The sequence below is a fragment of the Anabas testudineus genome, chromosome 13 (genome assembly GCF_900324465.2).
Source record: "Anabas testudineus chromosome 13, fAnaTes1.2, whole genome shotgun sequence".
In the NCBI taxonomy this organism is placed as follows: Eukaryota; Metazoa; Chordata; class Actinopteri; order Anabantiformes; family Anabantidae; genus Anabas; species Anabas testudineus.
In genome coordinates, this window is record NC_046622.1 from 393,838 (window position 1) to 534,951 (window position 141,114).

Genomic DNA, 141,114 nt, shown 5'->3' on the forward strand with positions numbered 1-141,114 from the left:
CTGGCTATGGATACCGACTACGAATTGCCACAACCATCAGCCACCTCCTCTATATGGATGACATCAAGCTCTATGCCAAGAGTGAACGAGACATCGACTTGCTGATACATACCACCAGGATATACAGCCAAGACATCGGGATGTCATTCGGACTGGATAAGTGTGGTCAGCATAGTGTAGAGGAACATCTGTGCAGAGTACAGGCTGGAAGTCTCAAAGTAAAAATGGGACACACCTCCAAAGGTGGTCGAAAGTGACCGAGCTAAGATCCTGTGGGACTTCCAGATACAGACTGACAAACTGGTAATGGCCAACCAAGCCGACATAATAGTGGTGGACAAACAGGAGAACAAAGCTGTAGTGATAGATGTAGCAATCCCAAGTGATGACAACATCAGGAAGAAGGAGCACGAGAAGATCGAGAAATACCAAGGGCTGAAAGAAGAGCTGGAAAAGATGTGGAAGGTGAAGGTCCAAGTGGTACCCGTGGTGGGAACACTGGGGGCTGTAACTCCCAAACTGCAAGAGTGGCTCCAGCAGATCCCAAGAACAACATCTGAGATCTCTGTCCCTCAAGCTGTGTGTGTATATATATATATATATATGTGTGTGTGTGTATATATATATATATGTGTGTGTGTATATATATATGTGTGTGTGTGTATATATATATATATATATATATATATATATATATATATATATATATATATATATATATATATATATATATATATATATATAATGTGTATGTATGTATGTATGTATATATATATATATATATATATACACACTGTATATACAGTGTAAACTTGAAAATCAGGCAAAAAAGAGTGAAAATCCAGTCAAGGTCTGAGGTCCAGAATTGCAGGACTGTGTGAAGTAATCAAAAACAACACATAGGGCAAGGTACAGGCAAGGTCAAACGGGTCCAAACAATCATAGTGATTAGTGAAGCTGGGGAAATGGAAAATTAGTGGGGAACACGAAGGTGACCAAAATGAAAAACATGGGGCAGAAAATGGAGCCTGAAGCTGCACAACTCACCTAAAGCATCTATTTTGGACGGATATCTGTCAACTCTTACAAAAAATATTAGTAGCTATTTATATGAAAATATCCGTACTTTCCCATTTCTCTGTCCCTTTTACTGTTGAAGTTGCAAAAAATGTTTAAACATGTCTGGAAATTAAGCCAGTAACGGTCTGTGTTTTGATAATGACATACATCTACTACTGTGGGCGTTTACTAAAGCTTAAAAGAAGCAGAAGCCGAGTCTGACTTTAGTGAGGAGGGACCCGCATATACTGAGTGTTTACTGTTAACTGTCTATAATGCTAATTTTAATTAGGCTCGAGGTGTTCTCAATGTTTTCTTACTAGTCCTTGAATGTAAATAGATAACATACAGCTGGTGTTTATTCTTTAGTTTCTCTCTACATATGTAAAATGTAAAATAGTCGCACTGGATTTTTGCAAATTTTGAATTACATTTGATTCTCTAGGTGTGTTATTATGTTTTAAATCAAAGAATCATGATCAACTCTACACATGTTTCATATTTTGTACTTTCTGCCTACTTTGACACTGGAAATTTAAAATATCTATATTTTCTCATTATTCTGTGTTTTTATGTTTTAATAGTTTGTGCTAATCTATTGCTCATCGTGATTATCTGTACAAACAGAAGTTTACATGAACCTATGTACATGTTTCTGTGCAGCCTGTTTGTTAACGAACTGTTTGGTAGTACAGGGCTGTTTCCATCTCTCCTGGTTCAGATCCTCTCTGACATCCACACTGTTTCTACTCAGTCTTGTTTCCTGCAGGTTTTCTGTGTGTACACTTATGGCAGTGTAGAATTTATTAATTTAGCCGTCATGTCTTATGACAGATACCTTGCTATCTGTTGTCCTCTACAATATAACACACATATGACATCTACTAAGGTCACCTTGCTTGTTGCTGTTGTATGGTTGCCTCCTGTTTTTGGAGTTTTTGTCACAGTCTGTTTGACTGCCTCTTTACAGCTGTGTGGGAACATCATACATCAAGTGTATTGTGACAATTACTCCATCATAAAACTGGCATGTTCAGACACCACAGTAAATAATATCTACGAACTTATTGCTGCTTCTCTCACTATCTGTGTTCCAGTATCTGTAATTCTTTACACCTACATGAGGATTCTTAAAGTGTGTTTTTCTGGTTCTAAACAGACCAGACAGAAAGCGGTCAGTACCTGCACACCTCACCTTGCTTCTCTGCTCAACTTCTCTTTTGGGTCTTTCTTTATCATACTACAGAGCAGATTTAATATGAGCAGTGTACCGAATATTCTGCAAATATTTTTGTCATTGTATTTTTTCACATGCCAGCCGCTCTTCAACCCTGTAATGTATGGCCTGAACATGTCGAAAATTCATAGAATCTGTAAAAGGTTTATTTTACACTTTGTTGGGAAGTGTAGATCATCCAACAGATGTGTTCAGCTGGAGTAGGAAAAAAATAAATGTCACCTTGCTTCTCTGCTCAACTTCTCTTTTGGGTCTTTATTTGAAATTTTACAGAGCAGATTTAATATGAGCAGTTTACCAAATGTGACGCGAATTGTTTTGTCATCATATTTTCTTACATGTCAGCCGCTTTTAAACCCAGTCATGTATGGCCTGAACATGTCCAACATACGAAAGGTTCTGTGTAGATCATCTAACAAATTTGTTAGATGATCTACAAGGAGAAGATTTGAGAAATATTTGCTTTTGACCTCACTAATAACAATATTTTTGTTTTCATAAAAAAAGGAAATGGACAAATGTACAGTCTCATAAAAAGAGAATAGATGTGACATATTGAGCCAGATTGAACTGCCTACTTATTTCTGTCACAAACACTAATATGGTGTGTATAATATAATATAATATAATATAATATAATATAATATAATATAATATAATATAATATAATATAATATAATATAATAAGTGATTAAAACTATCTTGACATGACATTGATGACATGATTGATTTTAGAATCAGGAGAAAAAAAATGAAAATGGAATACAAATGGAAGTACAAATCCCTCACAATTGTAGTTGAGTACAGTACTTAAACAGTACAGTTGTTATTTTCATATTTTTAGTAATGTGTAAAGTAGTTTGAATAACACAAATCTGGACAAATAAAATTTGATTGCTTGTGTATTACCAACATTGTGTCAGCTTCAGTTCCCTCTTTAGTTCATCCTGGTACAAAATACTTGCTTCTTTACTGTTATTGCAGTAATGATTCAACTTTTGAGAACACACACAATCTGATACCAATTGACCACACACTAGAACACACTGTCTCAGACATGGATGTATTATCTTAATTTCTTCACAATATCAGGGCACTACCCTCGTCATGGAAACCATATCCTTTACAGACCCATCCAGATACTGGGAACTGTGATTTGTTTGTCTCGGTTTATGAAAGATACCATTAAATGCTACTAAACTGCAACTGTGATTAGGTTTTGTAGTGACGGTGATGATCATGCTGTGATGAAACCTGTTTTTAGAATGGTTGAAGAGTCAAAGGGTTAGGGTTTCAGACAGATCACGTCATGTTGACGCTGTGAGTCACTGTTAGATTGGTACCTATTACCCCCACAATCTTTCTCTGACCTTAACACACTGACCTCTACTTTGAAGTAACATTTTGAACTTTTAACTTTTACTTAAGGAAATTATCTTAGCATTTTTTTGGACCACAGTTATTTCACAGAGGTCTACAGAGAGTTCCTCGGACTTGATGGCTTGTTTTTTGTTCTGACATGCAGTGTGAATAGTGATTTCTAATTATGAATTTATGGTATTATACCACAGCGAATGAACAGAGTGGACTGGAATATTAGGACTGTAATAACCTACTGCTTCAGACTAATAATAAATCAATTTGTAGTCTTATTATTAGTGACTAATTTGATGCATGTTAACTTATAAAATAAAGTTTTTTGAAAAAAGTATAATAGCAAAAAAAATTAAAAATAAATAAATAAAAATAAAAAAACGTGGCTGAATTTTTTTTTTCTACCCCGAGCTTGTTACCATACAAGCTGAGGACTGGGACTTGAACTGACCAGTAACTTGAATTATTTGCTTTTTGGTGCCTGGTACAATGTCCATATTACTGCTGATGCGGCACCAATACACCTCTACTATAGTGGTTTCTAATAATTCCTTATACAGTTCTATTCTGTAAGGACTTAAACCTTATACTGTAGAGTGCCTTGAGATGACATTTATGGTATGTGGAGCTTTATAAATGAATTTAATTGATTCGTCAGTCTCTTTAATCTCTCACTTAATTTTATCCTCAACTCATAAACAAGAGGATTAAACAAGATACTTAAACTCCTTTACTTGGGGCTAAGACTTCTGATCATTTTCCAAATTAGAGGTTCTGCTGAAGGTCACCGTTTGATGAAGCCAACAGGACCACATCATCTGCAAAGATCAAAAGCAACTCTGCGGTTCCCAAACTGTGGACACTGTGCTCCATGGAACACTAAGCTCCAAAAACCTCCGGAAATGGGTCATTACGTGCCCTGATCTATGCCTCGGCACAGTTCTATCTCAGCATCTCAGCTTGGTTTATGTCCTGATATTTAATGTGAATTGTACACACAGTTACAGGTTTTTAGTCCTTAGTGGCAGCTGTGCCAGCAGCAGCAGAATCAGCTGACATCAAAAGGTCTTAGCCAGTAAAGCAGAGGTCAGGCAGTGAGAACGGGAGGGGTGAAGGTTGTTTTTGCACCATGGAACAGCAGAGAGAGTGACTAGAAGCTGGGAATGAGGTGAAACAGCCATCATAAACCAGAAAGAGGCATATTATTCTCCACATTCCTACAAAGATATGTATTTACAGTATGTTTGCATTTGATCACTGACATGGTATGAGTGTGGCTAATCCAGACTGTGGAACTAACAGCATAGCTGTAGGTTCCACATAGGTTTACTCAACTGCTGGCATGTGTATATAGTCTGTACATACATATACAGTGAGGGAAAAAATTATTTGAACCCCAGCTGATTTTGTAAGTTTGCCCACTAACAAAGAAATGATCAGTCTATAATTTCAATGGTAGGTTTATTTGAACAGTGAGACACAACAATGACAAAAAAAAATCCAGAAAAATGCGTTTCAAAAAGAGTTATAAATTAATTTGCATTTCCATGAAGGAAAGAAGTATTTGATCCCCTATCCGTCAGCAAGATCTCTAGCTCCCAGGTGGATCTTATACAGGTAACGAGCTGACATTGGCAGCCCTCTCAGCTCGTTACCTGTATAAAAGAGACCTGTCCACAGAAGCAATCAATCAATCCAGATTCCAAACTCTTCACCATGGCCAAGACCAAAGAGCTTTCCAAGGATGTCAGGGACAAGATTGTGGACCTACACAAGGCTGGAATGGGCTACAAGACCATCGCCAAGCAGCTGGGTGAGAAGGTGACAACAGTTGGTGCAATTATTCGCAAATGGAAGAAACATAAATTAACTGCCAATCTCCCTCGGTCTGGAGCTCCATGCAAGATCTCACCTCGTGGAGTTTCAATGATAATGAGAACGGTGAGGAATCAGCCAAGAACCACTCGGGAGGAACTTGTCAATGATCTCAAGGCAGCTGGGACCATAGTCACCAAAAAAACAGTTGGTAACACACTACGCCGTGAAGGACTGAAATCCTGCTGTGCCCGCAAGGTCCCCTGCTCAAGAAAGCCCATCTACAGGCCCGTTTGAAGTTTGCCACTGAACATCTGACTGATTCAGAGGAAGACTGGGTGAAAGTGTTGTGGTCAGATAAGACCAAAATCGAGCTCTTTGGCATCAACTCAACTCGCTGTGTTTGGAGGAGGAGGAAGGCTGCCTATGACTCCAAAAACACCATCCCCACTGTCAAATATGGAGGTGGAAACATTATGCTTTGGGGGTGTTTTTCTGCCAAGGGGACAGGACAATTGCACCGCATCAAAGGGAGGATGGATGGGGCCATGTACCGTCAAATGTTGGGTGAGAACCTCCTTCCCTCAGTCAGGGCATTGAAAAGGGTCGTGGTTGGGTACTCCAGCATGACAATGATCCAAAACACACGGTTAAGGCAACAAATCACTGGCTCAAGAAGAAGCATATTAAGGTCATGGAGTGGCCTAGTCAGTCTCCAGACCTTAATCCCATAGAAAATCTGTGGAGGGAGCTGAAGGTTCGAGTTGCCAAACATTGGAGAGGATCTGCAAAGAGGAGTGGGCCAAAATCCCCCCTGAGATGTGTGCAAACCTTGTGGCCAACTACAAGAAACGGCTGACCTCTGTGATTGCCAACAAAGGTTTTGCCACCAAGTACTAAAGCACGTTTTTCGAAGGGATCAAATACTTCTTTCCTTCGTGGAAATGCAAATTAATTTATAACTCTTTTTGAAACGCATTTTTCTGGATTTTTTTTGTCATTGTTGTGTCTCACTGTTCAAATACACCTACCATTGAAATTATAGACTGATCATTTCTTTGTTAGTGGGCAAACTTACAAAATCAGCTGGGGTTCAAAAAATTTTTTCCCTCACTGTATATATATTTTAAGGTTTAGCACAACAGAAACCTGTAATTAAACGATGTGCGTTGGAACTTGTGCGCGCATTGTTTACAATGAGGAACAGATGCTCGCGCTGCGCAGCGCTGTACTGTTCCCCAGGGACAGACACCAGATCCCCGCAGAGCTACTACGGAAGACTCGCCGAGGACGCCGCGCCGGGACCAAACTTCGGGAAAAGCAGAAACGCTTCAGACCTGTTCTCCCCTCCGTCATCATGGGAAACGTTAGGTCTCTTCCTAACATCAGAGGGAATCCAGAGAGAGCAGCGTCCTTCTGTTCACGGAGACCTGGCTGACACCGCTCATCCCGGACTCTACTGTTTTACTGGACAACTTTCATCTGCTGCGGGCAGACAGAACGAAGGACAGCTGTCACCTGTCCCACCAGAGACAATAAAATATTGGATTTGTTTTATGCCAACGTCAAGGAGGCATACTGTGCATCCTCCCTCCCTCCCCTGGGGAGAGCAGACCACAACATTGTACATCTCCAGCCTGTGAATAAACCTGTAGTACACAGGCAGCCAGTGGTGCCCCGTACAGTGAACTGCTGTGGACTGCTGAGAGCGAGGAGGCTCTCAGGAACTGTTTCGACACCACTGTGTGGATGGAGCTTTGTGACCCACATGGGGAGGACATCAGTGGCCTCACAGACTGCATAACGGACTACATAAACTTTTGCTTTGAAAACACTGTCCCCTCCAAGGTGGTACGGTGTTTTGCAAACAACAAGCCGTGGATTACCCTGGATATCAAAGCTCTCCTAAAGGAGAAGAAGAAAGCTTTCAGATCTGGGGACAAGGAGGAGCTAAAGAGGGTGCAGAAGGAGCTCAGGAGGAAGATTCGGGAGGGGAAGACCAACTACAGGAGGAAGATGGAGGAGCAGCTGCAGCAGCAGAACATCAGTGGGGTGTGGAGAAGCCTGAAAACCATCTCCGGCTACAAATCACCCCACTCACAGCCTGAGGGGGACCTGAGGTGGGTCAACGATCTGAACCTGCATTTCAATAGGTTTGATCAAGCACCCGCTACGACCCCCACGCAGCCTCATTCAAACTCCTCAACACCAGGACTACCCCCCACAGCAATAGGCCTTCACACCTCTGGCCCATCCCAGCAAACCACTCCACCTGGACCACCCCCCACAGCATTAGCCCTTCACACCTCTGGCCCATCTCAACAAACCACTTCACATCTCACTGAATCCAGCCACCCCTGCAGTACAAAGCCCCCCTGCTCACCCCTGTCCTTTTCAGCTGCCCAGGTGAGAAAAGAGCTGAGGAAGATTAAGGCAAAGAAAGCAGCCGGACCAGATGGCATCAGCTCCAGACTCCTTAAGTCCTGCGCCAGTGAATTGTGTGGTGTTCTGGAGCATGTCTTTAACCTGAGCCTAAAGCTGAGGGTGGTACCAGAACTTTGGAAGACCTCCTGTGTGGTACCTGTGCCTAAGACACCACATGCCAGAGATCCCAGCAGCTTCAGACCAGTGGCCCTTACTTCACACCTGATGAAGACACTGGAGAGACTGGTCCTGGGCCACCTCCGCTCCACAGTGGGCCCTTCCCTAGACCCACTGCAATTTGCCTACCGACCTGGCATCGGAGTAAAGGACGCTGTTATCTTCCTTCTACACCGTGCTCTTACTCACCTGGAGAAGCCCGGCAGCACTGTAAGGATCATGTTTTTTGATTTCTCAAGTGCTTTCAACACCATCCAGCCGGTGCTTTTGAAAGACAAACTGGAGAGGGCTGGCGTGGACCTTGATCTTACAGAGTGGATCCTGGACTATCTCACAAATAGGCCACAGTTTGTGAGAGCCCGGGACTGTACGTCTGACCAGGTGACCTGCAGTGTGGGAGCCCCCCAGGGGACTGTTCTGGCCCCCTTCCTCTTCACCCTCTACACTGCAGACTTCAGGCACAACACGGACAGCTGTGTTCTGCAGAAGTTCTCTGATGATTCTGCGATTGTCGGCCTGATCACTGACGATGAAGGAGTACAGAGGACTTACGCAGAACTTTGTGGCCTGGTGTCGGCAAAACCACCTTCTGATCAATGCGAAGAAAACCAAAGAGATGGTGGTGGATTTTCGCCGACGGCAGCCTGCTGTCCCCTCACTGGTGAACATACAGGGAACAGATATTGAGAGAGTGGACTCTTATAAGTATCTGGGTGTTCACCTAAACAATAAACTAGACTGGACTCGTAACACGGATGCACTGTTCAGGAAGGGTCAGAGCAGGTTGTACCTCCTGAGGAGACTGAGGTCTTTTGGAGTGAAGGGAGCACTCCTGAAGACCTTCTATGACTCTGTAGTGGCATCAGCCATCCTGTACGGTGTGCCCTGCTGGAGCAGCAGCATCACAGAGAGGGAGAGGAAGAAGCTGGACAAAGTAATCAAGAAGTCCAGCTCTGTCCTGGGCTGTCCCTTGGACTCAGTGCGAGAGGTGGGTGAGAGAAGGGTCCTGGCAAAACTGACATCCATGCTGGACCACGAGTCTCACCCACTGCAGGACACCCTGTCTGCTCTGGGGAGCAGCTTCAGTGACAGACTGATCCACCCTCGCTGTGTGAAGGAGAGATTACGCAGATCTTTTCTCCCTGCTGCAGTCAGACTGTACAATGAACACTGCTGATACTCATATTACACCTGTGCAATAATCATAAACCAACTTTACAATGTACATTTTCAATACTGCCATCCAGTAATATCCATATACTGTGCATACTTACACTGCTACATATACTGTACTCACATGTATATATTTAATTTACTACTGTACTGTTTGTACTATCAGGTTTCATAGTCTATTTATCTTGGACTGTGCCAGTTTAGTCTTTCGTCTCCTCTTTCTGACAGTGTTTAAGCTGTTGTAAAAATGCAATTTCCCCATTGTGGGACTAATAAAGGTTTTCTTATCTTATCTTATTAGCAACACTGAGTACTAGATAGAAATATACACGTTATGCTGAAACATCATATGTGATAATCTGATACCTGACAGTTGTGTTTGTAAGACACTGGCTTCTATAATGTAGTTAGTAAATTCAGTGTTTTTGGACAGTTTAGTATTCATGTGCTGGTTCTGTTGGACTGTTCCCTAGGTCAAACCCCAGAACTGATTTTCAAGTTGCTGTTTGGTGACATATCTGGAGAATGGACCTAACACCACCTTTGAGAGAAAAAAAAGACTTTAGTGGTCAAATGGGAATGGGGGTGGATGTGGAACATTTGTGTCATGAATAAAACAGCTTTTATGAGAAAGGACGTACTTTCATAAGTATAACATTCATCTTTATTTTCCCTATTTTTATATGTACTCAGACAACATTGTATATTCTATAGTTTTTCATTGTTATTCAAATAATGTATTCCTTTAATTCATTTAACAAAACAGGCGTTTACCTAACTCACAGATTTTAGACACTTTCAGTCCGTACATCACAGGATTAAACAGCGGCTGACATGACAGAAAATACAGTGATAAAACAATGCGCAACATGTTGGGTAAACTGTTCATATTAAATCTGCTCTGAACTACTTCAAAGAAACAACCAAATGTAAAGTTGAACAGAGAAGCAAGGTGAGGTGTGCAGGTACTGACCGCTTTCTGTCTGGTCTGTTTAGAACCAGAAAAACACACTTTAAGAATCCTCATGTAGGTGTAAATGATTAGAAGTAAAGGAGCAAACACTGTGAGAAACATTCCAGTAAGTCCATAAATGTTATTTAGACTGGTATCAGAACACGCCAGCTTCACAACGGAGTAGTTGTCACAGTACACTTTGTTTATGATGTTTCCACACAGCTGTAAAGAGAAACTCAGAGATGTCGTGCTAACAATTACCAGGAGAGGAGGCAACCATGTTACTGTAACAAGCATGACAACCTTGCTATATGTCATACGTGTCTTATACTGTAAAGGAAAACAAATAGCAAGGTATCTGTCATAAGACATGACGGCTAAACTGAAAAATTCCACACCTGCATAAGAGTGTACACAGAAAATCTGCAGGAAACAAGACTGAGTAGAAACAGTGTGGATGTCAGAGAGGATCTGAACCAGGAGAGATGGAAACAGCCCTGTACTACCAAACAGTTCGTTAACAAACAGGCTGCACAGAAACATGTACATAGGTTCATGTAAACTTCTGTTTGTACAGATAATCACGATGAGCAATAGATTAGCACAAACTATTAAAACATACAGCGATAGAAGAAGCATGAAAAAGACATATTTGAAGAGCCTGGTGTCAAAGTAGGCGGCAAGTGTGAAATAAGAAAACTGTGTAGAGTTGATCATGATTTGTAACAAACACTGATTACAGGATGGGATTCAGTTACATTTTTATTAGTTTGAACTAGTTTAACTGGTTAAAGTAGTTAAAGCTTCACAATCACAGCTGTTGGTTATAAACACATCAGTTATACTTTACACAATATTCAGTTACTTACATGGAACAAAGCAAACAATAAAACTGCATGGACACGTTTCATAGCTGAAGTCATACAGTCAGTATGTAATGTTAATGTCACTACTACCGCTGCGTAGACTTCATTTAAGCTTTTCATGTTGGGAGACACCCACAGCAGTGGAGTGACCTCATTATAACAAGAACTAATTTCAGAATTACATAATCACTGAAACTACGTAGACTGAACGAATCACCGCAAATATCAAAGACTGTCCAGAATTGTGTGCAGCATTTTTTCAGCTGCACACACATGTTCAGAAACAGAAACATGTTCACTTTTCAACCCAGTCTCAACAACAAATATGTTTCTGGAAGGAACATAGCTGCAACTGGACATGCTGTTGATTTGCATAAATAGCTGAGCTGGAACAAACCATTAAATTGTTTCAGACCAACTATCTGCTATGTGAGTCTTATAAACATCTTATAATAAACATGTATGTGAACAGTTAGAGTTGTTCAGTCTAGCAGCGGGGGGTTTGATGGACCTGCGGTACCACTCCTTCCTACGGGGTTCCTGAGGGTGGATCAGTCGTCCACTGAAGGAGCTGCACGGAGCTTCCACTGTCAGATCCAGTGGATGAGAGGTTTTATTCATGATGGAAGTCAGCTTGGCCAAAATCCTCCTATCACCCACCTCCTCCACAGAGTCCAATGGACAGCCCAGGACAGAACTGGCCCTCCTGACCAGCTTGTTTAGCCTTTTCCTGTCCCTGTCTGTGCTGCCTGCTCCCCAGCAGACCACGGCGTAGTGGATGGCAGAGGCGACCACAGAGTCATAAAAAGTCCTTAAGAGAGGCCTGCACACTCCAAAGGACCTCAGTCTCCTCAGAAGGTGGAGGCGACTTTGGCCCTTCTTGTACAGGGCATTAGTATTATTAGTCCAGTTCAGTTTATGGTTTAGGTGAACACCTAGCTACTTAAAACTGTCCACGATGTCAATGTCTGAGCCCTGGTGTCTCCAGTGTGTGTGAGTGTGAGCATCCAGGTGGTCTTACTGGTGTTTAAGCACAAGTGGTTGACAAGTCCACAAAGTTCATGATGATTGACCTGTACTCCAGCTTGTTTCCCTAAGACACGCTGAGTCATCAGAGAACTTCTGGAGATGACAACTGCTGGTGTTGTGGTATGTGAAGTCCGAGGTCTACAGGGTAAAGAGGAACGGTGAGAGCACCGTCCCCTCAGGGGCCCCAATGCTGGAAACTACCACCTCAGACACACAGCTGTGTAGCTTTATGTACTGTGGTCTGTCAGTGGTTTATCCAGTCCTGCCCTGTCCAGCTTCTCTCCCAGAAGTCGTATGGTGTTGAAGGTGCTGGAGAAGTTACCACTAACCAAACCATCATAGTTCCCTAAGTTCAATTTCTTTTATTACCAACTGTCCCCACACAGACACTAAAACCAGCAGTGAGCGGTCTGTTCTCATGGCTGATGTCCATATACAACCTGGATTATTCTTCTCCATTGCTTTGATTCCACAGGAGATCTCACTGTTGTGCAGTTGCCCTTTTTTCAGATTGCTGTGCCAAGTAAAGTTGCTTCAAACATTTTGGCAACATTTGTCCAAATGTTTCCTGGAGTGAAGAAACACGTCAGCCAGTGGAACAGTGACCCTGGCTGACTGAAGTTGTCCTTTAGACCGATGACAACATGTGACAACAAGTACCTGTTTGAGGAAGGGTGAACCCTTGAAGAAGGAAGTGCTGAAGCTGGCAGAGTCCTAAAATATACAAACAGTATGTTACATAAATCTGAGTCGGGGAGGAGTGAGGACACTGTCCCTTAGGGACAACATGGGTCCTAATGTGACATGTGTTATATCATCAGTGAAGATTAATGAGCCTGTCTGAGCAGAAGGCATGACACGACCTCCACTGTGTTTCACAGATGAGCTTGTATGTTTGGGGTCATGAGCTGATCCTGTCTTTACCAAACCTGAAGTCTTTCCATCACTTTGCTGAAGGTTCATCTTTGTCTCATCAGTCGAAAAAACTTTGTCCCAGATTTCTTGAAGCTCATTTCTGCACTTTCTGTCAAATTATTAGTTAAAGACATTCTTTATTGATTCCCTTGGGGAAATTGTGTTTGGACAGCTACATATCAGCGCTACTAAAGGGTTTTGGCGTCTTGTCAAAGGACACCTCGACAAGTACACAGGAGTCGAAGCACTCACCCTGGGGTTCGTAGAAACCTTCCCGGCTTCCAGCTGCTCCCTGCGGACCGTGTCACGGAGCTCTCCGGTAAAACACGGGGAGGCGGAACCTGCTTTTATATAAACGAAGGTTGGTGTACAGATGTGTTGAAGAAGTTCTGCAGCCCTCACTTAGAGTGTTTTTTTATCAACTCCCGTCCCTTTTATTCATCGCGGGAGTTTGCCTCGTTTGTTCTGGTTGGCGTTTACATTCCACCTCAGGCCTGTGGAACAACAGCTTTACAGAACCTGGCTGACCACATAACGGACTTGGAAAGAAAACATCCAGACTCCCTGCTCATCATCATGGGTGATTTTAACAGAGCGAGTCTGAGCCATGAACTTCCACGATACAGGCAGCATGTAAAGTGTCCCACCAGGGATATGAACACACTGGACCATTGCTACACTGTTGTAAAGGATGCCTACCGCTCTGTCCCACGGGCAGCACTGGGACTCTCATCCCAACTTACAGGCAGAAATCTAAAACCAATAAACCTGTGGTCAGGATGGTGAAAAGGTGGACGGAGGAGTCAAAACTGGAGTTGCAGGGCTGTTTTGACTGCACTGTCTGGGAGGTTTTTGAAGCTGCAGCGAGAGAAATCCATGATCTTACTGACACTGTGATATCTTACATCAGTTTTTGTGAAGATATGTGCATTAGCACCAAGACGGTGCGCACATTCAATAACAACAAGCCATGGTTCACTCCAAACTTAAGGAAGCTGCGCCAGGCCAAGGAAGAAGCCTACAGAAGTGGTGACCAGTCCCTGTACAGACAGGCCAGAAACAGGCTGACAAAGGAGATCAAAGCAGCTAAAAGGAGCTATGGTGAGAAGCTGCAGAACAACTTATCATTAAATGATCCTGCATCTGTCTGGAGAGGCCTGCAGCACATCACCAACTACAGGAAACCATCTCCACACCCTGAGGCCAGCAAACGCCTGGCAGACAACCTGAACAACTTTTACTGCCGGTTTGAAAAGAACCACCTCACACCTCCTGGCCACACAATAGGTTTCCCTGCATCCCCCAACATTCACACCCTCCCGTCTTCAGACCCCCTACCTGCACTGAAAATTTGTGAAGAAGATGTCTGCTCCCTCTTTCAAAGGCAGAAAATCAGAAAGGCTACGGGACCCGACTGTGTGTCCCCAACCTGTCTGAAAGTCTGCGCTGACCGGCTGGCACCGATCTTCACTCAGATCTTCAACTGTTCTTTGCAGCTGTGTACAGTGCCCAACTGCTTCAGACAGTCCACCATCGTGCCGCTGCCTAAGAAGTCAACCATCACCAGCCTGAACGACTACAGACCTGTCGCCCGGACTTCTGTGGTCATGAAGGCATTTGAGAGGCTGGTGATGACCCACCTTAAGGACATCACAGACTGGTGGACCCCCTGCAGTTCGCCTACAGGAAAACAGGTCAGCTGATGATGCAGTAAACCTAGGACTCCACTACATCCTGCAGCACCTGGACCTCCCTGGCACGTATGTCAGGATCCTGTTTGTGGACTTCAGTTCAGCCTTCAACACGATCACCCCTGGAATACTTGACCATAAACTGACCCAGCTTACTGTACCTGCTCCCACGTGTCAGTGGATCAAGAGCTTCCTGACTGACAGGAGGCAGCAGGTGCGGCTGGGCAGCATCACATCTGGCACCCGCACCATCAGCACCGGCGCACCACAGGGGTGTGTCCTCTCTCCACTGCTCTTCTCCCTGTACATTAATGACTGCACCTTAGGGAATCCGTCTGTGAAACTCCTGAAATATCCAGACGACATGACCGTTATCTGACTGATCCGGGACGGTGATGAGTCTGCATACAGGCAGGAGGTGGAGCGGCTGGTCCAGTGGTGTAGTCAAAACCAGCTGGAGCTCAACACGCTCAAGACTGTGGAGATGATGGTGGACTTTAGGAAGAATCGCCTGGCTCCCCTCACCATTCACAATACCACAGTATCTACTGTGAACTCATTCAGGTTCCTAGGATCTACAATCTCCCAGGACATGAAGTGGTCCTCCCACATAGAAACAGTCTGCAAAAAGTCTCACCGGAGGCTGTACTTCCTGAGACAGCTCAGGAAGTTCAATCTACCCCAGGACCTGCTGACCATGTTTTATACCGCCATCATCCAGTCTGTCCTCTGCACCTCCATCACTGTGTGGTTTGGTTCAGCCACCAAGCAGGACAGGCACAGACTGCAGCGGGTGATCCCGTGAGCAGAGAAGATCATTGGGACTGAGCTTCCTTCCATCCAACACCTGTACCTGTCCAGACTCAGAAAACGGGCTGTCAGTATCACTGCTGACCCCACACACCCTGCACACAAACGGTTCAAGCTCCTCCCCTCTGGCAGGTGCTACAGAGCTGTAGCCACCAGAACCACCAGACACAGAGTCAGCTTCTTCCCCCAAGCTGTGTCTGAGCTGAACTGTCCAATCCCATAATGCAAGGACTCAGTGAAATAACCCCACGTAACATAGTGAACTGTCTACTATGTAAATAATTGTAATTAAGTATGTAAATAATTAATGTTTCGTGCAATCAGAGGGTACAAAAGACGGAGTCAGACCACATCCAATTCAATCCAAGTCTTGTGCAAACTTGGCCAATAAAGCTGATTCTGATTCTGATTCTGATTCTCTACCTGGAGAAACTCCAGCCCGGCCTTCCTGTTGTTCTTTCTAATGAGCGGTTTGTATCTTCTGGTGTCGTCTGTACCTTTGTTCATGAAGTCTTCTGTAAGTCGTAGATTTATTCACTTTTGACCTCTGGAGGTTGTTGCTAATGTCACTAAGTAGTTTTAGATTCGTTCTTTACAGCTCTCACCATGTTTCTGTCGTCAGCTGCTGTTGTCTTTCTTATTCTATTCTATTAGTTCACCAGTGGTTTCTTTCTTCTTCAGGACTTTCCAAATGGTTGTACTGGCTACGGCCAATGTTTGTGTAATGTGCAATCTCTGGTTTTCATGTTGGTTACACCTCTTAACTATAAATGCAGTCTGAACAGGAAAATCTGAAACTGAGCGTGGACATTTAGTGTATCAAAACTCACCTGTCAGTCACATGTTCCAATACTTGAAAAATGGGTGGGTTCCAACTTAAGGTGCAGTCTTCTAAGTTGTGAATCAGATCCAGACGTAAACATCTGTAAATAAAAGCTGAAATCTTTTGTCTCATATTCATCTTTTGATGTCAAACCCAAAGGATTTCAATCTACAGCAAAAGTAAGTTTTCCAATACTTTTGCACTTTTGGAGGGCAGTGTATGTGTATGGAGGAATAACAACATCACCTCTCTGCAGCTTCCTTACAGCCGTCACCCCCCAAAAACTACCATAACCTTATAGAGACAGTGTCTGCTCCCCGAGTACCTAAATTATTTATATCTAAAACTAACACAAGAGGAGTTATTCATAAAAACCTAATAAAAATAAAGACGACTCCTCTCTTGAACAAAATAAGACAACAATCAAATGTGGACTGTTAAATATCAGATCTCTCTCGTCTAAATCCCTGTTAGTAAATGATTTGATAATTGACCATCAAATAGACTTATTCTGTCTTACTGAAACCTGGCTGCAGCAGGATGAATATGTCTCTCTGAATGAGTCGACCCCCTCAAGTCATGTTAATTATCATGTTCCTAGAAACACAGGTCGGGGTGGAGGAGTAGCAGCAATCTTCCACTCAAGTTTGTTAATCAACCCCAGACCTAAACATAGTTTGAATTCATTTGAGAGCCTCACTCTTAGCCTCTCTGATCCTAACTGGAAAAATCAAAAACCAGTCCTGTTTTTATTGTGTACCGTCCTCCTGTCCCTTACTCTGAGTTTTTAACTGAATTCTCAGAGTTTCTATCTGATTTAGTTCTTAGTGCAGATAAAGTCATTATAGTGGGTGACTTCAATATCCATGTAGATGTTGATGATAACTGCCTCAACACTGACTTTATTTCACTATTAGACTCTAAATGTAAATAAACCCACTCACTGTTTTAAGCACACCCTTGATCTTATTCTGACATATGGTGTGGAAGTTGATCAGTTAATAGTTTTTCCCCAAAACCCTCTTTTATCTGACCATTTTTAATTACATTTGAATTTATTATAACAGACCTTACAGCACTGAGTAATACGTAATTTAGACAAATGTCACATAGACGTGCTTTCTCTGTATTTATTAAAATATTACATGTAGGAATTATATTACATGAAATTACTATAATTAGCTACGCTTAGTAATTATGGGACTTTAAAAGCAGGGTTTGCCACTTTTGAACTGATAGGAAAAATATGAATTAAGCCAAAGTTTCAACCCTTTAAACTTCACATCTAGTGGCTGCAACAAACTGACACTACAGTATTTCAGTTAAATAGGAAATCACACAAAATCTCACCACTTCCTCCAATTTAATCAGCAGTACAATGAGCAGCTGCGTCAAAAAATGAAAAGTATTTTCATAAGAGATTCTTCAGCAGAACCTTCTGAGTGGAGCTGAGAGCCACATATATGAGACAGCCAGAAAATATTGAGATAGACTAGCATGTTGCTTCAGGAGTGAACATGAGGTTTGAGACAAAAAAACTCAGAATTATAGTAAAAAGAATGAACCTTGTATACCACGTTAATCTCAGTTACATATAGTTGAGCATAACATCCTTTCTCTGCAGGTTAATTTTATGAACAAGAAGCAAAGATCACGCGTCTCTACATTTTCATACCATCAGACATCAGCACTGTCCACACCGCTCTCATTTAATTCAATTCAATTCAATTCAATTTTATTTGTAGAGCGCTTTTTACAATTGACATTGTCACAAAGCAGCTTTACACAACCAAAGAACAGTACATTAACAGTGTATGTGTATGAGTCATAATAATGTGATTGTCCCTGATGAGCAAGCCGAGGGCGACAGTGGCAAGAAAAACTCCCTGAGAAGGCAACAGGAAGAAACCTTGAGAGGAACCAGACTCAACAGGGAACCCATCCTCATATGGGTGATTACATGCTGTGTAGGCAGCAGGCAGTCCAGTATAACAGTTAAAGTCTTTTAAGTTAATAATATGTATATGTATATAATATTTAATGACCTTTTCTGGTCCTCAGCCTGGTCTCTGGCATGATCTATGTTTTACAGCAGAACGAAAGAACAGACTTTTACATATGATTCTGATTTTGGACACTTTCAGTCCGTACAGTAGCGGGTTAAACAGTGGCTGACATGTCAGCCAGTACACTGATAATAAAATTCGCAACATGTTGGGTAAACTGTTCATATTAAATCTGCTCTGAACTATTTCAAAGAAACAACCAAATGTAAAGTTGAGCAGAGAAGCAAGGTGAGGTGTGCAGGTACTGACCGCTTTCTGTCTGGTCTGTTTAGAACCAGAAAAACACACTTTAAGAATCCTCATGTAGGTGTAAAGAATCAGTAGAACAGGACCGAAGACTGTGAGAAATGTTGCAGTGAGTCCATAAATGTTAATTACTCTGATGTCAGAACACGCCAGCTTCACGATGGAGTAGTTGTCGCAGTACACTTTGTTTATGATGTTTTCACAAAGCTGTAAAGAGAAACTCAGAGACATCATGAAAACAACCCCAACAAAAGAGAACAACCATGTGAGAGCAATGAGACCAGCAACCCTGGTAGATGTCATCTGTGTGTTATACTGTAGAGGGTAACAGATAGCAAGATATCTGTCATAAGACATGATGGTTAAATTTAAGAACTGGATATTTCCATAAGTGTGCAAACAGAAAACCTGCAGAAAGCAGAAGTAAGTAGAAACAGTGTGGATGTCAGAGAGGATTTGAACCAGGAGAGATGGAAACAGCCCTGTACTACCAAACAGTTCATTAACAAACAGGCTGCACAGAAACATGTACATAGGTTCATGTAAACTTCTGTTTGTACAGATAATCACGATGAGAGAAAGATTGGCACAAATGATTGAAGCATATAAAAACATCATAATCATGTAGTAAAAATATTTCAAAAGCCCAGTGTCAAAGTAGGCAGAAAGTGTGAAATAGGAAACGTGTGTAGAATTCATCATCTACTATCATGTGACGTCAACTGATCGTGATAAATAAACGAATAGAAATAGTCACACAATAATCTGATGTAGCTGTTTCCTACAGGTTCAACTACTGAGCACAAAGCTCTGTGCCTCCCCCCCGAACGGAGCTGAAACTCTGCTTCTGCTGCTTTTATCCTTCACCTCCCAGCTGCCCCCCGCCCCCCCCACCAGCAGGCCGGCCCACCTGACAACTGTTCACTCTTCTTTCTAAGGTGGGTCTCTTTACACCAGTGTGTTCTGTTCTGATCTTAAAGCTCCATTTGAATGTGTTGGTACTTTCCACACACAAATCATCTTTTTCAATTTTCTCTGAAATAACTTGAATCCAACAATGGTGGTAAAATAAAAAAAATGTTAAGTAATACAGGTAACAAAGATCTGGTCTGGTTTGTGTTTAAGCACAGTTCGTGGAGCAGAGACTAGTGTGCTTCCTATAAAACCTTTTACAACCCGCTGTATAAAACCAGACTCATGTATTCTGCCATCTAGTGGATTATCATTCATGGCCATTTGGACAGGAAGACCTTTATAATTAATCAATAATTTTTAAGAAGTTACAGTAAGAATAACCTTCATATTGTTACTCAATTTTTAAAATAAATACTTTCTGTATTGAAACAATGCATGATTACTTAATAATTCATTCTTTATATTAAAGGTAAATAGTGTTAAAAATGTGTGTATCAAATTTGATCCTGTGGGTATAGGAGGTGCTTTATCCCTGAATGGTATTGTCAGACTTTTGTATTGTAATCTACATCATGTCTGACACAATACAAACACACACTATTTTGATGCTTTAACATCCCATCTCAAAATAACTATAACATGTCCTCTGTAATCGTATCTATGCTGTATTGATCAATGCATTAGAGAAAGAAAAGAGACAAAGAAAGTACACTGAAAAGATCATTAACATGATAGTGGATGGCAGCAGTTAGGGGAAGATGATGAGGAGGGTGATGATGAGTGGATTCCTCGGGCCATGCGTGACACCAGAAGTTCAGATAGCAGTGATGAGGAAGACTATCGAGAAGCTGATGTCCCAACAACAACACAGGACACATTCAGAAAGGACTTATTGAAGGGCAATGAAAAGAACACAGCTGGAGAGAAATACAACATCAGGTCCCAGCTGTTAACATCTCTGCATGTGCTGAGGAAGGCACAGACGACAGGTGTGACTGGACACCATACATGTATTTCAAACAGTTTGTCACTGATGGAATGCTACAGGAAACTGCAGAACACACAAACAGGGCAGGTTCTAGGCATGTGCTTCACATATATTTGGGGTTAGTGCAGATGTCCTGTGTGAGAACCTGAGAGATGGAGATAAAGCTCCCTGCAGTTTGTTTCAGGACAACCTCAGTGTGTCTAATGACGCAAAGAAAGATAAACTGTGGAGGCTCAGGCAATTCCGCACACCGTCTCAAGAACAGCATGATCAACAGATGTAATAGAAAACAAAGGGAAAGTCTGCTGTCTGATACAAAAACAAATCATAGGCAAGCAATCATGTTCTGTGAACACATCTGCAAATATCAATGAGACGTTTGGGGTCCAAGGGACATGAGGATGGTGTAAATGGGAGGCAAAGAAAAACAAGCTGAAGTCCAGGATCAGGGTACATCAGTGCCTGATCACACCATCAGGACTCCAAGGAGTTAATCCAAAAAACACAGAGAGGAGCTGAAATAGAAAATGATCCTTACGAGTGCCTCTGGGAGAATGTCCTGAACAGATGAGACATTACTGACGAATCATCAGCTCCATGTTGACAGATGAACAAATGAAGCTCGGAACCTGCTGTGGAACGTGGAGGATGCTCTGGCATGTTGGGGTTTACACTAACACAACAGGAAAAAGTCCCCGTCAATCCTGAGACCTGGAGCGGTTTACATAAGAATCCAAACCACCTGCTGACAGGTGCACAATTCTCACTGTGCTACAGAAATCTGCTGTGTGCACTGGTCGACTCTAAAGTTTAGATTGACCAGTAAGTCGAGAGTAACCCTAACCCTCTTCACCACGACAGACCCGTACATCGACCACATTACTGCTGCCCATGCACTGATCCGTCTGTGAATCTCTCGCTCCATCCTTCCCTCACTTGTGAACAAGAACCCAAGATACTTAAACTCCTCCACTTGAGACAGGATCTTTCCTCCAACCTGGAGGCCACCCTTTTCCGATTGAGAACAATGGCCTCAGACTTGGAGGTGCTGATTCCCATCACGGCCTCTTCACACTCAGCTGCAAACCGCCCCAGTACACACTGAAGATCCTGCTCTGATGAAGACAACAGGACAACATCATCCGCAAAATTCAACTTTTTCAGTGTTTAAGGTTTAAGACCTCACAAATATAACTGTATACAGAAGGATATAGAAAGCCACTGAGCAGCACCAGGAGACAGTGGAGAGGAAAAACTCCCTTTAGAGGAAGAAACCTCCAACAGAACCAGGCTCAGGCTTAGCACTCTGGCAAAGACTTTCCAGGGAAGCTTAGGAGTATGAGCCCCCTATAGTTGGAACACACCCTCCGGCGCCTCTTCTTGAAAAAAAGTCCCTGACCAACATTTAACATTGCAAAGGCGTGTCTTTCCACCAAGGAGCTTACCAACTACTTCAGTGAGTTCAGCCCAGGTGATGGAACAACCCAACCCACTGCCTGTGCTTCCTCTACAGAAGACACATCGGCGGGGTTGAGGAGATCCTCGAAATATTCCTTCCACCGTCAAGGTCAGCATCTCCCCACCTCCACTGTAAAAAGTGTTGGCAGAGCACTGCTTCCCTCTCCTTAGCCGTAGAATGGATCGCTAGAGTCTTTTCAAGGCTGACCGATAGTCCTCCTCCATGGCCTCTCCAAACTCCTTCAAGGTCAGAGATTTTGCGTCTGCACATGCCCGGGCTGCGGCACACCTGGCCTGCCAATAGCCAACCAGGCTTCCTCAGCTTGACCACATCCCTTACTTCCGATGTTCACGATCGGGTTTGTAGATTGTTGCCACGACAGGCACCAGAGACCTCTGTTCATCCGAGTGTCCAAGACATACGGTACCTAGGGTGTCCTTGTGCCACTTGCACTGATGGACACGTGTTTGTTATGGACAAACTGTGACTAGCACAGAAGTCCAATAACAAAACCCCAATCTGACTCAGCGAGGTCACGTTCCACGTCCCAATAGCCAGGTTCCTTGTCCAGGGATTGGGTCGTTGAGGCACCCTCCCATGACCGCCACCCAATCCACAATGCACCAGCTCCCTTCTGCGGATGGTGGGCCTACAGAAAGGCAGGCCCAAGTTGCTCCTTCAGGCTGGGCCGAGCCGGGTCTTGTGGCTAAGAGCCAGGCTACGAGGTATAGCTCTAATTCTAATTCTTAGTAGATTGTACACAACTTCAGCTCATTCATCTGTTTCTACCAAGAAGTGTTAATGTTCTGAGAAACTGAAAATAACTGAATGAAACAAGCTTGTGATTATCAGGAAACAGTTCTACTGATCAGGAACAATCAGCACACGAGTACATGAAGATACTGAGTATTTCATGTCCATTTGTCTCCCACAGTGATGTTTTCTTCACGCAGACAGAAACATGATTGGTTCTGATACTAACCACAGTCTACATGTCCCAGCAGTAGAAAAACATCACTACACTACAGAACAAACTGAGAGACAAGCCTCTGAACACCTCTGAACACCTGTGACATGATGAGGCTGAGTAGTAAGTTCTCTAACTAACCAGAGTAAAAGCTTTGTTTTATTAACGAGCACTAAATAAAGTGTTAATCAGAGACAGGACACAGCAGCTACATCTCATGTATTTAGGTCCTTTGGGAAACTGCAGAACACACAAACAGGGCAGGTTCTAGGCATGTGCTTCACATATATTTGGGGTTAGTGCAGATGTCCTGTGTGAGAACCTGAGAGATGGAGATAAAGCTCCCTGCAGTTTGTTTCAGGACAACCTCAGTGTGTCTAATGACGCAAAGAAAGATAAACTGTGGAGGCTCAGGCAATTCCGCACACCATCTCAAGAACAGCATGATCAACAGATGTAATAGAAAACAAAGGGAAAGTCTGCTGTCTGATACAAAAACAAATCATAGGCAAGCAATCATGTTCTGTGAACACATCTGCAAATATCAATGAGACGTTTGGGGTCCAAGGGACATGAGGATGGTGTAAATGGGAGGCAAAGAAAAACAAGCTGAAGTCCAGGATCAGGGTACATCAGTGCCTGATCACACCATCAGGACTCCAAGGAGTTAATCCAAAAAACACAGAGAGGAGCTGAAATAGAAAGTTCTACTGATCAGGAACAATCAGCACACGAGTACATGAAGATACTGAGTATTTCATGTCCATTTGTCTCCCACAGTGATGTTTTCTTCACGCAGACAGAAACATGATTGGTTCTGATACTAACCACAGTCTACATGTCCCAGCAGTAGAAAAACATCACTACACTACAGAACAAACTGAGAGACAAGCCTCTGAACACCTCTGAACACCTGTGACATGATGAGGCTGAGTAGTAAGTTCTCTAACTAACCAGAGTAAAAGCTTTGTTTTATTAACGAGCACTAAATAAAGTGTTAATCAGAGACAGGACACAGCAGCTACATCTCATGTATTTAGGTCCTTTGGGTTCATTCTGAATAAAACATGGAAATTCACTTTGTAATCAATTAATAAATTAATCAGTAAAATATAAAACATGATGTTGAACTCTAAGGGACTGTGAACAATAAATGAGTGACCCATAACCGGCTGTGACATTTTATTTAGTCCATTTGCTTTGTTTCTGTCCCACATTGTTTTCCTTTCAGTAGAAATGGGTCTGGGTTCTTATGGGTTAATAGAAACTTGAATCAGTCAACACCACGTGGTGAAGGGCGGGGAAACACAGAGGTGTTCTGACACCTGCTTTTCTTCTTTCCAATGCTGACCTCTGACCTCTACACTGAAACAAGCAGCTGTCGTAGAGTCCTGACTTTTCTGTGTATCTACACCTTCAGGAACTAAAGAGCTCTAAAGAATCAGCCTCTGGTTTTAAATATTGTGTTTATAGTTCAGGATACTTTGATGAACAACAGTGCAGACTTCATACAGACTATTTATTTATTTTAGATTTCAGTGACATCATCACTATTGAAGTCAGAATCATGCATTTATTGACCTTTTCTTTTCATCAACCCGATCAGATCTCTTGTAAGATCTACAGTTCACAACACAAAGTAACAACAGACTTTTACATAGGATTCTGATTTTGGACATTTTCGTCCGTACATTACAGGGTTAAGCAGCGGCTGACACGTCAGATAGTTCAACGACAAAACTATTTGCAACATACTGTGCACACCTTTCATTTTCAGTCTACTCTGTAAAATCTCAAAGCAAACCCCAAAGGAGAAGTTGAGCAAAGAAGCAAGGTGAGGTGTGCAGGTACTGACCGCTTTCTGTCTGGTCTGTTTAAGAATCCTCATGTAGGTGTAAATAATTAAAATTAAAGGAACAAACACTGTGACAAAAGTAACAATCAGCCCATAAACATTATTTACTTTAGTTTCGGAGCATGCCAGTTTGACAATGGAGTAATTAAAGCAGTAAACTTTGTTAATAATGTTCCCACACAGTTGTAAAGGAGCAATTAATAAAATCAAGGTAGCAATGGCAAAAACAGAGTAGGACCATGCTAGAGCAATAAGCATGGCACCATTTCTATATGTCATCCGTGTGTTATATGGTAGCGGAGAACAGATTGCAAGATATCTGTCATAAGACATGACGGCTAAATTAGTAAATTCTACACACGCATACGAAAATATACAGAAGATCTGTAGGAAGCAAAATGAAACAGAAATAGTGTGAATGTCAGAGAGGATCTGAACCAGGAGAGATGGAAACAGCCCTGTATGTTACGATTCCTCCCTCTGCCCCTGTCTGTTATGTTTGGTTCTGTGTCTCACCCTCCTGCCACACCCACATATGGACTTCCTCTACTCTCCACTCTCACTCACCGGACTAATTGACTCATTCAGTTCACCTGTGCATCCCTCCACTTTATAAGCTCCCGTCCGTCCTCTGCTCATTGCTGGTTTGTCGCTCATTCATTGACGCTCATTCACACATTGACTTCACTTCCACTCGCTCATTCATGACACATCTTTCACGTTCGTTCATGCTACTCCCTGTTCAAGGAATCCACGCCACTGGTTCGTTAGTTTGTTGGTTTGTCAGTTAGTCATTCAGTCATTTTGGATAACCCTGGACTCTGTTTGTTTCAACCTGGATTGCACTTCGTTCGTTTGACCCTGGTTTCTTTTGTGAGTTTGTTTGAGTTTCCTGCCTGTTTGCAGTGTGTGTTTTGTTGTTACTTTGTTCTGTTAGCTTTGTTTGTTTGTTCCCGTCTGGCCTGCCTTCTGCAGTGAATTTAGTTTGTTACTTTGTTCATCTATTTTTGTCAGTTTTGTCCATGTTAATGCATAGGTTTTAAGTTGTTACTTTGTATGTCAGGTTGTGGTTTTGTTTGTGTTTACTCACCGTGTTTTCGGGTCTCTTTCATTTGATACTAGAAACGCCTTACCTGGCGCCGCCTCAGGTGGCTGCCTGTTGCAGTAGCTCCCGTTAGATTGTAGTTTTGTAGTTATTTTGGGCGTTTTTTTTTCTTTCCTTACTTTTCTCTTTTAACTCTCCTTCGAACAACTTAATCCACGTTGGAATATGGCGTTGCTGATGATATTTTCCCCATTTTTCGTGACTTTTCCAACACTTTATGTATTGATGGGGATTAACAATGGACGCGACCAGGAGCGGGCGTATTGTTTACACCAGGGATCAGCTGATTGCGCTCTCCCAACACTCACCAGGAGAAAGGCCTCTGATCCCCGTGGAGCTAAGGAGAAGGCGCCGGGGATGCAGAGCTGGACTAAAAAAGAAAGAGGGGAAGAGAAGGTTTAAACCTTCTCTACCTTCTGTGGTCACGGGAAATGTGAGGTCCCTGGTGAATAAGATGGACGAGCTCGGTGCGCTGACTTCAAGCCAGCGGGAATATCGTGAGTGCAGCATCATGTGTTTTACTGAGACCTGGTTCAGGAACATATCCCGGACTCCAACTGCACCATCAGCGGCTTCAGGACTGTGGGGGCGGACAGAGACTGTAGGAGTAGCGGTAAGAGGAGAGGAGGGGGGATTGCAGTGCTTGTGAGTAACAGGTGGTGTAACCCCGGACATGTTACTGTAAAGAAACGTCTCTGTAGCCCGGACATTGAACTGTTAGCTGTAAGTTTGCGTCCTTATTATCTACCGAGGGAGTTTAGCTGTGTTATTGTGATTACGACTTACATTCCCCCGTCAGCCGCTCCTGACGTAGCGTGTGACGTCATCAACTCAGTCACCGCTAACCTACAGAACCAGCATCCAAATTCCTTCATAATAATAACAGGAGACTTCAACCACACGTCTCTGGACACAACTCTTCCCACTTTTTCCCAGTTTGTCAACTGCTCCACCAGAGACAATAAGACTTTAGATTTACTGTATGCAAACATTAAGGATGCATACACCTCCACTGCTCTCCCTCCCTTAGGCAGATCTGACCACAACCTGGTGCTCCTCACCCCCGTCTACACTCCTATTGTTTAGATGCAGACAGTGACCATGAGAACTGTAAGGAAGTGGTCTCAGGAAGCTATTGAGACTCTGCAGGGGTGCTTTGAAGCCACAGACTGGAATGTTTTCTGTGACCTACATGGAGACGACATCAATTCCATGACAGACAGCGTCAGAGAGTACATTAACTTCTGTGTGGACAACATCATCCCAACCAGGACAGTGAGGTGCCTCTCGAACAACAAGCCCTGGATCACCAGCAACTTAAAGGAGCTGCTGAACAGGAAGAAGAAGGCCTTTCTGGAGGGAGACAAGGACCAGGTGAAGTCTGTGCAGAGAGAGCTGAGGGTGAGTCTGAGGCAGAGTAAGGACGCGTACAGAAGGAAGCTGGAGAACCAACTCCAGCAGAACAACATGAAGCATGTGTGGTCTGGAATGAAGAAGATCACTGGCTTCAAGGAGAAGGGGAACCAGGTAGAAGGGAACCTGGACAAGGCCAACGAGCTGAACCATTTTTTCAACAGGTTTACAGCACTACCACCCTCCCTCTCCCCCTCCTACACCTCCAGACACTCTGCTGCACCCTCCACCCCCTCCTCTGCCAGACTCACAGACAGAACAGCGTCTCCGCTGCTGCCCCCCCACACCCATCCTACAAGGAACATCAGTGACGGTCATAAAACCACACCCGTCACTGGAACTCTTGCAGAAGAAATGATCCCACCGTCATCCCCCTCTCCTTCCTCTACCATACCCACCTCCCCTACCCATCTGTCAGTGACCAGCAGCCAGGTGAAGAGGCAGCTGGACCTGATGGTGTCAGCCCCAGAGTCCTGAAGGCCTGTTCTGAGCAGCTCTCTGGGATTCTACAGCACCTCTTCAACCTGAGCCTGAGAATGGAGCAGGTGCCAAAGGTTTGGAAGACATCATGTCTGACACCAGTTCCAAAAACCTCATCTCCTTCTGCTCTAAATGATTACAGACCAGTCGCCCTCACCTCACATATCATGAAGGTCCTGGAGAGACTGGTTCTGACTCATTTGAGACCTCAGGTTGAGACATCACTTGACCCACTGCAGTTAGCCTATCGTCCCTGGGTTGGAGTAGATGATGCTATTGTCTACCTGCTTCAGCGAGCTCTCTCACACCTGGACAAGGCAAACAGCACTGTGAGGATCACATTCTTTGATTTCTCCAGTGCCTTTAACACCATCCAGCCTGTCCTGCTGAGAGAGAAGCTCCTGAAGATGCAGGTAGACTCCTCCACAACCTCCTGGATCACTGACTACCTGACAGACAGACCACAGTTTGTACGACTGCAGGGACGTGAGTCTGAGCGGGTGGTCAGTAGCACAGGAGCACCTCAGGGGACTGTCCTCTCACCTTTCCTCTTCACCCTGTACACCTCAGACTTTCAGTACAACACTGAGTCCTGCCATCTGCAGAAGTTCTCAGATGACTCTGCAGTGGTTGGGTGTATCAGCGGTGGGGAGGAGACCGAGTACAGAGGTCTGGTGGACAGCTTTGTGAAGTGGTGTGGAAACAACCATCTCACCCTGAATGTAAGCAAGACCAAGGAGATGGTTGTGGACTTCAGGAGGAAGATAACTGGCTTTGACACTGTGTCCATTCTGGGTGAGACGGTGGAGGTGGTGGAGAGGTACAGATACCTGGGAGTTCACCTGGACAACAGACTGGACTGGAAGTTCAACACAGAGGCTGTATACAGGAAGGGACAGAGTAGACTCTACTTCCTGAGGAAGCTCAGGTCCTTTAATGTGTGCAACAAGATGCTGCAGATCTTCTACCAGTCTGTTGTAGCCAGTGCAATATTCTTTGCTGTCGTCTGCTGGGGCAGCAGCATCAGAGCCAGCGACACTGAGAAACTGAATAAGCTGATCAGGAAAGCTGGCTCTGTGCTGGGGGCTCCTCTGGAACCTTTAGAGCAGGTGGTGGAGAGGAGGATGCTGCACAAACTGCTGAGCATCATGGAGAACAGCTCACATCCTCTCCACAGCCTGCTTATCAAACAGCGGAGCAGTTTTAGCCAGAGACTTCTCCAGCTCCGCTGTGACAAGGAAAGGTTCAGGAAGTCATTTGTGCCAACAGCCATCAGCCTGTACAATGACTCCCTGACAGAGAGTCAGTGTCCACGCTGATGGTTTAACAATGTGTAACTAAGTCACTTTACATTCAAGTCCTACTGTGTGTTTAGTTGGTATTACTGTCTATTCTGTGTGTTATTCTTGTACTGTGTCTCGTGTATTGTTGTGTAGATTATGTTACTCAATGTTCAATGTTTTTGTGGGCAATGGCTGCTGCAACACCAAAATTTCCCCTTGGGGATCAATAAAGTATCTATCTATCTATCTATCTATCTATCTATCTACTTTGTCTGTTAGTTTGTGTTAGTTCCCTGTGTCCCCTGCCTTTTGTTAAATAAACCTTATTTTGGTTCCTACCTGTTTGTTCGTCGCCGTCCGTCAGTCCAGATCGTAACACTGTACTACCAAACAGTTCATTAACAAACAGGCTGCACAGAAACATGTACATAGGTTCATGTAAACTTCTGTTTGTACAGATAATCACGATGAGAGAAAGATTGACAATTCAATTCAATTCAATTCAATTCACAAACTGTTAAAATATAAAAACACAGAATAATGAGAAAATATAAGTATTTTAAATCTCCAGTATCAAAGTAGGCAGAAAGTACAAAATATGAAACATGTGTAGAGTTGATCATGATCCTCATCTTGGCTTGTAAACCAATCATAGTCCTGTTCAGTGAAATAAAACTATTCTGTTTTATTCTGACACTGTGATTCTCCCCTGATCTGAACTGAATGAAACTCTGCTTCTATGAACGTTTTACAGGACCTCTTCATTATCATAGGATCCACCAAAGACCACCTCATCGCCTCAGGACATTTATGTTGTTTTGGTAAATGTTAGTTTCCCTCATACAAAACTAAATATTAGACTTTGCTCAAAGTGAAAAGAAAGTGCCACAAGGGAAAAAGTTATAGTTGAACCAGTTAGGGAAGACAAGAGTTTTTGTATCAGAAGAGTTCTGTCTGCAGACCGTACAGGCTGAGAGGGAGCTGAGGTGACCACTCTGCAGCTGAGAGTCAGAGCTTTGAAGCTGATGCAGAAGCTACAAGAAGAAAGTGCTGATCTGAAGAGCGACATGCTCAGTCTCAGAATGCTGAATCCTGCAAATTCAAAACTTATAGAACATTGGTAGTATTGTATCTGAAGAGTGCTCATTTTACTCTTTGCATAAAACAGGATTGTCATGTTTGTATCTCTAATATATACTGTACTGTTCTCATGCAACTTTGCAGTGATCCGCTCCACAGCCATGGTTTCCTGTTTGGCCTGTTACTCTGGATTACCATTTAATTTAACATTTAGTTTGAGGAGTGGAGATTTGTGCATTTCTGATTGTGATGTAGACTCTGCTAATCCTGTCAGTACACACACAGACCCAGTGCATCAAAATCCCATCTCCATGTTAAATCCACAAACATCTGAAGATGACTATGGCTGAAATCGAAGGGTGAGTCCAGAGGAGTTGTTTTGTTGTAGGTGTGAAAAACTGGACTTTGGAGGAGTTCTTGTAGGCCTCTGAGAGACTTATGGTTTACCTCACCGACATTCTTTTGAAACTTGAAGTGACTCAGGAGGAAAGTGGCCTCCTCCATAATGTTCCAGAGGCCCTTTGTATACGAAGATACAAAAGACAAAGAAATTAAATTCTCTGGAACTGAGCTCATGTATGTCATGAAAAAGGTTTGCAGCATCAAGGCTATGGGCGTGGATGAGCTTGGCCATGACCAGGGTTGAGGACAGTGTAGTAGTTCAATAAAGTAGATCAGCTAACATCCTGCCAGAGTTCTGGCTGAAACAAAGTGGATTTTGGTCATGGAACCGTGCACCATCTTGTTATTTTTGTAATGATGACAACTGTGCCTGTTAGTACACATCAAAACGTTGAAACAAATGTCGGTGAAGATTCTCAGTCGTCCAGGTGAAGTTATCTGGAAGTTGAGTCATGGCAACTGGACTTCCTTTAGTTAGTTGAAACGTTTCACTACTCATCCAAGTAGCTTCTTCAGTCTGAAGATAGTTGGTTAGAGGCCGCAAATTTATGCTCCAAGGCTGGTTTACCGGCATCCACGACCAAACCCCTCCAGATGATCCAAAATGCGGCAGCACGCCTCATTTTCAATCAACCTAGAAGGTCTCATGTCACACCGCTCTTCAGATCTTTGCACTGGCTTCCTGTGGCTTCAAGGATCAGGTTCAAAGCTCTGTCTCTTGCCTACAGAGTGGTGAACTCCACAGCTCCATCTTATCTCAATTCAATCGTTCAGGTCTACATCCCCTCCCGTCCACTGCGCTCAACCAGGGAACGTCGTCTGGTGGTACCAGCACCACACAGTCGACACCAAGGAAAACTGTTCAGCTCAGTGATCCCAAGATGGTGGAATGAGCTGCAGAACTCTGCACGCTCAGCCACCTCACTTGCAATCTTTAAAAAACTGCTGAAAACAGAACTCTTCCGCATCTTCCTTTGCATGACTAAATGTAAATGTAAAATGTAAAATGTTTCACTCCACCCCTTGCCCTAAATAGGCTCGTTAGGTGAAACAAAGGAAAGGGGGGGATGTGAAGGATGTAACGATCACACCTCTGCCCACCCCCTCGTAACACCTAAATGGGTCGTTAAGTGTGTCCAACCTGGTGCAGGTGTGAACTGGTTCTGGCCTTTTTTGGGGATAGATGAAAGGGCAGCATGATAAATAGAAGACAGGTTGTGTCTAAGTCCTCCACCTCTGTTGAGAGAGGGAGTGTTGATTTGCACATGCAAGGCTTCCCTCACCCCTCTCTCAAACCACTTATATTTTAACGTCACAGTCCTTAAATGAGTGTCCTTTATCCTTAAGATGAAGGTACACAGCTGTGTTACTCCTCCTGTTCTGTGCCATCCTCCTGTGTAGCGGCTGTTTGGTTTCTCCAATGTACAGTTCAGGGCATTCCTCACTGCATTGGACCGCATACACTATATTGCTCATCTTGTGTTTTGGAGTCCGATCTTTGGGATGTACAAGTTTCTGTCTAAGTGTGTTAGTGGGTTTGAAATAGACAGGGATGTTATGTTTTCTGAAAATCCTCTTCAGCTTATCTGAAACCCCAGCCATGTAAGGTATGACCAGGTTTTTGCGTAGGACCTGGGACTCCGACTGTTCCTTTGTTCTTTTCTTGGTACAGGTTGCTGCTTTGTTAAAGGCCCACTTGGGATATCCACAAGTCCTGAGCGCTGTCTTCAGATGCCTGTCTTCTTTCTTTTGGGCTTCTATGGAGGTGGGGATGTTTTGAGCTCTGTGGTTCAAAGTCCTGATGACTCCTATTTTGTGTTGTAATGGATGATGTGAGTTGAACAACAGGTACTGGTCCGTGTGGGTGGGTTTTCTGTAAACCTCTATTTCCAGTCTTCTGCCTGCCCCAATGATGTCCAGGAAGGCCAAACGGTTATCTTTGGTGTCCTCTCTAGTGAAACTGATGTTGGTGTCCACTGAGTTTATGTGGTCTGTGAAAGACTGTACCTCCTGGGTCTTGATCTTCACCCAGGTGTCATCCACATATCTGAACCAGTGGGTCGGTGTCGTCCCTGGGAAGGAGTTGAGAGCTTTCTTCTCCACCTCTTCCATGTTGAAACAAATCTTTAACCCCAACTCTACAGTGTTCAGTAGCTCAGGCTCTTTCCATCAAACATTATCCTGTAGCAGACCTGGAGAAATGTGGGAATTTATTTTCCCCTTCATGATGTCATGCGGTCCAGGTCCTGAGACAACAAAGCCCCAAATCATGATGCTGCCTCCACTGACCTTCACTGATGATGTTTTATGATGGTATGTGGTTCTGTTTTTACACCAAGACTAGTTCTGCTTGTCCTGTACCAGAAAAACATTGCAGCACACCTGAAGTTTCCCGAAGACCACCGTGTCTCCACAGGGCTGCTAAACTGATGAAACTAAGGCTGAACTATTGGCAGCATTTCAGCTTTTCAAATTGCTCATTTTAGGTCATTTATTTTTTCATTGGGCTTATTTATTGTTGTTTTTGTACCTAAAACAGTTCAGTATGAGATATACAGAAAACATCAGGAGGACGTCCAACGCCTGTTTCAAATCAAGCCAAGTCAGACATTTGGAAAAATAAAAACATTTAGTTTGAAATGGTTTCTGTTAATTACATCACTCATTCAACAGAAAAAAAGTTGGAACAACTGTTAAAAACCTTCAGGGTCTGACCATCCTGCTGTGTGCTGTCACAGAGCAGTCTGAGGGGAGGTCATTATCATCCTATATCCAGGTTTCTGTGGACCAGAGAAACCACTAAGGACTCCAACAGGCTGCGTGGTCTCACTGGTTACCAGCTCTGACTGTAATTTGCTTCAGAGGGAATAAGTGGAAACTGTGGCCAATGTGATGACACCTCAGGGACTAAAGTGTTGACGTGCTGAAACATCATTCGACCCGAGAGACTTGATTTGCCAACACCAGCAGCCTCTGTGGGTTTATGCTTTCTTCAGCTGAGAGGAAAGTTAGATGGAGTTCCCTCAAGTTTCCCTTCATGATTGTAACTTCAGACGTTCTGTTCAAGGCTTTAGGAAGTTGCCTGGTAGTAACGTATCTTTAGGAATTAGTTTTATTGCCTAAAGATTCCTAAAAGCAGGAAAGCAGCAAACAAAGTTCACTGTTCACCATGGGATGAAACTTTCACTGTGCAACAGTGTCATATATAATAACAGGACTGAATGGCACAGCTGTCAATCAAACTGACACTACTTCCTTGACTTTGTTAATTATTCTTATCACAAAGCATCTATCTTTTTTCAGGTGGTGAAAATGTTTCTGTGTTGTCATACGTCGATATTGTGACTTCGGAAAGCTGCTAATTTCTGGATGATGTCCAGATGACCTTCTCTCATCTTTAACAACCACTGAAAATGTATTGTGCACTCAGTATCCCCTCTGTAAAAGAAGACCCAGAACCCATTCCATCCATTCCCTGATGCTTATCCATTGTCGGCCAGGCCAAATTAGATCTCTCAGTATATTCTGGGTCTAACCTAGTGACGCCTTTGTGCTGGCTGAACCCAGAAAACCTCTAAAGGGAGGTATCCTGATCAGATACCCAGGCTACTTCAACTGGCCCCTTTCAACACAAACAGCAGCAACCTTAAAATAAGCTCCCTTTGTATTGCAGGACTTTAAGTACTCGGGTCAGAGGTTCAGAGCAACGGAGAGTGTGGAAAAGAGCTAAAGAGGTGTGTGCAAGCAGGATGGAACAGGTGGAGAAAAGTGCCAGAAGTGTGGTGAAAACAGAGGATCAGAGAGAATGAAAGGAAAAGAGACACTGTACGAATCAGAGACAGTGAAGAAAAGACAGGAGGCAGAGCTGAAGATGTTGAGGATGGAGAGGATCGGGAATGAGTCCATCAGAGGGACAGACCATGTCACATGTTAGAGATAAAGTCAGAGGGCAGACTGAGGTGGTTTGGACAGAGATTGGGAACATATCAGTAAACAGCTGCTGAGGTTGGAGCTGCCAGGCAGGAGGTGTAGAGGAAGAACGAAGAGGAGGTTTATGGATGTCGAGACATGAAGTTAGTTGGTTTGAGAGAAGAGGATTGCGGTTAAACAGCTGCCAGACAGTACATATCGGTGCCTTGTCCAAGGACGCCTTGACAAGTAGCTAGGAGGAACTGGGAATCAACCACCTGAGCTAGTGCCCAGAACATGGAGATGCCAGCTTTTGACCCATTTACATGATCAAACTTTCATCAAACTGCTCTTCCAGGTTTCCACAGCAGCCTCTTTCAGTTGTTTGTTTTGGGGGGTTACTCCCTTCAGTGCTTCTTTAGCAGGTAAAATGCTCTAAATGGTTTAAGTCTGGAGAAGGACTTGGCCAGTCTAAAACCTTCCGCTGATTAACTCATTTGTGTTGTGGGTCATTATCCTGCTGCATGATGAAGCATCTCCCAATCAGTTTGCCAATTTAAAGAAAGATGCAACCAAACAAAATGTTTCCATAGAATTTTGCTGCTGTCGTCATGTGTTATATCATCAGTGAAGATTAATGAGCCTGTCTGAGCAGAAGGCATGACACGACCTCCACTGTGTTTCACAGATGAGCTTGTATGTTTGGGGTCATGAGCTGATCCTGTCTTTACCAAACCTGAAGTCTTTCCATCACTTTGCTGAAGGTTCATCTTTGTCTCATCAGTCGAAAAAACTTTGTCCCAGATTTCTTGAAGCTCATTTCTGCACTTTCTGTCAAATTATTAGTTAAAGACATTCTTTATTGATTCCCTTGGGGAAATTGTGTTTGGACAGCTACATATCAGCGCTACTAAAGGGTTTTGGCGTCTTGTCAAAGGACACCTCGACAAGTAGCCAGGAGTCGAAGCACTTGTAGTAGATGGAAATTATAGAGTAACAGATGATGAAGTTTAGGACAGTATTGTTAAAGTTTGGAATTGAGAGAATAGAGTACAGGATGCAGATTTTATTTGTGGAGTTTGTCTTCTTTTAAAATAGTTGAAATATGTTAAATATGTATTATAAACAGTGTTAATGTTCCAGACAGAAATGCAATTCCTTATATAGAAAATAGCAGTGTAGCCTGTGATAAAGCAGGGAATTTGCTGAACCTGCTGGGTGAGTTCACATTGTAATTAATTAGTTATACCTGAGTATCCAGTAGAGGGAGTAGCGCCGCGGCAGCTTCATTCTGGATAAAGACGCCATAGAGTGAAGTCCGTGTGCGTCATCTTTCCTGATTTTCTCCCTTTTCAGGTATTTGAAACCTTTCTAAGTTTTGTATAAATATCCAGTAAGTAAGTAAATGTTGATTTAAGTTTGTTTGATAACGTTAATAACTGTTTGAATAACTGTGTGCATGACATAGTTTGTTTATGTAACGATGGAAGTAGCTAGTAAGCTAGCAAGTGTGGCACAATGTACGTTCGGTAATAACGAGTGAAAATGCGCTGTGTTGTGTGTGTAATGTGTAATAAATATAGGTGTAAAACGTTATGGATAGGCCATAAAGAATGTATACATGTATAGTAAAGTAGAAGAAATTGAGTTTATTGCATATTCGGGTTAATGGAACTTATTACAAACGTAATGGAGGTATTAGCACCCAGGTGGTAGACGGTGTCAACGTGCATGGTTAGCTCAATGTGCGCCGTTAGCTCTACACGTGGTGGAATGTTGAAATGTAAATGTTGTATGTGTGTATTAAAACATATTTATGTTACGGTTACTATATGTACACTTACAGGGGTCAAGTAAAATGTTGTTTAAAAGTAATTTAGCAGCTAAATCTGACAGGATAAAGGGAAATTTAACAAGATGATGTAAATGTGAATTCACATAATATTCTGTGTATTTCTTTTTTGGTTGCTACTGTACAAAAGACATAATGAGATTTAGTGGACTGATTATATGTACATTTTCTGTATAAGGGACAGAATTTGAGCAACTGAAACAGATGTATTCTGACGTATAATGTAATGTCAATAGACATATTGTGTAAAATGCTTGCTTCCATGTTTGTTATGTTTTGTAAAATGATTCTGGATAAAGACGCCATAGAGTGAAGTCCGTGTGCGTCATCTTTCCTGATTTTCTCCCTTTTCAGGGTGTAACACACTCACCCTGGGGTAGACGACTACTCTACCTGGAGAAACTCCAGCCCGGCCTTCCTGTTGTTCTTTCTAATGAGCGGTTTGTATCTTCTGGTGTCGTCTGTACCTTTGTTCATGAAGTCTTCTGTAAGTCGTAGATTTCTTCACTTTTGACCTCTGGAGGTTGTTGCTAATGTCACTAAGTAGTTTTAGATTCGTTCTTTACAGCGCTCACCATGTTTCTGTCGTCAGCTGCTGTTGTCTTTCTTATTCTATTCTATTAGTTCACCAGTGGTTTCTTTCTTCTTCAGGACTTTCCAAATGGTTGTACTGGCTACGGCCAATGTTTGTGTAATGTGCAATCTCTGGTTTTCATGTTGGTTACACCTCTTAACTATAAATGCAGTCTGAACAGGCAAATCTGAAACTGAGCGTGGACATTTAGTGTATCAAAACTCACCTGTCAGTCACATGTTCCAATACTTGAAAAATGGGTGGGTTCCAACTTAAGGTGCAGTCTTCTAAGTTGTGAATCAGATCCAGACGTAAACATCTGTAAATAAAAGCTGAAATCTCATATTCATCTTTTGATGTCAAACCCAAAGGATTTCAATCTACAGCACAAATAAATAATACTGACCTCACTTTTCCAGAACTTTTGAAGGGGAGAGTATGTCTGGTTGGTACTGCTCCAACCAATCACCAGCTCCTACTCCTTTCTACACAGGTGATGTTCCACACCCCTGGAAACTAATCGACTTCCAAGATCAGAAATAACGTTCAAATAATAAAAGTCCTCTGGGAAACTTCTGTGTTTCTGTTTACACCGTTTAAGGAAGGAATTGGACAGAACCAGCACCTCCACCCACTGCTGCTCTGTTGATTTCGGGAGCTCAGCCTCCCCTTAGTGTCATCAGACGTCACTTTGTAAACACGTGAGCTGCAGCTCAGCTGTACAAGAGCTGCTGCCTGCTGGGTGTTTTTCAGTAGCTGTCATAAAACCTGAATCAGACACAGTCTCTCTGATCCAGCGCTACTCGTGATGTGTTTTTGTTTTTCTCTTACAGGACGAACAGCAGAATTTTAATTTATCACCGCTGATGTTGTTACATTTACATTTTATTGTGCCTCAACATGTAGATTTGACAGGTCTAATTCTAAGATTTTAAGATTTATGCGCCTTTATTTTTAGTTACACAAGAAATGAAATAACATTTTTTTATGATTTATTGGAGTGAAGGCACCACTTGACCTCCTCTCAGTGTTCAGTCAGCAGTGATGGTGAATCTGTTTCTGCTGTTTGATGTGGTGAGAACAGACTGGATCAGAAGATTCAATCTTGGTCCAGATGAGTGTAAATACATTTTATCTGTATGTGCGAAACATTTGTGTCACTGACGTCGACTTGATGGACTTAATTCAGATTTACTATAAAATCTTCTACAACTAAACTGTTTATTTTCTTCTTAAGCCTCGTGTTTCCAGATGAGTAGAGTTACAGAGTTACAGAAACACGTCTAGAACATTTACGTTTGCTGTCTTTAAAAGCTGTCACTCACTTCTGCACCTGTATCGGACTCTGTAAGGTTTCCAGTGTGTAAAGTTCACTTTAGTGAAAGGTTTGAGGTTTCCTGTGATCCTCTGATTTGTATTTGTGACTGCGGAGATACCTGATTCTGATCTCATTAGGATCTGAACGAGATTTGGTGCCAGATTGAACTTGACTCTCTGGACATAGAAATGTTCATTCTAACATCTCTTGAAACAGAAACACTTTTTTGATAGCACTTTGCTTTGATGTTGTTCCTTCTTGACTTAGATTTTGTTTGCTTGCCTTGTTCCTCACTTGTAAGTCGCTTTGGATAAAAGCGTCTGCTAAATGACTAAATGTAAATGTAAATGACGTCAGTTTTCCGTGGCTGATCTCATGGAGAATAAGTCTGAGATTGTCCTTGTGCTTCAGGGTCTGAATGACTCTCTGACAAACCGGCACATCTACTTCACCTTGGCTCTGATGTCGTACTTCATCACCATCTTTACCAACCTGTTGCTGATCGTCACTATCTGTACTGAGACAACGCTCCATGAGCCGATCTACATCTTTGTTTGCAACCTGTGTTTTAATGGAATCTGTGGAGCCTCGAGTTTCTACCCGAAGCTGCTTCACGACCTTCTCGTTGACTCTTACGTCATCACATACTCTGGCTGTTTTACTCAGATTTTTGTGGTTTACTCTTATGTTTTCTGTGACTTCACCACTCTCACTATCATGGCATACGACCGATATCTGGCCATCTGTAAGCCTCTGCAGTACCGGACACTAATGACAGTGCAGAAGGTGGTGCAGCTGCTGCTGCTCACCTGGTGTTTTTCACTCTTGGAAACCTCCATTGGGGTCATCCTCACCACCCGGCTTACAATCTGCAGTCGCCATGTTCGTAAGATCTTCTGCACCAACTGGGAGGTGGTGAAGTTATCGTGCTCCGACACAGCCAGCATCAACATTTACGGCTTCGTGCTCACATTTTTGCACTTATCACAGACCGGACTCATCCTGGTGTCCTACACCCACCTGGTCCGATCGTCGCTACAGTCGTGCTCCTGCCGCAGGAAGTTTGGTCAGACGTGTCTGCCGCACCTCGTCACGCTACTTGTCTTCACCAGCTCGCTGCTGTTCGACGCCATGTACGCTCGTTACGGCAGCAGCTCGCTGCAGACGCTGCAGAACGTGCTGGCTGCAGAGTTCCTGGTGGTGCCCCCTGTCATCAATCCCATCATCTACGGAATCAACCTACGGCACATCAGGAGCAGGATTGTCCATCACTTCACCCACAAACCAGCGATCCTCAAACCATTCTGGTTTTAAGATTCTTCCTTTAGGTACTCCTTCAACTTTCTGCAGTAAGACAGAAAATCCAACTGTTTCTAAAAAGCCACTTTTGCTCCTCAGGTTTTTATGTTCAAGCTGAACCAGAGTATCTGAAAGCTCCAAGTTGCTTTTAGTTCATCAGAGTCCAAAGATGTGGGCTCAGAGGTCTCACTCAGTTTAAAGATAAAGCTTTCAAACTAAAAACATTATTCTGTGTACAACTTTAATATTTATATGAAGCCTTGTAGAAAAATGTATTTATTTAGATTTGACAGAACTAGGATCTTATTACCATCTTTTCATTTGTTTAGACATATGTACTGTAAAATGTATTTTAGTTTTAGTTTTAAATTAAAAACTCTGCTTTTAAGACATATGAAATGTCATATTAATAATGAAAGTATTCACTGTGGGAAACTCAAATTTTCATATTTAACTTTTATGTTTTGTGAAATGAAATAACTCAATAATTAATAAATGACACAGGTGAATTAAAGTTGAATGTCTTTCATTCGGTGGGTGTTGAACACAGGACTAATTCTAACAAACATATCATTGTTATTTTCAGATATTAGTGTATGTGCAGGATTCATGTAAAAAATATTCTAAACATTTTATGTGGTGAAAATATTTTTGTGATATTTATATTCCAACTTTTTCTGGTGAAAATAAAAGGATCCAAACTCTTATTTAATTTTATTGGTGGGATCATCAGAGCACCACATTAACGGCAATCTTTATCTGCAATATGGCTGAAGCTGTAACAATAAATAATCTATGGGAAAATAAATCATTTCTAGGATACAAAGAGGTCTCGCTCCGTCGTCTGTTCAGAAAACCACATTTATCAGTTTATCGAGGAGCAACATAACTACACGGAGCGGAACGCCTCCTTAAAAGCAACGTGACACTGAGCAGCACAAATATCCTTTTATCTCTGCGAGTATAAAAATAAATAACATCCACAGTGTGACGGGAAACATTTATCAAAAAGACAAAGAAAGAAACAATATTTAGAGCTTTCAGCGGCTCTTCTAGTTTTCCATGTATGGAAGTTCAGTGATGACAAAACTGTTAATATGTTTGAACAGATGTAGAATTTAGAGCTGAAACTTCAAATATTTACTTTTTATGATGATGTGATGTTTTCAAATGCCTTGTTTTGATTCACCAACTGTTCAAAACTCAAAGACAAGTGAAAACACACACAGTCAAATAAGGTCAGAAACCGGCACAGAGGCCTAGTCCTGTAAGAACCATCCGATCCAGACTCACATTCAGAAACTTGGAAACTGGGTGAAGGTTTTATCCGAATGTGTAACAGTTCTGATTTTGCTTTATAAAATCAAAGCTGGTTTTACCTTCAGTGTATTTTTGATAGTATTTAACCTGCTTAAAATATTTGGTTCTTTATTAACTTGAAGTTTAACATGCACCTTCAAGTACAAAACAACATATTTACGTGTTAAAAAAAATATATATATATATATCACATCCGCCCACATTCTGATGTCGTTTTAAATATGTGAAGTAGTTATAATCTCATTATACAGAGAGATTTTTCATGTTATATTTACACATATTTTACTTACTGCTACATAACCACATTTATGTGTTTAATAAAATACACTTAATGAAGTCATTCAATAATGCTTCTCACTTACTTGTTGTAAAATATGCCAAATAATTCAAAAAGCAAACAACAACAAAAAGCATTTTGGAAACAACATATAAGTGTTTATGTAGAAATAATGTGATTTAGTGAGTTATAACATGAAAAATATCTTGTTATAAATCTAAAGTGTTGACTGATTAAATGTTGTGCACTGACTCATTTTGTCATTAACGAACCTCTGTAGACGAAGAAGATTTTTCACTCAGTTTCAAAGCTGATATTTGGTTTCACCAACAGTTTTTATGTTTTCAGTTCACTTCTATCCAAAAACATTGGTAAATACTTTTTCCATTCCTGCAGGTTCATGGGTGCAGTCCTGAAGACAAGAAATGGGAAATGAAAGTGAAACCGAAAATGTAAATGACAAATAAAATCCCTCTTTGTTGGACTCTGTTTACCCATCATGCTCGCTGTTGATTACACAGAACACCACAAGGAAATGCTGTGTTTTATGAATCAATTCATTTTCAGTCTCCAACGTCGTCTTCCTTTTTCTTCCAGAGTCTAAAGCGAAGCAGCTGATTCGTCTATTCGTCTACGAACATGACAGGATGTGATGTTATAGCAGGAGACCAGGTACGTCGACGATGGCGGCTACACGCAGCGGCGAATCAGATTGTTTCTCTCTGGTTCCAGGAAGTCGTCCAGAAGAGCGGTGGTAATCTTCCTGAGCTCCTCCTCCAGACTGGACACATCACTGAAGCACAGATCACACATATGGACATTTACAACTCGCAGAACCAGGACTCTAAATAAAGAGCAGACCACGTTGGAGCCAGCTGACCTTTTCCCCGGAGCGGCGCAGAACTCGGTGTAGTATTTAATCTTTGGTTCAGTGCCGCTGGTTCTCAGTGTGGCCACGACACCGTTCTGAAGAGTGAAGGTGATCATCTGACTGCTCCTCGACACAGGAAGGACCTCCACAGGAAACACACGCACGTTATAACACAGCAGAAGAAGACAGACGTACGAGTGCTCAGTAAAATCTACTTGAATTCCAACAGCGAGTCCTGCAGAAACAAAGTAGTTTCACTGATAGAAATACAGAATTCGAACCAGTGCTGAACTTGATGCTGTTGGTCACATGAATGTTTGAGTCCAGATTTGTGTCTCATGTGTCTCATAAATCAGTTTCTGCAGAATCCAACATGTTCAGAGAAAAACTTCTTCCACTGGAACTGAAACAGCTGATTTGAACTTTATATTCTGACAGCTGCTTCATCCACAGGAATTTACAATCAGCAGTTATTAGTTTAAAGTATGATAAACAGGAAAACACAAGCACTTCAAAAGTTACTTCAATCAAGTACAGTACTTGGGTAAATGTACTTCCTACATCTGTAGCCCAGAAACCAAAAACCACCATGAGGACACCAGCTGTGCTGTTTTCACGTCTTACAGATCTGAGGTCAGGCTGGCTGCTGTCATATCCGGTTGTAGCGTCTCTAACGTGGATGATCCGGACGCCGCCGCACATCTTCGGGTACGAACGTTCACCGTCAAAGTTTCTGATCCGATTGAAAATCTTCTGGATGGTCGGGGGGTCATTACAGATGACGTAGGAGGTCTCAGCAACATGATAACCGTACCTGCCACAACAGACAAGATCCACTCAGATTTACCATCAAATGACGGGAACCTTTGGTTTCGGCACAGACCTGACTAACTCTGTCTGTGCTGACAGAAGATGTTGGCAGCTTCGAAAAGCTCATCATAATTAGAAGATTAACTCCAAGAAAGGAACAAATATTAACTTTCTTTATATTGTTGTAGCGATGGAGCTTTTGGATGTTTTTCATTTACACAGTTTTACTGTGTCCGTCACTAACTGCTAAACATTTGTTGAACATCCGTCCAGCTCCGTTCTTCTCAGCCAACTGACAGAACTTGAATCACTTTTCCCACTTGTTCCCACAGATACAGGTGACATGAGAACATGCAGCAGCTTACGTCCGGTAGATGTTGTGCAGCTGCTGGTTCAGACTCAGGTTCTTGTTGTGCAGGTAAGCTGCCATCTCAGCTACAACTGCAGCCGAGCTCACTCCGTCCTTCTCTGGGACCATACTGCCACACAGGAACCCTGAACACGTGGGAGAAATGATTCTGTCAAACTGCTGCCGACTGAGGAGTTTCTCCTAAAAATATACTCAGTTACCAATCGACTCCTCGAAGGCAAATATGACGCTGTGTCCTGTTTTGGAGAGTTCGTGTATTCTGTTCCCGATCCATTTAAACCCTGGAAGAGTTTCCTGTTGGACACAGACAGCAGACCATTGTTAGCACGTTAATCCTGACAAGACAGCAGAACGTCGGGCACGGAGAGCTCGACAGAGTTCAGTCAGATTCTCACTTCGCTGCAGGTTCACCTCAAAGTGGAACCCCTCCATGCGAGCGAATGCCTGCAGGATCTTGGAGGACACGGTGGTTGCCAACATGTAAACCCCCTCAGTGTCTGCAGGATCTGGATGATTCTCCTTCCAGTTGAAGAACATCCACCAGCCCAGCAGAGCTGCCAGCTCATTACCTGTGAACACCTTCCAACCACACCTGTAACACAGGTAGATACAAGTAAACGTGACAGGATTACAACACCACTATATGGAGCCAAAGATGCGTCTGTATCACTCTGTAACACCTGACATCTGAACAATCAGAGATCGTCACCACTGCCACCAGTAAAATGTAATTCAGTGGGAAACACTGACGCCTACCAACTCTGCACTCCTTCAACAAACCTGTGTAAAACTCACCTGTCAGACTTCTCTGCTACAGCCAAGCGATCGGCATCAGGATCCGTCGCCAGAACAACTGTTGCATTTTCCTTCTCTGCCAAGAGAAGAGAAAGCCTCTGGAACACAGACCAAGACAACACACGGTTATTAGAGGTTAAATTCTGAATCTGAAAACAAGACACTTGAACAAGTGGCATCTGTTTCCGACCAGCACGGACTCTCCCTCCTCAGGATTGGGGCAGCGGACGGAGGAAAAGTTGGGGTCTGGATCTTTCTGTTCGGGGACAGGAATCGGTGGAGCAAAGCCAAAGGTCTTGAAAGCCTGCTGGACGAAGACGTGTCCGACGCCGTGGAACGACGAGTGAACGAACCTCAACGGACAGCTGCTGTTCAGATCCCTGAGAGACGAGAGCAAATACAGTTTTCAGCCTGTGGTGTGGGGGTGTTTAAACACCAACAGGAAGCAGTTGAAGATGTCTGGGTTGTGGTTCCAGAAGGGGGGAGAGTTACTGCAGAGGAACCAAACCTCTGTTTACCTGTGGAAGCAGAGAGAGGCCAGTTCTTCCATGTAGCAGCTGTTGATCTGGGTCAGAGGGTTGGTCCTCAGGGAGGAGCTCTCCACCAGCCTCTCGTCCCAGCACGAGGCGCTCCAGGGCTCCAGCTGCTCCTCGATGTTCAGCAAGATCTCCTTGTCGTGAGGCGAGCCGATCTGAGCGCTGTTACACCAGTATACCTGCACAGGACACAGACGGGACTGAAACAATCTCCCTGAGTGAGGTGCTCAAACCAAGGCAAGGAGATTTTACTGGTACTCACCTGTACTTCCTAAAGGAAACAATTAGTCCTGATTTAGCAGAGGTACCATAAATAATGCTGCAATTTCATGATGTTCTCTGAATGTAAGAACTGAAAACAGTTTGTCCTTAGTTCCAACAATTTCACTTCCTTTATTTCAGAAAAGAAAAGAAACAAAGGAAGTGAGAAAGAAGGAACAAACAAGTTGCCAGGAGATGAAATTATTCATTTCTCAGTCAGATTTTTGTCAAAAACAAACCTACAGATTTCCTGCCATTAAAGAAGTGTAGAGATGATCTTCATTCACATGTAGCACAAACCGGGCAAATGTCGTGTCCCACCTTGTATCCGTTGTCCTCTTTGGGATTATGTGAAGCAGTGATCATTACTCCAGCAGCTGCTCCGAGCTTCTTCACAGCGTACGGCTGAGATACAATAGACGTTATATACACAATGTGGATTCAAGTTACAAAGTGACAGCAGATAGAAAACAGATGTGCTGTTGTCTCCTCACCACGTACGGCGTAGGAACAAATGTGGAGAAAAGATGAACAGGAACGTCTCTGCTGAGCATCACAGCAGCCGTCAACTTTGCCAACCTGAAACACGATGACATCATTTATTTCAGACTTTATTTAAAGTAGAAAAACTCCCTCTAAACTATTTCTGAAACCATCTATCAGTTGTTTTTTGCTTTAATGTGTCCAGCTTTGATATTTACACGCTGAACACAATGCACAACCTCCTTGTCTGTGTGTGTTAGCAGGTGAAGAGACGACTGAAGCTGCTTCCTGCTACTTCCCATCGAGACGCTGAAGTAGCCGAGTCACAGAGCTCTGACTGTGACTGTTTATATTATATTCCATATTGAATACCTAATGAGAGCGTAATGTTTACCGCTGACTGCTGCAGCCGCTCTCCTCCTGTCCTCTGGTGTCGAAACCAACAACCACTCCTCTGCTGCTGAGGTCTGCAAAATACCTGGACAGGTATGAAAATAAACCCTGAAGACAGACAGAGAAAAGTTTCATTATATTAGAGTAACCTATTCTTCTTTCATCACTGTGAACTGTGTACTAATGACTCGGTGAAGAGTTGTGGCCTTTTTGGTTTGGATACGTCTCTGGCGTATTACACCACAATCTGACCTGTGTGGACTGGATGACAGTGAGATCATTGATCCGGTTGAATCCGGCTCCCATCGGAGCTCTGAGTCCGGCCGTACCGAAGCTCATCCTGCTACAGAGTCTCGACCTCAGATCGTCCAATCGAGCGGCCGCCACCAGAGACTCCACCTGAGCCCGAGTACATTGGTTCTGCAGCACAGAACAGAACAGAGTTCAACTTAGGCTTCTTGGCTGCGACTGCGTAAACACTGCACATCATCACGGACGCATCAGCGCCACTGTGAAGCAGCTGCTGCCAGCATCGTGCTGCGGGGAGCCAGACCTGGAAGACTGGAGGAGGGAGATGCTGGACTGAAAGCGGGAAAGTCCTGGAGGAAGACCGGGTCCAGTGGACAACAGTGACTACAGTGAGCAGCACACGGAGAGTTTAAAACAATGTGAGAAACAAACAAAGCAATGTGAGAATTTGTGGTGGGTCCAAACCCGTCCACGCAGGCTCATTGGCAGAATAGCTTTGAAGGGGAACATTCATAGTTACACACAGTTTGTGGTAGAATCGAAGGTTTTCACAGCAAACACTGTAAATACGTCCACGTGGATCTGGTTCGAGCTCGACACTCTTTTTATTACTTTACATGTTCAACAACAAAATGTGTTGAATATATTACAACACTCACATAGACTCTTGTGGACGGGCAGCCACATTTAAAGGGCTCGGGGTCAGTGTAGGGACACTTGGACATGTGGTCAGAATCAGGGTAGCTGGGAGTCGAACCACCGACCCGAACAAAGCCCACTGTCAATGGTAACAGGGATTAAATCACTGCTGCATGTGTATCTGCGTATCTGCTGCTGACCTCCACTGTAAATGTCAGCAGCAGGCGCAGCAGCAGTGACCTTTACAGACACGCAGCTCTGGGGTCACACGAATCCACACAGACTGACGGAAAACGTATTAACCAGTCCTCATGTTTCCAGATCAGACACTTAGGTAAACAGCAGCTCTGAGTCAATGCACCGATGCATCGGAGATTCTGTCACGACCCAAAATAACGTGTTTTAAAATCTCACAAATGAAAAAGTGAAATTCACTGAAGAACTGGACTCCTGTCTGAGACACTGATCAGAACGGAAAGATGAAAGATGAATGCTCCTTGAAGCAAATCTTCTCCAGAATGCATGAGACCTGGGACTGGGGGGTTATTATGGGTTACTGAAGGTAACTTTATCAATTACAAACACATTTTTATACAGTAAACAGTTTACTAGTCACTAATAATCTACTGCACGGTTTACAGTAACACCTGTAAACACCTGAACACTAGGTGAAGTGCATATTAGCCTTGTATATACCTATAGGCTATATATATATATATATAGCCTATAAAACTCTGTTATTCCATATTAATGTAGATCAGGTGAAACACACAGAGAAACTGGAGTTGTATGTTGTTAACACCAGTGTTATGCAGTGAGGGAGGTGAAGAGGACACATGCAGCTGCAGGTCATACTGTTCGTCTGACAGTTGATGGTCAACACAAGCACAACTGGTCAAATCTGCTGAGTCATGCCGGTAATCTCCTGGTGACACACACAACTGATCTCACCCAGACAGCCGCCGGTGGTCCTGGCTGCCAGCCGGCCTGAAGGGCTGCACTGCGGACAACACGCACCCCCACCGGGCTGTGTCGCCATTCAGAGGTCCTATTGAATTTCTCGCAGCTTTTCAGTTTCTAGCATGAAGACGTGATCTACTTTCATAAGAAACACTCAACTTTCTGGCCACAGAGCTCTGTCAACACAAATGTTAAGACAGAACAGCAGATATTCCTACACACCTTAAACGCAGCAGGACACATTACAAAGTTTAAAAGTAAAGATCAAATATCTGGTTGTCGTGAATAAGTTGAATGCCGTCTTTACCAGACGACCACGTCTATCTCATAAATACAGAACTCTATCCAGTGCTGCTAGATTTGATGGTCAACGTGTAATTTCTCCGTAAAATCTAACATTTTAAAGGGAGGTCTGGTATGACGCTTCACCCGGCCACACAGCGGCGCAGACAGTACTGAAGTCCCCGCAGCTCCCTAACTGACAGACGGACAGACACTCACTTTGTCCCAGGTTAACCACTGGTGCACCGCTTTGTCCAGCTGCTGGTCACCGGTACTCTGACACTTCATGTTGGCGTTCAGGTCCCCGGTTAGTCCGTTGTCGTCCCCCATGCTGACACACAGAGCCGGACTAACGTTAGCTAGTTGTCGAGCAGCAGCCATTCGAAGCTAACGGCTAACGGGACACGGTGCTAACGCTACTTAGCGGTCCCGGTTCCGCAGCTCATCCCTCTGTGGTTGCGTCTGCTGCTGGTTAACGAACGTTAGTCCGTGACCCTGGTTTCACACCGATGCTGATGTTAGCTGCACTACAGCTACAATATGAATGTTATTGAAATATCAGAATTATTAAAGTTCACAAACACAGCGTCAAACGCCGAGAGAATACGCACACACAACTACCGGTCTAACTTCAAAATAAGAGTCTGCCCCACACAGCTTTATTTTGAAGGAATCCCACCCTTTTCCTGAGGCAAGGTGTGAATGGGTTTCGATGTCAATCGATTAATCTGAGACTATTTCTACTAAATCAGTGTTGGATAAGAAATCAATAACTGAATTAGCACTGTTAGAGAAGAACTAACACGTCCATTTGCTTTTCTCACACCTGTGAAGACAGACGTGATTTTCACGTTTAATACTTTAAGTGTGTAAACTCGTCTATGATCAGATTAAAGTCAGTTTAAGTTTTTTTTTCTGATTCTTAATTATTATTTAAACAACAAGATGTTAGAAATAAAAGAATCAGAAAATAAAAAATTAGACATTCCCTGTTCTGAACCTGATAAAAACACTAATGTGGATTTAAAACAAGCCCTTTGTCATCTTTAGGCACTGGGATTTTTTTATATACTTTATTGATACAGCCAGGTCAGTTTCTACACTGATGATCCTCCGCTGTCCTCTGCAGGTTCAGATGTTTCTCCGTCAGTCAGATGACAGTTGAACTGGTCTCTGAAGGCGTCCAGCAGGTGAGGGATGGTCTCCTCCACATTAACTTCTCTCTGCAGCTCAGCACTCAGTGATGTCACCCCTTTGCCTTCGATGCCACACGGTACGATGTGGCTGAACCACGACAGGTCGGTGTTACAGTTTAGAGCCAAACCGTGAGATGTGATGTATCGACCACAGTGGATTCCTGAAAACGTTTCGTGAAAGTCATCCAAGGGCCCAGACCGCTGGCTTTAATGCTGGCTCTCTGTTTTTGTCATTATTTCATGTTTAGAGGATGTTGTAATGTAAATTTACAGTCAGAGCCACAAATATTAGCTTTCATCCTTTTGGATCTGTACGACACCACAATGTGTATTTAACCTGTTTGCCATTAAAGAACAGAGGCTGTAGCTTCAGCGTAAGACAGTGAATGTTATTACAGCATTATTATAATTACAACATCATGGCCTGTGTGAAACGGGAACTGCTCCCTCTGTAGCAATAACCGGAATCATCTGAAGCCACTTTGCAGGGTAAGGGTGAGACCTTCCAAAGATATAAAGAAATCCTAACAAATCCCCAGCAGCACTAGGTGGACCCTCACAGACCCCGGCTTTAGGGGCTCAAACATGACCATAAATACAATTGTTAGTTTTAATATCTGTTTGCAAACTCTGCAATTACTGTGGAACTCTTAGTAGTACTAAAGAGTAACAAGAGTAGTAATAGAGTCATGTTGTCGTACCTATGGCGCAGATCTTATTGTCTCCAACCCAAACTCCAGTGTGAGGAGACGCTGACGCTTCGATACCAAACCTGCTGCAGACCGAGATGATGGTCTTCTCCAGCTCGCACACATACCAACGAACGCTCTGAGAGAACAGAACAAAGATTTTACACGTGTCCAAAGACATTAAACCATACTAAACTCAACAGACCAGCTACAACCTTCTTGAAGCTGGCCAGGTTCATGACTGGGTAGCAGACCAGCTGACCTGGCCCGTGAAAGGTGATGAGTCCTCCTCGGTTAGTTCGGTGGACGTCGGCCCCCAGCAGGCGGAGCTGGTCCAGCAGGGAGGCCGGGTATGGTTTGTGACGGATCCCAGTGGTGTAGACAGGCAGGTGCTGACACAGCAGAAGAGTGTGAGCGGGACGGGATCGGTGCCTGTTTACATAGAACTGCTGCAGCTTCAAGGCCTCGTGATAAGTGACTAAGCCCAGACGGACCACCTCCACCACAGGCCTGCTGCTCTGCATCCTGAACTGGGACGAGACCAAGAACCAGGCTGGAACCAGGGAACAACATCCTGATGTGAATAATTGTTGTGTTTTTTATGATCATGGGAGTTTCTTATTTTGTTTATGTACAATCCTGTTCTGGAAAAGTTCTGCTGCAGCCCAGTATTCGATTTATTAACATGTTGTCTTTGTACCAGTTTCAATGAAATATAGGTTTAAATTATTTCCAAATCATCATCATCATTTCTCTTCTTATCTACATGTTACAGAGATTATCATTTGGAAGGTTGTATTTTGAGAGGTATCTTAGGAAAATGCAATTATTCGTTATTTCGCTGTCATGAAGCTTCAGCCTTACAGCTGCAGTACCTAAGACTTCACCAGCAGATGTCGCCATTTCTACTGTGTCAAAAACTGTTTTCCATGTAGTTGCCCCATATTGAGTGACTCAACCACAAAACACCATTTTATCCGAGTTCTAGGTGACATCAGTTTTAGTTATACCAGAGGTTCGTTATTAGAGTTTAATTTCAGCGTTTGTACCTTTCTAACTTCACTGTGCGGCTCTGAAAAATCCCCTCTAGCTGTTCCTCTCCTAGTCCGCCGCCATTGTTGTTGTTCAAACAGAAGTCTGTTTCCGGTTTCAAATCCTTTCACATTAAAATGTCCAACACGTTATTTTATTTCATATAAAATTTAAAAGTTTATTCATTTCATTTTCATGATTTGACTTTCTCCACGTTTATGTAATTATTCTCATGTTTACACGTGTTTCGAGTAATTAGAAAAACTGAAAACATATTAAATAATAGACCGGGATGTTAACTTAAATACAAGCAGAACATTTAATACATTTTTTGAATAAACAATTCGTCATAAACATGTTTCCAGTCACAAATGTCACGTGTTAATTTTCTAATGTCTAATGTAATTCAGTAAATGTGCAATAAAGAACAATATTTAACAAGATTATCTTTTTTTTGTCTGTGCATATGTGAATACTAATTTAATTAACAGTTAATAAAACTAATATAATATTTAATAGTTTAGAGATTATTCAAATACATGTCTGTATGTATGTATGTGTGTTTAAAAAACATATACCTTTTATTTACACACATTATTTTTTTAATAAAGACTAAAATCAAGAGCCAGGTTTTGTTGTTTTTATCGGTGTCAAGGGGATTTACTGACAGGTGTGTTCACACGTGGTCCAACCAACAGCAGCCGTTAAAGCTAGCAAACACCTGACAAGGTGAGAAACGAGGCCCGACAGGTGTGTTCACACGTGGTCCAACCAACAGCAGCCGTTAAAGCTAGCAAACACCTGACAAGGTGAGAAACGAGGCTCGACAGGTGTGTTCACACGTGGTCCAACCAACAGCAGCCGTTAAAGCTAGCAAACACCTGACAAGGTGAGAGACGAGGCCCGACAGGTGTGTTCACACGTGGTCCAACCAACAGCAGCCGTTAAAGCTAGCAAACACCTGACAAGGTGAGAGACGAGGCTCGACAGGTGTGTTCACACGTGGTCCAACCAACAGCAGCCGTTAAAGCTAGCAAACACCTGACAAGGTGAGAAACGAGGCCCGACAGGTGTGTTCACACGTGGTCCAACCAACAGCAGCCGTTAAAGCTAGCAAACACCTGACAAGGTGAGAGACGAGGCTCGACAGGTGTGTTCACACGTGGTCCAACCAACAGCAGCCGTTAAAGCTAGCAAACACCTGACAAGGTGAGAAACGAGGCCCGACAGGTGTGTTCACACGTGGTCCAACCAACAGCAGCCGTTAAAGCTAGCAAACACCTGACAAGGTGAGAAACGAGGCCCGACAGGTGTGTTCACACGTGGTCCAACCAACAGCAGCCGTTAAAGCTAGCAAACACCTGACAAGGTGAGAAACGAGGCCGACAGGTGTGTTCACACGTGGTCCAACCAACAGCAGCCGTTAAAGCTAGCAAACACCTGACAAGGTGAGAAACGAGGCCCGACAGGTGTGTTCACACGTGGTCCAACCAACAGCAGCCGTTAAAGCTAGCAAACACCTGACAAGGTGAGAAACGAGGCCCGACAGGTGTGTTCACACCTGGTCCAACCAACAGCAGCCGTTAAAGCTAGCAAACACCTGACAAGGTGAGAAACGAGGCTCGACAGGTGTGTTCACACGTGGTCCAACCAACAGCAGCCGTTAAAGCTAGCAAACACCTGACAAGGTGAGAGACGAGGCTCGACAGGTGTGTTCACACCTGGTCCAACCAACAGCAGCCGTTAAAGCTAGCAAACACCTGACAAGGTGAGAAACGAGGCCCGACCTGCAGCCACACCTCGCTCTGTGAGAAGCGCTTTTATTTTGAAGTTCACCTGAGTCAAACATTAGCCAGGTTCGCGCCGTGTTCCAGCCTCGCGGTTGGCGGGACGCCCGCGCAGGGCGGGGCCTGTCTTCAGAGCGGACCGGAGCGAGAAGACTCACCAGGAAAGATGGCGACCGCAGGGTCCGCCGATCGGCCTGGAAGAGCGGCCAGCGCCGCCGCCGGCAGGTCCCGGCCCGGGCTCCGAGCTGCGTGCGGGTCGAGCCTCCAGGAGGATGAAGCGAAGAAGTGCGCGGCGTGCGTGGAGACTGAGGCCGGCGTGAGCCCGCCCTGCGGACACCCGGCCCGACCGCTCTGCCTGGCCCGGAGACACTCCGGCAGCGAAGAGCGGCTCCGGACGAAGAGTGACCCCGAGAGAAGCAGCAGCAGACCGGGGAGAAGGGACTGCGACAGCCGGAGAGGTACGTGTGTTTACCGGGAAAGGACAGCTCACATTCCGCTTTATCAGCACCGACGCTGGGTGTTTGTATTGTAAACCGACCGCAGCAGAAACAGAAACAACCAGAAATTCGGTGTTCGGTGAGTTTCCTCTAAGTTTTGTCTCAGGAGGCCCGAAGAATATGTCAGTGTGAGACAGGTAGCAGAGGAAAGGTGTCCCCGAACCACAGGGACACTGAACCACAACGGGTCTAATTCTAAACGGACCTTTGTATGAAGACAGACGGACTCAACTCCCTGAGACAAACAGACAAACTTCACTGATCGTTAGCTCGAAATTCAGGTGTTTGGTTTTTGGTCAGTGTGGTGTTCAGGTCTGGTGTTGAAGACTTGTCCGGACTTGTCCAGCTGCAGGAGGCAGACTGACTCCAGTGTTAAACGTCTAACTGATCATCACTGTCTCTGTGCTCATCATCATTAGTATTACTGTTATTTTCTGGGACTAATCCTCCAGGTATTCCCACAGTTTCCATCTGAGGTGAGAGATGTTCTAAATTCTAGAAGGTTTATAAACCCAAGTTCTTGTTTCATTACATTTCTCTAATATTCAGAACCTGTCATACTGTTAAATTGCTCCTTGCTGTTTCTTTAAGAGGTACACAACCAGATGTCAAATAAAGTAAAGTTTAAGTCTTGTTTGTATTTATTGTCATAGATCTCTTATAACACACAAACCTACAACAATTATTCGGTTAACGATTAGTTGATGAACAAAATGTTTGATAGTCAGCTTTACTTTTACTGTTGGTCAAACAAAACTGAAATCATAATATCTGATCGTTTTGTTGATTCATGTTGTCTCTGCTGTTAATGTTCATTATAAATTTTTTTTCGTCTTCAGAGTTCTTCGTCCCTCCCGCTCTCATGCCCAAGTCTGCAGACGTTTTTTCGGGACAGACGGGAAAACACAAGGTGAGTCAGGTTTACCTTTAACAATCTGCTTGACACAATATTCAACACCTGTCTAAATCTACGAGGGTGTGGGTCGACTTTGTGTGTTTGTGTGCAGAGCGTTAATAGTGCAGGAAACAGAAGGAGCTTTAAAAACACTGACAAGTGTGAAGTTGGTAAAATGACGAGGGAAACATTCATTAAATTATTAGTAATACACGTGAATTGTCTCATTGTCTAATTGCTGCTTATCCAGATCGTGTTCAGTGAATAAACATATTAGGAACAGAAGTTCCCGCTGGTGCTGTCCTCTAAACTCGTCATTGAAAGGCGAACTCATAACAACAAATTCAACCAGTCCCTGTGAATTCTGAGCCGCAGTTTTGTCCAATTACCACAAATTGAACCTATGCGCTGTACAGTCCCTGAACGCCTCACAATCAGCACACCAGAGCTGCTTCTGCTAGGCTGCTAACCCTGTGGGGTGTCACTTACTTAACACAAAACAGCTGAATAAAGCGGTATCACTGGTATGACAATGAGTATAAAATCAAAGGATTTGAAGGAGGCTGGACTTCTGTTCATGTGGAAACAATATAGATCAGTGAGGATGCCACATTTAGATTTCTCTGTAATTTTCCGCTTCTGTTGTGTTTCAGCTCTTGTCGGAAGACAGAGACGAGTCCAAGAGAAGAAACGCTCTTATCTGTAAAGACGAATCTGGATCAGTCCGGCGTGACGAAGAGCTTGTAAGTGTAAATGCTAAAATTTTCACAGCTCTCAGAATTCTGCTACATGTTGGTGGAGATGAGAATGAGTTTCAGAGTTAGGATGTTGATCTTCTTCTTCTGGACTTCTAGTCCTAGAAGCAAGAACACTATGTCTCACTCTGAGAAATGTTGGCCAGGTAGGAGTGGTTTCCTGCTCTGACACTGTTGACAAATAGTCTCCTAAGCTCCTTAAATCGTTATTTCTTGATAGGGAGTTCTGTCTGACTCAGAGAACGAGGAGCCATTCAGCAGGAGGATCAGAAACATCTCAGCCTTCATCAGGAAAACCAAAACCTCATCAGCCTTCACTGGGTGAGCAGAACGACTTTAAGATCTTCATCAGGAGCATTATTTCTGTGTGTGTAGAAGTTCTTTTTCTATTCACTGCTGTTATCTGATTTCTGGTCTGTTTATCTTCCTCTTCAGTGGTTCTCAGAGAAGTCGAAGCTGCACTGATCCGGTGGAAGACAGAGGAGGGAAGCTGAAGGTTGCCCAGCCAAACAGGATGGACCAGGTATGACACCAGGACTGAGTGTGTGCTGTCCAACCAAATCCTAGCACACTGCAGTAAAGCACCTGGACATTTACCCCACCTCTCAAAAAGTCCGCATCAACACTCAGATTTAGTCCCAGAAGTGTGAGCAAACAAAATTTATTAGAAAACTAGATTTTCAGTGTTTCTCTGTTTTACATCATTGCAAAGTGCAATGATGTAAAACAGACTCTGGAAACTGCATTTCTGGACCATTGATAGACCAAAGAACCAGTCAGTCCATCAAGAGAATAACCTACAGGTGAATTAGTAGTGAAATAAACTTTACATCATATGCTTCCTATTGATTTTGCCTTCTGATTTCTGCCTCAGTCATCACCTGTACAGGTTGGTAATCAGTGCTCACATGAACATAAAAAGAATTCAGTGGCAAGTGGACTAGCTAGACTAAGTAAGGGTAAATTCTGGGACTGCCAGCCGGTTACTTAGACCTGATGAAGTCTTTTGGATGAGACAAACACTGAACTTTCCTTCTGGAGTTGACTATGACCAGATTCATTTCTGAGTGTTTCTTTAACTTGGTTGCAATCTAAAGTCTTTTAAACACCTTGTCTCTGCTCTGCCAGGTTGGCATCAGCCACAGCTACACAGCAGGAATCCTCCTGTCCTCTGAGAACAGTCGCTCTGTCTCGGCTCCGATCACAGCTCCCGACCGGAGAAACACCTGGCGGATTGTCGTCACATCCTCGTCGACTCCTCTGGTCCTCCCTCCTTCCCGACCCGAGCGATCCATCAGCCCCGACAGCAACGACAGCATCTCAGAGGAGCTCAATCACTTCAAACCCATCGTCTGCTCGCCCTGCACGCCGCCCAAACGTCTGCCGGACGGCCGTCTGATGGAGCCCACCATTGTCAAGTCCACCCCCAGGAATCTGACCCGTGGCCTGCAGAAGGCCACCAGCTACGAGGCCAGTCCTGCTGTGCTGCAGAAGTGGAGGCAGATTGAACTGGACCGACAAAGCCTCAAAGAAAACTGCAAGGCTACGCTGACGAGCCCCGTCCCCGAGCTCCACAACAAGACCAGCGGGGGCGAGGATCCCGCAAAGACTCAACAGTCCCCAGCAGGAGACGGAGTGATGTCCGTCAACAAGAGGAGGCTGCTGTTCGAACCTCCAGCTGGGGACATGGACAGCTTCCAGTCTGTGAAGATCAGAGTCCCTGCGATCCGCTACAGCAGCGAAGCGGCTTTCCGAGGAACTTCAGACTTGGAGTCGACAGTCGCTGCTCCTGAATCCTGCAGCGGAGGAATGATTTTTAGTCGAAAACAATCGTTCTCACCATACACCAAAACCGGTTTTCAGTTGTGCAAATTAGTGCCAAAGGACTCCCAGAGTCCCAAGAAGGAGTCTGACAGTAGCATCCACAACCAGTCTACCTCAAGGAGGGGCAAGAAGAGGAAGCAGAAGACCAAACACCTGGACTCAGACTGGGACTCGGACCTCAAGAGGAGCCGGGCGGTCAGCCAGGAGGCGTTTGACGAGAGGTACATTCGTCAGATCCAGCAGGAGCGTCAGGACCGAGCGCTCGCTCTGAAGCTGCAGAGACAGTTCGACCTGGAAAACCAGACGGCTAATCGCAGGAGGAGCCCTGACAAGTACTTTCTGCGGTCCTGGATGTCCAACCAGAACCGTAGGAGGCGAGGTCTGAGGAGATCTCGGAGAATCAACAAGAAGCACTAGAGCAGTGGTCTGCTGAGGTTTAAATATGCAAAGTGACAAAAGCTTAAAGAAAAGTCTGAATGTTCTTGATCCGCATCGTGACATCGTCTCTCACTTGGTTCAGGTGTTTTTAGGAGAAAGGTTTTAAAACCTGAACCTGTACAATTCTTCCAAACCTGTCTTTACACCAGCCAATGGCCAAAAACTGAGCTCACTGACATAACAAGGAAGTCCGTTTTTAGTTCACAAGGATGTGGTGGAGCCCAGCGAACGACCTAACGGAACCGACCTCAAAACCCAAACATCCGTTTTAGCGTTGGTCATTTTCAGTTCACTAAACTGAACCTGTGTGTTGGTCTGAACAAACTCCACAATACCAGTGTAACTGTGGAGGGGGCGTTTGAATTTGTTGGTAAATCAGATTTAATTCGGACCTGCAGGAGGAGTTTGATGAGTTTGGTTGAATCCTTGCTTCACTACCGTGTGTGTCGAAGCTCCAGGACACTAAATAAATGTATGTTCGTGTTGAGTCCTGCGAGGAGTTCAAAGCCCAGCTGACCTTTTGTTGAAAGAATCAGCAGGAACCAGTCGTCTGATAGGTTGTGAACATGGATTAGGTTTGGTTCTTATTGTGAGGTGACTCTAAAGTCTCTGATACGGCCTGTTGACAACAGGAACTGTTAATTCATGTTCCTCCATAATCAGCAGTTGAGGACCCAGTAATGATCGGACATTTCTGTTTTGAAAGCCATCAGATAAATAAGCTTCATCCAGTTTGCTCCAGTACGGTTACCGGTCCATCTCCACAGCTGGCAGTCTTCCATTCTGAACATTTGTCGTGTTGTGTGGGAATTGACATCTGAACATTTCCATAGTTCCTTCACAGCCCGTGTGGCTCATGGTGCTGTAGTCCTAGTGTGTTCCACAGACCAACCCAGACAACCCTGATTTATCAGGAAGGACCAGAAGAGACCTGTAGTCTGGGTCGGGAGACTGTGGTTTGCCTTGTTACTCTCCAGGAGAGAAAAGTCATGTTATTGGGGTTTTACTGGGTTTTGGGTCAAAGTTTAAAAGTCCAGCTTAAGCCTGGACTCTCACAGAAGGTTGAGTTGGTGTCGTCAGTATTTGACATTAAAGTTTGATGTGAGAAGCCGTATTCATGCACTCTGACTGGAGGACAGAGGACAGCGTCGAGTGATGTGATGTGATGTGGTTTCAGTTTTCAGATCCAGTACAACTTTGCAAGCCAGATTTGAAATGTAGGAGGCTGAAAGTGCTGATTATTTTCACATATAAATAAAAAATGTCAGGCCATAGTGAAACCATGTTGTTTTGTCTTTTGTCAAAAGACAAAACAACATAACAAAGTTAATTTGTGAGAAGCTGAACGCTGCAGGTTTTTTTAAATTAGCGAACAATAAATAATTCAAGTGATTATTAGCTGATGTTTTTTTCCCCTTACTTAAATTACAATCACATCACTTATTTACTAAAAAAAGCAGGAAAATTTCTGTATTTAATGAGGTTATAAAGTTAATAAAGAGCTGAGGGTTGATGACACAGTCTGTGACAGGGTTACATAGCTTACATGCTGATCATTAGAAGTTCCTTTAAGTAGCAGATTAGACAAAATGACATCATGAAATTTCTTAGCTAAAGTACAAGCACCTCCAACCTGTATTCAATGAAGTGTAACTACTTAGATTCCACGTTAAGTCCTGTTTTCGACGATAATGTGAATACGGCTTCAACCCATCAACTACAAATCATCGCTTCACATTCCTGTTGTTTTATTTTCCAGTTTTTGCATTTATTTTCCTCCTTCCATTGTTCTCAATATTTCGGTTATTTAGTCATCATGGTTCATGGTTTCAGTCAGAACTCATGCGTTTCTTAATGATTTGAGCAGAATGTGCCACGTTCCTGAATGAGATGATAACTGTATATTATTATGAAATATTGACAGTTTGAAGTGTTCGAGAGCTTTTGTTGCTGAAGGGCTTTTAAACTCACATCACATGAGCTTTACTCTCTAAAACACTGATATGCACATTTTATAAAGTTGTACTAAAGCTTTTCATCCTTCAGTTGATGCAGTCTGACAGCAGAGTGGTCAGGTGGAGGGGTTGGGGAGTTTTAATGCTGAGTGCCAAAAGACCCACAACGATGTTAATAGTTTATATTTCAGTAGTTTTGTATTGAGAAGATGAGGAGAGCTGAGGCTGCTGCAACCCAAGAAAAAACTAAAAGACATAAAGCGGCTCCACGTGTCCCGTCTTCTTTTAATGTTCACAAAGTGTGTTCAGATATCAGTTTGATGGACGGGGTGTGTCCATAGGAGGTAATAAGATAAAGTCTCAGTGGACCTCCTCAGGTTTCTGGACATGTCTAAGTCCAGGGGCTAGAGACTGTCAACACGCCGCCTCTTTCCTGGGATCCTGAATAAGCCCTCTAGTTTTTCCTGTCATCCCAGGTGTTATCTGCTAATTAAAAGAGGTATTAACAACATTGTGTATTCCACCATCAGATGATATATATATGTGTAGACGTTTTCCTTCTACATTATAAGTGTCCATACAAGAAATATTTTTCTTAATTCTTGTCATAAAATAAAATAAAGGTGCCTTGCGAACAGGAAATAATTTAAGTAGTAGCCTAAAAATCTCAAATGTTTTATTATGTTACATATTTATTATTTTGTATTAGGAACGTTTTGTTCTTTTTAACTTTTTATTGAAACAAGTCTTTTAAGTATTAATTATTCCTGAATTACATTTAACTTACAAAGAAATAACAACGACAACAACGCTGCGGGGAGAGCGCGCGCACACGCCTTTTTAGCGCGCTCGCGCTCGCGCGCTCGATGCTGCCTCCGCTACGCGGACGTGTTGCGTCACACGTTGCTTCCCGTTCAGATGTTGTTAAGAACCAATCAGATGCGCCCAGGTCACAGATGCCGTATTTGTAGCGGAAGAGAAGATGGCTGCTGCGAGGAACGGAAAGAACGGGCTCCTGGAGAAAGTGAGAATTAAAGTTTAATTGTTTCAGTTAGCTTCAAATTAAAGTTCAGGTTTTTATTTTTCATGGAGCTCAGACTGGGGGAACAGACATGTTAGCGGATCAGTCTACACGTCTGCAGTGGTGCTGGTGTTAGCCAGCTGAGCTAACGTTAGCAGGCTAAAGTAAATTTATTTTGAATTAAAATTGAATCAAAGGGTTTAGTGAAGAGGCGAATGTGTATTTTTTATTAGTTATTATTATTATTATACACATTTTATTAGTACTGTGTGTATGAATCAGTCGTTGCTCAAACTACAGCGGATTTGTTCAGTTTCCTGTTTCCATCTGTTACAGACGAGACAGCTGCTGCACCAAACTCCGTACGGAAAATCAACCGTTTAATTTGATGTCTCTGTTAAACCCGCAGTCCGTTTTACAAACAGTACTGTCATTAATGCACGTGTAGGTTAATGTAACCGGGGGCTATTTTAAAGTTGTAGCCTACGTTTGTATTCGTATTTTTACGTTAGTAACTCAGTAAAGATCTGAATACTTCTTCCACAGTATTATGTACAGTTATGATGGCTGATGACATTTGGCAACTGTAGTAGTCATAATAGTAACCACTAGTAATAGTTGTATTTGGATGTCTTGGAAGGCTTTTGACATACAGTAAAATTAAAGTTGTTTTCTAAGACGTCTCCGTTCAGAATAAGTTCGGAGTAAGTAAATATTTTAGTCTGAAGACTGAGACTAAACCAACATGAGGATCTGAAACGAACTCAGCTGATACAAGAGGTGTTTGAGAGTCACTGTTGTGTGTTTCAGTGGAGGATCGATGAGAAACCAGTGAAGATCGATAAATGGGACGGAGCAGCTGTGAAGAACTCTTTGGATGATGCTGCAAAGAAGGTAGATTTTTATTCTAATGGCACGTTATCTATCAGTAAATCAGTCCGTCGTCCCGAGTTCGTAGCTGAAAAGAACTGGTAAACTGGTTCCCAGTTCACGTTCGTGAGCCTCGTTTAACGCTGTTGTCAACAGGTGCTGCTGGAGAAGTACGGTTACGTGGAGAACTTTTGCCTGGTTGATGGTCGCCTCTTGATCTGTACTGTCTCCTGCCTGTTTGCCATGTTGGCTCTGGTCTGGGACTACCTGTACCCCTTTCCCGAGTCCAGACCGGTCCTCGCTTGCTGTGTCATCTCATATCCACCAACTACTCACCAGTAACAGGAAGTGTTGCACCTGGTGTGAACTTAACTGTCTTGTTCCTTGTTAACAATCAATGATCAATGAACAGTTAATAGATGATTGATTGTTTATGTGACTGTTGATGAAATTAGCCTCGTTACCTGCTACATAATTAACATTAATTAGCTGTAACACTAATTATTTTAATCAGAGATAGCTACACGAAGCTGCTGACACCAGCTGAATGTGATCGATCAATAAAAAATTTATTGTTGATAGAAAATCAGAGTTTTCTGACGACTGCGACCACCATCAGAACCCAGCCGTGATGAAGTGCGCAGTAGTCAGGCCACATGAATGACAGCATGTTTGCTTTATGTTCCTTAACTCCACGTTTATCACGTACTTCATCATGATGGGCATCCTGACGCTCTACACCTCCTACAAAGAAAAAAACATCTTCCTGGTGGCTCTGCAGAAAGATCCAGCTGGGATGGATCCAGACCACATCTGGCACCTGTCCTCTTCCCTCAAACGGTGAGTCACAGTCTGCAGGAATCGAACAGAATCGTTAATCACCTGCGACTTGCAAATTTCCACTTTTTAAGTGGAAGTTCTGTTTAAATCAGTTCATGGTTCTTTGTCACCCGTTCAGTATGTTGTCTCTGTTGAGCTGCAGTGTGTTGACCTCTCTGGGCCAGCGTACACACGGTTCTGTCTCTGGTTCCGTCCTCCTGTCTTGTTTCTAACTTCCTCTTGTTGTTTCCTCAGGTTTGATGATCAGTACACTCTCAGAGTTTCTTTCTCTGACGGGAAGTTGAAGAACTCGAGGGAAATGGAGTTCACCAAATCCGTGTCGACCTTCTTCGACGACAACGGAACGCTGGCGATGGACCAGTTTGAAAAGTGTGTTTCCAAACTCCACGACACCCTGGCCACAGACAAGAAAACCAAATAATACAGAGAGTACATTTCAGTTTCCCTTCTTTCAATCCATTTATCAGCCTCATTTTAATTTCTTTTAAAATCCACCTGCACAGACACAAACTATCGGTAAAAGGGGCTTTTGTTCATTATGTCGTGATATTATATTAAAAAAAAAAAAAAAAAAAAAAAAAGAGGGAGAGAGAAAATTTCTCCACGTTGTGACGATTTAGTTGAATTTGTTTAAATACGATTTGTATGACTGGAAATAATCAGCACGAACAAATAGTGAGACTCTTCAGCACGTGGTCCAGGAAAACCTTCCTTCAAAAGCTCATTGATCAAACGGTGACTTCAAATATAAGTAAGTGCTGTTGTCATTTTGTAGAACTGATTTTAAAGCTAATTCAACACGGAGCTGGAATGTGACGTCCAGAGTCAGACGGGATGGATTTAAGGTCTCCATGTTCAAACTGGGATTTGGTGACTGGGTTTCGAGCTGCGTGGTTTCTGTCTCTGCAGGTGAATTTTCAGTGAACCTCCTTCATAGGAAGGAAACGGATTGTTCCTGTGATAGTAGAAAAGTAGAAACTATTAAAACATTTTTTTTCAAGACTAATTCTGAAATGAGACATTTGATTTTCTGTTCTTTTATTCAGCTGTGAGGACTCGGACTGTTCTGAGCCAGTGTTGTTCAGTGGTTTTATTCCCAGTTTCTTCTTCTGTATGTTTTGAGACCAGGCAGCGTTAAAATGTTCAGCAGCTCAGTTGTAAACAGTACAGAACAGGTTGGTGTCGATTCAGGAGGACTCGCAGGTTGTCAACATTATTTTTTAGCTTTACACTCAGCAGTTAAATCATGTTTCAGTTTGAGTCACAGTCGTCATTCAGATTATTTCAATCAAAAAATTATTTCAGAAAAGTCTCTTAATACCTGCTTTAAAATATTTGTTCACCCGTGTTGTGATCTTTGGGTGGGAGGAGTCATACAAATGAGCAAACACACCTGTACATGTAAATAAAGAAACGAGCAGCTGCCATGTTGTCACCGGAGAAAACGAACGGGAGCCGTGATGAGTCAAATTTAGTTTTAGTGGTAAATTAAAAACGACGTAGATATGGTTTCCTCATGTGTTTCTATTTTTACCTTTATTTTTTAGGTTTGATTTTTATTGTCAGATTAGCATCACTAGCATTCAGCTAAGGATGCTAAACACGGACCTGGTGAGGGCAGTGAAATGAGAAGTTCAGACTCTCAGACAGGTTGATGCCTTACGACAGGAAGTGGACTGAATGTTTTTTATTCTTCTTTCAGAGCCTTATTCTCTGTAACGTCTGTCAGTGGCAACAAGTTTGAAAATATTAAAGATGGATATTGTTACAGAAATATACGTGTTTCTGAGTCATTGATATTATTTATTAGTCTCATCTGAATTTATTGGAGCGTCGAGGCTGATGACATTTGGGTTTAAAATCAAACGAAGGATATGAGACGAGTAAAGAAGATCAACTGTATGGTATCAGTTGAAGAAGAGGAAGTGTCTTGGAGCAGATATTTGAAAATGTCTGTGTATTTCTGATGCTGCTGAAACCTTCACCTGTTGCTGATGTCACTGACTCATAGGTCTCTTATTTTTACACTATACAACCAAGAGTCGTCATCTAGAGTTAGTCATAATAGGACAATCGGGGCATACCTAGGTAACAGGAAATGTGTTCCAATACTTTTGAGTCGTGATTCGAACAGTGTTGTTTAACATATCAGTGGGGACGTAGCATCAAATAAAAGCTGAAACTGTGAACTTTAATCTCATCCTTCATTTGATCTTAAAAGAAAATGTCCTCAGTTACAGCAAAGACAAATAAATGGGTCCTAGTACTACTGTAGTTGTAGTAGTACTACAGTTCACCCAGCAGATAGAGCTCTTGTTGAATTGCTGAACACTGCAACACTGGTCTCATTCACGTCAATGCAAAACACTTCATAGATCATAAATCTACAAATAATTTGTAGAACACGTAAAACCAAACGACCGTCGACCTCGTGATCAACTTGAAACGTTCAGCTGCTTTATAGAAACTCCGTTATCTTAAACCGTTATCTTAGGGAAGTCAGAAATCTGAGGTCACTTTTCTGGCTCGTTGTTTAAACCTAATAATCAATAATGAATTCATGGTTGATAAAGAATTAATTCAGGTTTAAAAAGTAAAGAGCTGAAGTTCAGAGAGGTGAACATATGATGTTTAATGCAGACAAGTGTCTCAGTGTGTTTGCAGCTGTTTCACTCAAAAGACCTCTACTACTAGAATGGGTCAGATCTGAACCCATGCTAACCCTTGACCCCTGAACGTTCCTACCTCCAGGTGACTCATCTGTTTAATCTTGGTGTTTGGAGACTGTAAATAAAATGAATAAGCAGTTTATTCTCCTCCCTCTACCGGACCATCCATCAAATTACCAAGACTGAAGCTTGAGCTCCGCATTTGAAAACACACAGTTCAGGTTGAACCAGCAGCACAAACTCCATCCTCCAATCAGCTCCTCTCTGAAACAAAACCTTGACTTTTATCACGCCACTGTTGGATCAGACTGACCCGCTTTGGGCTGGTGGACCTCAGACAGTACAGATGTGGCACAGAGAGAAGAGGAGGAGGGATCCGCCCCTGAATGACTTCACCAGTCCAATAGCAGAGCTGGTTTCTTCTCCACAGAGCCGGGGGCAGGACCAGCTCAGCGAGGGCAGGATTAGTGACCGAGGGGTGGGTTCATCAGTCAGCGCTGCTGAGTCGCTGGGACAGTTATCAGATGTGTGTGAGGGAGACAGAGTGTCTCTCGGCCATGGCCTGTCTGATGGCCGCCTGGTCCGTCCACAACCCCACCGTCACCAACTCCATCATCATGGTGAGTACGGGCTTTCATTGGACAGTTTAGTGGACTGCAGTGGATTGAACAGATGGATGATAAGGGTAATTAGGTATTTAGATTCAGACTCTGCACATCTGGACGTTTAGTGGACACAGCTGAGACACGGACTCGACACACTTGGTGTCCTGAGACATAATTTACACATGGTTCATGGAGACACTTTACAGTGGACACATACTGTAGAGTCAGGGGCAGTGGGGGCTAATTTCACGGCAGTTTTTTATCCTCTGTAATTTGCTCTCTGGTGCAGTAACCATGTCTGTCTGCTGTAGAACTTCAGGTTAGGTTAAACTGGGTTTGGTCAGATCTCCCCTCACAGAGCCAATCTTCCTGAAGCTGTTACCGCCCTACGTAAAGCTTTCTGTGCACTGGGACTGATCTGGGAAAACATATCATGAAATACTAGAGACCAACAGGACATATAGTGGACATCAGCCTCAGTCTGCGCCCTCATGAACATCCATCAACCTAGAAGGTGCTTTTACACTTGCTAAGATTCATGGGTTTGTGCCCTGATTCTTCTTATGCTGATAAGTCATCAAATCATTTCCTTTTGCAAGGTCCAATGATGTTTTCTCCTACATTGTCCTGATACCTGAATGAATCCACGTTTCCTTCCACACGCTGCAGGTTTCCAGTTCCAGAGGAAGAAAAGCAGGTTTAGACACAGAACCGTTTATTACTGTATGTGTCTTACAGTCCAAACTGAAATCCCACTGAAGTGTCTGTTTCCGCCAAGTCCTGCTGCAGGTGTTCTGCAGTCACTCAAGGATTTCCCCCCATCTCCTCAGAAACGCTTTTTCTGCCCCATCCGGGCCGTGTAGCTACTGTTGCTTTAACTTTGGTTCCAACTGTGTTTCTAACATTTGAGCTCTCGCAAGGTTTTTGTTAATTCTTTTGTCTTAGACGTGTTTCTAACTTACATTCCAACAGGACCCTTTACAAACCTCTAACCAGTTCAGGTATTTGATGTGATCTATCTAAAGCTCAAATTATGCAATTAAACTCCCTGATTAGTGGCACCAGGTATTGTAAAAGTTTCGGGAAACTGTTCTTGTTCAGTCTGTTTGTTTGAAACAGCTATAACATCTCATTTGGAATCAGTCTGAATGCAGCTCTACAGTGGAAAGATAGGAGAACAAAAACCAATGGTACTAATATTATAAACCATCGATTATTTCTGTGTTTTTCTGGGGCAGCTGATCTTTTCAGGTTTAAGCTGCATACTATGTGTTATTAGGACAATCAGAGGTCACATGATGACGGTTCTCTGTTGAATCACAGCCGCAGTGTGTGTCAGTATAAATCCTGCAGCCGGGCTGTTTTTCAGCTCGGTGACTAAGCTGTGCTGTGTTCGACAGTGACCTCCTGCAGATTAGAGTCCATATGGGAGCAGGATGCTCACACGCTGTCCTGCAAATACATCAACACTGAAGCAGCTGACAGCTAATCTGACAACATCCACTGCTCTACATCCACTGATGGCCTGGTCCAACAGGAAGGGGTTAGGGTTGGGGTTAGGGTTAGGTAAAGAATAAGTTCATGGTTATGTTTAAATTCCTTCTTAAGGTAATTGTGCACTAGCTCAGGCAAACCTTGAAGTTTGTAAAATTATATTGTAAGGATAAATAATTAAAACAAGAAGGAGCTGGATAAAGAAGAAGGGTTTCAGGATACTTTATTTCTGCAATAATAGAGAATCCAAATAATCCTCAGTAGCATAGGATAATGCATAAACATAAAATGATTATATCAAAAAATAATAATAATAATAAAAATGAGGAAAGTCCTTTAAAGTGCTGACAAAAAGGTGTGCTAAAAGAAGTGCTCTAAACATGGGGTTAGGGTCCTCTCCAGGGACCAGAAAACTCCAAACTGCTGCCGGTACATCAACACGCAACTGCCTGTGCAAACACGTGTGTCTTTGATTTTTGTCATTCTCACCTCAGTTTCTGGTCTAACTTTCAGAACACTAACGGACCCCCAGACCTGATGCTAGACCCCCGGACAGTGTGCCTTTGTATGGACGAGGTGGTCAAGAAGCGGCCAACAGGGAGCAAGCAGGCGCCGCTGCTGCAGGGACACCTGAAGAAGGTAGACAACAACCTGACGGAGGCCCAGAGGTTCTCGTCCTTACCACGGAGACCAGCGGTCAACATCGAGTTCAAAGACATCACCTACTCTGTCAGAGAGGGACCCTGGTGGAGGAAGAAAGGTACTGACCCACATCAGAGATGAAGCTTGAGATACCACAGTCCTGTACATGTGTATTAATGAGGTGACGTCACACTTTGGTGTCTTGGTCTCAGCATGTTTGATTTCCATCAGTGTTAAAACCCAGAAACAGGAAGATAGAAGTCAGAGAGGTGAAGAGACCTGCCCCAGCACCACAGAGCAGGGAGTCTGATGTCAGACTTACACCTGATTTGACGAGTGAACAGCGTTGTCGTCATTTTAGGTAGAAGTGAAACTAAAGAAAACCCACATTAGTGGATCCTGTTGGGTTAGGGTTGTTTGAGCTCATTTCTGTGAGACTTGGTTTGTTGAAGGTTGATTTCTGCATCAGGAGTCATGTTACAGCAGAAAGTCCTGTGTCAAATGTAATTTTAGGGAAATACACTGCCTGTCTAAAGAAAGTCACCCAACTTTAGCTTTGATTACAGCACATTCACTGTGTCATCATTTCAATCTGCTTCTCAACTGTCAAATGTCTCAACATTTATTCTCGTCCAGTTACATTAATTTATCACCAAGATCTTGTTTTGATGATGGAGAGTCTGATGCTGCACAAAGTCTTCCTCAGCCCAAAGACTCTCAGTGGGGTTAAGGTCTGGACTCTGTGGTGACCAATCCCTGTGTGACAATGATGTGTCCTGTTCCCTGAACCACTCTTTTACAGTTTGAACCTGATGAATCCTGTCATTGTCGTCTTGGAATATCAGGGAGACATCAGGGAAGAAAAACCCACTGATTAATAACTTGGTCCTTCAGTATATTCAGGTAGTCAGCTGACCTCATTCTTTGGACTCATAACGTTGCTGAACCTGGACCAGACCAGCTGCAGCAACCCCAGATCATAGCACTGCCCCCACAGTCTTGTACAGTAGACACTAGGCATGATGGGTGCATCACTTCACCTCCTCTTTTCTTACCCTGATGCTCCATCACTCTGGAACAGGGTCAATCTGGACTCATCAGACCACATGACCTTCTTCCATTGGACAGTTCTTAACCCAGCTTTAGTAGTTTCATCATCTCCTCAGATGTTTTCTTTAATTCATTCAATAATTGGACCCTTCTGAAACAGATGAACATCTTTTCCACGACCACTGGATGTGTCTTCAGACATGGTTGTTTAAGAAATGAGAAGCTGCTCACTGCATCAGTTCAGGTTCAATAACTAATCATCCATACAGTAATTATCCAGTGAGGCTCAGACCTACTTACTTTAGATTAAATTAAATCCAGGTGGTGTTTTTGGAGAGGCAGTGTGTTTTCCAGCAGTTACAGTTACTACACGTTCAGCTTCACACACAGCTGTAAGGTTCAGTCTGAATCACTGAGTGTGTTCGGGTCGAGTCAAAGTCAGCAGACAAACAGAACGCTGCATCACAGCTGCACAAACACATGATAAGTGATGTCAGGCCATCCTGACAATGAGGAAGGGGTGTGAGTTTTACATGTGTTTTCTTCCTTTAGGCACAACAAACAAAGGTTTTTTATGATAATGAGACACAGGTTTTTTCTGGGTGTGGATTATCAGGCAGTAATCTGTTAATCTCAGTCTCCTGCTGTAAATAGCAACAGGTCAGATTAGAAGGAACTTGGTCACAGCAAGAAAAGAAACCAACAAAACCACACGGGCGACGGTGGAGGAGATGTTGCTTCACTGTGGAACCTGATCATTATAAATCAGAGTAAACAGCAGCCTCCTGAAACTGGACAGATGCTACAGAGTGTGGCTGAGAGGGGGGGGGGGGGGGGGTCACAGCAGGTGATTGTTCCATGTTATAGCTGACTTTAGACTCTTTACTTCTGCTGTGGATGTGTGGTCCAGAGGCCCATCGTCAGCTCTTGGACTCAAACCCACTGATGAAACATCTCGTGTCTAACCCTAACCCTCGTGTCTCGTTGGTCTTCACACGTTAGATTGTAGATTTGAGAAAATGCAGCGAGACGACATGAAAAGATGATTTATGTGAAAAATTTCAAAAGATTCTTAAGTGAATTTTGAAGCATCGTACTGATTTATCAGGTGTTAGATTTAGAGAAAGTCGAGCAGTAACGTTAGTGAGAAGCTCGTGTATCGTGTTCCAGCTTCTCAGAACAAAAGTGAAAAAAACAAAGGACTGAACAACAGAAGCTCCTGGAACAAACACTTTGGATCCGTTTCTGTGAAACCTGATCTGCCAGAGTCTCAATTTGGCCTCATTCACACCTTTTATGAGCGTTTCAAAAGAATAATAGAGGTTTTATCGCCCCACAGAGCAGCCTGCAGTGCTCCCAAAGTGCAGTGCTCTACAGCCCAAAATCTTTAAACACAGAACAAGATGGAAAATAACTGAACCGTTCATATAAGAAATGCTGAAACACATATGGGTAATCTGATTACTTCAGTCTGATCATTGGCATCGCGACACTCTCTGATGTACAGTATACTGTGTGCTACAGTATATGAAGCAGTACTGTATATGTTGTAGTTTTCTACTCTTTGAACTCTGGAATTAATATTTAACAAGTTATTAAACAAACAAACACTTAAATCCAAACACAATACTTAAGTACTAGTACTAGTTGAAGTACTAAGTACATACCCTAAAATGGACTTGAAGTACAAACAAAGTGTTCGAACCAGTGTTGAACTGGTTCAGTTTAATTCATGAACAGATTCAAGGAGAGAAAAACAACAACCTGATTTCTGAACAGTTACTGAGAAAAATCAGCAATATTCACCTGTGGTGTAGTTTAAAGTTCAGTTCAGATTAATGATGTTGTTAAAAAGCAAAACTACAGTGTTGGAAAGTAACAAATCTATTCATGGAACTACTACACTTAGGTACAACTACTACTATATCAACCTTTACTACATTAGTTACCCAAACACAGTGCACTTGACTGGTTACCACGGTGACACTGTCCACCTGTGATCACGTGTTAAAACAAGGTGTCACTCTCCTGATGGGTTCATTTAAATTCTGAAGTAATTCAATTAAAAGTATATTTACAAAATGAACTCCATTAACTTTTTGATGACCTCTCCGATTTATGTGGTGACCTTTTGGAGGGACACGAACCTTAGGTTACCTCACTTGAACAGCATTAGTTGTAACTGTAATACCTAAACACTGCTGCATCACAATATAATTATGTAGTACTGTGTAGTGTAATCACAGTAACTGGGACATTTGACTGTAGTACTGTACATTTGTTGATGATACTTGTGTACTCACTAAAGTAGGATTTTTACTTGTTATGGAGTATTTTAAAACTGGTACTTTAACCTAAATAAAAGTACTTCTTCTTGCTATGTAGTAGTAATTGGCAGTTCTTTGGTATGTCTTCTTGATGTGACAGCAGTACTGTAGTAAATGTACTGTATACTAAAGTATAACAATGACCTGTGGACTGTGAGCTGCAGCTTTCTTAAGTCTGTAAGGTGAAGCTGTGAGAGTCTTTAACAGATTACGTTTCCTCTAAAGCAGCTGTTTCTCTCTTTGTTCTGCTCTTTGTTCCACGAGACCCGTTCACACCTGCTCAGGTGAGCGGCTGCTGTCAACAGGAAACACCTGACAGTCTTAAAGTCTGAAAAGTGAAGCGTTATGTGATCGTTTCCCTCGAGCTCCGTTAGTCTGTTATTGAGGTAACTGCAGTTAATCACTAATCTGAGTTGGAGTCATTCTAAAACACCTGCTGCTCATCGGTGGAGTTCATTCAGGGTCCCTTCAGGCGCACAGTGGGAAATCAGAAATTCCAGTACTCTGGAATAAGCTGTCTTACACAGTTTTACATACAGACACAAAAAAATCATTCAACTCTTAAAAAATCTTAATTTGTGAATTTCAGATTCGACATCATACAGCTTTTTTCTCCGTACCACAGTTTAATGCATTTCACTGCAGTACAGTGTGTATTATCGCAGCAGAGGTTACTGTCGGTCAGCGGATTAAACCGCGTCCAACAGATTAAATCTCATAATCTCGTTAAAGATTGTTCGGCCTTCATCAGCAGATAAACAGCATCATCCTCCTCCTGTGTTGTCTCCACACAGAAACTTTATTTCTACAATAAACATCATTAAAGTGAAACCAGACCAAGAGAAAAACCTCCAAACGGATCTGAAACCTAACTCGTGGACTTGAGGACAAAGAGCTGTTCTCAGGCCGTCTGGGAAACTGTAGGCTAATTGTTTCTGTTCTGTCTCAGGTTACAAAACTCTGCTCAAAGGGATCTCTGGGAAATTCACCAACGGGGATCTGGTGGCTATCATGGGGCCCTCAGGAGCCGGAAAGTCCACTCTCATGAATATCCTGGCTGGCTACAGGTGAGCTCACTCTGACTGTGTGATTCTTACTAAAATACGTCCACACATCAAATTCTAATTATCAATTTTCGATATGGTATGAGCTGTTCCTTAGTGAAAAAAAAAACCTTAAAGACAAAATTTAGTTTATTTATATAGAAACAGATCGATTTTCAAGAGAGAGACCAACAAATAAGCAGCACTAGGCAACAGTGGAGAGGAAAAACTCCCTTTAGAGGAAGAAACCTCAGGGTGGGCGGCCATCTGCCTCGACCGGTTGGGGTGAGTGGAAAGAGGAAAGAGAAAATAACAGCAGGCAACAAAAAACAACAACAAGCAGGAAAACCACTGAACAGGTTGGTAGGACCAGTAACTGGACTCTGGAGATGTACAGCTCCAAGGAGGAGGATACCTGCAGAGGAGAACAGAGAGAGGGAGACAGAGAGGAGAAAAAGCTGCTACAGGAGAGAGAAGACACAAAGTTAATGACATGAAATGATGAAATTTGAACGGTGCTTCTCAGTGGGGTTGTTGGGTTTTGTATATAATGCTGTTCACAGTTATATTTATAAGGTCATTAAACATTGTAAAGTTCCTTCAGATGACGTCTGTGGTGATCTGATGATGTACTAATAAAACTGAATTGAACTGAAATTGACTGTACAACCTCCTCCTGCCTTGATGAGGCCCTGGAAAAAGGGCAGAATGAGAGGGACAGTACACGAAGTACCATGTAAATACTGAGTTTATTAAATTTATAGAGACTGACACTGACCCACAGTGAGAGGACGACAATCAGCACTTCTCCCGTTTACTGTCAGGAAAACATAATGAGGACGAGTCAGATCAGTAGAACAGAAACCAAGATTAGTCCTTCACATATCTGATCCTGTACAACGTGGACTTTCCAGAGCTACAGAGTTTTTATGATTGTGCTCAGACTGTCACAGCACTGGTTAAAGTCTGGCCTAATGGAGAAAATGGGAGAACTAGTCGGGTTCTGGTTCCAGATTCCAGATTCCAGATTCCAGTCCTGTATCAATGTCTGGTTATGTGTTTGAACAGGGAAACAGGGATGAAGGGAGAGATCCTGATCAACAGTCAGCCCAGAGACCTGCGCTCCTTCAGGAAGGTCTCCTGTTACATCATGCAGGACGACATGCTGCTGCCTCACCTCACTGTGCAGGAGGCCATGATGGTACGAACAGGAACTCTGTGAGGAACCTGCTGGTCCAACAGATTGTTTGTGAGGGAGGAAGCTCCACTCAGAGTGTTTCTGTGGTAGGAAACAGCTGATGTTTCACTGAGTCACATATTAGGATCAGACTCAGATCAGAACCAGAACTACTTAGTGTTTGTCTCCAAACCACACAGTACTGATGTTTCCCTGAGGTCTAAACATGTCAAACCCCCTTCCCTAAACCTGTTTATTGATCCTCATCGATCAGTGTTGAAATGACATCACCTAGACCCTGTGTGTCCAATCTGGTTTCTCTCTGCAGGTGTCGGCCAACCTGAAGCTGCAGGAGAAGGTGGAGGCTCGCAGGGAGATGGTGAGTGTTGACTTATGATTGGTTGTTTGTCCTGGCACTGATCTGGCAGAGGTTAAATAGAGGTTCTGGTCTCTGTTCAGGTCCAGGAGATTTTGACGGCTCTGGGTTTACTGGACTGTGCAAAAACCAGGACGTCTCATTTGTCGGGAGGTCAGAGGAAGAGACTGGCCATCGCTCTGGAACTAGTCAACAATCCTCCGGTCATGTTCTTCGATGAACCCACCAGGTCAGAGAGTGACAGTTTTATTTCAGTTTCAAGTTATTTCAGTGACCTTTGCAGGTCTTTCTCTCTAACGGAGGGGCACCAACATTACATCCACATCTGTGTATCAGCTGCACTTTAAAATGCTTTTAAAATGATGGACAAGAAGCTTAATGACAACAGAGCAAACTCCATTTTCTGATGATGAAGACCATGTTGTGCACGGGAACAAGCTAGTTAACATGTTAGTGTACAGCTTCTGCTCGAACACTGACTGTCCTCCCTGTCTCTCTGCCTCTGTGTGTCTCAGTGGTTTGGACAGTTCGTCTTGTTTCCAGGTGGTGTCTCTGCTCAAAGCTCTGGCTCAGGGAGGACGGACCGTCATCTGCACCATCCACCAACCCAGTGCCAAACTGTTTGAACTCTTTGACAAGGTGATCGGTCTGACACCCGCACACAACACTTAAATCTCCAAAACAATGTGTGAGCTGTGGGAAACGTTAGTGTGTGTCTGTGTGTTGCAGCTGTATGTTCTGAGTCAGGGTCAGTGCATCTACAGAGGGAAAGTGTCCAGTCTGGTTCCCTACCTCAGAGACCTCGGACTCAACTGTCCCACCTACCACAACCCTGCTGACTTTGGTGAGACCCCCACCCCTCAGGTTGACTGATTTACTTTTATTTCACTGACTCACTAATGTCATGTGCCACACAGTGATGGAAGTGGCGTCGGGGGAGTACGGGGACCAGATGGTCAGACTGGTGAAGGCTGTTCAGGACAAAAACTGTGAGAAGGATTCTCAGACTGAGCTGAACGGAGACACGCACCCGCACCCGTTCCTGTGGCAGCGCACAGAGGAGGTGAAACACAAACAGCCCCCAACCTGAGAGAGGCTTAGGCTGACCACAGCACTGACAGCACGGCCACCAGCAGCATAAGGAGACATTAAATGATGTGTCTTAGTGTTTGTTTCACAAATGAAACATAGAAGAAAAAGGAGAAGGTGGCAAATAAATAAGTACGTTTAATACAGCCTGGTGAAAATAAAAGGTCTAAGTTAGTAAAGGAGAATCAAACGGGTTTAAAACAAAAGAAATGCAGAAACAATAGGGGCTGATATGAGCTCGGGGTTTGGTGCAGTTCAGGGTCTTTAAACAGGTCACTTACTCCACCTCCTGGTTGTTAATGATCACACGTTTAAACAGATGATCTGTGGACACATTTAGTTTGAGTTCAGCCATATTGGACAGTGAAACATTTCTGAAACCCTCAGGATGTCTACTTCCTTTGAAACAATAGGAATATGGGTTCACATTATGTTACACCGTGTTATGATGGCTCCCTTCATTCTGTTCGGTTGTACTTATGTACCTTATACAGTCAGGTTTGTTAATAATGGGTATGTTTCCTTTGGCATTCCTTCTCTGTACACCACCACACTGAATTTGAAATGAAACCCTCAACATTCAACTTTATTTCTGTTGGTTTGACAAAAGTGTGTCATTAACTATTCAGCTACAGCTCATAATTAGACTTTATCATAAGACACCTGGTACAGTCATAGCCAAACGTAAAGGCCTGTTTGTCCACACAGTGTTCCTCGGGACAGAGAACTGTCAGACTGTTCACACAAAGACGTTACGTAAATAATCATCACATCAGCAGTTTGTAAAGTACCAAATCCCAACAGAAGGCTCTTCACTGAATAGAACTGTACACAGAATTATATAGAAAACCCAACAACCCCACTGAGCAGCACCAGGAGACAGTGGAGAGGAAAAACACATCACAACATCAGTAATGTTCAGATTTTAATTAAAACTTTCCCGAAATAAAAAGAAAAAACCAGCAGCCAGTTGGTCTGCGTCTGGTTTGTGATCATCCTGTTTTCCTTCATTCAGCGCCTTTTGCTCTGTTCCTCAGGAGAGCTCCTCGTCCGAAGGCTGCCACAGTTTCTCAGCGAGCTGTATGACGCAGTTCTCCATCTTGTTCAGAAGAACCTTCCTCAGCATCCTCAGAGACTCGGTGAGAAAACTCTGCAGTAACTGTTACTGCAGCATGAAACTCGAGCCCAGTCCGACTGTCTTAAACCTGTACTTCTCGATTGAGCAGGTGCTGACTCACCTCAGGATCTCGTCTCACATTGGGATTGGCGTTCTGATTGGGCTGTTGTACCTGGGCATCGGGAATGAGGCCAAGAAGGTTCTGAGTAACTCAGGGTTCCTCTTCTTCTCCATGTTGTTCCTCATGTTCGCTGCTCTGATGCCCACGGTGCTCACATGTGAGTCAGCGCTGCGATTTCCACTGTCAGACATCTGTAAAGGCTCATCACAGCATTCAAGTTCCATTTTAGACCATTTTTATTTCTCGTGGGGTTTGTTTCAGACATTATTATGGTATGTTCAAACATTACATGCTACCTGTGTGGTAATATTAACTGTGTGACTCTGATGGTGTGTTTCAGTTCCTCTGGAGATGGGAGTTTTTCTGAGGGAACATTTGAACTACTGGTACAGTCTAAAGACTTATTACCTGGCCAAAACCATGGCTGACGTCCCTTTCCAGGTTAGATTCTATAATATTTAATGTGACATAATCTACAGGTGGATTTGAAACGGAACTGTTTCTAAACTTCAAATCAATCACATTTATTTTGAGATTTACCTATAGCAGGAGAACTAAGAGATGGTTCAGAGTAACCTGATCCATCTCTAACTATAAGCTTTATAAAAAAGGAAAGTTTGAAGTCTAGTCTTAAATGTATAGAGGGTGTCTGCCTCCCGAACCTGAACTGGGAGCTGGTTCCACAGGAGAGGGGCTTGATAGCTAAAGGCTCTGGAAACTCTAGGAACCACAAGTAAACCTGCAGTCTGAGAACGTAGAGTTCCGCTTGGAAGATATGGAACTATGAGGTCTTTAAGATAAGATGGAGCCTGATTTATTAAGTGATTTATATGTGCGGAAGTGTATTAAACTCCTTTTAAAGCTTTGCTGTTATATTAATGAGTTTTGTTGTTAAAACACTTTTCTATAACTGTGCAGCTGAGCCGAACCTCCCAGCAGCAGGATGTACAGACAGGGCCACGGGTCTGCTGGATCGGAATAACTCAACTTTACTCTGTTACTGTTACTTGAAGTTGAGTCTGAACCTTTAGTAAAGAAGACTTTAGTCTGGTCCCTCTCTGTCGCAGAGTCTGGTCTTTATGTCATAAGAATCACCACAAAAAGAAGAAGAAGAGGGAAATATGACAGCTGTCCAACTGCTCGGTGCCCTGAACACTTCCTTGTTCCTACAGGTCATATTCCCCGTGGTGTACTGCAGTATTGTGTACTGGATGACAGCTCAGCCTCCGGACGCCGGGCGGTTCTTCCTCTTTCTGTCTCTGGGGATCCTGACCTCTCTAGTGGCTCAAAGTCTTGGTCTTCTGATCGGAGCCGCCTCCACCTCGCTGCAGGTCATTCCACCTTCTCAGAACTCACCGGGGACCTTTACCTGCTGACTTCAATCAGGTGTGTTTGTTCCCTGCAGGTGGCGACGTTTGTCGGTCCTGTCACAGCGATCCCAGTGCTGTTGTTTTCTGGGTTCTTTGTCAGTTTTGACACCATTCCCTGGTACCTACAGTGGATGTCCTATATCTCCTACGTCAGGTGGGGGAGCTGTTTGCTGAAACTCGTAGAGAAGTAACAGGTGTTAGTATCTTGGTCAAATATATAATAAATATATAAATGTACCCACATATTTTCTGGTAAATTAATATATTTTCATAAATGAAGGTTTACATTTTTTAAGGAAAACTGACTCTTCAAATGTCCAGGTTGAAAACATTCTGAAAGTGTTTGCTCCTCTGTTGTGTTGCAGATACGGTTTTGAGGGTGTCATCCTGTCTATCTATGGTCTGGATCGAGAGGATCTTCACTGTGATGAAGACCACACATGTCACTTCCAGAAGTCTCAGGCCATCCTCAAAGAGCTCGATATGCTCGACGCCAAACTCTACCTGGACTTCATCGTCCTTGCCATCTTCTTCTTTTCTCTAAGGCTCATAGCTTACTTTGTCCTGCGGTACAAGATCAGCGCTGAGAGGTAGACCAGGACCGGGAGAAGCTCTGAGGATGAAGAGTAGAGGCCAAAAACCTTTAGGCCAAATTTGGCATGTAGCCTTGTAGTGAGTCTGCATGTGAACACTGAAACTTCTTTGGCTCGAGGTGTATAACGTCCCGATCAACAGAAAGTGTCCTGGTGAGAACAGCTTTGACATGCGGATCCTTCACATCATCTTAGTACTTGTACACGTCTTTGTAGTTGCTTCAGGTAAAACCCCTTCAGCACGAGCCTGCTCAGGTACCTTAACAACCATCGACGTGGCTCAGCCGCAGAGGTCCGGTTTCTCTGCAGCATTAGAGAGAACTGTCTCCAGAAGGTTGATAATGATTAATGTCAGATTCTCTGCTCTTTACGCTGATGTCATCAGATCCAACAGAAACTAACCAGAACGTATCCAGATACAGACTCGATTCCAGATTACTCTCAGTGTGTTTGACATGAAGCTCCATGTAAAGACGAACATGAGCCACATGTGTTTCCAGTCCCGTTCATGCTCTGAATGGAGATGTTATCAATACTTTGGTTAGAACAAAAATTCAATTAGTTCTCTCACTCAGGAACAGAAAATGATTCCACGGTACCTTCTTCACTGGATTATGGAGATATCCTTCGTGTTCATGCTGCTGCTAAGTCTGTGAAACCGCTGGACGCTGTTTACCACAGTGCCATCTGAATTATTACATGACATTGCATTTAATTATTGATCAGACGCTTTTATCTAAAGCGACTTACACGTGAGATATAAAGCTAAATATCTGAGACAAGGAGATGAACTTCAAAGCAAAGAGCTCTAGAAAGAGCTGTTTCAGTTTCATGAGGAGTGATTGATTTGGTTTGTTTTTCTAGTGCAGAGAAAGTTGCAGAAGAGTTCTGTTTTCAGCAGGTTGTTGAAAGTTGAGCGTGGGGAAGTTAAGTGTGCAGAGGTGGATAGGTCGTTCCCCCATCGTGGAACCACAGAGATGAAAGGTTTAGTCTGGGATCAGAGCACAGTGAGTAGAGGGACTGTAGAGCCGGATGAGGGAGTTCAGGTACCGGTGCTGTTGAGTTGACCACTCTGTAGATAAGAGTCAGGACTTTGGACCTGATGCAGCAGCTACAAGAAGACAGTGCAGGTTATTACAGCAAACATCGCACTCACTACTGCCTGACTAAGTTATATGATCTATACACAGATATGATAGTTTTGCTTTGGTTCAAGGTCTCGTGATGTCAGGGGACAACATTCAAGAAGAGGAGCTGGTCTCCTGGTTCTTGAGGGTTTCACTGTACCACAACCTGAAGGATCACAACAAACTGAAAACTGCAGAGCATCTGGTTTTTATGTTGTCAGACTAAAACCCGCTCCATTCAGCGTGGATGGGACGGACAAAGGTTTCTAATGATCTGGTTCTGGACTGGACCGACACCAACACTGTTCTTTAGACTGTTTGAATAAAAATGTACAGTTTCTTGAATAAAGATTTTATTTACTTGCGCATTAGTGAACATTTTTTTAACAACTCTTAAGTGTTAGTGTAGCACTTGCACAAAGCTGGGTGACAACTCCTCAGGACTCGGGGTGAAGCAATAACCCAGAAATGACCGCTGGTCCTTTTTAACCCAGGTTTTATTCCTGGACCTTTGGGAGTGTAGTCAGGTAAAGAAAACGAACATGAGCTTTAAATCGGTACATTTAAATAGAAAACAAAAGAGGAAACTAAGATTTACTGACAAGTCAAACTAAATAAAAACTTTAAAATAAAGTTTCTAATAAAAACTTAGTTTTAAAAACAATTTTTCGATGACGTCACTGCAGGTGAACGTCAGCTCCGCCCCTTCCCACAGGTTGTCTGATGGCGGGATTTCGGCATGTCACCTGGTTTACCTGGTTCAAGTTGAAACGTCATTAGTTCCGCTGCAGCACCTGTGACTTTCACCGTTAATGAACCTGAGCATGTGATTGGTCAGTGAACATCTGCAGCAGGTAAACCGAAGTTCTACATGTCACCTGGTCAATAAGTGAAAGAACGGAGGCCGGTTCCTGTCAACAACTGCTCACATGAAAAAGAAGCTCAGGTAAGTACCCGGTTCAGGTAACCTGGGAACTACCTGTGAAGGTTCTTTAACAGTCTCACACTGATTTTATGAGACCATTGGTTTTTGGAAAGCTGCTGCTTCTCCAGGGACTGGAAGAGGAGGACTTCATGTTACTGAAGTATTTAAAAAATCCTTAAAATGGACTTCACTTAGCTTCACGTTGAAGGACAAAAAACTACTTTTCATAGGAAAGTAGTAAAAACATCCTTTTAAACGGATTCATTTGTGTATTGTCCTATAAAAATGGCTTTTTTAATCCTACATATTATGAAAATATTAAATAAATATATACTTACATTTATGATGATTTATATTTTCAATCTTTTGTGAATCTTGTTTAGTGAGAATGATTGTGAGCGTCAGATTAATGGTGCAGACAATCTTAGAATCGAGTTTTGTTATTAATATTAATATAATATTTGAGAATTAAATAATAAAAAGACATTCAAACAGAGAGAGTTGCTGGAATTGGAAACATCACATTAAAAACTTTTAATAAACCTTTTTTTTGAAAGTCGATGTGTATTAGGACTATTTTGTGTTTGATGCATTGATGTTGATCGATGTTTATTATTATTATTAAGTGTTTTATGAATCAGTAACTGTGTTATTTCTATAAATTCATCAGGAAACCTGGTTCCAGCTGCTGCTGTTGGTGATCGACCTCAACCTGAGATGGGATGAGATGGGAACACCTGGAGCTCCAGGTGAGATCTCTTCTAGTTTAGTCAAAGTGAACGTGGCTCAGTTTGAATCTGATGTGGGAAAAGCTACGTTACAAGACACAGGTGTGGTTTCAAGGACGACTTCCATTAATTCCGTTCTATTTGACTTTCTATCTATTATAATAAAGCTGCCATCAACATTTTATCAGCTGAACTGAATTCTGTCCCAGACCGAGCTGCAGTTCGCTGACGTTTTCTTGGAACAAACTCAAATCAGGTTCACAGACGCTACAGTGTCTTTGTGAAATTCATCAGCAGAGATATAGAAATTCACCAGTCGTCTTCTGTAAAGACTCATGTTGAATGGAAGTCTCCATGTTTCCTCAGTTTGTAGAGCGTCTTTGCAGCCAACAGGCGGCGCTGTTTAATCACAGTTCACCTTTTAATTCTACTATAGAAACACAACTGGGACAGAACAACCGGTTGTTATTCAGTAAATAATACTTGCTGTTCAGTAGCAGCTTCACCTGCTGATGAAGCTTCACCTGCCGATTAGACGAGGACACAGGTCTCACAAACACCGTAACTCTTACAAAAGCTGTAACTGACTGAAGACTCAGACTCAGTTTGTAGAAACTAAATCGTAGGGACGATAAATATGCAGGTTTGAATGCGGCTGGATGTTGTAGTGGCAACATCCCCGTCCTGCGTGTGGGAGGTATACAAGTATAAAAGTGTCCGATAAATGACTAAATGTTCAACTGTAGCTCACACCACACCAATACAACGGCTGTTCTAACACTAATCCAGAACCAGGACCGACTCTGACGCACACCTGGGACCCAAATCATGTTTTTCCATGTTCAAACTGCATCAAACCTTAAACTGTGTGATATCAGGTAATGGCCTTTGAAATCAAAACCAGTCCAAACCAGTTGTATCACAGGTGTTTGGGACGTATGGCCACAGTTCATCGTGATTCAGAACACCTCCCATACCACATTTTATTAGTATCAGCACTTTAGGATCTGCACCCAGAGTCCAGCACTGAGCACATGGTCTACTTCCTACCATCATTACTCATTTTGGAATATTAAGCTCTGTGTTCTGTCATCTGCTGTTTGTTTACTTATCCTGATGTTTCAGTACTGAGATCAAGATAATTATGTGAAAATCTATCGTTGGAAATTTCTGGGCCCAAAATTCACGTAACCCTTTACAGGTATGTCCAAATACTTGTCTGGTTCATGGAACCTGTTCCAGTTCCCAGTGGAGACAGTTCGGTCTTTGTTTCACCTGAACGTGTTTGGAATCAGAGAAGCCAGATGATCTGGGCTGTGGTTCTGTGGTCTCTGCTTGGTTTGCAGACGTTACTGCACTGTGCTCTCATTAATGTGAATTCTGTTCAGAGGTGGATTTACAGGACCAAGACCCTGAGGTGCCAGCGACCCTTCAAACTGGACATAATGATGAAGGAGCCTCAGAATTGTCAGGACCTGGGAATGGCCCCATTTAGTGTCCAGAGGGTTTACACTGGGTGCTCTCTGCCTGTAGATGAGTGTCACCCTCTACTGGACACATGGAAGGAACAGTCTCTAATGGGAGGTGAACACTTCTGACTTAGTTTGAGCTAATTAATGTTATATCTGTGTTTCCTGGCTGCTTCAGTCACTGCTTTAACTGATAATTGGCCTTTATCTTCAGGAAGTGACCTTTTAAATCGCAGGATTGATTTAAAAAAAAGCTAGCTTTAGCTTTAGCCTGAAGCCCCGCCCACCCCAAGGTGGCGCAGACATGTGACTAAACTTGTAGGAAATGGCGAACGTGCAATAAAACCCTAAAGCCAAACCAGAAGCTAAATGAGAGTGAAAAGCTGCAAACCGTGTTTAATTCAGCAACTTTAATAAACTAAATCTTCTGCTAAAGGTTCTCAAATAAATGGTTTGGAACAAATTAACTTCAATGGTAAAGTTGCTTCTGTGTCCTCAGGTGTTGGAGGAAGTTAGGTGACTGTGGCACATTAATGAAGTCCCTCAGGTCAAAGGTCATTTCAGCTTGTAAACATGTTTGTCCACTAATTCCCTCTGAAGCAAATTACAGTCGGCACTGTTAACCAGTGAGACCAATCAGCCCCAACAAAGCGCTCAGCAGTGGTTTCTCTGGTCCGCAGAGGGCTGGGGACGATAATGACGTCCCTTCAGACACGTCAGGAGGGACAGACACGAGTTTTCTGTCATTAGAAAACATTAGTTTTACTGGTCAGTGAATCCGTGTTCAGCTGTAACTTTTTCCAAGTCGTTGGTTTCTGTCATGTTGAGCAGTTTCTACATGAAACTGAAGAAACTTTATTCTACACCACTGTCTAAGCCTAAACCGAACTTCACAGGTGTCACAACAGTTTTATTTTTGGAGGATGTCTCTGTAAGTTTCTGTAGCCTTACACTTGAGAATCAGTTTCCATGACACACGTGGAGTCTAGAAATATGTGAGTATAGATATAAAGCTGTGCTGGACAGTGAAGGTCACAACCACAAAGTAGTCTGATCAATGTTTACACGTATGTGGATCTATGAGATTGAGATTTTCCTTCAAATGTTCAGTTGAGGAGCAGGTTTTGGGCTTTGGAAGCCTTGAGAACATGATCCCTAAAAAACCCCTTAAATTAGGTTCCTACAAGGCAAAGGCAGGGAAAGTGTAAGAAGTCTTTCCTAAGGACCCCAGCTGGAGGTAGGCCACAGCCGGGATTCGAACCACCGGCGTTCACTATCCACTATCCGCTTCACAATAATGCAACTTGAATGTCCAGCTGCATACAACAGACTACTTTTTATTGACTTTAGTTCAGCTTTCAATTTAAAACGGCTGCACATTGTCCTCCTAAAGCTCAGGCAAAATTGAATCCCCTTGATATGAGGTGGGACCACCCGCTCTATCAGATATGGCAGTATGCATTACTGGTGCCCTCCCGGGGTCAGTCAGCTCACCATTTTCTTCCATTTTTCTGTTTACCTTTCACACCATACTGTCAGCGGTGAACCTAACTAATCTATAGTTAACGTTCTTATTTAGTTCTAGTTAAACAGCCACTGTGCTGCTGAAGGAAACCTGGTCTGCACACAAACTGCTGACTAATTCATTCAGCTGGTGACGGTTCAGTGAAACTTGAATGATCAGAAGTGAATGTACTAGGGGTTGAGGGGGTGGGGGTTAGTTTGTGACATATTTGAAGTATTATTATTATTATTATTGTTATGATTATTATTCTGTCCCTTGTCCACTTGTTTGTCATGTTTGTGTGGCACAAACACACAACCGCATGTTGTGGTGAAACATTGTTTTTACAGATGAAGCTACATTTATTAACAGAAAGCGATTCATGGGGAGGTGGTGGGCGGATGAACAGTGTATTACAAGGTGCAGAACTGACAAACCACAGGCCCGAGAATGGTTTGGGGTTTAGCTGATGGTGTTTTAGTTTAGATAGATAGATAGATAGATAGATAGATAGATAGATAGATAGATAGATACTTTATTGATCCCCAAGGGGAAATGTTGGTGTTTCAGCAGCCATTACACAGAAAACATTTGAACATTAAGTAACAAAATCTACACAACAGCATTACACAAAACACAGTACAAGAATGACACACAGTATAGACAATAACAACAAAACAGTACAAGAATAACATACAGTATAGACAATAACAATAAAACACAGTACAAGAATAACATACATCATTGATTGGGAATCATTGTACAGGCTGATGGCTGGTGGCACAAATGACTTCCTGTACCTTTCCTTGTCACAGCGGAGCTGTGTTTAAACTCTAAAGCAGATGTTGTGTGTGAGCATCTGAACCCAACCATAAAGTATAGAAACAGAATTTACAGGAAGTGTCAGTGAACACTTGCTTCCTAAGGGGACGACTGTAAGAGAAGTCATATCCGAGTGTCAGGACTCACCTGTTGAGACTTTGGTTCTGAAAAGGTATAAAACCTGTCCCGCAGTCTGAAGCGCATCACAGTTGATTGTGTAATTGTGTCGTAAATGATGGGTGATGAGTGGTGTAACTTAATGCATGTGATACTGTATGATATCTGGATTCTACTGTAAAAGAAAATGACCAGTGAGGTGCTTTTGGTAAGATGTTATTAGAAAACAATGATGTTGCTGCACTTCAAATGTTGTCTTTCAGTGAAACCACAGATTTGTTTTAGGGTAAGTGATGACACAGCTTTTCAATATTTGTAACAAGAATGGTGCTCCATTCAACCTCATCAACTGTATCTTACTTTATTCTAGGAGCTTATTTGCATGTTGGAAACCTAAGATACTTGTACTTCATGACGACTGCTTTGCTTTACATCATTATAGTTATTGTCAACGCATCTCTCATCGTGATTATTAGAAGTTTACATGAACCTATGTACATGTTTCTGTGCAGCCTGTTTGTTAATGAACTGTTTGGTAGTACAGGGCTGTACCCGTCCCTTCTGGTTCAGATTCTCTCTGACATTCACACGGTTTCTGCTCCACTTTGTTACCTGCAGATCTTCTGTATTTATACTTACGGCAGTGTAGAAACCTCGCCATCATGTCTTATGACAGATATGTTGCGATCTGTTTTCCTCTACAATATAACACGTATAGAAGTGTCTGATACAGTTGGCGTGTGCTGACACTGAAAAACATTTATTTATTTATCGTTTTAACCATCCTGGTCCCTCGTAATTCTTAAAATTAGCTTTTCTGCTTCAAACAGACCAGACAAAAAGCTGTCAGCACCTGTACACCTCACCTGGTGTGCCTGTTGAATTTGTCCTTTGGCTGCTTCTTTGAAATCCTGCAGAGTAGATTTGATATGACTAGTGTGCCCAGTGTGCTACGTAGAATCCTGTCTCTGTAACTTCTCATTTCTGAATCCTGTCATGTACGGAACACAGATGTCAAAAATACGACAAACGTATAAACATCTGATCTGTAATAACATGTCGACTGGGACAGGAGGCAGTGTGTAGGTACAACAAACACACAATTCACAAAATCTGATCTTGAAATGTGCTTATTAAAAACATTTTCATGATTGTTGCCAGTGTGGGGTAATGCTGGAAAACAATATACCGAAGTATTTAGAGTGGTGATCAGGAACACACCTACTTTCCAACAGTCGTGAGGCAGGAAACACATCTGATTAAAATAAAACCTTTAGTAGTGTTGTTCCTCTTATTACTTTCATTTATTTATTATATAGACTGTTTACATTCAGTACAGTGGCTTCAGGGAATAAATTGTGTGTGTATAATGTGTCCAGCCTTGGTGATGGCCACTGTAGAAAGTAAAGTAAAGCTGTGATTAGTCTACATATACATGTTTCAACATGATGGATGTAAAAGTGATGAACTGTATGAGTGACCCTACTGTTCAGAGTTTAGATGGATTTTACAGGTGATCATGTTTTCAGATTAATTTAAAGTAATGATATTTCCCCAGGATGTCCGTCTTGGCTGCACATGTGTTTTCAGTAGCTATAGTGAACATTCTCAGGTCACTGCCAATATGAAGCTAAGGCCTGTGTGACAACTGTGGTCCTTACATACAGTGGTGTTTGTGGATTAAATTCACTTCAGACACTGCTCTGCCAGCACAACCATGGTTAGGAGCCACAGCAGGGTCTGAAGGCTCTAGTAAATATGTTTTCTTTAATAATGATAAATGAAAATGGTATTAGGCTTATAGTTACAGGGTTGTTAACACGTCTCTAACTGAAGGATGCATGGGGTGTTATTGGCTAACCCTAACCCTATGGTTATAGTGATTAGTTTCATTTAAAATGTTTTCTTCGTTCCTGACCCAGAGGACAACTGTGCTACTCCCAGTAGAGTTTAATTGAACTCACACTGCAGTTCTGAAAAGTTTAAAAGAAGCAAAGACCCTGTTTCGGTCCCGTTGTGGGGGGGCACTCAGTCTGAGCACAGCAGGTGTAGATTCGGTGTCATGAGCTGCATTGTACAGTTTCTAAACTAAGCGTTATACCAACTTGTGACAAACTGTGAACTTAGGGAGACAGGCTTTATGAATACTGTGTGTCTGGTTGTTTTTGTTCCAAAATAATCATAGGTTTGACAGATAGAAAAGAAAGTAATCATGAAAAGAGGGCCACAGCCTTCAGGCTTTTATTGATGTTTTGTGAACTAATCTTTGGGTTATGATCAACTCTACACGGGGTTCATATTTGACACTTGCTGCCTACTTTGACACTGGGATGGTAAAATATTTATTTTTCACAGTAGTCATGGTTTTATATTTTTTTATAGTTTGTGCCAATCTTTTGCTCATCATGATTATTTGTACAAACAGATGTTTACATGAACCTATGTACATGTTTCTGTGCAGCCTGTTTGTTAATGAACTGTTCGGTAGTACGGGGCTGTACCCGTTCCTTCTGGTTCAGATCCTCTCTGACATTCACACGGTTTCTGCTCCATTTTGTTTTATACAGATTTTCTGTGTCTTTTTATATGGTAATGTAGAACTTTGTAACTTAACCGTCATGTCTTATGACAGATATGTTGCAATCTGTTATCCTCTACAATATAATACACGGATGACACTGAACAAGGTAGCCAAGCTTATTGCTGTAATATGGTTATTTCCATTTACTGAAGTTGCTGTTATGCTTTCTTTGAGTGCCCCTTTACAGCTGTGTGGGAACATCATTAACAAAGTGTACTGTGACAACTACTCGGTCGTCAAACTAGCATGCTCCGACACCACTGTCAACAATATTCATGGACTTGGTTACACCGTTTTTATAACAGTCAGTGTTGTAACTGTAATCCTTTACACTTATCTCAAGATTCTTAAAGTGTGTTTTTCTGCTTCTAAGCAGACCAGACAGAAAGCGGTCAGTACCTGCACACCTCAACTCGTTTCTCTCCTGAACTTTTCACTTGGTGCTTTTTTTGAAATAATCCAGAGCAGATTTAATTTGAGCAGTTTGCCGAGAATGTTGCACATTTTGTTGTCATTATACTTTCTTACTTTCCCACCACTCCTTAATCCTGTTCTCTATGGACTAAAACTGTCTAAAATACGTAGTTTATGTAGAAGACTTTGTTAACAAACTCATCGTGTTAAAAATCAGGTTACATAAAGTAGAAAAAATCATTCAATAGCACAACATGTCTAAAAATGTGGATACTCTGACAAGCAAGATGTCAACATGTTTAATTACTTATGAAGGTTAGTAACAGAGTTAAACACGTTTAAAAAATAAATAAATGTACATAAAGTCAACAAGTAGCTGATTTAGCCTGTTTGTCAGTCTGTTTCAATAAGTGTTAAGAACTGTAGGTAGAGAGTGTTGGTCTGTTGTTGGTGGTAGTTTCAGCTAAGTAATCACCGAGCATTCACACCTTTGACCTAACAAAGGCACACAAATTAGTTTGGTTTCTACCAGGGGGCGGTAGACCATATTTAAGGCACCTGTTTTGTGGAAGCGTCAGCCCTTGTGTTCAGCCGTCTTTGTGTGACGACCGATTTGAGTAAAGACCTGCGAGTCTACCTGCGCGAGTCCAGGACACCGCAAGACGCAAGATTTCCAACCTTTTTGCACTTTCAATCTCTTTTCTTCACTTTAACCTCTTCCCCTTCGGAAAGGCTTTCTGTTTCTTTTCTTTCAATGTGTTTTCAGCAGATTCCAGTTTTCCTCGGCAGACGCAGGACATGGCGTTCTCCAGAGGACGATGCATTTCCCACCTGCGGCCCCTCACCCAGAACACCTCGCCGCCGGGCTCTTTTTCTCTTGCCCTGTGGAACTGCCAGTCGGCGGTGAACAAGGCAGACTTCATTCCAGCTTTTTTCACACACTCTACTACTTGACCTGCTCGTCCTTCAGCTTCCAACTCGTGGCTCACTGACTAGATCCGTGAACAACGCACAGTGCTCAGGAGTGCGGAGAGGAAGTGGCCGTGGTTGAAGTCTCAACCGGCTCTAACTGATTATCAGGATTTGCTTCAATCTTTTTCTTACAGTGTCACCAGGGCGAAGACTGAATACTACCAGGACAAGGTCAGCAACACCACAGACACCAGAAAGCTGTCCTCCACTTTCAAGTCTCTACTCTATCCACCCCCACCTCCACCAGTCTCACAGCCGACAACTTTGCCTCCTTTTTTACCAACAAGGTGGCAGCCATCAGCTCCCAGTTCACTCCTCCTGACAATGACATTCTGCTCACTAAACCTGACGATGCATCTCACTTCACTTCTTCAACACTGTCAGAGGACGATGTATCCACCCTCCTCCTCTCCAATCGCCCGACCACCTGCTCTCTGGATCCGATCCCCTCTACTGTTCTTCAAGCTATCGCACCAACACTAATACCAGCCATTACACAGATCATCAACACCTCTTTCACAACAGGCACCTTTCCCACCTCGTTCAAGCAGGCCCAGATTACTCCACTGTTGAAGAAGCCTTCTCTGGATCCCTCCCTTGTGGAGAACTACAGACCGGTCTCTCTTCTTTCATTCCTGGCCAAGACTCTGGAACGTGCAGCCTTCAACCAACTCTCTGACTTTCTTTCCCGGAACAACCTCCTTGATGTCAATCAGTCTGGCTTCAAGAGTGGTCACTCCACAGAAACAGCACTTCTGACTGTTGTGGAATCCCTACGGGTGGCTAAAGCTGCAGGTAACTCTTTTGTCCTTATTCTATTAGATCTATCTGCAGCCTTTGACACTGTGAACCATCAGATTCTCATGACTGCACTCTCAGACCTGGGCATCTCTGGATCAGCTCTAGCCCGGCTTTGGTCATACTTGTCCGAACGAACCTTCAAGGTATCCTCAATCTATACTTCTTCTCTAGGCTCTATCATCCATTCTCATGGCTTTTCTTATCATGCAGATGACACACAGCTCTTCCTGTCCTTTCCACCTAATGACTCCGCCTGTCTCTCTGACATCTCTGCCTGGATAAGAAAAAGACACCTTCAATTTAACATTCCCAAGACTGAAGTCCTATTCTTCCCTGCCAGACCTTCAACATCAGCATTAACATTGGATCTGCGGTGATTATCTGCGCTAAGACGGCCATCATCATCATCATTGATGACTAACTGACCTTCACGGAACACATCGCCACAGTCTCTAGGTCGTGTAGATATGCCCTCCACAATATCAGAAAGATCAGACCCTATCTGACGGAGTACACAACCCAACTCATTGTACAGGCGATCTTATCTCACCTGGATTACTGCAATGCACTACTGATGGGTTTACCAGCATCCACGACCAAACCCCTCCAGATGATCCAAAATGCAGCAGCACGCCTCATTTTTAATCAACCAAAAAGGTCTCATGTCACACCGCTCTTCAGATCTTTGCACTGGCTTCCGGTGGCTGCAAGGATCAAGTTCAAAGCTCTGTCTCTTGCCTACAGAGTGGTTAACTCCACAGCTCCATCTTATCTCAGTTCAATCATTGAGGTCTACATCCCGTCCCGTCCACTGCGCTCAACCGGGGAACGTCGTCTGGTGGTACCAGCACCACACAGTAGACACCAAGGAAAACTGTTCAGCTCAGTGATCCCACGATGGTGCGATGCTGCCTATCTCTGCACGCTCAGCCACCTCTCTAGCAAACTTTAAAAAACTGCTGAAAACAGAACTCTTCCGCATCTTCCTTTGCACTTAAAAAAAAAAACTTTTCTTTTTTCTTTCTTTACTCACATCTCTTGAAACAGAAACACTTCTTTGATAGCACTTTGCTTTGATGTTTTTTCTCCTTGTCGTAGATTTTTGCCTTGTTCCTCACTTGTAAGTCGCTTTGGATAAAAGTGTCTGCTAAATGACTAAATGTAATATTTAAGTAGTTCAATGTAGGCCATGGAATTTGCATTGGTGCACAAGGTATAACATGAATGGATAGATGGTATGTACAGAGGAATTCTTTGAGACTTTTAGTGTAGAAAGTAGCTGCATTAATTGATTCAGGATTAGTCTTTAGGGCCAGAGTCTCTGTCAGTGGGGGGATCTGGATCTGGATAAGGCCAAGAACAGTTAGGAAGGAACTCTTTTTGTGGTGTGTGTGAGAGGAGTTCTTCAAACTGTGGACGAACTGATTTATATTTTGGTAGTTAAAGGTCAAGGTCATAGTAGATTGCAGCTTCTTATTTATTGCAATTTAATAATGACTGATACGTGTACCTGATACCTGGTTGAAGGGGATGGTAGACAAAAAAACAGGCAGATTGAGGGCTTGTTAGAGCAGAGTGGAAGTAATTTCAAATGTTGTACTTGCTAGCATTAACTATTCCTTAAAATTAAAATAAGTAATAGTTTATTTTGATAGAACTTTTATGAGCCGGTCCATCATTTTGAAAGTCTAACGCAGCCTTTGTTCAGTGCACCTTTACTTTAATTAACACCACAGATGCAGTTCTCACTGCAGTTGCTGTTCTTTTCTCTCTTCTCTTTCCACTCACCCCAACCGGTCGGGGTAGATGGCCACCCACTATGAGCCTGGTTCTGCTGGAGGTTTCTTCCTCTAGGAAGGGAGTTTTTCCTCTCCACTGTTGCCTAAAGCTATTGGTGCCATTCAAATAAAACTGAATTGAATTGAATTGAGAAATAAATCCAAAGGACCAGTTTCCCACAGTGATGGAAAAATGAATGGTATTAATGGTGGTAAAGCAGCACTGGAGTCCAAAAAGGCATGCACACATTGTTCCTCTTGTTCAGCTGTTCCAGGGCCAAAGCTACAAACATTCACGTATGGTCATTCAGCTAGATGGTCTTTAGTTGTTGGAGACTGGGACTATGACAGACTGCTTAATGTGGGATGGAACCATTGACTGAAAAGATGTGACCCCCAGCTAAGCAGCACAGGTTTGTAAGTCTCTGTTTTACTCTAATTTAAACAAGTGTACCTGCTACAGAGTTTAAAGCATAATGTGAGTTTCGCCTGGATTGGGCCTTGATGGGGTTTCCAGCTCTTTGTGGTTGTTCTGGGTATCAAAAAAACACACTTTTGGGAAGGTCAGTCTCTAATACAGTATAGAGCTGTATAGCAGCCCTGCTGAAGAGATCATCTGTAATACACCAGACACTTTACGTTACAGAAGCATCTTTTTGGGTGTAAACCTGACCCAGCTAACGAGGCAATAGGTAGGTAGATAGAATAATACACAATTGACTGGTTTATGTCAATAAAAGCATGAAACATCCAAGGGGTTAAAACTTTTTATAGGCTCTGTGTATATATATATGTGTGTGTGTGTGTGTGTGTGTGTGTGTAATATGGTTTTAATTCTATTCTTATATAACAATAAAAAAAAGGCTTTAGTTGCGGAGATTGTCTTTTCCCTAGACTCAGTATCTGAGAGAACCTCTGACAGCAGATGAAAGTGTCAGTGAGCATGCTCAGAACACTGGGGTGAAGAGTTTAAAATAAGTGAGGTTGGGGCTTTAGCCGATATGGGGGAAGGGAGACACAGAGTCTAACTACAGCAGGTGAATGTTAGAAACGGTGTTCTGTAATTTCTCAGCAAGTGTTATCCTGTCTTCTACAGAGTAAGTTGAGGGAATTTATCATATTTGTGTTTTTTTTTTAATTGAGTGACTAGTGTGTTTGTTAATGATGTTGCATTGTATGTTGGAAAGAGACACGTGCACCTAAAATGTAAAGTGAATCCATAAATATAACTGGTGCGTTGTCGACCAACAAGAGGATCATGGTAAACTCTACACAGGTTTCGTATTTTACCCTTACTGCCTACTTCGACGCTGGGCTTTTTAAATACCTATTTTTCACAATAATCACATCTTTATATATGTTAATCATTTGTGCCAATGTATTTCTTATTGTGATTATTTGTATGAACAGAAGCTTGCATGAACCAATGTACATGTTTCTGTGTAGCCTGTTTGCTAATGAGCTACAGGGGAGTACAGGGTTTTTTCCATTCTTTCTGGTTCAGATTCTTTCTGATCTTCACACAGTTTCTTTTCACTTTTGTTTCATGCAGATTTTCTTTTTGTTTTCATATATAAATGTTCAACTATGTAACTTAACCATCATGTCTTATGACAGATACCTTGCGATTTGTTTTCCTCTACAATATAACACACGTATGACCTTTAACAAGGTTGCTATGCTTATTGCTTTAACATGGATTTATCCATTTACTGAAGTTGCTGTCATGATATATTTTAGTGCACGTGCGAAGCTGTGTGGGAACATCATAAACAAAGTGTACTGTGACAACTACTCTATCGCTAAACTGTCATGTTCCGACTCCTCAGCCAACAACATCAATGGAATTGTTTACATACTGTTCATGGTAACTGCTGTTGTATCTTTAATACTTTATACTTATTTTAAGATTCTTAAAGTGTGTTTTTCTGGTTCTAAACAGACCAGACAGAAAGCAGTCAGTACCTGCACACCTCACCTTGCTTCTCTGCTCAACTTCTCTTTTGGTTGTTTATTTGAATTAATACAGAGCAGATTTGATATGAGCAGTGTACCCAATGTGTTGCGCATTTTCTTGTCATTATACTTTCTGACATGTCAACCCCTCTTTAACCCTGTACTGTATGGACTTAAAATGTCTAAAATTCGCAGCTTATGTAAAAATCTTGTGTCTAGTAAAATGTAAACCCCTCGTGTTAAATATGACTTAATTTGCAGAATATGCTTTATAAATTCTGTGACAAATCTCTGATTTCTCTTGTTAACACTGATTTTTTAGAAAAAATTTCTACATAAAAGTTGGTTTGAACCTTTCGGTGGTTTTTAAAGCAGTAAAAGTAGTTTTCCTATATTTAGCCAGAGTTAATGCCAGTTGTTTCACTCTGAAGGACTGTTTAAGAGCAGAAAATATCTGAAATGATGGATGGCTTGACAAGTTGAGATACTTTTAACAACTAAATGTAAATGTGTGTGTAAATTAGTTATAATAATAATCATCATTGGTACTAATTATTATTCATATTGAATGTCCCTATGTATGAAGGCCACTCATTCACTTGTTTTTTTATTATAAGTCAGAGTTCAATACAATTTGTGTCCAAATGGAAACTTTGGGTTCAGTCCAACAAATGTAGTTTAAAACCGAGATACTCTATATACAATTACAAATATACAAGCATTATAAAAAGTATAAACTGTTTAATAACTAAAAACAGAAGTATACGAACTAGGTACAACTGTATGTGCAAGATAAATGTGCAGTTACACTATGACACTGGTTAGTGTCACTATGTACTATGTCAGTACAAAACGGCAGATACCACTGTAAACAGCATTACCTAATGTTCAAAATGTGAGTTCAACTGCTCTGTGGGACAAACAAGTCTAGTTTAAAACCTGTTTAAAAGTCTGATGGCTGAGGCGAAAAAGGAGTTCCTCAGTCCGGATGTCTTGCATTTCACCCTCCTGTACCGTCAACCTGAGGATAGAAGTGGGACCTGTCTGTGTTGGGGGTTGGTGGAGTACTTGAGGATGGAGACAGCTCTCCTGTGTACTGTATGGTGGTAGATAGTCTGCAGAGAGGGCAGTGAGGTCCTGGTGATCTTCTCAGCAGTCTTCACCCCTTTTTGCAGACGCTTGCGGTCCATCACTGTAGTACAAACAAACCACATGGTGATGCAGCCGCTCTCTACAGTACAGTTTAATTCAATTCGATTCAATTAAGTTTTATTTGTTTAGCGCCAATTTACAACAGAAGTTATCTCAAGGCACTTTACAGTGTTTAAGGTTTAAGACCTCACAGAACATATTTATACAAAAAATTATAGAGAAAACCCAACAATCCCATTTGAGCAAACTTTAGGCAACAGCGGAGAGGAAAAACTCCCTTTAGAGGAAGAAACCTCCAGCAGAACCAGGCTGAGGATGAGCAGCCATCTGCCTCGACCGGTTGGGGTGATTGGAAAGAGAAGAGAGAAAAGAACATCAGGCAATAAGACAACAACAAGCAGCAAGAACATTGGGCAGGTCAACTGGATTCTGGAGATGTACAGCTCCAGGCCGAGGATACCTGCAGAAAAGTACAGAGAGAGGGAGACAGAGAGGAGGAAACACAACTAAAAGAGAGAGAAGACACAAAGTTAATGACATGAAATGGTAGAATTTGAATTAATAGAGGAGAAAGGAGAGAGGAGAGGAGCTCAGTGTATCAGTAGAGTTCACCCAGCAGACTAACCTATAGCAGCAGAACTAAGAGATGGTTCAGAGTCACCTGATCCATCTCTAACTATAAGCTTTATAAAAAAGGAAAGTTTTAAGTCTAGTCTTAAATGTAGAGAGGGTGTCTGCCTTCAGAACCTGAACTGGGAGCTGGTTCCACAGGAGAGGGGCTTGATAGCTAAAGGCTCTGCCTCCCATTCTACATTTGGAAACTCTAGGAACCACAACTAAACCTGCAGTCTGAGAACGCAGAGTTCTGCTTGGAAGATAAGGAACTAAGAGGTCTTTAAGATAAGATGGAGCCTGATTATTAAGGGATTTATAAGTGAGGAGAAGAATTTTTAATTCAATTCTGGATTTTACAGGGAGCCAATGGACAGAAGCTAACATAGGAGAAATATGATCTCTCTTGCTAATTCCAGTCAGAACTCAGGGTTCAATAACTTGTTACCAGCTGAAACATAATCATCTCTTACATATTTGCTTAGTTAAATCCAGGTGGTGACTTTTTTCTTTGTCCGGCACTATATGTTTTACTTCTGTGAAAACACTATTGTTTTTTAATGAACAGTTTACATACAAATATTTGTGGTACACAAATTTGAAGTAATGGTCACAGTACACTTTTTGTCGTGATTCCAGCCTTGTTGCTGCTGGTGTTGCCCCTGAGCTCTTTTTTTTTGGCAACTTTCTGTTTCCTCTTCCTGGTTTGATCACATGCACTCACCTGATTGGTTACACCTGTTCTCCCCCACTCTATAAATACTGGCCTGCTCACCTGTCTCCCCTGCCAGATAGTCTGTTCTCTTTACCCGGACACTGTCCCGGATCTTTCTTGGACTGACTCATTTTGGATTTTTCGGACTCTGCCTGCTCTGGACCCCGTCTCTTGCCTGACCCCCTGGTACTGTGAGTTCTGTTTATTCCCTGTTGTTCCCCCTGCTCACAGTACCAGACCTGCCCCTGTAGCTACCTGATTCCCCTCCTCTGACCTGCACTCCTTCTACCCTGGATTCCCCCTCACTGGACCAGCCTGACCTGACCCTGCTTCCTGTTCACCCCTCTGGTTCTGTGAGTGTTTTCCTCTGGTCTGTTTTCTCCCTCGTTGTTCCCTTCCCTGCTCTGTTTCTGTTTGGATCTCCCTGTGTGTCGACCTGGATTGTCTTACCATTGTCGATTTTGCCTGTCGGATTTATCTCTGGACTGCCTATTTGTGTATGACCTGGATTCCCCTAGACCTCATAGTTTAGCCTTTGGATTTACTGTTTGGACTGTCTTGTTCTTGACTATAGACTGGTTTCCCTCACTGTTATTTGGACATTGGATTTCATCATATTTTGTGACTGTGTTCTCATTGTGGTTCTGTGTTACTCGGATTAAACTCCTGGACATTCTCCACCGGTTGCCTTTCACCATCTCCATTGTCCTCCATTTTGCCCATGTGCTCTCCGTTGGTCGGCCATCTTGGTTGTGACGTTACTTCCGGTTTCAACCCCGACCACCATACTCACCCTACGTCATCTCCTCCCATCTAGTGGCCGTTGACTTAACTGATTTACTGGTATTTTGTCATTGCAAATAAAGTTCGACTGCTCAGTTCTGTCCTGTGTATCTCTGGCCATGGAGTCCTTCATCCAGCTCGTGACACTTTGTTAATGCTGTTCCCACACAGCTGTAAACGAGCACTCATAGATATCATGACAGCAACTTCACTAAATGGATAAATCCATGTTAAAGCAATAAGCATAGCAACCTTGTTAAAGGTCATACGTGTGTTATATTGTAGAGGAAAACAAATCGCAAGGTATCTGTCATAAGACATGATGGTTAAGTTACATAGTTGAACATTTATATATGAAAACAAAAAGAAAATCTGCATGAAACAAAATGTGAAAAGAAACAGAGTGAAAAAGTTTAATTCAAATAAGATAGATACTTTATTGATCCCCAAGGGGAAATTTTGGTGTTGCAGCCATTACACACAAAAACATTTGAACATTGAGTAACATACTCTACACAACAATACACGAGACACAGTACAAGAATAACAGAATAGACAATAACAACAAAACACACAGTAAGACTTGAATGTAAAGTGACTTAGTTACACATTGTTAAACCATCAGCGTGGACACTGACTCTCTGTCAGGGAGTCATTGTACAGGCTGATGGCTGTTGGCACAAATGACTTCCTGAACTTTTCCTTGTCACAGCGGAGCTGGAGAAGTCTGACTAAAACTACTCCGCTGTTTGATAAGCAGGCTGTGGAGAGGATGTGAGCTGTTCTCCATGATGCTCAGCAGTTTGTGCAGCATCCTCCTCTCCACCACCTGCTCTAAAGGTTCCAGAGAAGCCCCCAGCACAGAGCCCGCTTTCCTGATCAGCTTATTCAGTTTCTTAGTGTCACTGGCTCTGATGCTGCTGCCCCAGCAGATGACAGCAAAGAATATCGCACTGGCTACAACAGACTGGTAGAAGATGAAAAACAAGTTGTTTCAACTGTTGTTTGGGATCACTTTCTTTTTTCTGCTGACATCAGGTGGCTCTGTCAATCAGCATGTCCTCTGGTAATAAACCATGGTGAAGAGTTTAAAATAAGTGAGGTTGGGGCTTTAGCCGATATGGGGGAAGGGAGACACAGAGTCTAACTACAGCAGGTGAATGTTAGAAACGGTGTTCTGTAATTTCTCAGCAAGTGTTATCCTGTCTTCTACAGAGTAAGTTGAGGGAATTTATCATATTTGTGTTTTTTTTTTTAATTGAGTGACTAGTGTGTTTGTTAATGATGTTGCATTGTATGTTGGAAAGAGACACGTGCACCTAAAATGTAAAGTGAATCCATAAATATAACTGGTGCGTTGTCGACCAACAAGAGGATCATGGTAAACTCTACACAGGTTTCGTATTTTACCCTTACTGCCTACTTCGACGCTGGGCTTTTTAAATACCTATTTTTCACAATAATCACATCTTTATATATGTTAATCATTTGTGCCAATGTATTTCTTATTGTGATTATTTGTATGAACAGAAGCTTGCATGAACCAATGTACATGTTTCTGTGTAGCCTGTTTGCTAATGAGCTACAGGGGAGTACAGGGTTTTTTCCATTCTTTCTGGTTCAGATTCTTTCTGATCTTCACACAGTTTCTTTTCACTTTTGTTTCATGCAGATTTTCTTTTTGTTTTCATATATAAATGTTCAACTATGTAACTTAACCATCATGTCTTATGACAGATACCTTGCGATTTGTTTTCCTCTACAATATAACACACGTATGACCTTTAACAAGGTTGCTATGCTTATTGCTTTAACATGGATTTATCCATTTAGTGAAGTTGCTGTCATGATATCTATGAGTGCTCGTTTACAGCTGTGTGGGAACATCATAAACAAAGTGTACTGTGACCATTACTCTGTTGTCAAACTGTCGTGCTCCGACTCCACAGCCAACAACATCCGTGGAATTATTTACACAGTTTGTGTAGTAACTGCTGTTGTATCTTTAATACTTTATACTTATTTTAAGATTCTTAAAGTGTGTTTTTCTGGTTCTAAACAGACCAGACAGAAAGCAGTCAGTACCTGCACACCTCACCTTGCTTCTCTACTCAACTTCTCTTTTGGTTGTTTATTTGAATTAATACAGAGCAGATTTGATATGAGCAGTGTACCCAATGTGTTGCGCATTTTCTTGTCATTATACTTTCTGACATGTCAACCCCTCTTTAACCCTGTACTGTATGGACTTAAAATGTCTAAAATTCGCAGCTTATGTAAAAATCTTGTGTCTAGTAAAATGTAAAAACAATGTCATATAAAACGTACACTTCATAACCTCAGTAACTGATATTCTCTGTTTTAGACGAATGGTCACTACAAGTAGTTTCCCAAAATTGTTCATACAGTTCAGATTTGAGTTCATCTGAGGGCACACCTCTAAAGGAACAACTCTGATGTTGATTAAAACTGACTATAACTATAAAATTAGAATTAGAATCAGCTTATTTGGCCGAGAAGTATGTTTATGCAAACCAAAAACTTAATTCTAATGATTCCCAGTGTACGTTAATAAGGGAAACCAATAATTCAATTCAATTTTATTTGTAGAGTGCTTTTTACAATTGACAATAACAGTGTTCTCAGATACCCATGACCATGCATTACATCAGAAGGACAGCACGCTGAGTAGAGATGAGGGTCAGTAAATAAAATCAGTCTTGACTGATATTTTTAAAGCAGGATATAAGTGATGCAGGTGTGTTAAGAGAACCGAGAAACATTTTTAAACTGATAATGGAATAAGTTACTCACATAGTGATTATCGACTTTGTAAATACAGTGTTGTTAATAGCTGAAAACATTTACATTCTCCCACTAACTCTGTGTGATTCCTGTATTATGATCTTTAGATAAGATTTAAATCTCCTTGAAGGTAATGTTTAGAACAGCGGGGGTCCATTGATTATCTAACACGGTCCACTACAGAGTCGATGGGTCCATGTTGACCATTTAATATCCTTGGTGATTTTAATAGCATGAGCACACTTGGCTCAATAGCAGAATGCCAGTGCTGCATCTGAAGCAGGGTGGATTCACGGTCATGTCACGAGCAGGTTTTGCAGTCAGGAGGTCAAACGGGTCGTTATTGTGGGTGCATTGATGGCACATGCTAACATTTTTGTAGACACATCCACCATAAGGAAAACATCAAACAATAATGGAGTACATGGGAGGACACCACGGAGGAAAAAAAAATATCGCAGTATGTTTGAAGTTTGCAAAAGAGCACCTGGATGTTCCACAGCACTACTGGCAAAATATTCTGTGGACAGATGAAACCAACATTGAGTTGTTTGGAAAAAACACACAACACTATGTGTGGAGAAAAAAAGGCACAGCACACCAACATCAAAACATCATCCCCACTGTAAAACATGGTGGAGGGAGCATCATAGTTTGGGGTTGCTTTGCTGCCTCAGGGCCTGAACGGATTGTTGTCATTGATGGAAAAATGAATTCCAGAGTTTATCAAGACATTTTGCAGGAAAACGTAAGAACATCTGTCACCAACTGAAGCTCCACAGAGGCTGGGTGATGCAACAGGACAATGACCCAAAGCATACAAGTAATTCAACAAAAGAATAGCTACAACAGAACAAAATACACCTTTTGGAGTGGCCCAGTCAGAGTCCTGACCTCAACCCAGATTGAAATGCTGTGGCATGACCTTAAGAGAGCCATCCAGTTCATTGTGCAGGTCTGATCTGCAACTCAATTCAACTTAATTTAGCGCTTTTTACAATTGACATTGTCACAAAGCAGCTTTACACTAGCAAAGAAACTATGAAGTTTACATGAACAGTGAATGTGTAAGAATCATAATAATCAGATTGTCCCTGATGAGCAAGTCGAGGGCGACGGTGGCAAGAAAAACTCCCTGAGAAGGCAACAGGAAGAAACCTTGAGAGGAACCAGACTCAACAGGGAACCCATCCTCATATGGGTGATTACATGCTGTGTAGGCAGCAGGCAGTCCAGTATAACAGTTAATGTCTTTAAGTTAATGTGGAGTCCAGTTAGTTATTGGTGGCTCTGGTAGACTTGTGGGAAATTCCAGTCCGGACTATCGAGCGTTGAGTCGAGACCTTAGAGAAACAGCTGCTGACGTCCGTCGAGGCCAGAACCGACTTCATGGTAGCGTGGAACCAACTCCAGTCTCCACACGCATCCCATAGGGGCCATACGGTGGATCCAAGCAACGAGATCTCCGACCAGACGTGGGGCACCAGGACGAGTCAGACAGGTCCAGAGGGTAAAGGGTGGAACGATGTGTAGCTCAACAGAGAGACAGGAAGGGAGAGAGAGAAGAGGAGAGATAACAGTTAGTTATGATCACAGTCAGATAAAGTTTGAGGTGAATGTATATTTAGAATAGTGCAGCAGGGACTCCGGCAGGACTAATTATGACAGCCTAACTAAAAGGGTGGGCCAGAAGGAAACACAGAGATGAGGGCTCCCTGGGATGTAGAGCAACCTGAGTGAGAGTTGGGAAGACAGCATCTAAACATGCCAGTTCACCATAAAGCTCTACGTCCATGATTCTTTCCCTAAGGCAAATCTACTTACAAAAATGCTTGACTAAATAAATAGGTTTAGGACTTAAATACTGAGACTGTGTCTGAGTCCTGAACCCTATTTGGAAGGCTATTCCATAACTTTGTGGCTTTGTAAGAAGCCCAGCTGGAGTTTTCATGATACCAGGTACTGACAGGCAGACTGCATGCTTTGATCGAAGTAGGCGTGGTGGATCATAAGACACTAGCAGTTCACTTAGTTACTGCAGCGCAAGACCATTTAATGCTTTAAATGTCAGAAGTAGTATTTTAAAGTCAATGCGGGATTTCACAGGGAGCCAATGAAGTGTAGATAAGATAGGGGTGATGTGACTGAAAGTAGTCTGTAGTGTTTAGGTGGTGTCCTCCACTTCGTGAATGGGGACAGACGCTAACCGAGTGGAGACAGGTGGTTAGGAAGATGGTGTAGCGGGAGAACACACAGGCAGAGAAAAACTTACACAGTCCAGGAAGTCCTGAATCCAAAGCTCCAACATCCAAAAATGTTCCAAATCCAAATTCAGTCAGATTAGTCAGGATAGGTCCAAAGGGAGAGTGAGTACAGAGTAAAATGTATTTTTAAAATCCAGATTTACCTAACAATAAATGCCAAAGAGGAAAAAAAATGAACGATGTCAGAATCTGTGTGAAAAAGTGGATTTTAACAGGAAATGCTTCACGAATTAGTCCCACTGAACTTACACAGTCCCGATAATAAAATCACAATTCTAACTTCACATCTTTTGACTGTGTGAGTTACTTCAGCAGCTGGAGAAAATCCAGGTTTCTTTTTGTCCTATCTTATCAGTCACTGAGACGCTGAGGTCAGCTGCTGTGAGAAGTTTAAAAGAAGCACAGTCAGACCCGCTCAGCTCATTGGGTGGGGGGGTGGACAGACACTGACTGCAGCAGGGAATTCTCAGCTGGGAGCAGTGTACAGACTTTCAATAGGACATTTCTTTGAGCAGTAATCAGATGGAGTACAGAGTTTGTTGGTTTGATGCTGTCGAACAACAAGGACCTACACCCAAATGTGAAATGAATCTGTGACATGTTGTGAACATACATCAGGATCATGGTAAACGCTACTCGAGTTTCACATATCACACTTGCTGCCTACTTTGAAGCTGGGATTTTGAAATATTTGTTGTTTGTGCTTCTTATGTTGTTATATATTCTAATAGTGTTTTCTGATGTTTTTCTCATTGTGGTTATTACTACAAACAGAAGTTTACATGAACCTATGTACATGTTCCTGTGCAGCCTGTTTGTTAATGAACTGTTTGGTAGTACAGGCTTGTTTCCGTTCCTCATGGTTCAGATCCTCTCTGACATTCACACTGTTTCTACTTCATTTTGTTTTTTGCAGATTTTCCAGGTTTATTCATATTCACATGTAGAATTCTGCAACTTAGCCGTCATGTCCTATGACAGATACCTCGCCATCTGTTTTCCTTTACAATATAACACACGTATGACATTGAACAAGGTTGCTATGCTTGTTGCTCTGTTATGGATTTATCCACTTTTTGAAGTTGCTGTCATGTTATCTTTGACTGTCCGTTTAGAGCTGTGTGGGAACAGCATTAACAAAGTGTACTGCGACAACTACTCTACTGTCAAACTGGCATGCTCGGACACGTCAGTCAACAACATCTTTGGAATCATTTACATATTTACCATAATATTTGGTGTTGTCATTTTAATTATTTTCACCTACATGAGGATTCTTAAAGTGTGTTTTTCTGGTTCTAAACAGACCAGACAGAAAGCGGTCAGTACCTGCACACCTCACCTTGCTTCTCTGCTCAACTTTACATTTGGCTGTTTTTTTGAAATGGTTCAGAGCAGATTTAATTTGAGCAGTGTGCCTAATATGTTGCGCATTTTTTTGTCATTATATTTCCTGACTTGCCAACCTCTCTTCACCCCTGTGCTGTATGGACTTCAATTGTCCCAGTTACGCAGCTTTTGTAAACACCTTGTTTTTGGTAAAAAAGTTGGTTCACACCTTTAAGCTACCTACATTTTAATCAGAGTGAATTCAACCATATTTAAAAGTAACATCTACAACATTGTGATTTCCATTATAATTTCCCAGGGATCCACTAAATTCACCTAATTTCTAAATAAGGTCACAATGTGCTTTACCCGTCAACAACAGTAGCTAAATGACCACTAGAGTCAGTGCAGCAGACTGTGATCATTGTCAGCTGGTCAAACTCACGGAGGCTGGTGAGATATTTTCACACAGCACAGGGACACATGAAAAATGGGACACATTCTGGAGTCAGCATGTGTTTTTTTTTTTATAGCTGCGAAGATTTATGCAACCAATTGCCTTAATAGCCTCATTAGAACAAACAAAAAAGAGTTTGAGTCTTTTTTTGTGTGCCTCTTCAGTGCATTATTATGTCTAAAATATATTATGTATTATATTAATATAATATTATATATAATATATTATATTAATATTATATATTGTGTATTACAGGGTCTCCATTACTTTATTTTCTGACAGCATCTAGAGAGGAAACGCAAACCACAGGTCATATCATCGCTATAAATGCTGTATATTTCACCTAATGTAAGAAAACTCCTGTGTTATGTTCCAATCTCTACCAAAGCTGTTTAAGTAGGAATCACATTTAGATAATACTTGGGGCCTATTTTTATCTAAGTCCAAGCTCAGTCTGAACAGCATTATTGGCAAGTTCAGTGATGTTCTTTTATATTTTTGTAAGTAAAGACGCTTGGTGTGTATGTATGTGTGTCATTTATCATCTTCAACTGCATTTTAATCCAGTTTCAGGAAAACTTTGATCTGTATTTGCTTCAAGATTTGTGTAGGCAAAGAACACTTGAGTTACGTTCAGACATAAGCGGACAAATAACTGATGTTCTTTTTCCATACTGCATACCACATTAGGACTACATTCCAACTTACTGTACACCAAACATGACAGAGTAACCCAGAAATCTGTCTAATCTATCTGCCTATGTATGTATTTGCATACATATCTTATCCACTAGAGTTAAAAGAATACTAAAATGAACTAAAAGACAGCCTCTAAGTTATGACGATTTTACATCATGGGTAAAGAAATGAGTAAAAGTCATTTTGATATGCAGAGCGTGAAATATCACCAATTAATAAGCAAATAAACATACAAACCTACTTGACATCAATGTTGTGAAAGACACAGTCATTCAATTTTAAAATATTAAATGTTTTGTTTAGAAAATGACTAGTATATTTACAAAATTTACCACTTTACAAAAAAAGTAAAAAGATCTTAGGATTAGCAAAGATATAATTATGAGATACTTTCTCACTGTCTTTATTAGAATAAATAGACAATTTGGAAAGACATGTGCAATTTGACAAAAAAAGGGTTAAAAAAAAAAGTTTTTATTAAACAAACAAGCTGGCCTTAAGGTTCACTATCTAGACAAGGTAGAGGAGGAGGTGTTGCAGTTATTTACAATGATAAACTGACTATCGTACAAAAGCATGTACACAAATTTAAAGCTTTTGAATGTCTTTATAGTAACATAACAAGTATAGATACAAATTTAAAGTCTGCTCAGCCGATCCCGCTAATTATCATTTACAGACCCCCAGGGCCCTACTCTGAATTTCTTTGTGAATTTGCAGATTTCCTTTCTAACCTAGTCGTTTCTGTAGACAAAGCGTTAATTGCTGGAGATTTTAATATTCACTTTGAGAATCCAGAAGACCCTCTGAGAACAGCATTTATGTCCATATTGGACTCGCTAGGAGTAGATCAGTGTGTAGTAGGACCCACTCATAAAGCGGGTCACACCTTAGATTTAATAATATCCTTCGGTTTAAGTATAAGAAATTTACTTACGCTCCCACTGTCTGAAGTTATCTCAGACCACTATCTTGTTTCTACAGTGTGTCATATTAATAATGTATACTCAGCGCCGCGCTATCGCATTAAACGTACATTTACATCAACTACCGCACAGAGCTTTATTAGTAATCTCCCAGAGTTATCAACTTTGATTGCATCACCGTCTGACACCACAGAACTAGACCAGGCGACTGAATATCTAGAGTCGTCATTATGTTATACCTTAGATAATGTAGTTCTAGTTAAAAGAAAAGTCATTAGAGATAAGAAACTTGCTCCCTGGTATAACGATGACACGCGCGTCTTAAAACAGACTGCTCGAAAGTTAGAACGTAAATGGCGCCAAATTAAATTGTTAGTATTCCAGATAGTGTGGAAGGAGAGCATCCTGAACTATAAAAAAGCTCTTAGTGCAGCTAGATCAACGTATCTCTCCACTCTTATAGAAAACAACAAAAATAACCCTAGATTTTTATTTAATACAGTAGCCAAATTAACTAGAAAGAAAACTACTGCAGATATCTCCACAACAACGTTGTGCAGCAGTGAGGACTTCATGAACTTTTTCAATAACAAAATTGTAAATATAAGGCAGAAAATTCAAGCTTTGAAACCAGACAATTTAGTTGACGCAGGCGACGAGCTAACCACAGCAGATCAGTACCTAGATTACTTTACTCCTCTTGAAGAGAATGAACTAATTTCAGTCATCTCTTCTGCAAAATCTTCAACCTGTACATTAGACCCTATACCGACACACAGATAGTGCCAGAAATAATAGAACCCCTGCTGACAATCATAAATTCCTCACTCAGCTGTGGGTATGTCCCAAAGTGTTTTAAATTAGCAGTTATTAAACCGCTAATCAAGAAACCTGATCTCGACCCCTGTCAGCTGTCCAATTACAGGCCGATATCAAACCTCCCCTTTATCTCAAAGATTATCGAAAAGATAGTAGCTGGGCAGCTATCCTCGTATCTTCATAGAAATAACATACACGAACTCTATCAGTCAGGATTTAGGCCTCATCACAGCACAGAGACGGCACTTGTTAAAGTAGTAAATGACCTCCTATTGGCCTCTGATCAGGGTAGTGTCTCTATGCTTGTGCTACTTGACCATAGTATTCTCCTTCACAGACTAGAAAATGTTGTTGGAATTAAGGGAACGGCCCTCTCCTGGCTTAGGTCCTATTTGACTGATCATTATCAGTATGTAGATCTAAATGGCGATTGCTCCACATGCTCTCCAGTGGAGTTTGGTGTTCCACAGGGTTCAGTTTTAGGCCCACTGCTTTTTTCCCTCTACATGCTTCCTCTGGGCAACATTATCCGTAAACATGGTATTAACTTTCATTGTTATGCTGACGACACACAGTTATATGTTTCATCAAAACCAGATGAGATCAAACAGCTTAATAAAGTTGAGCAATGTGTAAATGATATACGAGACTGGATGCTAATTAACTTCCTTCTGCTAAATCCTGATAAGACAGAAGTACTAGTTATAGGATCATCTGCAGGTAGAAGCAAGATGTTAGTCCACACCGTAACTCTAGATGGCCTTTCTGTTACATCTAGTGCAACAGTCAAAGACCTTGGTGTGATTCTAGATTCTAGTCTTTCATTTGAACCTCATGTAGATAATATCACCAGGACAGCTTTCTTTCCAAACCAATTTATTTAGTCAAGCATTTTGTAAATAGATCTGGGAAGGACTCATGGACGTAGAGCATTATGGTGAACTGGTATGTTTAGGTGCTGTCTTCCCAACTCTCACTGATCACTCAGGTTTGTTGATGGTGAAGTGTTCGGTTGCTCTACATCCCAGGGAGCCCTCATGTCTGTGTTTCCTTCTGGCCCACCCTTTTAGTTAGGCTGTCATAATTAGTCCTGCCGGAGTCCCTGCTGCACTATTCTAAATATACATTCACCTCAAACTTTATTCGACTGTGAATACAACTAACTGCCATCTCTCTCTTTCTCTACCTCTCTATTTCCCTCTTCCTGTCTCTCTGTCGCTACACGTCATTCCACCCTCTGCCCTCTGGACCTGTCTGACTCGTCCTGATGCCCAACTTCTGGCTGGAGATCTCGCCGCTCGGATCCACCGTCTGCTCTATGGGATGCGTTTGGAGACTGGAGTTGGTCACACACTACTATGATGTCGGTCCTGGCCTCGGCGGACGTCGGAAGCTGTTTCTTGGAGGTCTCGACTCAACGCTCAATAGTCCAGGAATGGAACAAGTCTGCCTGCAATAACTAACTGGACTCCACATTAACTTAAAGACATTAACTGTTATACTGGACTGCTGCCTACATAGCATGTAATCACCCATATGAGGATGGGTTCCCTGTTGAGTCTGGTTCCTCTCAAGGTTTCTTCCTGTTGCCTTCTCAGGGAGTTTTTACTTGCCACTGTCGCCCTCGGCTTGCTCATCAGGGACAATCTGATTATTATGATTCATACACATTCACTGTTCATGTACTGTTCTTTGGTTGTGTAAAGCTGCTTTGTGACAATGTCAATTGTAAAAAGCGCTCTACAAATAAAATTGAATTGAATTGAATTGAATAGACTGTAGGACTGCTTTGAACAGACAGTGTGGGACATGTTTGAACACCAGGAGCTGGAAACACTTACAGGAACGGTGCTGGACCACATCAAGTTCTGCATCGGGAATGTGACTGTGGAAAAAAACATCCGGGTCCTTCCTAACAAGAAACCCTGGATGACCAACCAGTTCCGCAGACTTCTCAAAGCCCGCGATGCTGCCTTCAGGTCAGGCGACAGAGCTCTGTATAGAGCTGCTCGAGCAGACCTGAAAAAAGGAATTAATAAAGCCAAAATCACAAATTACAGAGGCAGTGAGGGTTTAACAGAGGACTTAGATGTGTCACTGGCAGAGGAGCTGAATAGCTTCTTTGCCCGCTTTGAAATAGAGCATCAGCATGCATCTGCCCCAGCCCTACCACCGCTCCCACCTCCATCTGGTTCTGGCACCACTCCACTCACTGTAACAGAGCAAGATGTCAGACGGGTGCTCCTAGCAGTGAACCCCAGGAGGGCTGCTGGCCCATATGGTGTACCTGGCATGGTGCTAAGGACATGTGCCCCACAATTTTCAACCGGTCCTTAGCACAGGCAGTCATCCCATCCTGTCTAAAATCTGCAACAATCATTCCGTTACCGAAGAAGTCTCCTGTCACCAGCCTGAACGATTACCGACGTGCCGAAGTGCTTTGAGAGGCTGGTTCTCATCGCCCTAGCCCTCCACGCTGTGCTAGGACACCTGGAGCAGCAGCAGAGTTATGCTCGGATGCTCTTCGTGGACTTTAGCTCAGCCTTCAATACAATAATTCCTGACATACTCATCAGGAAACTGGACATTCTTGGCTTCCCCCCACTTACATGTGCCTGGTTAAAAGACTTCCTAACAAACCGGTCCCAGACTGTGAGACTTGGCCCCCACCTATCCTCCACCTGCACACTGAGCATTGGCTCCCCACAGGGCTGCGTGCTGAGCCCCTTCCTGTACTGTCTTTACACCCATGACTGTAGTCCGTCCCACGACAGGAACCTCATAGTGAAGTTTGCTGATGACACCACAGTGGTCGGACTCATCTCGGGGGGTGATGAAGCAGCATACAGAGAGGAGGTCCTGAAGCTGGAAACATGGTGTTCAGAGAATAACCTAGCCCTGAACACCAAGAAAACCAAAGAGGTCATTGTTGACTTCAGGAGGCACATCACCGAGCTAGCCCCTCTATACATTAGTGGCGTTTGCGTGGAGAGGGTCCACACTTTCCGGTTTCTCGGGGTCCTCATCTCTGATGACATCTCATGGACAGAGAACATCACAGCGGTCATCAAGAAGGCTCAGCAGAGACTCTACTTCTTGAGAGTCCTCAGGAAGCACAACCTGGCTCCCAGCCTGCTGTTGACCTTCTACCTTGTGTCCATCGAGAGCCTGCTGACTTACTGCATCACTGTATGGTACGGGAGTTGCACTATAGCAGACAGAGGGAGGCTTTAGAGAGTAGTTAAATCAGCACAAAAGATCACAGGCTGCTCTCTCCCCTCCCTGTCGGACAATTATACCTCCCGCTGCCTCAGCAGAGCGGAGAACATCATCAAGGACAGTTCCCATCCTGCTTCTGGACTGTTCAACCTGTTACCCTCAGGAAGGCGCTACAGGTGCCACAGAACGAGGACAAATAGACACAAGAACAGATTTTTCCCAAAAGCCATCACTGCCATAAATACACATATGCACTGACTACCTACTGAATCATCCGAACTACTGAATGTTAAAAAAAAAACACCTTGTATACACCACTGAATGTGCAATACTTACAATTGCTGTGCAATTTTTTTCCACCTTCATATTGATATATGAACATATGACTGCTACCTTTTTTTTGTGTACCCTACCTCATTTGACCTGCACCCCATGCTGCTATTGTTGAAATTGTTATTTATTTATGTCATATTTAAGTATGCTGCACTAACAGTGAGATGCTTTCAATCTCATTGTACATGTATATAATGCATTTTGTATTTATGAACAGTGACAATAAAAGGCATTAATTAATTAATTTATTTATTTATTCATTCATTCATTTATTTTGTGGTCTCTAATGGAAAATGAAGACGTTAGGAACACAAAGAAAATCTGAAGTTTCAGTTCCTTCTTCAAGAGACCTGAAAAAGGTTCTGGCTCAGCATCTGGCAGCTGGATGCCAAGTTGATCCTTCCAGATTCCAAAGAAGCTTGCTCAGGAATGGCCAAGAAACCACTTTTTTAGAGGAGGAGCAGGAAGAAAGGACAGAGATCAGATAATCTGAGACACACATCAGATTTTCAGTTTTCTTGGTTTTCATTTCTATTTTTATTCTTGATCTAGCTAGATTGTACTCCAGAGCTCCCACTAAGGACTCCATTCTATCTATCTATCTACCTATTCTATCTATATCTATCTGACCATCCATTATGTGCTGCTCATCCAAGGTCTAGTTGCAGTGGCAGCAGGTACAGCAGGGTAGTCCAAAAGTCCCTTTCCCAGCCACAATTTCCAGCTTCTGCTGAGGTTATCAAGAGATTTTCCCTGGCCTGTCCTGCCTCTGCTCTCCTACCAGTTGAATGTGCCTAATATACCTCTAATGTGAGGTGTCCCAGAAACATACTAATAAGATGCTCAAGCCACATCGGCTCCTTTCGAAGTGAAGGCACAGCTGCTCTACTTCAAGGTCCCCATTGATGTCCGAACTCAGTACCTAGCCCAGCCGCTCTTTTAGGGAACTCGTTTTGGCTGCTTGTATTCAAAATCTCATTCTTTCTGCCACTACCCAGTGCTCATGGCCATCGATAAGGGTTGGCTCATAGACCAACTAATCAAATGAGAGCACCTTTTGGCTTAGCTCAAAACAAACAAAATGCCAAATATTTTAATCCTTACGCTTGGATCAAAGACTAATTTCCAACGTGCTGCTTCCCACTCCATTGCAAACCTCTTGGAGGCCCCCAAACTGGACATACTTCTTCCCTCGGCTGCACCTTGAGATCCAGATGGCTCAGAACAACAGCCTCAATACGCCACATTCCTGCAGTTCTGCCCAACAGGAACATGGTAATGTATTTTTCAGATCCACAAATCACATCCATGAACCCTCAAGGATCCTTGCAAGAGAAAAGAGAATTTGTCAGCACCTGGCATAAGGTTCCATCGACATTGTAGCATGAACTTATACGTTTTTCTAAGGAGGCTGAACAGTGTGATGCCCCTATCACTGAAGCACACTATTCGGTTTGCCTTTTTGAAAATGATCTTCACCATCCAAGTTTGCCAATACCTGGGCGCTGAATATGTCCTCCTATGTGACACTGAACATGCACATCATAACAACTTAACAATATCCAGCCTTTTGCATCTAAGACCAAATCTCACCCACACCTGGCATCTTGCCACTGAGAAGCTTTTTAACAATAATAATATACAGTACATTTTATTTACAAGCACTATATTATTTGAAAGCACTCAACGTTACTGTACAAGCAATCAACAAGCAAAAAACAAAAACAGAGGGTCCGACAGGACAATGAAGTATTGCGATTTGTTGTAACTCTGGATTTGTAGACAGGAAGAGATATCAATATTTCTAATGTCCAGTTGGAGTGAATTCCAGAGTTTGGAGCAAACCTTAAATACACATTTGGACTTACTTTTTCTGCAGTTTGTTCTGTTACAGCCTTATTCTATCTCTAGGACTCTTCCTAGAGTGAGCTGCCCAGCCAAAGTGAGTGATTGAGAAGTTGACACTGTTGTATAGAGCTTTCATTGACAGTGTCCTGACCTTAGCTGTTGGTTTGGCTACCCTGATGTTCTTTATGTTGACTGTATCTTCTTTCTGTGTCGTGCTATGGTTCTGTTCCCACTCAGGGAAAATAAAGTTATTGATGGATTGATTGCAAGCCCACATGACTGTGGGGGTGGAATCAAGTTTATTTTACTAGTCTCTTTATTAACACTGTGCTTGAAACAAATTATTCCTACATAAAAGATTCACTACAGATGTTTTCTCTGCTAAGTCGGAGGTCTGTCAGAACTGAGGGGGGTGGGGTTTGGTTTTGCGATGCGCATCAGGGTGACTGTTGATTGAGATGTGATCTCAGATGGCCGCCCACCCTAAACCTGGTTCTGCTGAAGGTTTCTTCCTCTAAAGGGAGGTTTTCCTCTCCACTGTCTCCTGGTGCTGCTCAGTTGGTTTTCTATATAATTCTGTATACAGTTCTATTTGTAAGATCTTAAACCTTAAACACTGTAAAGTGCCTTGAAATTACTTCTGTTGTGATTTGGTGCTATACAAATAAAAACTGATTTAAATCTCTGGTCTATCACCTCAGGAATGCATTAAACAGGAAGGTCCAAGCTAAAAGCTAATGTTAAAGCCTGTCGGTTACAAAAATCCATCTCACTCAATGGAAATTCATTCAGCCAAAGGAGTCAGTCCACTGAAAAGAAGATGTAAGATTTACAACATAAAACACTTTACAATACCTTAATATTTTTGCCTTGTTAAACAAAATCTCTGATCATCCAAACAATACACACATTTTTATTCACATCTTATCAAACACCCCAAAGTTTTGTTATTTTATAAAATGTTTTATTTCTATAAAATGTTTAAGTTTAACTTGTTTTATGTTTTAATTCTATTTAACTTGATTTTTGTATTACACAAATGGTGCTTGATCTTGTTATTGTCTACCAAAATTAATCTTGACTGAAATATAAATGTAATGTGTAAATACAGTAAGTATACAATTAATTTAGATTAATTAAAGAGCATGTAAATAATTAGATGAATTTCTTAACCACATGACAGCACTAGTTTTTACACTTTAAACTGTTGCTGTGGTTAAAAACATGGACCAATAAGTTAAACTAAGGTTAGTTTTACGTTGTTGCGTTAAGTTGGTGTATGAACTACATTACGGCTAAGATATATTATGGCTGCAATTAGAGACAATTACTGAGATAGAAGACAATTTTCAATATCTTGTTAAAGACTTGATATTTTGAGTTTCATCTTAGATGAAATGAGGCTTTACATTTTATTTCATAAAAAATTTGAACTGCTGTGTTACTTGTAAAAGATGGAAGAAATATACTTTACAAGATCTTAGTAAAGGAATTAGTATCACAGGGTGTGATACTAAATGTTATTCTAGAGCTTATACGCATTATATAGAAAGAAAAATGCTAAATTTGAGTGTTTTTATTAATTGGAAATGCATATTTTATCTTTTTCCAATGTTATTCTTAGAAAATGGTGTGAAATCTACAACAGACTCATTATTGTACAACTTACAATTAGTTAAATTAATCTGACTTGTTGATGTGTGTATATATATATATATATATATATATATATATATATATATATATATATATATATATATATATAAAAGAAAGGCTACTTATGAGTAAACGAAATACAGTGGGGTTTTTTTTGTATTGCATTATTGTACAACTTACAATTAGTTAAATTAATCTGACTTGTTGATGTGTGTATATATATATATATATACATATATGTATATATATATATATATATATATATATATATATATATATATATATATATATATATATATATATATATATAAAAGAAAGGCTACTTATGAGTAAACGAAATACAGTGGGGTTTTTTTGTATTGCAGTTTTTACCCCGAACCCTAACTCTTCTTCTACTGGTAATATAAAGCTTGAAGAGTTTTCCCAGCTAAATTTACGGTCTGTGTTTTCTAAATATCACATTAGTTATCTTACCAAACAAACTTTCACTTCTTCTATTGGCATTTTATTTTACTTATTACAAGATAACAATGCAGATTTGAACATACAAATGTGAAGAGCAGCTCACTTTACTGCAGTGATGACTTTACAGAATCTAATGTTACATTCTAGTGTACAAAGGGGGAGAAAATGTTTTTATACATCATATGATTGTCATCAGCTTGTTAATTTCTACCTTTAAAAAGACACTAAAGCTTAATAAAGCTTTTACCTTGTGACTGCCGATGATGCTGGTGATTCTTTTATCTAGAATTTTTTTGTACTAGACAGTTTCAGACATTGTACTTCATGATAAATAGGTAAGAAATATAGTTTTTCTGCAGAGGACCTGAAATGTTGCACATGTGATAAGCATTATCCACCCTTGCTGTAGCTGTAGTTAATATGTAAGGCTCATGACACTTTTATTGCAGGTGAATCAGTCTAATGTTATTACTCCACATTTTAATTTTACTGATCAATTCCTTTTCTTACAGCGGACTAAACTACAGTCAAAGGCAAAGCAAGTGCTTAGAACACAAGCACATTTTAAACTGATTAATTTGCTGTGAGAAAGAGATAAACTGTGAAAATAATAAATTTAACTAATTTAAAAATTCATAATTTTTTCAAAACGTATAACTTGTTACTAATATTAACTTTATTCAACTTACGTTGTCAAAGCCCAATTTTTTCAGATGACTACAATTATAAACTTTAAATTTTATTAAAGACAAGAGTTTGACATAATGTACGAATTTTAGACATCTGAAGTCCATACAGTATAGGAGTAAAGATGGGTTGGCAAGTGAGAAAGTATAAGGACAAAAAAATGCGCAACATGTTGGGTAAACTGTTCATATCAAATCTGCTTTGTAACATTTCAAAGAAACAAGCAAAACTAAAGTTTAGAAGAGAAGCAAGGTGAGGTGTGCAGGTACTGAACGCTTTCTGTCTGGTCTGTTTAGAACCAGAAAAACACACTTTAATTATCTTCATGTAGGTGTAAACGATTAAAATGATCACTGCAAATAGTATAGTAAATATGTAAACAATTCCAAAGATGTTGTTGACTGACGTGTCCGAGCATGCCAGTTTGACAGTAGAGTAGTTGTCGCAGTACACTTTGTTAATGCTGTTCCCACACAGCTGTAAACGTGCAGTCAGAGATGTCAAGACTGTTACTTCAATAAATGGATAAATCCATAACAGAGCAACAAGCATAGCAACCTTGTTCAATGTCATACGTGTGTTATATTGTAAAGGAAAACAGATGGCGAGGTATCTGTCATAGGACATGACGGCTAAGTTGCAGAATTCTACATGTGCATATGAATAGAAATAAAAAATCTGCAGTAAACAAAATGAAACAGAAACAGTGTGAATGTCAGAGAGGATCTGAACCATGAGGAACGGAAACAAGCCTGTACTACCAAACAGTTCATTAACAAACAGGCTGCACAGGAACATGTACATAGGTTCATGTAAACTTCTGTTTGTAGTAATAACCACAATGAGCAATAAATTAGCACAAATGATAAAGATATATAAAGACATAATAACCATAAAATAGAAGTATTTCAAAACCCCAGCTTCAAAGTAGGCAGCAAGTGTAATATGTGAAACTCGAGTAGAGTTTATCATGATCCTGATGTATGTTCACAACATGTCACAAATTCATTTCACATTTGGGTGCAGATCGGTCCTTGTTGTTCGACGACGTCAAACGTGTTAATCCTGGATCAGCAATATTGTGATTAGACATTCTGTGTTCAGTCTGATTACTGTCAACAGATCTATTATACTGCCAGATAGTAGCAGCACACAAGCCGCAGAACACAGTTTGACTGTGTGAATTTGAACGTTCACCTGTTGTAGTCAATCTCCACCTCCTCACTCACCTGAACTGATCTCAACTGACCGGGCTTCTTTTAAACTTTTCACAGCAGGTGTTCTTGTTGTCATTGAACATTTTAAACTCCCATTGAAAACATTGATCAATTGAAATTAATGTCCTTTTAATTTTTTTTTTTTTTCAGCTTTGGTTTTGAAACAGACTAGTCCCTGAATTGATATTAATTTAAGTCTTTTCTTTCACACAACAAGAACACAAAAGACTTTGTGTTTAAACTGAAGGGACATATTTAAGCAAAAAATAAAGGAATTTTGAAAGCTAGTTCAATTCAGTTCAGTTTTATTTGTATAGCACCAAATCCCAACAGAATTCATCTCAAGGTACTTTACAGTGTTTAAGGTTTAAGACCTCACAAATATAACTGTATACAGAATTATATAAAAACCCAACAACCCCACTGCGCAGCACCAGGAGACAGTGGAGAGGAAAAACTCCACCAAAACCAGGCTCAGTGTGGGGGGCCATCTGCCTTGACTGGTCTTTGAGACATATTGTAAAACAATGTTTTCTCTGTTCAATTGTGACTTTGTGATGAGAATTAGCAAATTATTGCATTCTGTTTTATGTAGATTTTATAGTGTGTATGGATTTTATTAATGTGTGGATAATAGTAAGTACATACTACTAGTACTACTGTGTGTGTGTGTGTGTGTGTGTGTGTGTGTGTGTGTGTGTGTGTGTGTGTGTTTGTGTTTGGTAGTTTCTTGTCCTATCATCCATTAAGTGAATTAGTGAATGGGACATTTCATAATGACGTCATGCTGCTGTGACTCAAAGGTTTAAAAGAAGTTGAAGCATCTTTTTAGTTTGGAGGGACAAATGGTCTATGTCAAGCAACAGATAAATGCTCAAAGTCACACAATATCTCAAATGTATTAAAAGACATTTTCGACCTAAGTATTACATTGACTTTGAAAAGCAATTGGGGTTGTCTAAAACTATTTACATAATGCTTTTTTGCAGCATTTCTACACTGTCTCGTGTTTATGTGGCCTTGTGTTTACGTTGCACATCGTTCCCACCCAGTTTAATCTAGTTATTTTTTTGCAAATGTATAACAAAAGGTAAAATACATATTGGTTTGTTTGCAAACTCTGGAGAAGCATGATCAACTCGACACAGGTTCTATATTTCACACTTGCTGCCTACTTTGACACTGGGATTTTAAAATACTTATATTTTCTGCTAATTATGTCTTTATATATTTTCATAATTTGTGCCAATCTTTCTCTCATCGTAATTATTTGTACAAACAGGAGTTTACATGAACCGATGTACATGTTTCTGTGCAGCCTGTTTGTTAATGAACTGTATGGTAGTACAGGGCTGTTTCCATTCCTACTCATTCAGACCCTCTCTGACATTCATACTGTTTCTGCTTCCTTTTGTTTTCTACAGATTTACTGTGTACACTCTTACGGAGCTGTAGAATATTTAAACTTGGCTGTCATGTCTTATGACAGATATCTTGCTATCTGCTATCCTTTACAATATAACACACATATGACATACAACATGATTGCACTACTCATTCTGGTAACGTGGTTATATCCTTGTTTTGCAATGGTTGTTTTGTTATTATTAACTTCACCTTTGCAGCTGTGTGGAAGCATAATTAACAAAGTTTACTGTGATACCCACTCTGTTGTTAAGCTGGCATGCTCTAACAGTAATGGAATCAACACATATGGACTTATTGCTACTTTTAGCACAATCTTTTGTTCTTTATTTCTAATTCTTTACACCTACATGAAGATTCTTAAAGTTTGTTTTTCTGGTTCAGAGCAGACCAGACAGAAAGCGGTCAGTACCTGCACACCTCACCTTGCTTCTCTGCTCAACTTTTCTGTTGGGGCTTGCTTTGAAATATCACAGAGCAGATTTAACATGAACAGTTTACCCAATGTGTTGCGAATTTTTTTATCATTATACTTTCTTACATGCCAGCCACTTTTCAATCCTTTATTATATGGCCTGAAAATGTCCAAAATCCGTGACCTATGTAGAAATTTGATATCAAATGTATACAATAATAATGTAGTTGTCTAATATGTTTTCCCTATTCCCATTTAATCAGTCAGTATTGTTCCATTAAAAAAAAAAAGTATTTCCTCAACCTGTCAGTTATATAGGAGCATACAGTAACAGCCAAGTAAATTTACATTTAGTCATTTATCAGATGCTTTTACCCAAAGTGACTTATAAGTGAGGAACAACGTACAAGGCAACCCCGCTACTGGAGGTAGGCCACAAGTGGGATTCAAACCCGAGTTGAACATGCCCAAGGGTGAAGACCTTACCACTACACTATCCAGCTGTGCAAATAAGTAAATTTTAGTATTTGTACAGTCCGCTATGTAGCCTTAGTTTGGGCACTAAGCTGTGTAGTTTATGTAGGATGCATAATACAATTTTAATATACTGTACATTGTTGTAATATTAAATGTGGTAGCTCTTTACAGCTCTGTAGTAATATGGGAATATAAAGTATAATAACGTTCTACTGTAAACTGTTCTCTAACAAGAAGTCAGTTTAGTACTTTCACCATGGCCTTTATATTTGTGCTACTGTTTGTTTTTGTACATGCTTATTTGCGCAAATCCAAATCATAGGTTTGACATAAGTGTGTATAATGTATAGTATGTGGTGCACAAAGTTTTACATCTGATTTTGTTTTTATTAGTTTTTTATTTTCATTCCTACATATTCAGTCCATCTTGCACCGCTGTTACAAGAATCTTCTCCTTTCTCATTTGTAATCAGCAAAAAACACGTTGAGTCAAGAATGTCACTGTAGCGTTTCTCAGTTTTTGCAGTTGTAACAAACTCTTTTTCTCAGTAAACTGGTAATAGCGATGATTAGGCCAAAGGTCCAGGTCTTGTTACACTTTGAATAATATTACAGAGTAAAAAACAAAGCCTTCATGACTTGAACAATATGAAATGATGGTTTCTCATGTCACTCCATGCTCATTCCACACATGGTGGCCAAGATGAAATTCAGTTTATTCAGTTTCAGTTTAGCACTAACTTGGTTAAACTTCTGGGTTATTGTTCATTAGTTAATCTGAGAGGGGGTTGTTAGTCAGTTTCAGCTGCTATGGACAGAGCACAGAGAAGGTTCCAGGAGACAAGCAGTTACTGTAGGAGAAGTGGACAGGGCTGTAGAAGGTTCAACAGGACCAGTCTCTGCTCCTTTGTGCAAGGAGAAACAGGATAAGCACTGTCAGATCCTTACAAAATCACCTCCAGTAGGCCACTGGTGTGACTGTCTCTAACCAAACAATCATGAGGGTGGCCTGAGGGCCAGACATCCTCTTGTGGGCCCTGTCCTCACTGTGCAGCACCGTGGGGCTCGACTGACATTTGCCCTAGCCTAGAATTGCTTTTCACAGATAAGAGCAGGTTTTCCCTGAACACATGTGACAGACATGAAAGGTCTTGAGAAGCCGTGGAGAACGTTATGCTGCATGTTACATTGTTTAGCATGACTGGTTTGGTGGTGGGTCAGTGATGGTCTGGGAAGGCATATCAATGGAGGGACATACAGACCTTTACAGACCAGACAACAGCACCCCGAGTGTCATAAAATTCTTGGACCCACTGTCAGACCATACACTGGAGCAGTGGGTCCTTGGGTTGCTCCTGGTGACAACAATGCCCCGCCTCATGTTGGCAGTTCCTGAAGCATGAAGGAATTGATACCATTGCCTGACTCCCAGGCTCGCCTGACCTTAATCCAATAGAACACCTCAGGGACATTGTGTTTTGGTCCATCCAATGCCGCCAGGTTGCATCTCAGACTGTTTGGGAACTCTGTGATTTCTTAGAAGATACCCCTGGGCATCATCCATCCTCTCATTAGGAGAGGATGGATGATATCCTGATGTTGTCAGGCATACAAGCACGTGGGGGCCATACAAAGTACCATTTTGAGTTGCTGGAATGAAAATTTGGATAACCTGCTGCATCATTTTTCCAATTAGATTTTCATGGTGTCTTTGAATTCAGCCCTCTGCAGGTTGATCATTTTAATATCCATCAAAGAGTCACCGAGTTTTACTTTAAGAGAGCTGCAGAGTATGACCAAGGCAGGGAAGCAGGTGAATGCTCACATTAACATAATCTTTCTTGTTTTTGTCATTTTTAACCCAAGTATTGATTTTGCAAAGCAAATGTTTTTTACAATTATCTCCATGACATTCAATCTGTTTAGCATTATTGCACTGACATCCGTTCATGTGGGCTTCATGTTCAAGAAGGCAGAAGTGAATGTGGCCCAGTCTATAACAAGTAATGTAATCATTCCACTGTGTGCACAGTAAAAGTAATTGTGAACCTAAGGAAGGATCATGATAAACTCTACACCGGTTTCATATTTCACGTTTGCTGCTTACTTTGACACAGGAACTTTTAAGTTCTTATGTTTCATCATTGTCCTGTTTTTATATATTCATATTGTCAGCGTAAATCCTTTGCTCATCGTGATTATCTGTACAAACAGATGTTCACATGAACCTATGTACATATTTCTGTGCAGTTTGTAAATGAACTCTTTAGTAGTATGGGCTTGTTTCCATTCGTCATGGTTCAGATCCTCTCTGATGTTTCTGCTTGAGTTTGTTTCTTGCAGATGTATTCTATTCACACATATACAGCTGTCGAATATTTAACATATTCAACAAATATTAAACCTTAACTGTCATTTCGTATGACAGATACATTGCTATGTTATGGCGAATCAGAACCACCATCCCTAATCTGCAGGTCTACATCAAACGCTGCAGGTTAAGATGCCAGGAGTAACTTTGCCTAGGAATAGAAATATTCAAGTTAAGGGTAACCACCAGGCAGTCGAGATAATTATGTTTTCATATTTACTGTCTGCATCACTTCATGGGAGCTCTGCCATTGCTCCATCACCTTCGCATTATTATCTGGGTAGATTAGGATACGGTGGTATTCCATCAAGTGCTGTCTCCCAAGGCGTAAGATCTTTTCCTTTTCCTGGGTCAGATGAACTTAGGCAATTATTGTGTGAGATCCAGCAGTTTGGGCTGCAGGATGCAGTGGGCCCTGTCGATAACCACCGGCTTGGGAAGGTTTTCATCCCCCAGTAACTTGGGGATCAGTTTGCTGACAAACCTTTGGTCTAAGTTTCTCTTTATCATAATCTAATCTAATGTAAATACAGGACATGATGGAACGGAACAAAAATAAGCAAATGTGTGCTATGCAAAATGAGAAGGTAATGTAATAAAATGGATCATTGACGTGTATTGCATCAAAAATCTCTTAGTTCTTGCTATAGCTTAGTCTACTGGGGGACCTCTACTGATACACTGAGCTCCTCTCCTCTCTCCTTTCTCCTCTATCCATTCAAATTCTACCATTTCATGTCATTAACTTTATGTCTTCTCTCTCCTGTAGTTGTTTATGTTTCCTCCTCTCTGTCTCCCTCTCTCTGTACTTTTCTGCAGGTATCCTCCTCCTTGGAGCTGTACATCTCCAGAATCCAGTCGACCTGCCCAATGTTCTTGCTGCTTGTTGTTGTTTTTGTTGCCTGCTGTTCTTTTTTCTCTCCTCTTTCCACTCACCCCAACCAGTCGAGGTAGATGGCCGCCCACTATGAGCCTGGTTCTGCTAAAGGTGTCTTCCTCTAAAGCAGTGCTTTTCAATTATTTTCTGTTATGCCGTCATGTCTTACGACAGATATCTAGTTAGTTTTATAGTTTTACCTCTTTTTGTATAATTATTCTCTGTAATACACTGTAAAGTGCCTTGAGATAACTTCTGTTGTGAATTGACGCTATACAAATAAAACTGAATTGAATTGAAAAATAATATGTAACAAATAACAATTTTTCCAGTGTAGTTTATTACTACCTTTACTACTACCTCATACCATCTTTAACAAGGCCTTTTGAACTGAAATGGTAGATTTTTCATTTCAAAATGTAAAAATCACATTCATGACTTAGGCCAGCATAAACACATTTTCATTTTCTTCACTAGTTTACTTTTTATAATACTAAATACTTTAAATATATTTCTACTTTGTATATAGCTGTTCTTCTTCTTCATGGGATGATGCCTCACTGTACTGATAGACAATGATCTGAGGGCTAGTTATTTCAAAATGTCTAGTCTATGTTTTGAAGGCAAAGAAGTGAAAATGTTCTGGAATGTACAAGTTAATCACCTGAACTGAATCCACTGAGCTGAAACTTTAATGCAAAACAACTCAAGATTAAACAGGACGTAGAGATGACTGCAGATCATCACCAAGAAAAATTGTTGATGATATTGTTGCACAAATTACCTTCATGTCCTTTGTGAATAACAGCGTTTTGTTAGGGTGACTGAATATTGAAAGGAAACTTAATAAAAAATTAGTTCATTGATATGAACTAAACATAATTTGTTCTGGAAAAATGTCGATGTAAACTTTGTAAAATGCCTTGGTTTTCTGTGAGTCAATGAGTATTATATTAATTTTTAATATTTAAAAGAAAGTACGTATGGTTGCCAAATCTCTGTGAATACAGAGTATTATCTTTCCTGTGGTCACTGCACAGGAGTATAAACACCCAAATGAAAGGCATAAGCTGCAATGTTTTTAGCAGTAACCACAGTGACAGCAGTGTTCTCCCAAGATTACCTGTGATGCACAGTGTGCTAATTGCCCTGTTAGTGAAGCTGTCTAGGGTCTCCAGAGTATCCAAGTATCCACAAAGATGCCTCTTGGGTTTGGCCTTGTATTGTTTCAGATGGAAATGAAACGTAACACATTACAGTGTCACCCAAGTCATTCTTTATTTCTCTAGTACAAAGAAAAAGATTTCTATACAGTTTTGTTCATGATGAGAAAAAACAACTGGCCATTGCTCAATAAACCCTGCATGCATGTTTCCTATAGATGAGGCCTGAGAATGGCCCCCATAACACAGGCGGCAGGGCACGGTGGCTTTTTAACATGATGGATAAAGTATTTGTTGATAAAAGCATCATTATTATTCCATAATTCCTGCTTGTTATCAGCATATTAGGTAATATTATAAGTTAACTCCATTATTAACTGAAAAAATAATGACTAAAAATAGAGATGTTGAAATTGTCAAATATTCATTCACTAATCAGCTGAAATTAATTTCTAACAATCCATTAATTAAATTTTTATTTAATGTAAATATAAAATACTTTTGGGAATGGGCTTATTACTCACACTAGATTCAAACTTCTGCCTCCTGTGGGAAAGTCCCGCTGGATTCTTGTTGACAAAACCAACCACACTATCTTCCTACCTACATGACAAAACACAACAAAAATGATCTTTCATGTCTTTATTGAGAACAACCATTAAAACTTCATAGGGATAGTGGCAGCAATAACCTAGGTGCTTCTTGTAGCTGTGGAACAGACCTGCATATCGAGGAATTCACCATTGGGTTAAGGTCTGGGCTCTGACTAGGCCACTCTAAATGAGGAGTGTTCATTGTGCTCTTGGGGTCATTTTGACTGGCCCGCCACTTCTTGGTACAGTAGCCACAGTCCTAAAGTGTCTCTATTTGTAGATTGTTTAACTTCAGACTAGGGAATTTCTGTAGTCTTTGACATTATTTTGTAACCCTTTCCAGCTTTTTATAAATTAACAATTCTTGATCGTAGATCCTCTAAGAGCTTCTTTTGGCGAGGCATGACTCACATAAGCATATTCTTCTTGTGCTGAGCAAACTCAAAACGTTTGAGTGTTTTTTGTCAGTTGAAGTAGCTCTAGTCCACTCCTATGAATTAATTTTCTTAAAACACTATGCTAACACCTGACTCCAATTAGCTTTTTTGAGGTCATTATTCCAAGAGTTCACATACATTTTCCATTCACACTGAGGTTTTAATTGTTTGGTTCTCAATAAAGACATAAAAGATCAGAATTTTTTTGTGTTATTACTTTAGGCACATTATATTTATTAATACTCTTGACTTGAAAGAAGAATAGTTCACATTATATGACAAATTAATGCATAAGAAACCAAGGAATTCCAAAACTTTTTCTTGCCAATCTATAGCGCCAAATAAGGTTTAAAACCTTACAAAATATAACTGTATACAGAATTATAAGAAATCCCAACAGCCCCACTGAGCAGCACCAGGAGACAGTGGAGAGGAAAAACTCCCTTTAGAGGAAGAAACCTCCAACAGAACCAGGCTCAGGGTGGGCGACCATCTGCCTCGAATGGTTGGGGTGAGAGGAAACAGGAGAGAAAGAAAAGACCAGCATCTGTGTTTGACACCCTGGGAATGAGGGTTGGGCTCCAGATGCATTGGAAAGAAGTCTAAACATGTTCAGAAATTCAACAGCAAAGAGTTTAGGAGTTTAGTAATAAAAAAAGGACACGTTGCATCACTGTTGAAATTTCTGCTCTGACTCTCATCAGCAACCTAAATTTGGTTTGCTAAAGCTAATACTAGCTAATCTTACTTCATTTTTGAAGACTATATTTTAAATAATAATATTAAAAATGGGGTGATCGTGTTGTCTAAATAATTTTCTATGATTTGTCTTTTGCTTGATGTGTGGTTGTGTTGGTGAAATTTATCTCACAGAGCTTTATTAGTAATCTCCCAGAGTTATCAACTTTGATTGGATCACCATCTGACCCTACAGAACTAGACCAGGCGACTGAATATCTAGAGTCGTCACTACGTCATACCTTAGATAATGTAGCTCCAGTTAAAAGAAAAGTCATTAGAGATAAGAAACTCGCTCCCCGGTATAACGATGACACGCGCGCCTTAAAACAGACTACTCGAAAGTTAGAACATAAATGGCGCCAAACTAAATTGTTAGTATTTCAGATAGCATGGAAGGAGAGCATCCTGAACTATAAAAAAGCTCTTAGTGCAGCTAGATCAACGTATCTCTCCACTCTCATAGAAAACAACAAAAATAACCATAGATTTTTATTTAATACAGTAGCCAAATTAACTAGAAAGAAGACCACATCCAGAGACTGGATGCTAATTAACTTCCTTCTGCTTAATCCTGATAAGACAGAAGTACTAGTTATAGGATCATCTGCAGCTAGAAGCAAGATGTTAGACCACACCGTAACTCTAGATGGCCTTTCCGTTACATCTAGTGCAACAGTCAAAGACCTTGGTGTGATTCTAGATTCCAGTCTTTCATTTGAAGCTCATGTAGATAATATCACCAGGACAGCTTTCTTTCACCTCAGAAATATTGCCAAGATAAGAAATATTTTGTCACTAAATGATGCAGAAAAATTTGTCCATGCTTTCATCACCTCTAGGTTGGACTACTGTAATGCCTTACTGTCTGGCTGTTCAACCAGGTGCATAAACAAGCTTCAGTTAGTTCAGAATGCAGCAGCGAGAGTCCTCACTCGAAACAGAAGATATGAGCACATCACCCCTATCTTATCTACACTTCATTGGCTCCCCGTGAAATTTCGCATTGATTTTAAAATACTACTTCTGACATTTAAAGCATTAAATGGTCTTGCGCCGCAGTATCTGAGTGAACTGCTAGTGTCTTATGATCCACCACGCCTACTTCGCTCAAAGGATGCTGGCTGCCTGTCAGTACCTCGTATCCTAAAAACTACAGCTGGGGGCAGAGCTTTTTCTTACAAAGCCCCAAAGTTATGGAATAGCCTTCCAAATAGCGCTCGGGACTCACACACAGTCTCAGTGTTTAAGTCTAGGCTGAAAACCTACCTATTTAGTCATTTAGCATTTTGTAAATAGATTTGGGAAGGACTCATTTGGGAAGGACTCAATTCAATTCAATAAAATTGAATTGAATTGAAATTTGAGTTTTTGTTCACAAAGCAAGTCAACAACCCATGTCTAGGTTTAGCCACTAGATAAACATGTCCATTCTAGCAAAGGTAGAAAACTTTCTAAAACTCTAAACTATTTAAGGATACTGCAACACCACACTGCAAGCAGCTAGTGGTCAACCAATTCCAACATTTTTAATTAATCAGCATCTTCCAATGTCGACACTAACGCAGACTGATTAATCAAAAAATGTCTGCAGAAAAATGTTTCGAATACGTAAAATAATTCACTAAATACTCATTTAAGTTCAGCATATTTGTCTCATTCTCACTTGTTATTGTTAAGTTGTTGTGTTTTCCCAGATGCTAGACAGCATCAACAACATATCAGCATTATGTATCAGTCACCCGTATCCTTGCTAATTAAAAGTCAGCATCAGCCAATAAAAAAACCTATTGCAGTTAATCCAAATTTTATTTTAGTTAGCCGGTTGATTCCGTTAGCTTAGCGTGTTGCTATCCTGAGTTGGATCAGTTTTGCAAAGTTTCGAGACATGTCTTGGAGGAAATACTGTATAGGTTATATTGAAGTTTAATAGTTTAAACAGACAATCCAAGCATGCGGACAAGCTTAATGATTTTATTGTTAAAAAATGTTACATATTGGGGCTTAAATAAAATTTAATATTTTGTGAAACTAGCAACAAGCAACAAATACAACTATAATAAATTCTTTAATTTTGTTCAGTCATTTAGACAAAGAGAGGCCGACCATCCTTACCCTACTGGGAGACACTTTTCATTTTCCATACTTTCATTCTTAATTTGGTTGCATGAATCTTGTTCTGTGGGATTTTCAGTCTAACTTTTTCTTTGTGCAACCAGTAGTAAGGGAAAATATTTAAGAGCTGAATCAGTGGTTCAGCAGGGACAGGTGGATGCAGGGATGGATGGACAAGAATGTGCAGCTGATATCACACTGCAGATATCACCTGATGCATTTAGGGCAGCTCTTGATTGAGTACTGAAATCCAATTATTTCTTAACTAGTCACAGACCTGCCGTACTTTAGATAGCAGTGTTGAACATCCCTAGATAAGGGTCAGTAGCCGTGCACGTTAAGTGATCTTGTTAGACTGGTATCTTTTGATAAATTCCAGTATTTTGTGTTTTCAGGGTGAGACAAGCTGCACCTGCTCTTTGTGAGGTTTGTTTGGAAAGGATCTTTCTTTTTATTTATGTATTATTTTTCTCTCAGCTTACTGCTAATATTGAGATGTCATAAAAGTTAAAAAGAAGGATAAGGCTAGTCACTAACATACAAATATAAATATTCATATATCTGTTTGAACTGGAATGTGATAGACAAGATTTTTAGGAAACTAATGCAAAATATTTTTATAAATAAGTGAAATTATAATCAGGCTAGACAGCTATTTTAATTACATTATATTAACATATAATTGAAGATTTGATTTAAATTATACACAAACATGTAAATAACCACTGAAAGTGATACTATCTGATCACTTAAACCACTTGTACCACTTTGACAAGTGGTAAGTGGTCTGACGCATTGTTAATCTAAATGTATGTTAATCTAAAACACATTTTAAAACTAAGTTTTAAGAGATTGTATGAGATCACAGACTCATAAGACATCACTCTATTGTCAAATAATACCTTTGCCTTTGACATTTATCGTTACACTCCACAATCGTTGTATTTGTTAATTCAATATTGTCACTGTTTCTTCATATTGCAATTCTTCTGTATAGCTGGTTCAGCTATCTACTTCCTGATGTTCATTGTACATTTTTTTTATCTGAATCAATAGTCAAAGAACATAAAATATTTTGTATAGAGACCACTGCGGGAAACTTCCACCTTGTTATTTTGAGTTATACAAATTGCACTAATCTAACCAATTAGATTTGGTTGAAGGCTGGCATTTATATAACCATTAATCTGTAGTGGTAGTACCAAATCTGTTGTCTGAATATTGGTGGCTAGGTGCTGTTTGGTTTAGTAGGAAATCATTTTTGAAGTTTGTACAGCTACAACTAATTCTTTTAGAAAAAAATCCATTGTGGGGGAGAAGTTAAAATTTCATTTGCTCCATTTGTTTTTAGGCTGCTCAAACTAAAAACCTGGACAAAGATGTTTCAGAAGCAGACGAGGATGGAGAACGTCTCCTCGCACAAACACTTCATCCTCGACGGCTTCAACGAACTCGGAGCACTGAGGCCTTTTCTCTTCATTCCTTTCTTCACTATATTCATCATCTCACTGTCGGCCAACTCCGGGCTGCTGTACATTGTCATTTCAGAAAGAAGCCTCCACTCACCGATGTACATCCTCATAGCTGGTATGGCTTTTGTGGACCTGAGCCTGCCACTGTTCTTTGTCCCCAACATGCTGCTGAGCTTCTTGTTTGACTGGAGGGGAATCTCTCTGATTGGCTGCCTGGTTCAGATGCACTTCATTCACTTTTTTGGAACTTTTCAGTCCACATTACTGGTGTGGATGGCTCTGGACCGCTACTTTGCCATCTGTACACCACTGTACTACCATGAACATATGTCTCTACCAACATTCCTCAAGTTTATCATCCCACTTGTGCTCAGAAATTTCCTCATGATTACACTGATTGTGAGTTTGGCAGGAAAACTGTCATTCTGTGCTTCAAATGTGATAAACCACTGTTTCTGTGAGCACATGGCTTTGGTGGAACTGGCCTGTGGAAGCATCACCTTCAACAACCTGGTGGGTTTACTGACAGTGTTTCTCATCCCTGTCGTTGATGTTCTCTTCGCTGGTGCCTCTTATGTGGTGATATTCAGCTCCGTGCTGAAGAGCAGCAGATCGAGCATCAAAGCACTTCACACATGCGTCACCCACATTGTGGTCATCAGCATTACCCTGATTCTGGCACTTATACCCCTCCTGTCGTATCGGTTCAAAAATGGTCTTCCTGCCACCAGTCGTATTTTCTTCAGCACCATGTACCTGCTGTTCCCGAGCTGTTTTAACCCAATCATCTACGGCATCAGAACCACAGAGATCCGACAGCAAATCGTGAAGACACTGGCAGGCTGTTGGTTTATCAAAACAGTGTCCTGTTCCTAAGAAAATGTTAAAATCTGTGTGTAATGTTTGTTAGAGAAGCACAATAATTGAGCATAATAAAAGATAGAAAAGGATATGGGATATTTAAATGTAGAGATTCTCTTCTTTTTTGGGAGTTGCCCAGGGTGAGAGATGCTCAGAAGGTATTATCATGAGCCCATGTGATTTTTGTGGTTGGCATGAATTCTAAAGTGTCTCTTGTTCCAGCATGAGGACATCTTCAGCTTCAACTGGTATAAAAACAACGTGGGCTAGAAGCTGATTATAGATTAAAAATGCTGTACACATATTTAAGAGAGCAGTAGAGATGTTAACTCAGCACCATCTGGTCGTTAGTTGGATCAGGTGTTGGGTGTGGCTACTACAATTATGTAGTGATGGTGAATTGCAAACATGTCTGAGGCCCTTGTTGACCTTGTCTTTAGCTTCCAACAATGGAGGAATATTCCTGTCTTAAAAAGGAGGCATAAATGAACCAACACTGTGAAGTTGCCATGTTGGTAATTTAGGAACAGGCTGGTTAAGGGCTGCAGTAACAGATGTCTTTTTCTATTTCTCTGGTTGATGTCTCCATTGGTCTTTAGAAGCAAACCTCCAGGTTCAACTTAAAGTACTGATAGATCTTGACATAACTGTAATGTTCAGTTATCGCAACACTTTGGTGTTGTTTGGATGGTTAGAGCTCCCTGTACTAGCTGGTGGAGATGCAGCACATACTGAAGTTAGACACTATTTAGCTTATGCCATAATTGCACATCAGATACGCAAGGACTGATGTGGAGGCTATTGTGCACATAAAAGAAAACTTGGGCAGATTCTCATAGTATTCTAATCTTGGTATATAACCAATTTTAATGGGAGAATCTCAGTAGGTAGTTAAGATGTGGCAAATGTCCCGGAATATCCACGTTATATTGTCTGTTATGACCGTGATGTGATTCTGACGCAACCATTGTGTGATCTGGTTGGAACTGGACTCTACAGAAGCAAAATGATTCCACTTCAAGATAAGGATGACACATTTCTCCATGTAGTTAAAGTATTGCTTCATCATAATGGGTGATGGTAAGATGGAAAGAGATCATGACAAGGAGCATCAGAAGTTGTATAGATTCTGTCCTGGACTAATCTGGTCAATGCAGCTGACATATGCCTGTCAAAATATGAGATTTTAGTCAAAGAGAATTTGATGTTGTACTACCTTTGGTTGTCAATCCAGAACTTCTGTAATTCAATTTAATTTTAATTGTATAGTGCCAAATCACAACAGTAGTCATCTCAAGGTACTTTACAGCGGTTAAAGACCTCACAAATATAACTGTATATTGAATTATATAGAAAACCCAACAACCCCACTGAGCAGCACCAGGACATAGTGGAGAGGAAAAACTCCCTTTAGGGGAAGAAACTTCCAGCAGAAGCAGGCTCAGAGTGCGCGGCCATCTGCCTCGACCAGTTCGGGTGAATGGAAAGAGAAGAGAGAAAAGAACAGCAGGCAACAAAAATAAGCAGCAAAAACACTGGATTGGTTGGTAGGAACAGTAACTGGACTCTGGAGATATACAGCTCCAAGGAGGAGGATACCTGCAGAGGAGAACAGAGAGAGGGAGACAGAGAGGAGGAAACACAACTACAGGAAAGATAACTCCGAGATTTCTTACAGTATTACTTGAGGCCAGAACTAAGTCATCAATGGTGAGGATGTGTTTAGACATAGTGTCTCTGAGATTTTTAGGCCCAAACAGTATAACCTCTGTCTTGTCCGGATTTAGGAGAAGGAAATTGGAGGTCATCCAGGCCTTTATGTCTTTTAAGCATTCCTGAAGTTGGACTAATTGATTAGTTTCTCCTGGTTTCATAGATAAATATAGCAGGGTATCATCTGCATAACAATGGAAATTTATAGAGTGCTTCCTAATAATATTGCCTTAGGGGCGACATATATAAAGTGAAAAGAATCTGTCCAAGCACAGATCCCTGTGGAACTCCATAGCTGACTTTGCTGTGCATGGAAGACTCATCATTAACGTGTACAAACTGAAATCTATCCGATAGATACGATTTAAACCACTCTAGTGCTGTTCCTTTGATTCCAATGACATGTTCCAGTCTGTGTAATAAAATGTTGTGATCTATAGTGTCGAATGCAGCACTAAGATCTAACAAGACGAGTATAGAGAGTAGTCCATTGTCTGATGCTAGTAGAAGATCATTAGTGACCTTTACCAGTGCTGTTTCTGTACTATGATGTACTCTAAATCCTGACTGGAAATCTTCATACAAGTTATTGCTACGCAGGTGGTCGTACAATTGCTTAGAAACTATCTTTTCAAGGATTTTAGAGATAAAGGGCAGATTGGATATTGGTCTATAATTCCCTAAGACCCATGAGTCCAGAGTAGGCTTTTTGAGCAGGGGCTTGACTACAGCAACCTTAAAAGCCTGTGGTACGTAGCCTATTTGTAAAGACAGATTGATCTGATCTAATATGGACGTGCTGATCAAAGGTAAGACATCCTTGAGGAGTCTAGTCGGGATGGGATCTAAGAGACATGTTGATGGTTTAGAGGAATTAATTACTGAAATTAATTCAGAATGATCTACGGGGAGGAAGCAGCCTAAGTACGAGCGTGGATCGAGAGTTGTTGTACAGTCCATGCTATATGCAGGGAGGATCTGATCAATTTTTTCTCTAATAGTTATGATTTTATTTTTAAAGAAATTCATGAAGTCATTGCTGCTGAGAGTTGAGGGAATACTAGGGTCAACAGAGCTATGACTCTTTGTCAGCCTGGCTTCAGTGCTGAAAAGAAACCTAGGGTTGTTCTTATTTGCCTCTATTAATGAGGAGTAATATGAAGTTCTAGCTTTACGCAGGGCTTTTTAAAATATTATTAAACTATCTTTCCAGGCTAGGCAATATTCATCTAAATTGGTGGAACGCCACCTCCTTTCCAGCTTACGTGATTTCTGCTTTAAGCTACAGATTTGTGAATTGTAACATGGAGCTAACTTCCTCTGATTCACTAGCTTCTTTTTCAGAGGAGCAACAGTATTAAGTATTGTTCCAAGTGAAGCACCAGTACTATTAACAAGATAGTCCACTTGTGCTGGAGTAACATTGAAATAACTGCCTTCCTCTGTGTTGGTACATGGCTCTGAAATAAAAGATGGAATCAGTTCCTTAAATTTGTCAACAGCATTTTCACATAAACATCTACTGTAGTGAATCTTATCTGTAGGTTTAGTAAAGTCTGGTACTGTAAATTCAAATGTAATTAAGAAATGGTCAGATAAAAGAGGGTTTTGGGGAAAAACTATTAACTGATCAACTTCCACACCGTATGTCAGAATAAGATCAAGGGTGTGATTAAAACAGTGAGTGGGTTTATTTACATTTAGAGTATAATAGTGAATTAAAGTCAGTGTTGAGGCAGTTATCATCAACATCTACATGGATATTGAAGTCACCCACTATAATGACTTTATCTGCACTAAGAACTAAATCAGATAGAAACTCTGAGAATTCAGTTAAAAACTGGGACAGGAGGACGGTGCACAATAACAAACAGGACTGGTTTTTGATTTTTCCAGTTAGGATCAGAGAGGCTAAGAGTGAGGCTCTCAAATGAATTCAAACTATGTTTAGGTCTGGGGTTGATTAACAAACTTGAGTGGAAGATTGCTGCTACTCCTCCACCCCGACCTGTGCTTCTAGGAACATGATAATTAACATGACTTGAGGGGGTCGACTCATTCAGAGAGACATATTCATCCTGCTGCAGCCAGGTTTCAGTAAGACAGAATAAGTCTATTTGATGGTCAGTTATCAAATCATTTACTAACAGGGATTTAGACGAGAGAGATCTGATATTTAAAAGTCCACATTTGATTGTTGTCTTGTTATTTTGTTCTAAGAGAGGAGTCGTCTTTATTTTTATTAGGTTTTTATCAATAACTCCTCTTGTTGGTTCTTTATATAAATAATTTAGGTAATCGGGGAGCAGACACTGTCTCTATAGGGTTATGGTAGTTTTGGGGGGGTGACGGCTGTAAGGAAGCTGCAGAGAGGTGTGTAAGACTACGTCTCCGCGTCCTGGGCTCCACTCTGACATGTCAGGGTTTAGGTCGTCTAATAAACTCTGTCATATTTCTAGAGAGTTGAGATGCACCATCTAAAGTGGGATGGATGCCGTCTCTTCTAATCAGCCCAGGTTTTCTCCAAAACGTTTTCCAATTCTATGTAGCCCACGTTGTTTGCGGGACACCACTTAGACAGCCAGCGGTTATTGGTCAGATTGGGAAGGGATTAGGAACAGATTATGTTGCCCAGAGGAAGCATGTAGAAGGAAAAAAGTAGTGGGCCTAAAACTGAAACTCCACCAAACTCCACTGGAGAGCATGTGGAGTACTCACCATTTAAATCTGCATACTGATAAGGATCAGTCAAATAGGACCTAAACCAGGAGAGGGCTGTTCCCTTAATTCCAACAACATTTTCTGGTCTGTGAAGGAGAATACTATGGTCAATGGTGTCAAAAGCTGCACTGAGGTCGAGTAACAGAAGCATAGTGACGCTACCCTGATCAGAGGCCAATAGGAGGTCATTTACTACTTTAACAAGGGCCGTCTCTGTGCTGTGATGAGGCCTAAATCCTGACTGATAGAGTTCGTGTATGTTATTTCTATGAAGATACGAGGATAGCTGCCCAGCTACTATCTTTTTCGAGAATCTTTGAGATAAAGGGGAGGTTTGATATCGGCCTGTTTCTTAATTAGCGGTTTAATAACTGCTAATTTAAAATATTTTTGAACATACCCACTGCTGAGTGAAGAATACATTTTTTCAGCAGGGGTTCTATTATTTCTGGCACTATCTGTTTTAGAAAATGTGTTGGTATAGGGTCTAATGCACATATGGTCTAGTTATTCTATTCCAAGTGGTGACATAATTGCTTAGAAACTGCTAATTCAAGAATTTTAGAGATAAAGGGCAGATTGGATATTGGTCTATAACTTACTAAAACCAGAGAGTTCAGAGTAGGCTTTTTGAGTAGGGGTTTGACTACAGCAACCTTAAAAGCCTGTGGTACATAGCCTGTTAGTCAAGATAGCTTTATCTGATCTCATTTAAGGTAAGACATCTTTGAGCAGTCTAGTCGGGATGGGGTCTTAAGAAACATGTTGATGACGTGATTGATAACTACATCTCATTGTGAGATATATAGATGGCTAGCGAATTTAGAGCTTTCATGTATAAAGACAGTGACTGCTGCTTTCACCGTAGGTTACAAACCAACTGCCTTGTTTTTCCACTGGCTTGTGAGGCTACAAAGGACAAGCTTGTATGTAAATGTAAATGTAAGCTTTTGGAATCTAACCTTACCTATTTGAGCTGGAAACGGAATCTGGAATATATGGAACATACAGAAGGTAACATTTGTTTACTATTACCAGACATAGCTAACTATGGTTGTTTTTGCCCCCAAAAAAAGTAATTATATCTACTTTTGTCTCAAATATTGTTCTTTGGGAAAAGAAAAAGTAATTTTTTCCTCCACAACATATATGCCAATATTTTCTCCACAACATACCATCATTTCGGCTTGCACTGAGCACAGGGATGGAGAAGCTTCACTGCTAACCTAAATAGGCAGGCATGACTGTTTTTTCTACATAAATTCAGATTTTGTTGTTGAACTTTGGCAGCGTTTTTATGTGGATACCATCACTAAAGTGAAGTTAAAACTAACAATATGAAAAATTATAAAATGGCCCCTGTACACTGTGTTTTTAAGGTAGTTCATTGGACTTCATTCAGCCAATGGCAGTGTCGGGCAGAGTGCATTAAGGTACTGAGTCTGCAGTTCAGCTGGAATAGGTGGATGTTGGGATGGTTCGAGGAGAGTCACTGGACACATTTAGAGAAGAACAAACAGCATCATTAAAGAGCTACTGTGCTTTAACTGTTAATCTTTTAATGCAGACATCAGACAGTGGGACATAATTATTTCCCCTTTGATTATTTCATATGTTTCTGTCAAACATTACACCTTGCTTCTAGTGTTTTCTCCAGCTTATCCACAGTACTAGTTTCTGTAAAACTAGTTATATTCACTGAATTTTTTTTACAGTATGTTTTCAGTATTTTATTTTATTTTTTTTTTACTTATGACACCGAAAAAACCTGGAATGATGGGCTGTCCCTGCACTTGTGAGGTTGGTTTGCAAATGTGTTTCCTGCATATACTTGCATTAAGCTTATTCAAATCCAAAAGATAAACTCTGTTAAGTATTTTTCACTTAGTTTGTCAACACACGTTTTGTGTTCGGTAGGTGTAAAAGTTCTTTTAAATTTCCACACCTACCGAAGAGTTTTCATCCCAGAGTTGCCACAAATCAGGACCTTTGATAGGATGGTGTCAGTGGCTCGCCCTCTTCAGATCATTGCCTAAAATTTCAGGTTGAGGCCTTTTGTCATGACAGTAGGTTTTTGTTTGGCAAACTAAAAACTTGATTCAAACAATGTTAGGACAAACAAAAGCTTGAGCTGCAAGGATAGTGAGATAGAGAAGTTAAAGTAAAATTTCAGGTTCGGGTTTAAAACTAAAACTTTTTCATTGAGTTATTTATCAGACGTTTTTATCCTATGCAACTTACAAGTGAGGTACAAATATCTAAGTCAAGGATACAAACTTTGAAGTAAAATGTTCTAGAAAGAGCTGTTTAAGTTTCATTAGGTAAAAGTGCAAGCTTATTGAATTATTTTTAAGGTTTTAAATGAAGAGAAAGATTTGAAAGAGTTCCGTTTCAGCAGGTTTTTTGGAAGTTGACAATGAGGCAGCTGAGTGTGCAGAGGTGGGTAGGTTGTTCCACCTTCATGGAACGACTGAGATGAAAAGTTTAGCCTGGCATCTTTTCATACGAGGTGAGGGGACCACAAGTCATCGTTTGCTGGCAGAGTGCAGTGAGTGAGGGGGATTGTAGACCTGGAACATGAATGAATGAAATATCAAATGTGTGTTGTTATACTTGTATGTTGATAATTGAAAACATTGAATTGTACTTGAAATATGATCATTATTGGTCTGTCAGCCTTTTTTTTCACTGGTTTGTCAAACATTATTGGGACACAGTAAGAGTAGTAGCTCCTAGATATTAAAAAACATTGTTGGCTTTTTAGAAACAGTTTTATTTATTACCCTAATTGTTCTACTCTCTCCATAATGTAATTTTTTGGATGGCCCAGTGGTCATTGACTTACATTTAGTTATTGTCTAGCATAATAACCAGAGGCAAAAGGTTTGCTGGAATCTTGGTGGTTTGTTGCTCTTTCATTAACAGTACAGTCACAAAGTAATTTTGTACAACTACGAGTCATCTTAGAGAAACAAATGATTTATCTCCCTTTTTCAGGCTACTTGATCTCATACCCTGCACAGGAGGGAGGTTTTAGCAGGAAGAGAGGATGAACACATCTCACAATCAATTTATTCTCAACGGCTTCAACGAACTCGGAGCACTGAGGCCTTTTCTCTTCATTCCTTACTTCACTATGTTTGTCCTCTCACTGTCAGCCAACTCCCTGCTGCTGTACGTTGTCATTTCAGTAAGAAGCCTCCACTCACCGATGTACATCCTCATAGCTGGTATGGCTTTTGTGGATCTGAGTCTCCCACTGGTCTTTGTCCCCAACATGCTGCTGAGCTTATTGTTTGACTGGAGGGGAATCTCTCTGACTGGCTGCCTGGTTCAGATGTACTTTATTCACTTTGTAGGAGCCTTTCAATCCACTTTGCTGGTATGGATGGCTCTGGACCGCTACTTTGCCATCTGCACACCACTCTACTACCACGAACGCATGTCTTTTTCAACATTTTCCAAATTTATTATCCCACTTTTGGTCAGAAATGTGTTCATAGTCTTGGTAGTAGTGATCCTAGCAGGAAAGTTAACATTCTGCTTCAGCAATGTTATTGACAGCTGTTTCTGTGAGCACATGGCCTTGGTGGAGCTGGCCTGTGGAAGCACCACCATCAACAGTGTGGTAGGATTGATCTCAGTATTCCTCATCCTTGTGTTTGATTTCTTGTTTACCATCACGTCTTATATAGTTATATTCAGCTCTATGCTAAGGTCAGGATTGTCAGGTGCCAAAGCTCTCCACACTTGTATCACCCACATTGTAGTTATCACTGTCAGCCTGATTATTGTACTTACTGCTTTCCTGTCATTTCGGATCAGAAATGATTTTCCTGCAGCCATTAGGGTTTTCTTCAGCACCATGTACCCGCTATTCCCCAGCTGTTTCAACCCGATCATCTACGGCATCAGAACCACTGAGATCCGACAACACATCTGGGGGATACTTATGTGCTGTTGCTTTGTCAAAACTATTCCGCATTCACAAGAAACAAAATTAAAGAGAATGGTACATCTGAATTAGAACACACAATAATATCTACTATACAGAATAAATTTTTCATGAGAAATACTAAAAATACAGTTTTATTTAGGAAACTAATTAGTATATAGATTTATAGATAGATAGGGAAACTGACTATATACCTTACAGAGAGAATTAGAGGTGAATTCAATTTGTAAAACAAAGCAAAGTTCAAGATTCAAAAGTAAAAATTCAACAGACAGCTGGTCGACTCTTGCCTACACACTATCAACCCAGATTTTAGGGAAAGCCGTTACTGTGATGCCACTACCACTAAGTTGTGACGTCACTGGTCCACGGTGTTGTAAGAAATACATTTTAAAACGTCTTTATGAGAACAACTGGCAGCAACTGGACAATCTGATTATTATGATTCATACACATTCACTGTTCATGTAAACTTCTATAGTTTCTTTGCTTGTGTAAAGCTGCTTTGCGACAATGACAGTTGTTAAAAGCGCTAAAAATTTAATTGAATTTTAGTGTTTTTCATACTTTTCACATCTCAAAATAAACTCGGTAATTAGTCAAATTCTTTCTCATTTGTGGACATGAACTCAGGCCCCTGGCCACAACAGATTCAAGGTTCAATACAGTCTTCTCTTATGCTCACCCTGCTTCACCCTTTCTTGTTCCAACTGAAAACTCTATAATCCAAATCAGTTAAGGTCTGAGAGCTCTGGAGTAATTAGGACTGTCATAGGAATAGTTTTTCAGTAAGTGGCTGCCTGAGATATGTGCACATGCATCATGGTGTAGGTGCACATTGGTGAACAATTTTGTTCTTGTGACATAAAGGATGTTTTCTGAGGTCATATAAAGTTAAATTTAACTCAAACAGTGTGTATCACTCCATATGCTCACCACAGCCACACATCTACAGTTAAATCCAAAATCATGAGCCCTTAACGAACTGCAACAAAGCCCTCAGCCAACAGTGCAAGTTTATTTAAGGTATTTCACTGATGGGCTGAATTGAAACAAGAAAAAATATTACAAGCCCAACATTATTAGCCCCAGTAAAGTTTTTGCTATGAAAACAAAGCAGTAATTAATCAGCAATGAGCGTTACTTAAGGGACTCCAATAAACTTGGGTAATAGCACTGAAACACTTTGGAGAGTCTCTAATCTAACCTAAATAAGAATCTACAGATCTCTGCTAAGATGATTGTTGCAGGCCTCTTCTGTACTTCATGAATCTTCATCATGGTGGGCTAGTCATCATCCAAAAGAAAAACTACAGAATATAACTGTATACAGTTATGTAAACATGAGGATTCATTTTGGAAGCCTCTCCTTTGGTTTGATGATCAATTGTGCTGTTTGGTCACATGGCTGCTGCTTTTGTTTAGTAAAGGAGGAGAGAGGCCTTCAACCCAAAAAACACAGTTCTCACATCTGGAAGTTGAGTTATGGCAACTGGACTTCCTTCTTGTTAGGTTCAAACTTTTTACTACTCATCCAAGTAGCTGCTTCAGACTATTACATCCTTCACATCCTCCCCATCCTTTGTTTTCACTTAAAGAGCCTATTCAGGGGGGTGGAGTGAAACCAAACCTGGAGTTTCAACCGTTTTTGTCAATTTGATACCTTTAAATGACAGATGCAATCTGCTTGCACACAGATTGAGGAGTAGGATGCAAAGGAGAAATTAAAGAATGTGTCCAAACCTCATTTACCATCTCTGTTCATTTGGAATGATTAAGAAAAAAATACAAACATATTGTCAATCTAATAATCCAATTTTTGAGTTGTTGAGTGAACTATGGATAATGTTGTTATGTAGGGGCAGTCACTGCCCATTTCCCTCTAAATAAATTACTCTGCTCCTTCAGTCACGCATGCTTTAACATTTGGCACATCCACAGCAAAATGTGAGATTAGATTCTTTACTCTGATAGTTTTTTAAATTCAGTCAAGGGCAGATGTGTTTGTATATGTGCATAATCCCCCCGATATGATCTGCTAACTCTGGTTTCTGTGCACCCATAATGCACTGGACGAGGGCAAATTTGCATTTTTGGCTGTGTGATGTTGTTGCTCCCTGACACTGAAAGCATTAAAAACAGGTTTCTGCCAGCCAGTGGCAGTGTTAGGTAAAAGACATAAAACACAAGTACTGAGTCAGCGGTTTAACTGAGCTACATTATCATGCTGCACGCTAGGTCAAAATACCCAGACATACTGTACATTATAAAGAGCTGAACAGTCACCATATTTAAGGTTTATTTATTATTATTAGGTTATAGTTATTTGCCACTCCCAAAATCTAATTTGCTTCAGAACCAAATACAACAATCAGTGGGATAAAGTTAATTGACCTCAGATTGTTTCAGACAGACAGTTTAGGACATTTTATCTTCACAGGTTAGATGGCTGGATCTGGAATACAATTACAGCATGGACAGTTATGAAGTTAGTTAGTTAAATGTTAATTAAAAGAGGCCCAGATAGAGTGTGGATTAGAGAAGACAGACCCTCAAACCCAGAATTGCATAATACTAAGAGAGACAAGATATTTCTAGGCCTAATATGACATTCATTGTGAAATGATGCCTAATGTTATGATAATAGTTGGTTTTCTGCTGAAGATATTCAGAATATGTCTTGGTGATCATTATCACAGTGTTTTTTTCCATGTCTGTTGTGTTCGACTGTTTTATTTTACTAGCTCCTTGTTTTTATTTGGGTTGGGGTGCAGGAGACAATAATACAAACACAACTCACAACAACTACAGCATCAGTCCTTAGGAAGACCAGTTCCAACGGAAAGACATTCTACGTTAATGGGAAGACAGATTTGTTTTAGTTTACAGAAGATCACAAAAGGCTCGCCAGTAGAGGTTAAATTTTTTAGGAGAGATCTAAAAGATCTTTCTGAGTCAGCTGATCTTATTTCCTCAGGTAAGCTGTTCCAGAGTTTAGGGGCTCTAACTGAAAAGGCTCTGTCACCACTAGTAGCCATTCTAACATCAGGGACGTACAGAAGATTTCTACCAGAGGATGTCAGGCTAAGTGCAGGCTCATAAGGCTTTAAAAGCTGGGAGAAATAGCTGGGGGAAAGGCCATGCAGGGCTTTAAAAGTTATTAATAATCTTAAAATCAATCCTAAAACATACTGACAGCCAGTGTAAGGAAGCTAATACAGGAGTGATGTGATCGTATTTTCTTTTTCTAGTTAAGAGATCATAGATTTCTGGCTGAGACAGGTGAACAGACTGTTGCAATAGTCAAGGCGTGAGGAAATAAATGCATGTAAGATTACTTTAGTGTCATGAAATGATAGAATTGAACGTATTTTGGAGATATTTCTAAGATGATAAAAACATTCCTGGACAAGCTTTGTGACATGATGCTCAAAGTTTAGTTTACTATCAAACCAAACACCCAGACTTTTTGCAGTGGGCTTAGAATTATACAAGAGAGAATCTGTGCAGGGCAGAATGTGTTTGGCTACACGTTGTGGGCTGATAACAATTATTTCTGTTTTGTCAGAATTCAGCTGCAGGAAATTTTGAGACATCCAGTTTTTTATCTCATTTATACACTGATGTAAGGAACTCAGTCCTCAGATCAGTCGTCAGATTGGCCCCAGCACTGACCCTTGTGGGACTCCATACTTCATAGGAGAAAAAGATGACTTACAGTTATTAACGGTAACACAAAATGATCTATTGGACAGGTATGACGAGAACCAGTCCAGTGCAGTGCCTTCTATTCCAGCCCAGTGCTTTAGCCGGTCCAACAAAATGTGATGGTCTACTGTGTCAACAGCAGCACTAAGATCAAGGAGGACAAGAATAGAGTAAGTAAGCAAGTATTGAAAATAATCAGGAGAGAGGGAGCAAGCGAGTCAATGATCGAGATTAAGAACTTAGTTGGGATGACATCTACTGGGCTGGAAGATGGTTTCATTTTAGAGACAGTTTGGAGAAACTCAAATAAGGTCATGGGAGGAAACAGGCTTAAAGTGCATTCTCTAAAAGGGTGTGAGACAATGACTAGTGAGGAGTTGGGGAAAACAGAAGCTCTGATTGATTCTATTTTATCATTAAAATAGGTTAAGAACTTCTCACACTCTGTATCACTTTCAACCGGAATGCTAGGAGGGGTTGGGTTCACTAACTTGTCAACAGTCTGAAATAAAAACTTAGGATTATGGAAGTGAGCAGTGATCAGGTCTGAGAAGTATTTAGCTCTGGCTCCTTACTGTTGTATTGTAGTGGAGTAGTGAGTCTTTCATAGCTTCATAATGCACTTGAAGTCCAGTTTTCTTCCATCTCCGCTCAGCTTTCCTACACTCAGCTTTCCTGCTACAAATGCTGACATCTATCCAAGGCTGTTTGTTGGTATCTTTACGGGACACTTTTCCAGTTTTTAAGGAAGCAGCAGCCTCTAGCGCAGAGGCACAAATATTATTAAAAAGGCGGACAATATCATCAACATGTGATGTGCAGGACATACCCTGCTTCAACATAGAAAAGGTGCTAGTGAACTTTGCTCCTGACTGGCTGTTAAAAAGACGGCGTTTAACTGTGAATTTCTGAGGTACAGTGATTGGATGAAGACAAGTATCAAATAAGACACATTTGTGATCAGAGATGGAGTCCTGTACCTCAATGGAATTTAGAGTCAAACCTAAAGTGAATATCAAGTCAAGGGTATGCGCCTGGTTATGGGTGGGACCTTTGACGTGTTGAACCAGGTTGAAAGATTCAGTAAGATTGATAAAATCATTTGCTAGAGTATTAGTATTATTATTCAATTCAATTCAATTTTATTTGTATAGCGCTTTTTACAATTGACATTGTCACAAAGCAGCTTTACACAACCAAAACCAAAAAACCTATGGAAGTTTACATGAACAGTGAATGTGTATGAATCATAATAATCAGATTGTCCCTGATGAGCAAGCCGAGGGCGACGGTGGCAAGAAAAACTCCCTGAGAGGGCAACAGGAAGAAACCTTGAGAGGAACCCGACTCATATGGGTGATTACATGCTGTGTAGGCAGCAGGCAGTTCAGTATAACAGATAATGTCTAATTCTATTATCAATATGAAAGTTAAAGTCTCCAGCAATAATTACCTTATCATACCTCACAACAATGTCAGCAACATACTGGGAAAATTCTGATAAAAAGTTATCATTTGCTATTGACGGGCGGTAGATGACAGTACAACATACAGGAACAGAGCAGTGGATAAGAAACAACAGAGCTTCAAAGCTGTGAACCTGTTGGTCTAGAATC

General features: G+C 41.5%; 17 protein-coding genes and 2 pseudogenes across 20 annotated transcripts; 13 read left to right on the top strand and 6 right to left on the bottom strand.

Annotated features, from left to right (window-relative positions):
* Window positions 1–1,534: 1,534 nt before the first annotated feature.
* Window positions 1,535–2,500, top strand: LOC113170392 (olfactory receptor 11A1-like). Its single transcript, XM_026372471.1, has one exon. It carries the CDS (start codon window positions 1,535–1,537, stop codon window positions 2,498–2,500), a length of 966 nt encoding a protein of 321 aa, XP_026228256.1.
* Window positions 2,501–10,013: 7,513 nt separating this feature from the next.
* Window positions 10,014–10,934, bottom strand: LOC113170405 (olfactory receptor 10A3-like). The gene has a single exon (XM_026372495.1). The coding sequence runs from the start codon at window positions 10,929–10,931 to the stop codon at window positions 10,014–10,016; it is 918 nt and encodes a 305-aa protein (XP_026228280.1). The 5' UTR covers window positions 10,932–10,934.
* Window positions 10,935–18,405: 7,471 nt separating this feature from the next.
* Window positions 18,406–19,362, bottom strand: LOC113170415 (olfactory receptor 490-like). Its single transcript, XM_026372506.1, has one exon. The coding sequence runs from the start codon at window positions 19,360–19,362 to the stop codon at window positions 18,406–18,408; it is 957 nt and encodes a 318-aa protein (XP_026228291.1).
* Window positions 19,363–21,097: 1,735 nt separating this feature from the next.
* On the bottom strand, window positions 21,098–32,719 carry LOC113170454 (annotated as a pseudogene).
* Window positions 32,720–38,629: 5,910 nt separating this feature from the next.
* On the top strand, window positions 38,630–39,574 carry LOC113170466 (putative gustatory receptor clone PTE03). The gene has a single exon (XM_026372575.1). The coding sequence runs from the start codon at window positions 38,636–38,638 to the stop codon at window positions 39,572–39,574; it is 939 nt and encodes a 312-aa protein (XP_026228360.1). The 5' UTR covers window positions 38,630–38,635.
* Window positions 39,575–40,261: 687 nt separating this feature from the next.
* Window positions 40,262–48,736, bottom strand: pgm2l1 (phosphoglucomutase 2-like 1). Of its 2 annotated transcripts, none has more exons than XM_026370543.1 (14): window positions 48,025–48,736; window positions 45,928–46,095; window positions 45,677–45,783; window positions 45,294–45,378; window positions 45,121–45,204; window positions 44,521–44,717; window positions 44,193–44,382; window positions 44,003–44,100; window positions 43,619–43,799; window positions 43,408–43,501; window positions 43,203–43,332; window positions 42,652–42,841; window positions 42,037–42,170; window positions 40,262–41,949 (listed from the first exon to the last, which is right to left on the bottom strand). In XM_026370543.1, exons 1-14 carry the CDS (start codon window positions 48,184–48,186, stop codon window positions 41,847–41,849), a joined length of 1,923 nt encoding a protein of 640 aa, XP_026226328.1. In that variant the 5' UTR covers window positions 48,187–48,736; the 3' UTR covers window positions 40,262–41,846. The 2 variants fall into 2 exon arrangements, with proteins under 2 accessions (XP_026226328.1, XP_026226337.1); XM_026370552.1 differs by lacking the exon at window positions 48,025–48,736 and adding an exon at window positions 46,229–48,012.
* A 126-nt stretch (window positions 48,737–48,862) lies between these two features.
* lipt2 (lipoyl(octanoyl) transferase 2) lies at window positions 48,863–50,848 on the bottom strand. 3 transcript variants are annotated; one of them, XM_026370566.1, is made up of 4 exons: window positions 50,740–50,848; window positions 49,906–50,243; window positions 49,703–49,829; window positions 48,863–49,162 (listed from the first exon to the last, which is right to left on the bottom strand). In XM_026370566.1, exons 2-4 carry the CDS (start codon window positions 50,212–50,214, stop codon window positions 48,903–48,905), a joined length of 696 nt encoding a protein of 231 aa, XP_026226351.1. In that variant the 5' UTR covers window positions 50,215–50,243; window positions 50,740–50,848; the 3' UTR covers window positions 48,863–48,902. The 3 variants fall into 3 exon arrangements, with proteins under 3 accessions (XP_026226351.1, XP_026226370.1, XP_026226360.1); XM_026370585.1 differs by having other exon boundaries at window positions 49,906–50,220; window positions 50,740–50,835; XM_026370575.1 differs by having other exon boundaries at window positions 49,906–50,264; window positions 50,740–50,831.
* Window positions 50,849–52,537: 1,689 nt separating this feature from the next.
* Window positions 52,538–59,494, top strand: rnf169 (ring finger protein 169). Its single transcript, XM_026339547.1, has 6 exons — window positions 52,538–52,967; window positions 53,846–53,916; window positions 54,555–54,644; window positions 54,877–54,977; window positions 55,092–55,179; window positions 55,785–59,494. The coding sequence occupies exons 1-6, from the start codon at window positions 52,676–52,678 to the stop codon at window positions 56,895–56,897; spliced, it is 1,755 nt and encodes a 584-aa protein (XP_026195332.1). The 5' UTR covers window positions 52,538–52,675; the 3' UTR covers window positions 56,898–59,494.
* Window positions 59,495–59,789: 295 nt separating this feature from the next.
* Window positions 59,790–63,378, top strand: spcs2 (signal peptidase complex subunit 2). Its single transcript, XM_026340371.1, has 5 exons — window positions 59,790–59,897; window positions 60,705–60,788; window positions 60,921–61,081; window positions 61,470–61,604; window positions 61,839–63,378. The coding sequence occupies exons 1-5, from the start codon at window positions 59,856–59,858 to the stop codon at window positions 62,023–62,025; spliced, it is 609 nt and encodes a 202-aa protein (XP_026196156.1). The 5' UTR covers window positions 59,790–59,855; the 3' UTR covers window positions 62,026–63,378.
* Window positions 63,379–64,813: 1,435 nt separating this feature from the next.
* On the top strand, window positions 64,814–78,694 carry abcg1 (ATP-binding cassette, sub-family G (WHITE), member 1). Its single transcript, XM_026365630.1, has 15 exons — window positions 64,814–64,893; window positions 66,886–67,132; window positions 71,341–71,458; window positions 72,503–72,635; window positions 72,940–72,990; window positions 73,071–73,216; window positions 73,503–73,626; window positions 73,717–73,831; window positions 73,905–74,050; window positions 75,114–75,215; window positions 75,303–75,471; window positions 75,655–75,755; window positions 76,487–76,645; window positions 76,720–76,838; window positions 77,050–78,694. Exons 1-15 carry the CDS (start codon window positions 64,831–64,833, stop codon window positions 77,276–77,278), a joined length of 2,022 nt encoding a protein of 673 aa, XP_026221415.1. The 5' UTR covers window positions 64,814–64,830; the 3' UTR covers window positions 77,279–78,694.
* Window positions 78,695–84,293: 5,599 nt separating this feature from the next.
* Window positions 84,294–85,055, top strand: LOC113170476 (annotated as a pseudogene).
* A 1,163-nt stretch (window positions 85,056–86,218) lies between these two features.
* LOC113170484 (olfactory receptor 142-like) lies at window positions 86,219–87,157 on the top strand. The gene has a single exon (XM_026372595.1). The coding sequence runs from the start codon at window positions 86,243–86,245 to the stop codon at window positions 87,155–87,157; it is 915 nt and encodes a 304-aa protein (XP_026228380.1). The 5' UTR covers window positions 86,219–86,242.
* Window positions 87,158–91,773: 4,616 nt separating this feature from the next.
* On the top strand, window positions 91,774–92,700 carry LOC113174917 (olfactory receptor 11A1-like). The gene has a single exon (XM_026379127.1). It carries the CDS (start codon window positions 91,774–91,776, stop codon window positions 92,698–92,700), a length of 927 nt encoding a protein of 308 aa, XP_026234912.1.
* A 4,411-nt stretch (window positions 92,701–97,111) lies between these two features.
* LOC113174857 (olfactory receptor 11A1-like) lies at window positions 97,112–98,038 on the top strand. The gene has a single exon (XM_026379033.1). The coding sequence runs from the start codon at window positions 97,112–97,114 to the stop codon at window positions 98,036–98,038; it is 927 nt and encodes a 308-aa protein (XP_026234818.1).
* Window positions 98,039–101,400: 3,362 nt separating this feature from the next.
* LOC113170492 (olfactory receptor 1509-like) lies at window positions 101,401–102,366 on the top strand. Its single transcript, XM_026372604.1, has one exon. The coding sequence runs from the start codon at window positions 101,425–101,427 to the stop codon at window positions 102,364–102,366; it is 942 nt and encodes a 313-aa protein (XP_026228389.1). The 5' UTR covers window positions 101,401–101,424.
* Window positions 102,367–113,285: 10,919 nt separating this feature from the next.
* LOC113174922 (olfactory receptor 11A1-like) lies at window positions 113,286–114,236 on the bottom strand. Its single transcript, XM_026379139.1, has one exon. It carries the CDS (start codon window positions 114,210–114,212, stop codon window positions 113,286–113,288), a length of 927 nt encoding a protein of 308 aa, XP_026234924.1. The 5' UTR covers window positions 114,213–114,236.
* Window positions 114,237–115,587: 1,351 nt separating this feature from the next.
* Window positions 115,588–116,532, top strand: LOC113170503 (olfactory receptor 142-like). Its single transcript, XM_026372615.1, has one exon. The coding sequence runs from the start codon at window positions 115,588–115,590 to the stop codon at window positions 116,530–116,532; it is 945 nt and encodes a 314-aa protein (XP_026228400.1).
* Window positions 116,533–126,468: 9,936 nt separating this feature from the next.
* LOC113170511 (olfactory receptor 52N2-like) lies at window positions 126,469–127,416 on the top strand. Its single transcript, XM_026372627.1, has one exon. The coding sequence runs from the start codon at window positions 126,469–126,471 to the stop codon at window positions 127,414–127,416; it is 948 nt and encodes a 315-aa protein (XP_026228412.1).
* Window positions 127,417–134,884: 7,468 nt separating this feature from the next.
* LOC113170521 (olfactory receptor 52K1-like) lies at window positions 134,885–135,862 on the top strand. The gene has a single exon (XM_026372637.1). The coding sequence runs from the start codon at window positions 134,885–134,887 to the stop codon at window positions 135,860–135,862; it is 978 nt and encodes a 325-aa protein (XP_026228422.1).
* Window positions 135,863–141,114: the final 5,252 nt, after the last annotated feature.

Excerpts from the sequence above, each read along its gene's own strand:
- LOC113170503 (XM_026372615.1), top strand. The coding sequence starts at position 115,588 with ATGATCAACTCGACACAGGTTCTATATTTCACACTTGCTGCCTACTTT.
- LOC113170392 (XM_026372471.1), top strand. The coding sequence starts at position 1,535 with ATGATCAACTCTACACATGTTTCATATTTTGTACTTTCTGCCTACTTT.
- LOC113174917 (XM_026379127.1), top strand. The coding sequence starts at position 91,774 with ATGGTAAACTCTACACAGGTTTCGTATTTTACCCTTACTGCCTACTTC.
- spcs2 (XM_026340371.1), top strand. The coding sequence starts at position 59,856 with ATGGCTGCTGCGAGGAACGGAAAGAACGGGCTCCTGGAGAAA. Across the intron at positions 61,082-61,469 it reads CTCGCTTGCTGTGTCATCTC|GTACTTCATCATGATGGGCA; the intron begins ATATCCACCAAC and ends CACGTTTATCAC. Across the intron at positions 61,605-61,838 it reads CTGTCCTCTTCCCTCAAACG|GTTTGATGATCAGTACACTC; the intron begins GTGAGTCACAGT and ends TTGTTTCCTCAG.
- LOC113170405 (XM_026372495.1), bottom strand. The coding sequence starts at position 10,931 with ATGATCAACTCTACACAGTTTTCTTATTTCACACTTGCCGCCTACTTT.
- LOC113174922 (XM_026379139.1), bottom strand. The coding sequence starts at position 114,212 with ATGATAAACTCTACTCGAGTTTCACATATTACACTTGCTGCCTACTTT.
- LOC113170511 (XM_026372627.1), top strand. The coding sequence starts at position 126,469 with ATGGAGAACGTCTCCTCGCACAAACACTTCATCCTCGACGGCTTCAAC.
- LOC113170466 (XM_026372575.1), top strand. The coding sequence starts at position 38,636 with ATGGAGAATAAGTCTGAGATTGTCCTTGTGCTTCAGGGTCTGAATGAC.
- abcg1 (XM_026365630.1), top strand. The coding sequence starts at position 64,831 with ATGGCCTGTCTGATGGCCGCCTGGTCCGTCCACAACCCCACCGTCACC. Across the intron at positions 72,636-72,939 it reads CTGTGCAGGAGGCCATGATG|GTGTCGGCCAACCTGAAGCT; the intron begins GTACGAACAGGA and ends TTCTCTCTGCAG. Across the intron at positions 75,756-76,486 it reads TGGCTGACGTCCCTTTCCAG|GTCATATTCCCCGTGGTGTA; the intron begins GTTAGATTCTAT and ends TTGTTCCTACAG.
- LOC113174857 (XM_026379033.1), top strand. The coding sequence starts at position 97,112 with ATGGTAAACTCTACACAGGTTTCGTATTTTACCCTTACTGCCTACTTC.
- lipt2 (XM_026370566.1), bottom strand. The coding sequence starts at position 50,214 with ATGCAGAGCAGCAGGCCTGTGGTGGAGGTGGTCCGTCTGGGCTTAGTC. Across the intron at positions 49,830-49,905 it reads ACCTGGCCAGCTTCAAGAAG|AGCGTTCGTTGGTATGTGTG; the intron begins GTTGTAGCTGGT and ends CTGTTCTCTCAG. Across the intron at positions 49,163-49,702 it reads CAATAAGATCTGCGCCATAG|GAATCCACTGTGGTCGATAC; the intron begins GTACGACAACAT and ends AAACGTTTTCAG.
- pgm2l1 (XM_026370543.1), bottom strand. The coding sequence starts at position 48,186 with ATGGCTGCTGCTCGACAACTAGCTAACGTTAGTCCGGCTCTGTGTGTC. Across the intron at positions 45,205-45,293 it reads TTGTTCCTACGCCGTACGTG|CCGTACGCTGTGAAGAAGCT; the intron begins GTGAGGAGACAA and ends ATTGTATCTCAG. Across the intron at positions 41,950-42,036 it reads TGCGCCGCTCCGGGGAAAAG|TGATGTGTCCAGTCTGGAGG; the intron begins GTCAGCTGGCTC and ends TCTGTGCTTCAG.
- LOC113170415 (XM_026372506.1), bottom strand. The coding sequence starts at position 19,362 with ATGATGAATTCTACACACGTTTCCTATTTCACACTTTCTGCCTACTTT.
- LOC113170521 (XM_026372637.1), top strand. The coding sequence starts at position 134,885 with ATGAACACATCTCACAATCAATTTATTCTCAACGGCTTCAACGAACTC.
- LOC113170492 (XM_026372604.1), top strand. The coding sequence starts at position 101,425 with ATGGTAAACGCTACTCGAGTTTCACATATCACACTTGCTGCCTACTTT.
- LOC113170484 (XM_026372595.1), top strand. The coding sequence starts at position 86,243 with ATGATCAACTCTACACGGGGTTCATATTTGACACTTGCTGCCTACTTT.
- rnf169 (XM_026339547.1), top strand. The coding sequence starts at position 52,676 with ATGGCGACCGCAGGGTCCGCCGATCGGCCTGGAAGAGCGGCCAGCGCC. Across the intron at positions 54,645-54,876 it reads TCCGGCGTGACGAAGAGCTT|GGAGTTCTGTCTGACTCAGA; the intron begins GTAAGTGTAAAT and ends ATTTCTTGATAG. Across the intron at positions 54,978-55,091 it reads ACCTCATCAGCCTTCACTGG|TGGTTCTCAGAGAAGTCGAA; the intron begins GTGAGCAGAACG and ends CTTCCTCTTCAG.